This window comes from Diuraphis noxia, unplaced genomic scaffold (genome assembly GCF_037042655.1).
Source record: "Diuraphis noxia isolate RWA-SAM2 unplaced genomic scaffold, SU_Dnox_SAM2 contig0005, whole genome shotgun sequence".
Taxonomy (NCBI): domain Eukaryota; kingdom Metazoa; phylum Arthropoda; class Insecta; order Hemiptera; family Aphididae; genus Diuraphis; species Diuraphis noxia.
The window spans coordinates 14,917,407-15,061,585 of NW_028301715.1; the positions used below are offsets into that span (position 1 = coordinate 14,917,407).

Genomic DNA, 144,179 nt, shown 5'->3' on the forward strand with positions numbered 1-144,179 from the left:
TTGATGCTCTTTCGATTAAAAATGGTTTGGAAAACATAAATTTTGGTGTTCATACCGAAAAAGCATTCCAAATTACACCGCGCAGCCGAAATCTGACGGTATCTGAAACATCGGATAATGTAAATAGTATTTTTTTTCTGGAGCCCAAGTCCCCCGAGTGCCCCCTCCAAAATATGCAAATTTTGAATCTAAATTTGTTGCCCTTTCGATTAAAAATGGTTTGGAAAACATAAATTTTGGTGTTCATTTCGAAAAAAAATTCCCAATTACACCGCGCAGCTACACACTTTACATGTCGTAAAATGCCATATAATTAATATTTTATTATTTTTCTAGAACTCTAGTCCCCCGAGTGCCCCATCCAAAATATGCAAATTTTGAATCTAAATTTGTTGCACTTTCGATTAAAAATGGTTTGGAAAACATAAATTTTGGTGTTCATACCGAAAAAGCCTTCCAAAATACACCGCAAAGCCGAAATCTGACAGTATCTCAAACATCGGATAATGTAAATAGTATTTTTTTTCTGTAGCCCAAGTCCCCCGAGTGCCCCCTCCAAAATATGCAAATTTTGAATCTAAATTTGTTGCACTTTCGATTAAAAATGGTTTGGAAAACATAAATTTTGGTGTTCATACCGAAAAAGCCTTCCAAAATACACCGCGCAGCCGAAATCTGACAGTATCTCAAACATCGGATAATGTAAATAGTATTTTTTTTCTGGAGCCCAAGTCCCCCGAGTGCCCCCTCCAAAATATGCAAATTTTGAATCTTAAGTTGTTGCCCTTTCGATTAAAAATGGTTTCAAAAACATAAATTTTGGTGTTCATACCGAATAAGCCTTCCAAAATACACTGCGCAGCCGATTCGTCCGTAAACTCATAAATATCATATAGTTGTTATCGTATTATTTTTCTAGTGCCCAAGTCCACCGCGTGCCGCACTCGAAAACTACAATTTTCGTATCTAGATTGGTTGCCTTTTCGATTAAAAATGGTTTGAGAGACATATTTTTTGGTGTTCGTTTCGAAAAAAACGTTCCAAATACACCCTGCGCCCGCCCGACCTGTATTACCGTAAAATTTCATATTCTTTAACTTTATATCATATTATTTTGTCAGTGCTCAATTCCACTTTGTGCCGCACATGGGTACATTTTTTAGCTGCGTTTAATTCCTTTTCGATTAAAAATGTTTTGGAGAATATATATACTCACCTTATTCCCGCTGATATCACATAATATTATGAAACCTACTCATATTATAGTATTAAATTACAAGGGTTCTAATTTTTAATATAAATATGGAGTGTTATTATCTATTTTTATTGGCCGTAGTTCGTTGATGAGATAATTAACAAGTAATATTAGGTAAATATATTTATATGTATATATTTTTTACAAACTTATGTTTAAAGGCAATACAGCTTAATCCAGTGGTATTTGAAATGATTTGTTTTTGCGTAGTTCCAATGAACATTTCTAATGTAATTTTTTAAGTTTCACCATTAGGATTATTTATGATTTTCATTGAATTACTATCTATTATAGAACTTTAAGTTTCTCTAGACTATGGAGCTATATTAAAAATTTGATCTTCATATCTTTTTAGAGTTGTATAATTTTATTAGAATGATCTAGATGTTTTTAATTATTTATGAGCATAATGCGAGGTCTTTAACAGATAAAATAGAATCAACTTTATTGTTATTTTTAATATAACTAAGTTTTATTGGGTTCTGTAATTAATCGAATGACACTAGATATCTTTACTCATTCTACAATCCTGTTTAACCAAAATACCATGTTAATTTTGTAGAATATTATACAATTGTTGATAGGATGTTGCCGAATTGTACAAACTTTGTCTTCTTAGCTTAATTTTATCAACTGTTTCTAATTCATCCGTTGAAAATTTAGATACATTTTTTAATAATTATATTTAGTGAATAGTATTTTACTTTTGTTATATCATTTTGAAATATCATATTTTTACAATATTTTAATCGCTTCGTTTTTTAACACACTATTGATAATAAAATGTATTACCCATTAACATTATACCTCTTGTAATGATATTGCCTTTTTAGTTTTTATGCATGCATTGTATAACGATTTAATGGTTATATTTCTCAAAAATAAAAAATAGTTAAGAGAAAATCCAACATTGGTATATATAATAGTAGGTGATGTTTTGTAAACTTGTATTTTTTTATAGCATAATGTAGTTAATTTTTTATGTTACTAGTTCAAAAGAGTTAAATACTTTAAAATGTTTCATTATGTTATATTTTATAACAATGATAACTATTTTTAAAATTAGGTAGGTACATAATGTGCATTATAGATTTTATTGCTTTAATGTAATAATAATTATCATTCATCCATCGACCACCTTGAATTCTGAATTCTATCTGAAAAATAAATATTTTTATTATAACCCCTTATAAGACATGAATAGGCAATAGAGTATGCAGGAATGCGGTTACCTATCTTATCAGTGTTGATAAGCGCTCAACGTCCGGGAGCTAACTTCACAGACATGTCACAACTCACAACTGACAAATTTACAATACGAAAATTAAAGATAACGATATTTGATAATAGTCATTATCAAATTATTCAAATAATATTTTTTAGTTTTCAGTGTTTTCACTTTTCAGTGGCACGTGCTTATTGCTTGTACTTTTTTAATAAAATATTTTGAAAATAATGTTATTTTTGAACAATTAAAAAAATTGTTCACCATGAATTTTCAAAATTTAAATTTATCAAAATACTTATGTGATCAGCTTCAAGCGGTTGGTGAGTACCTCTTTCCATGCTCTATACATTATAAATTAATTATATTTTAGTTTTAGAAAATTATTGATATGTATAGGTCTATTTACATAAACTAGTATTATTGTATAAATATTTTATTCTATATAAATACAGGTGTCAAATCACCTACTGAAATTCAAAAAAATTGCATACCAAAAATATTGGATGGAATTGACTGTATAGGTTGTGCTAAAACTGGAAGTGGTAAAACATTGGCTTTTGCTTTGCCTATTCTTCAAAAACTTTGGGAAGAGCCTTATGGAATATTTGCTCTTATTCTTACACCTACTAGAGAACTAGCTTATCAAGTGAGTTAATTTATCCTTTTTCTTAGTCTAGGTATAAACTATAAACATTTTTTATTTAACAATGTATTCATTCAATTTTGTAGATTGCAGATCAATTTGCTGTGATTGGTAAACCTAAGAATCTCAGACATTGTGTAGTTACTGGTGGAATGGAAATGATAGTTCAAGCACGAGAATTATCAAATAAACCTCATATAGTGGTTGCAACTCCTGGAAGGTATTTACTTATTCATATCTATATTCCAGCCCACGAGAGAATTACCTTAATTTGTACATTAATTCTAATAGTTGTGAATGCTGTTAGTCGGATTTTCTCCTACCATTGTTCTATTCCTACTACTCATTAGCGTGTATACAGCAGCTCTCATAAAATATTTACTTTCCTTTCTGATTTATTGTAGTACACCCACTACACACTAGTTCATTATGATTGGAAATTTTGAATAACAAAATTAAAAAATATAACATTAACGTTAGTTTAAAACAAATTATCGTTGTCACTGCTACCGATTTACACAGGGTGATTCTTTTATCAAACAACACACATTATTTAAAAAAGTATTGACTTTTTTCAAAATACTTTTTTACATAGTTTCAAGTTGTTAAAAAAACCAACGCTTTTATTAAAAAATTATATTTTTAAATATTTTTTATCCTTATATTTTTTTAAGTTTTTTACTTTTTTGAATAGTAACATAGTTTTTTAATTTCATATTCCAAAGCAGAATATTTTTCTTAAAATGTTGATACATAAAAATCGAATTTAGGACGAGTAGTTTATAAGTTATAAGTATTTTAAGTTTAGACAAGCGGAGTAGTGGATAAGCATTTTGTGGGGTAACCCCGTACCACTCCACTCTGCCAATCTAAACTTTAAATACCTATAACTCATAAACTAATAGCGCTAAATTCGAAATTTTAATGTAATAATTAATTTAAAAAATAGTTTTATTAATTTATGAAATTTTAAGTATAGGTTACCATTTGAAAATCAAAAGTTGATAGTAGTTTATCTAATAAATATAAGGGTGAAAAATGAGGGGACTGATTCACAGAACTAATATTTTATAGTCATCATCTCCTGGGCCAGAGTATATATTCAATGAATAAATACAACATTAATTTTATTTCATTATTTATTTAGACTTGCTGATCATTTAGAAAGCTGTGATACATTTTCATTGAAACGTATAAAATTTCTAGTATTAGATGAAGCAGATAGATTATTAGGAGGTAAATTTGATAAACAAATAGCAACAATTTTTTCTGCTCTCCCAAAAGAAAGACAAACTTTACTATTTAGTGCCACCATGACCGATACTCTTGAAAAAGTTAAAATGATAACAAAAAAAAATGTAAGTTAATTTAATTTAATAATAAATATGTATTTATACATTGCATGTATTTTATTGTGTTATATTATAAGTTGGATTTGAGTAGGTAGTGATTAAGATATATAACTATGGAGATAACAAATTATATATTTATTAGTCTTGTTTCTGTAAAAACACATTTGATGCTTTTTTTTTCAAAAAAGCTATTCAACCACTTTTTATGTACTCTGAGACACAACAAGATATCATGTGAAAGAAAAAAGTAAAAAGTTATTACTTGTATAATACATATTATATTTGGATATGAAATGTATTATGTATACTAAATTGTACGTGTATACCATGTGTATCTTATGTAATTGTATGTTGGGTTTTTTAACCGTTATGTATCGATAATATGTGATTTCAAAAACAAAAAAGACGTGTTTCTTTATTTTTTACAGGCAATTTTTTTATAATAATTACAAAATCAACTTAATTTTAACTTAATGGTTACAACTATACTTTTAATAAATTCTGGTAAAGCTTTTTTTTTTTTTGATTTACTAGTTAATTAACTATGGTCTCCTAAAGTTTAGTAAATGTATCAATTCTTTGAACTAAAATAATTAGTTTAAATATAATTTACAAGAGCTAAATAATTTTTTTTTACTCTTTATTCATTTTTACACTATTTTTTTTTTTTTTTTTTTATTAATTGTTTATGGCATCAACTACATGGTTATTAGCCGATGTTACATATTAAATTTACATTAATTACTTACATAATTGCTTTCTACTTATTACTTATAATTAAGGATTTACATTTTAATCTAAGTTAGAATATTTAAATCAGTTGACGCAGTCCTGTTGAGTTGACGAAATTTAGGAGTTTATTGGTTGTCTCGGGAGTGGGTGATAGCGTCTCGTATAGTGTATCGGGTAGTTTTAGTTCAATGCCCCTTTCACTGAACACTATCTTTTTATATACTTATATCAATAATTTAATGGCACACTCCAAAAAAAATTTACAATATTCACATGCAAAATGTCTGGATATACATATAAAAAATAAATATTCTAACTTAACAGTGTTAGTATAAATGTAAATGTTTTATATTTTGATATCCCATGATTTATTGTATTTAATACATACTTTTTTAAACAACAATATTGATATAAAAAACACTTTTATACTATAATGTTTTTAGACTTTTGTGTATGAATCAACTGCTGAAGTGAAAACAGTTGATGAACTTGAACAATTTTATGTGCTATGTCCATATAATGTAAAGGATGGATATTTGGTGGAAATAGTTAGACAGTTTCGTGAAAAAGATGAAAACGGACTAATTATGATATTTACTGATACGTGCAAGTAAGTACAAAATATATTTAAAATTTAATGCAGTTCAATTTTTTTTAATACTGTCATGACATTAATTATTGTAGATATTTTAAACTTTAAGCAGAGAGATCATTTAAAAATTATAATTATGCTGACTAAAAATTAAAATAAATTAATGAATAATAATAATAATTATTATAGAAAACCTACCCAAGTATATTGTTTGTATTATGTTATTTATTGAAAAAATATTTTATAGAAACTGTCAGTTACTGCATATGACATTAAATGAAGTTGGATTTGACACCGTGTCACTTCATGCAATGATGTCTCAACGTCAAAGATTAGCTGGGCTAGCAAAATTCAAATCCCATGTTTCTAAAATTTTAATTGCTACTGATGTTGCCAGTCGTGGTCTTGATATTCCTGCAGTATCATTAGTAATAAATCATATAATTCCAAACAATGCTACTGATTATGTTCATAGAGTTGGAAGAACTGCTAGGGCAGGAAGACAAGGTCGTGCTGTATCTATTGTTACCCAACATGATATCAAAATAGTAAAAGTAATTGAAGAGAAAATTAATATTCGATTAAAAGAATATGATGTGTCAGGTAATTTTTTTTTCTACAGTAAATATTTGATATATATTTTATTTATGAATAAGATTAAATAATAAATTGTAGAATTGTATAAGATTTTCTAATAAAATAAAATAAATTAATAAATAAACTATGTGCTATAAGGTCAAGTGAGAATATTTAAACAGATTAACAATTTTGTTGTTGTATCTTGTGAGTTTGTCACTCCCATTTAAGTTGTAACCGTTATACAAATTTTAAACATTTAAAATTTGGCTTTAGCAAAAACAATTTTCTAGTACTACTCCTACCTTACGAGAGTGAATTTGGCCAATTATCATACTTAAAGTTTAGAAAAGTTTATGTTTATTATCTGTTAGTCAATTTTTAACAATATTTTAATTTTTGTGCATGTTAAAATCTTTTTTTTAATTGGTGTACTTACATATTTTATATATTCCTACTTCTTTTAAAAATATAAAAATCATCAAAAATCTTAGAAACACAAATAATTTTTTATAATTAATAATGGGCCAATTCAGGTTAATATCTAAACATTTATTCTATCAAACGTGAATTATATATGTTGACCTTTGTGAGACTGATTGTAACATTTTTACATTTCAATTTTCAAATGGCATAAAAAATACTACTACTTTACAATTTTAATATTTATTCTTCTACTGTATTGTAATTCCTAACTAAGTGAAATCTTAAAAACAATTGTAATTTATTTACCCTCAAATTTTTTTATATGTCTTTGGGCTTACAAATCTTTGAATTCAAGTTTAACAGAAACAAAACAATTCTTAAATAGCTATCTTATACAATAACTATCTTTATAAATTAGTCATAGTTGAAATATGAAATATTAGTATAATGATAAATATAATAGATTTGGTGTTAGAATAAAAATAAAATAATAGTTTGAAATGAAATTAATAGTCATCATTGGAGATAAAACAAATTATTAAATTAATGTAATTATTTATTTCAAATTAATACTTATTACTTATTAATTTAAAATGTTCAACAATAGTATCATACCTAATTATTATCTTATTTTTATTATAGGACTACATGTTGCCAAGATTTTGACTCAAGTACATGTTACAAAAAGAGAAGCACAGATTAAGTTAGATGAAACTGATTTTGATGAACGGCGTTTAATCAACAAAAGAAAAAAATTAATAAATGAAGGCAAAGACCCTGATAAAGTAGAACAAGAAATCAAACGTAAGAGAAAAGAAAACAACCGACTACGATTTGAAAGAAGAAATTTAAATTATAAAAATTGTGACGGAAATAATGTTAATAGTGAACATGATATAGATGATCATATTAACAGTGTTGAAACATGTGAATAAATATAATTTATAATTACATTTTATCTTGTCTTAACCCAAAATTAAAATTCTCTGAAATTTGATTGTATAGTATCCGTTCTTTTAGAGCATAACCAAAATATATTTTTACCATATCCAATTTTATGTTAATTGCTTAAATATTAGAGTGAATGGCCTATAATCAAACTTAGGAAGAAAAACATTATCTGTGTTTTTCTTTAGACTTTTTTATTACTTTAATTTTTAATTGGGTTATGAGTGGATCTAGGATATTAATAACTTGGCATTTATTTTTTCATACACCAGAATTATTCCTGAGTATGATATAAATTCAATTGATAAAGTTTAGATAACAAATATGCCAGCTTATTATGCACATTTTTTTATAAATCTGACACTGTTGGGAGTATAAATTATATTGATTTTTTCAAGAAATATATAAATAGTATATATTTTATAAATAATAACATTTTGGAAATTTTTGATATTATTATCAGTTATCTAATATAATTTGTGTTTATGACTTATGAGTTAGAAAATAATTCTATTAGATTGTTTAGATTGTTATAAAAACATATTGATCGATGAAGATCTTTATTTTTTTTTTTCATATTTAATATCTGTGTATTTTGTTATAAATTATTTCAATTACATATTCAAGGTTATACCTATAAGCATTTTTGACATTTTAAATTCATATTTCAACGAAGTTTTGGTCATTATCATCCAAAACTAATTATGAGTACAAAAAATATTAATTGAAAATTTTCACATTCATATTCATAAAAATATAATAAAAATAACTAGAGAACACAAATAATATTCTTATATTTAACTTAGATAGTAGGTCAACTTACTCAATATTTTAGCTAACAATACATCATTTAAACAGCTGGACATGTTTTGGTATATTATGGATTACTGAGAAGGTAAGGACAACGTCCTCTTCAGTTTGATAATAGGGCAATACCATTCTAATATTTGAAGAGGATATATAAGCATTATTTTTATTTATTTCAGTCACATGCGCAACATAAAAAGTTGCTCTCAAAAATATTATTCTTTATAATTTTTGTAATGGGTGACTTTAATATAACTCAAAAACATAAATAAAAAAATTGTTCTAGGTGAATGTGTTTTATTTATGATGCTTCAATAATTTCACTTTACAATGATGGGTATTAATTTATTTTTTATTGTCGGTGTACTGTAAAAGAAATACTTTACCTTAGTATACGATGTGGGGACAGAGTAGCCAAGCGTTCCTTAGGCTCGACTACAACGCGCACCGTCGTCTGTTTGAACCTCGGTCATATGGGCAACATCTCTCTTCGAGCAGTCACCATGTCACCACGCCAAATAGGCCTTCGTAGTTCACGATGAAATAATACTTAGGTTTTCGACTTCAGTATCTTTTCTAGTGGGAAAGTGAATTTAGTTGGTACTTTTGAAATTTAAATAAAAATAGTCATCAAAAGCGTCTGGAAAGCAAAAACTTTACGATACACGGACATTCCTTCGCAAAAGCTATTTTTGTCTAAAATAATTTTAATAACCTATTTGGTATTTGGTGTATGTGTAAATTTGTTTAACCAAAAACAAAAAAAAAAATTACCATTGATACGTGAAATTGTCTCTGAATGTTTATATTTGCATTTTCTATTCACCATAAAGTTATGGTGTTTTGATTCTTCAAAGGCTATTTAAAGATAAGAAAAAGAAATTTCTGTGTTTTACCTAGTACAAAACAGTTTACTGGAAAGTATAATTAATTTTTAATGTGCTTTTGAGGATTACATTCAAACGATATTGAATAATTGGTGTTCAACTGTAAAATAACGATACCTCGTCGAACGATTTTCTTATTTTTTTGTAATTCGAATACGAGTGACAGTAGACACATTTAACTTTCAATTTTTTCTTTATAGATGTCGATAAAAATGGTTTCGTTATTCGCTGAGTCAAAATTCTAGTAGTACAAGATTACGTTTAATAATTTTCAAAATCAGTTAAACAAATGATCAGTAAAAAAAACAAAAAAAAACATGAATACGTATTGAATTCACACACCTATTATAGCAGTATGTCAATAATATTCAAAAAATGTCTTGCCTACTACCTATAATTTTATTAAAAAAACAAAATGATTTTATTTCAAAAAAAATGTCTTGCCTGTGGATAGAGTCGTACGTTGTCTATACATACGAGTAACGACATACCTAATTTAGATATAATCGTTTTAGTGGTCACATATGGTATGTAAACTCGATTTTCACTCGGTAGCTCAAATACTAAATGAATAGATACCCATGTTTTTCGGCAATAAGTAATTCAACCTACATTATTACTAATTTATAAAAGCAAAATAAATACCTACAGACTGACTGCCTTCGTTAAGAATCATTTTTCGTATAAAATCAGTTTATATCATCAAATTTAAAATAAAAACATGTATATTGAAATTTCTCACCGCCCACACGACACCGCGTAATTTACAACAGAACGCCCAGAGCGGTATCCACTTTTTTTTTCGTTGTACTTTATGCATATTGAGTATCATGAAAAAAAGAACAAATATAGTTGTTTTCGCGTCGGATTCGTAACACAATTATTAACGGGGTGCCCAATAAACCGTGATGAATGTGCACTAAACCAATATAATTTACAATTTAAAAGTATGTATTGATTTTTTACTAGGTACCCAACTTAAGTATTTCAATAGTGAGAAAAATAATATTAACTAATTTATGTGATTATATTATTATGTGTTTGGTGGATGGTATTATATCACAATTTCGATGGGCATTCGAGCTCGGACTCCGGAGGACACGTCTTAGGATACATAATAACATAATCCGGCAATCGACCTCCCGGCGTCTACCAAAACGTACAGGTGTCGCCGACTCGCTGTCCGCTGTCTCTGACTACGAGCAAAAAAGTGACTAAAGATTGTCGAAGTGTCGGGCGTTGGGTATTTTATCGGTATCGTCGGAGCTGGCTTAAGCATAAGAATTTTAAATTTTTCCATAGTTCCATAACCATCGGGTTGGGTGCCTCATGGCTCATATAATAATATATTAATATAATATAATATTATATTTTACAGTTTTACACCCACCCGTGATGAGTGCAGAATTGTATACAATCAAGACTGTTGCGTGTTGACTCCGTCGGGTTGGTCGCACTGCGTTTTCGCTCATTGACGAAAAAGTCTGGATCGATCGTGTTCACTGTTCCATTTTTTATTAATAATAATAATTTTCACTCTTTTCGTTTTTTCTATTATTATTATTTTATTTTTTTACCGTAATTTTAATTACATTTTCGGACTGTTTATCGACACCTTATCTGTGTGTGTGTGTGTGTTGTGTGTGTGTATGTGTTTTTTTACCGTGTCTCTGTCCGTAGTAACTAGTAGTCTGTACGTATGCAGCGTATAATATCACATATTCGCATTATCGAAAACGGATGACGAATCGGTTTTCAACTGAATCGGCCGTCCGGTGATGTATAGTAATAATAACAACGAATAAAAATCAAAAATATGCTATAATAAACTATAAAACGACGTCCATAACACTGACACTGACGAAGAAGTCGTCTGCCCGTGCTGTCGTTATCTAACGTGCGTGTTATCGATTTCGAGAGACGACTATGACGAGGAAAATAAAACGTTTGGGTCCGCTTTGGAGAACTTTGTTGCAAGTATGTACTTATTCATGTATCTGTATTCTGTACCCTTCTCCCTTTTTGTTCTCACATTTTTTACCATGATAATTAATTTCATATCCATGTATATGTCATATAATAGTATGTATGTATATGGCAACAGTTGTTGAATATCATACTGTGTAATGTATTTGTGTTCATCAATAAAATGATGAATGAAACTGCGATTCGTTTGATATTGATTGCTGTTCGTCATTTGTATGTGGTTTGACACAAGCATCAGTCAGCAGTCGTAAACACCTCCTACTTCTAAACTACTCTACATTCTGTCACTAACAATTAACAGTTAATTCAATGTAACGCATACAAACAGTTATTCCTACCTATTGTTTAATTAATCAATGATAATTCATTAACTTTTCTATTGTTGAAAATGTTTGAAAACCTATTTTGCTTGCAAATGGATTTAGAGTTAAATATGTTAAGTAAAAAAAAAAAAAAAAACAATTTATCAAGTGATAGTACTACTGTGTACCTATTATACTTACATGTATACATATTATGTATTATTATTGATTTTTTTCATACGTCATAATGGTTTGCATTTTAAAGAACATCTAATATTCCAATATATTCTCACTATTCTCAGTTCATAGGTTCACAAATAATTGATTATACACACATATTTTTATAAAAATAGAAAAATGTTCTGACAAATTTTTAAATTTTAAATTATTGTTTTCTAATTTTATACCTACTATTAATTAATAGGTAGTAATTACTTATAAATAATTATTTTCAATTTAAAGTTATTCTTTATCAATAAATTGATTGCATATGTTATATAGTTAATTCAACACATTTCTAGTTTCTACAGTAAAATGCTAATATTTTAGTCCTTTGTATGTTATCAAGGTGTGTATTTTCTTTTACCTAAGTTAGTAATATTTATGTAAAATTAATTTTCCTAGCATATTTACCCCTTAATTTTTATAATAATGCAGTTACCTATTTAACATCAGATTTTTGTAATTTATACTTTAAGACCATATTTTTAAATGTAGAAGATCTTTTGTACCATTTAAGGATTATCAAATTATAAATAAGAATTGCCCTTTTAATAATCAATTTAAATTGTTTAGTATATAATTTTTTTGAGAATGTTAATGCTCCTAAACTTAAATTTAGATAAGTTGTGTCTGACTTTTTAAAGTTAATATACTTATGTTTGAGCTAGGGTTATGAATATTATGGTTATATTTAAAATGCAAAAACGTGAAATGCTTACAAATATAGCTTTCCTACCATAATTTTTAAATCAATTAAAAATTAAACAACCATTAACATTGTGAAAAGGGATACCTATTAAGCAAATAATACCTATGCCTCTTGTCTTAACTACTTAATCTTAAACAACTTTTTCATAAATATAAACTAATGGATAAATAATATATCTGATTCCTGTAAAAAAATAGTTTCTAATTTATGTAGTTATTGAATTATTAAATTTAAATTGTTTTAGTTATTTAAAACATATTTTTGTAGATATCATTTATACATTTTTATCTATCTAAAATGTTTATATTTTTTTATAATTTTTATTTTTTTTATCTATATAGGTACCTATGTAAAATAAATTATATATCTTAAAAAAAAATGCTAATAATTTGAATCATTTTTTAAGTTAAAATATTTACTTTTATAAATGATGTTAAGTATCAGTAGCATTGACATAATGAATAAATAATTAATTGAAGTGAAAGACACGTGCCATATTCATGAGTATATTCTATATAGTGTGGTATAAACTAACATCAATTTACCATTTGTAGTTAGTAACACACCATACTCTGCAATATTAATTGTTAATCAAGTCACATTTAACTCTGTCAGCATTGGGTGACTATTTTAATTATTATTCTTAAGTATACCTTAAGGCTTATACAAACATAATGTATACATCATACCATCTCATAGGTAATAATAATATTTTTAATTTTAATAAATGTTTGAGGTTATAGTATATAACCCACTGATCTGATAGTATGATCAAATACAAGTAAATATTAATAATAATTAATTTAATTTAATATTAGTTTAAGTTTAGTTTAATTTATATTATGATATTTAATTGTTACCTTATAGTAGATAAATAATCTTAAACCTAGTTAATATAAGTAAACGTGAATAATTCTTTGGCAGTTCTCAAAAAATAATTGCATATTGATACTAATGAGGAAAACCTATATTATTTGTATCTAATCTTAAATTTATTATAAATTCTTATATTTTATATACTATCAAATCATTTATAAGTAGGTAGGAACATGGTACATAATATTTAATGTTAGGTACCTATTCACATTAAAATGGACCTGTGACTAAATTTTTATATTTATACTTTTTCAGATACTATATTATGTATAAAATATTCATTATACATTAATATCTTAAAATAGATTGATAATATTCAATTTAAAATGCCGGCGATTCCGAGGCCAGGAAGCTTGAAAGATCCTGAAATAGCTGAACTTTTTGATAAAGATGATCCAGATAAAATATTTGAAGACTTACGAGAAATTGGCCATGGAAGTTTTGGCGCTGTATACTATGCAAGATGTTCAGCCAGTAAAGAGATAGTTGCTATAAAAAAAATGTCCTACTTAGGAAAACAAAGTATGGATAAATGGCAAGACATATTAAAAGAAATAAGGTTTTTAAGGCATCTAAAACATCCAAACACAATACAATACAAGGGTTGTTTTTTAAGAGATCACACAGCATGGGTAAAACATGAACATTTAGCACATTAAAACATTCTGTAAACATCATAATTTAAATTTCAGTTGGTGATGGAATATTGTCTGGGTTCAGCCTCAGATATTATAGAAGTACACAAAAGACCTCTAATGGAGGAAGAAATTGCCGCTATTTGTGATGGGGTTTTAAGAGGACTAAATTATCTTCATTCTTTAGGTCGTATACATCGAGATGTAAAAGCTGGAAACATCTTACTAACAGAAAATGGCACAGTAAAACTTGGTAATTACACTTATTCTATAAATTTAACCATTTATCTAAATTAAAACTAAAAAATACTATTTGTTATTTAGCTGATTTTGGGTCTGCCAGTACAAAATGTCCAGCAAACAGTTTTGTTGGTACTCCTTACTGGATGGCACCTGAAGTTATATTAGCCATGGATGAAGGGCAATATGATGGAAAAGTTGATGTTTGGTCACTGGGCATAACATGCATTGAATTAGGTAAATATACACAAATTTTAATAACTTAACTGTTATATGTATAATCAATGTAATTTAGTACACCACAATTATTAATAAGTTCACTATTATAGTAATTAACAAATATAAAAATTATTTTAGCTGAAAGAAAACCTCCATATTTTAACATGAATGCAATGAGTGCTCTTTATCATATTGCACAAAATGATACTCCTACTTTACAATCATCTGAATGGACAGACACATTTCGATACTTTGTTGAACTATGTTTACAAAAAAATCCTTGTGAGCGCCCTTCATCATCTAAACTTTTACAAGTAAGTACAAAAAATACTAAAAAAAATTCTGTAAATTTATTTTTTATCATTTTTAGCATCAATTAATAACTCGTTCAAGATCATCTAATGTTTTGATTGATCTTATACAAAGAACAAAAGCTGCTGTTCGTGATTTAGACAATCTCAATTATAGAAAAATGAAAAAAATTCTTATGGTTGATTCTTATGAAACTGAGAGTAATGTTGGTGAGAATGATGGTATGTATACTTTTTTTTTATAAATTTGTTGTTTCGCAAATGAAACAGCAAATAATCTATAATTTTTCTGTAATTAATGCCAGACAATGCTGATGAACATACAGGCGGAGAAAGCAGCAAGAGTAATAGTATAACTTCAGAACATTCAATACAGTCAATTGGCGTCAGCGCTTCATCGCACAGTAGTTCTACCAATAGTACGCCGAATATGAATGAAATATCTAATATGAGCACAAACGACCACTATCCAACAGCTAGAAATCGTCACAAAGTATTATTAACATATTATTATTGTTTTTATGCACTGCACATGAACACCAAACATCATATATATTTTAATATCATATAATTTTAATCAATCAAATATTTATGTGGGGTATTTTAATGAAACATCATTGTAGTTATTGTACAAGGTAAATAAAACTAGAAACAATGTCGTAATTTACAAATATCTCAAAAGTTGTATCTATAAAACTGTGTGAAATATTTCTATTAAATAATGTATATATTATGTACATTGAAAAAATGTTTATCTTGCTTCTTATTATAAATTGGTTATTTAATTTATTACATATTTTTTTTTTACTTTTATCTTAATAGTACACTACACTTGTATGCTTTGTCTTACACATAAGACATACCATAGCAGATTGCACATTCTGAATAATCCATTTTATTCTGTTATATTAAATATTATAATGGACTACCATACAATTTAAAAGTAAGAATATTATCTAGTGAATATCTTTTAAAATTTTAAGTTTAAACCAATTTATTAGTATTTTGAAGTACACAAACAATTTACGATTTTAAAATGCATGTAACTATAAAAAAACCAGGGTAATCACTTGATTCATTCGATAGTATTCTTACTTTTAAATTTAATGATAGGTTAATAATACTTAATATTTAACATAACAGATTAAAATGAATTATTCAAGATGTACAATTTGGTATGTATGCATTTGCAAGATGGAGACAACTCATGTAGATGTAATATTTTCGTAATTAAATAGTCCTGGTTTATTTGTATCTAAATGTAATAGTATGGTGTTTATCTTACTACTTACTATCTATAACAAAATAGAAAGGTTAAAAATTCTATCATTAATGGAAATAGTTTTTTTAACTCTGAATTAGTAATAGCTTTTATTTTGTTCTTTACAGAAAAAATTATATATGATAATTATCATTTATTGAAAATCAATTTGTTACAATTTTATTGTAATTTTGGAAATGTATATTCAATATGTTTTACTATGTTTATGTTTCATTGTTCTGTTGTGGTTTTACTTTGTGGGGGAATGGTTAGGTCATCTCTTAGCCAGCCCAACAAAATATTTATTCTAATAAATAAATGTAGTGCTTAATTGTATAGCATAAAATATTACTTCTCTTAAACCTATCAAAAGTTAGTACAAATTCATGTATATGAATATGTAAACTTTTTTTGCGGCCTTTGGACTTGTCACTTGCCACTAATATTGTCTTATTTAGTTTTTATTTTTTAAATGCTCATTAAGAAATTTAAATATATTTTTAATTCCATACATTTTTTTCCAAACGCTAAATCATTTTTTTTAAATGTATTTATAATCAATATTAATGTGTACCAGTGATAATTTGATTAATGTCCAATTTATATGGAATATAGGAAATAAGGTTTTTCATTAGAAATACCGAACCATGAATACAAACAAAATCACTTTTAAAAACAAGAATAATAAAACTGAAAATCTTTGTAAATAATATTTCAATTTTGCTTTTAAATGTTAAAAAAAAAATTATTATAAGTTTAGTGTGTGTGTGAAAGAAGCTAAATGTTAATTACTTAATGTATTAATTAATAATACCAATGTTTTGTTTTAGCCATCTAGTAATAATTCTAACTCTATTCTATCCAATGATCATGTGGCTACTGGAGTTCCCAATAATTTTGCAACTATTCGAACAACATCTATAGTAACAAAACAACAGAAAGAACATATGCAAGAAGAAATGCATGAACAAATGTCAGGTTATAAACGAATGAGAAGGGAACACCAGAGTGCATTATTAAAAGTAATTATGCCAAATATAAATTATAAGATATTTGTAAATTTAACATGATAAATTGATAACCATCTATTATATTACTCGTTTTAAAGCTTGAAGATAGATGTAAACTTGAAATGGAAAGTCATAAACAGCTCTTGGATAAAGAATACGAAACTTTATTGCAACAATTTAGCAAAGAACTAGAAAAATTACAAATTAAACATCAGCAAGAGTTAGATAAGAAGGTATTTTTTTAATTTTATATGATTTATATTATTTAGTAATAAGGCATGAATATAGCAAAAGTCCAGTCACAGAAATTCCTGTGAAGTCATAGTTGAAAATGAGTTGTTGAGTCAAAGTACCACAGAATCAAATTTATGACATGATTGTATATTTAATATGCGCTGAAAAAAAGTTTTTTGCAAGAACTGTGTATAAATACTAATGGGAAGGTTAAGCAATTCTAGTTTTGATTAAGGATAATTAATTATTAACCAGTTCTAACATAAATAATCAAATTTAGATTGATTTTTATAATATATACATGAATATTGAATTCATAATTTCATGAGCTTGCACATTATTTATAATAAAACGCTATTAAAAAGTTGGGCAAGTGAGTTCTGCTCTACTGTTTATAAGTGTTGTGTGGGTCACTTAGTGTTAAATTTAAATTCAATGATTTAAAATCATAAAAAAAGATTGTGAGTGTAGATGGTCACTTATCCTAAACTACTAAAAAAGTTTTATGATATTTATATATTATTGCTATTAAAGTAATTAATTTGTTTTGATTGAATTATTTTCTGCAAAAATGTAACTTGGATTGAAAATAGTATAAAACAATATAAATTTAGTCAAAAATTGATTTGGTATTAAAATGATTGATTTTTCTTTATAAATATTTTTTGTTTTACCTTACACTTAAGAAATCAACTAAGAACTTTTATTTTTTACCCCTTAAAGATTCAAAATTTGTAGCATTTTTTACCGTTCCAAAGGTAGTAACTAACACAATAAATATCTTTTTAAAATTTATTACATTCATTGCTCCCTTAGAATCTATAAAAATAATCATAGGATCATGCTTTGTGAGTTTAAGTACTAACAAATGGGATACAAACATTTTTAAAGTTTAGTCATCTTCTTCATCTTATTGTGTCTGCTAAAGTGGAATATCATCTAGCTTTTTTAAGTTCTAATAAGCCTGTCTCTAATTTTAATAATTATGAATCAAATACTAATTAATATTGAAAATGTGTAAATTAATAATCTTTAGTTATTAATTATTTATAATATGTCTAAAAAAATTGAAAATATAACATAACTAAAAACATCACCCTAAGACATAATATTAGTACAATAATGGTACACAACTTTTTTTTAATAAAGGAATATTTTGTATATTTTTCTATGTAGATGAAACAAAATATTGCTGCTGAAAAGAAAATAATGAAAGAAATAACCAATAGACAAGAAGCAGATCGCAAAGCATTTGACACTCAAAGAAAAAAAGATTATAAAACTAATAAAGAGCGATGGAAACGTGAGTTATTATTGGATGAATCCACTCCTAAGCGACAAAAAGATGCTGCTTTACAGTTAGTATGCATATATTATAAAATAGTTATATATTTTAAAATTAAATCGTGTTTACAGATCTCAAAAAGAAAACCTTAAACAAATGGAAGCTCAAGAAGAACATAGACTTATTCGAGGTCAAAAAGACTATTTGGAACTTGAAATTAGGAAATTTCGTAGAAAAAGGCTAAATCAATATCATTTGTATGAACAAGGATTATTAAGAGAAGTATGTATTCTTAATAAGCTAAATACTTACATGTTCAGCAATTTTAATTGTAAATTTTAGTTTTCTGTTAATTTATGGCTATAAATTATAAATCTAGCTTTTAATTTGTAAATGCTTTGATGTTTTGTGTTTTTATAAGTTATATTTGTGACATCATTCCAATCACTACCCACCTCCACATAGTTTAAATATTATATAAAATTGAATCTCATAATCAATAAAATTTGTAAATTGAGATATAATATGTATATTTACAATTTTACATCAGTCAAATACTAAAATATTAGCCTTCTTAATACTAAATTCAATTGTTACAATTAATCAAATCTTTTTGATATTTCAATAAAGTCTTAATATGGTAGTAGATTGCTCTTTGTTAAACAAAACAGTAATTTGGAAATTGTTGATTCAGTAATTAATTTTCTTTAAAACAAAATATCGATCTTAAACAAAAACTTATTAAATTGCTTAAGAACTACTAAAATAGGTATTATTGATGCTATTACTGCTTTATAAATAGGTAAATGTTATTTTATATTATATAAATAAACATTTAAGTGGGTTGGGCTAGTATAAAGAATACTGTAGTAGGATTTACTATCAGTTTATATATATAGAACTATTAAAAAAACCAATTGTTTCATAAGAAGTGTTTGAATATAATAATAAAGTGTAGTAATCACTGAATTGATGTATTATAAAATCCTTTATAAAAATAGCAACATTATACTTTGGTTTAAAAAGAAAAAATTTAAATAAATTGTATTAGTTATTTCTGTATAATCGTGGAGTAAATATATATAATAGATAATATCCAATAATATTCAAGAAAATATAAAAAATCTTCAATTGTAGAAATAATAATCAATTTAATATGGGCAGAGAATAAGTGTGACATAACTATCTATTCAAATATTTCCAATGACATGTGTAAATAAATATAGAGCAATCTTTCATTTTATTATTTTAACTAACAATCAATGATTATTCATTTGAGTTGAATATTGAATAATCATTTAAAACCTCACAAGAACAATAAATAAAGTTTATATTATCATGATGTATTACATCAATTAACAATAATACATTATACAGAGAAATTAATTTATATCATGAATAATTAATTTTATAAAGTTGGCCATTAGTTAAGCTTAATAATAAAAATTGTATTTAGTTGCTTCACTAAACTTATCCAGACCTATAGTCTGTTCACAATAATAATAGTAGATGGTATTTGATTCGTGCACATGGGGGGAGGGGGTATTTAATATGTGTGCTGAGTGAAGTGAAGCACGGGCATTGCCGGCCGGGAGAATAATAGGAGTTGGCTATGACCGATGGCGACGTATTTTTGTTTCTGTTGTTTACTATTCCAATAATATTGTGAAAAAAGTATAAATGAGACAATTTGTATTTATTTTTAAATTTATTTAATGTTTATAGGAACTTGGAAAAAGACAACAACAGTTAGAAACTGCTCATTCTATGTTATTAAGACATCATGAAGATACTAGAAACCTTGAAACAAGACAACAAAGAGCTGTTCATGCTTTACGCGCTGATCAAGTAACTAGACAACATGAAACTGAATTACAGCACCAACATGATTATTGTGCTCGTGCCCATCGTGATTTACGGAAGAGACATGCAATGCAGCTACGACAACAACCTAAAAGTCTCAAAGTTAGTTGATTATAAATTATTTAAGAAAATGAATGGCTACATTTTATAGGGTGTATTGTTTCTGTTTCATAAATGTATTACATAACAAATTTGTATTTCATCATTCCAATTTTATTTGATAAGTTTTAACCAGTGGTTGGGACACAACTGGTTTTTTGTAGTGTGTTAACACTTCAGTTACTTCTCCTAAAATTTGGCTCATTATTGCTGCATTTTTTTTTCGATACATTTTCTTATTAAAATCTGGTATTTTTTAGTTTATTTTGATTATATTGACATTTGGTCACTAGACTAGTGAGTTAAAACTCAAAAAATTTAGTATTATCATTAAAATATAAATAAATAAATATTTAAGTTATCATAATATTTTAATTATCACCAAATATGTTATAGGTAGCGAAAAAATATTGTACCCGAACTTTATATTTCTTTATACTCTACATATATTTTGTTACATTAATTTTATTGTAACAACACTAAGTTAATTGCTAAAATTTAAGTAGCATTCTATAATTAGCACGCTACTCCCGACTACTGGCTTTAACTATAAAGTGAATTAATCTATAAAAGTAATGACTAAGAAAGTAATCTGTGTTTTCTCACAGATTTTTTAAGTTTTTGACATACTTGTGACTTGCATAAAAATATTTTAAAAACTCATAAGGAAAACACAGATAATGTTTCAAAATTTAAGGTTCACTCAGTTTAATATAACTTACTTCAACAAATTGAAACTACTGAACCAACCAATTTTTCTGATAAATAAAGCTAATTATATGAGTTATATATATTGTTAATACTTCTTTATTACTAGTCTGTCTTAAAGAAAATAAAAATAATCATGTGTATATTTCAGCATAAAGAAATGCAAATTAGAAAACAATTTAGAGAAACATGTAAAACTCAAACACGACAGTACAAAGTACTAAAAGCTCAAGTACTGGCAACTACAACCAAAGAAGAACAAAAAACTGTAATAAAAAAATTGAAGGAAGAACAAAGAAGGAAATTAGCATTGCTCGGAGAACAATATGAACAAAGTATTTCTGAAATGTTACAAAAGCAATCTGTAAGTTAATGAATTATTTTATTTTTTTAAAGTTTAAACTAGTATAATACATTTTTACTTTTTAGATACGACTTGACGAATCACAAGAAGTTGAGTGTCATGTGCTTAAAGAACGTTTAAGATATGAACTTGAAATATTAATGGCATATCAATCTAAGAATAAGATGCAAGCTGATGCTCAAAGAAATCGTGAGAAAAAAGAATTAGAGGATCGTATCTCAGTTCGAAGATCATTATTAGAGCAGAAGGTGCTGTGCATAGTTATTATAATATATACAATTGAGATTTTCAAAATCAAAAGTTACCATTGTTTATAAATTTAAAACAGAACTTTTAAAGAAGTTAAATAACAAATAATAGGGAGAAAGTTTATTTTTATTTAGCAATTACTAATTAATTTTGATGTTTTTAATGCAGTTTGAACTAATGCACTATTTAAGAAAAATGGTTCTATTTTATATTAAATGTTATATTATTGTGCTAAACAGGACTAAAATAGATTGGCACATGTTCTTGTCCATTCTAGCGCAACACAACCTATATTGGTATGTGAATATAAAATGATACTATCATAGTATACCTAACTCTAATGTAGTTCAGTCTTAAATTCATTTCATAAAAACAAAACAAAAAATGATAATTTAAGTTAATTTTCTTATAATTTAATGATGTTATATGAATACCATATGAGAAACCAAGAACTGATTGATAGACTGGGTCTGTAAAAGAATGCACGTATTAGTAATAGTAGTAATGATGCTTTATTAATGTTTTATCTATTTTTATTTTATGGAATTCCAGATGGAAATGGAAACAAAACAATTCCTGCAAGAACGTGGGGAACGTGTTCGTCTTCTCCGTGAAAAACAAGAAAGAGAACTAGAACAGTTTGATGAAGAATCCGCCCGTTTAGGTTTTAGGTTAGTATTTATTTGTATTGTTTAATTAATTATTATTAATTTTGTAATGGAATTATTTTAGTGCCTTGGCGATTGCTGAAGCATCTGGTGTTGAACAGGATAGTTTGTCAGGCAGTGTGCTTAGTCTAGCGCGTAGCAACAGTACTAACTCATTTCATGATGGAAATCTATAGCCCCACATGTTTCTATGTAAATAATTTTACTATCTACCCTTTCTTACAGCTTTTTAATATTTACACATATCAAACAGTAGACAAATTTCTCATTTAAATTTGATTCTACTTAAATATTTTTATCATATTCAGTATTAGAAAGCTTAATTAACGGATTTAAATTAACATATTTTCTTGAAAACAAATTAATAATAAATAATAGCATTGTATAATACCTTAACATTTTAATTGTATAATAATTATAATTACCTGCTGTAATCCCATGATATATTTTGTAGACATTGTTTCTTTTTGTAATTAAATAACGAAATATGTGAACAAAATTATTTACTTTATATATAACTATATATATTATTATTATTATTGTAACATTTTTATTATGTACATATATCTATTTTAGTAAGTTGAAAATATTGTATGTGTTGAATGTATTTGATTTTTTTTGTTCTTGTGGATAATTTAATTTTTAAATTGAAAGTTTACATTGCTTTTAATTTTTAAAGAACACAATAAATTATACAATGATTCTGATGATCTGCTTTTTTTTATTGTTCAAAGATAAACCAGCTTATAGACTATAAATCTAAGTTGCTTTCAGTTTTTTACAAGATTGATTATAATACCAACATAAAATAAATAATTGGAATAATATTATAACATAATTGAAGGAATTAAAAAAAAAGTTTAATAATTGTAATAGTTTGGTGTTTTTATTACAAATACATAATTTATTTCTTACATTTTTTATTGGATTCATTAGGATTCCTTTTCATCCATTGTTTTTGCACTGAACCTTTGAAACCAAGCATAGCAGATTTGGAATAAACATCCTTTATAGCGAAAGGAGACGATTTAGCTATATAATCTGGGTCCAAAGCATTGGTTTTAGATTTAGCCAACCTAGATGGTCGTTGATGTGGCATTGGTTGATCTTCTACCAGTCTTGGATTTACTGCGTGTTTACCACCTTGTGGTTTAGGTAATGAGAACTTCTTACCTTTAAGATTTAATGGTCTTTTTTCGTTAATGTACACACATTGTTTTCCATTTTCATCCAAATACACTGCTACTCGTTTTAAGCTTTTGTTACCACATTTGGGGCAAAACAATCTTGTCATATTGGAAGTCAACATAAAACATCCATAACAGCGTCTAATGTAAGTTCGAACTTCTTTAATCACACGGCCATCTAAAGCAATAATAGAGAGGCCTATTTGTTTGAGCACATTTTGTACAGCATAATCAGTGGTAATGCAACCAACTTTGGTTTCTTGTTCAGTAAGATTGTCTCCATTATTTTTATTTATATCTTTTAAATTATCTTCTGTAATCCACCCATCATCGATATCCAAATCTGACATATCATTACTCAAACGATCTGGATCATAAAATCCAACAATATTTTCATTAACTTTCGGCTTTTCAAACACAACTGATTTAGAAATTGGTTCAGTTCTTAAATTGTCTATACCATAATTTTCCTTGTGTATTTGATAAGCCAAAGCTATTACTTTAATATCAGTAACAGATAGATTCGGATAGTCACCAGTTTTTTTTGAAAAATCCACAACAAACTGAATGTGTTCGGGGAACACGGTTTTAATGTCGAGAGTGTAAGGCAATACTGATAGATCTGTTTTTTGACGTTTATTTGTCACTTCGTTCACCACTTCTTGAATAGTGTAGATGTTCAAACCGAAGTCTTGGAGTGGTGCTTTGTCGATGAAACCGGCAGTATCCACGACCAAATGATCAATTTTATTCATTTTACTCGATTCTTAATTTCATTACAAGACACGTGAGAACTGAACTGAGAAAGTGAGAAGCATTAGGCAACAAAGAGCGACTCGTAGACAAATAAGATAAGCAATGAATAAATACTAAAATGTGATAACCATGAACCAACCAAAAGTAAGTGATTACTGAATAACTGATAAGCGTTTGTTTGATAAGAACTTTGTATGTTCGGTTACTTTCCATTATTATGTTATTATTACTATGTTACTTTATTGTTCTGTGTTTCCAGTCTCCATCAAGCACAGATATATTATATAATAAACTAGATTGCTAACTATTGATAAGACGTGAATCAAGAGGCCAGAAGTATTATCAATCATTATCACTTTATGATATCCGGAACGCATATTAACATTCCGCACATCAAAGAAAACCCATAGGGAAATACGGCCATTATACTACTTAAAATAGATTATTTGTAAAATGTTTAATAATCATAATAATTAAATATACATTACATTTGTATTTTAGTAATTCTTTAAACAACAATATATTAAACATTTGTATAATTTGTTGAAAGAGCCAACTCACTTTTTTAAATGAGATTAAACATTTAAAGTATAATATCCCTTATGTAATGAAAAAAATTAGAAAAGTTTAAAACATAATTTTATATAAAACTAACTTGGTAGATTAACTCGAAACCATAATTGTCAATTTTTACAAGAAGATCCCAAGTTAATATATTTACTAAATTAGATGATTTAACACCTTTAAATGAAATGGATACAACAATTGACTTAACTTTATTTATATGTAAAACTAAAAATATTTAAAAGTATATTTAATTGAATTGATTTATATAATTATTAATTATAACTAATTGTGATTTACAGAATTATTTTTCTAATATCGAAAAAAAAAACATTTGTTATCAATATAAATAATATGGTGATATAAGTGATATGGTGTTCCAGCCTCGATTAAAATGGCGGATTGTTGGCTTCAATTAAATACACAGGCTGTATAGGCCAGTTAGCAATCTAGTTTATTATATATATCTGTGCCATCAAGTTACTAGCGTTAACAAATATAACGCAATGTTCAACACTATCAACACAAATACGAATTAAAAATATTAAAATACTTATAAACTAGTCATATAATTCTTTAATTTCCCCCGTGGTTACGAACTTATGAATACAAATAAATAATAACATATTAATTAAATAAATAACATTATTATTATTTAAAAATTATTTATCCAACTGACGAATAGCCTAAAATAAATGCCCATAACTCAGGGTATTGAGTTATTTGCAATTAATAAAAAACAGTTACATATGTACTTAGTAGAACCATCAGATACAAATCGAAGCATCAAAAAATAAGTAATATAACGTTTAATCGTGTATTTTTAAGTTAAAACGTATATTCGGATGCAGTACACGGCAGTATCCTTGTGATGGGCCCCCCTATCTAAAAATCTACTATGACATATGTTAAAAATTGGGTGATAGGCGTTACTGTCTCTAATCGGCATAAACATAGTTTTTATTGGGAAATCATTGGAAGAAAACTTGAATTATGATCAAATAAAAGAAGGGCGAATCTTGTGCGGCCGATTCTTAGTCGATTGAGAATCACCTGTTGATTTTAGTAATTATGCTGTGCGCAATGGGTACTATTATATAGTATAAGGTTGTAGATATATACAATCAAAACAATCTTAATTGTAAATGTTTTAGACTTTTTTTATACGGCTACAACTAGTGTGGAATTGATGACGTTCGCGGTGAGCCGGTCGCATGATTTCTACACCTATTGGGGCTATTAGAGTTGTGAGTAGAGTGGTTCTGATTGGTCCATATTTTTATAGTGGCAACATTTTTTTTAGGGTATTTTAATACTTTTTTTTAATAATAACTACAAACATGACAGTTGCATGCATTTTAGATTTGTTCTTTGATATTATATATTTTTTAAAATAGGTTGATGATGATATCATAATAGTTACAAACGCCGTGTTAGACACTACACAATGTGTTTCAACTTTAAGTTGACCAAGTTCGACCATAATATAATTATTTATGTTTTATCTAATCACAATATCATTATTATCATTATGTGCGTTTTGCTTCACGAGGCCAGCATCTCTTTCGTGGAATCGTAGTAAAAACAAATCCAAAAAAGTACAGTTCATAATTTAAAATTATTGTTCAGATTGTTGTCTAGATAATAATCTTAACTTTAAATTTTATTAGAAGTCAATTCATTCTAAATTTAAACTAATAGAGCTACAAATGTTCTGCTGATTGTAAAAGTTGCTAGATTACGCAGTTGTAAGACGGAGACTACATAATATGCAGGTATCACGTCCTCTTAAAAATTTTAAATTTCTGAGGATACGACAAAATACTAGATACCATGGTATCGTTATGTCATCGGTGAACGCAGTAAATTTTTAAAACCTCTAAGACTTTATAAATATTTTTTATTACTCATATAGTAATATACCTTTTTTTTTTTTTTTTATAACATAAATCTTATTATTTTTATTTTCAAAAACAATCTGTACAACAAGCACATTTAGTAATTTTGATATAGAATATATACATAATTTTTTTTTTAAAAACAACAACTTTTAAGGAAGTCACCCATTGGTAACACCTAAGAACTTATAGTTGAATTTAGATTACTTAGGGAGATCTCGATTCCAATTTCGTTTGAGCCTTCGAGGGGGGTTGCCTGAGATATGCAGTGAAGCCATATCTTAAATGAGAGAATTAGTATTGGAGTTGAGTTGGGAGTGGAAACGGTGGTAGTGAATTTTGGCGTAGTCATTGACATTAGTTACTTTGAGGTCGTTGTGAAGTGACAGGTTTGTCATGTACCATGGAGCACCAGTTAAAGTACGTAGGGCAATGTTTTGGAAAGATTGGATGGGGCGAATGTTTGAGGGTTTGGCCATCCCCCATATTTGAATACCATACGACCAGACAGGTCTGATCATTGTATTATACAATAACATTTTGGTTTTTAGATTAAGTCTAGATTTAAGAAGAGGTCGGAAGAGATGGAGTCTACTGTTGGCAAGTTTCCTTTTGTTTTGGAGATGGGGTTTCCAAGTTAAACTTTTATCTAAAATACATTTGAATTTGGATTAGAAAATGTTTTGGAGGTGTTTTTAGAGTTATTTTTTTCTATTGGAGATCCTTGAAGATCGGGCAGCCGTGGTAGTTGGCAGGATGGGGTCCACCGCACAAGGTACATTTCGGCGGGTCTTCTTTAAGTTTCTGACACTCGGAGGTTGAATGATGGCCGTCACACTTGACACATCGGGGTTGATGGTTACAGTAACTCCTAGTATGACCGAAATTTTGGCTGCGGTGGCATTGGATTGCCTGTTTATTAGGTCTAGGTTCTTCGAATTTAATCATAGAGTGGCAGATTGATTTTACTTTAAATATATCGCTATTGTTTATATTGGGTTCGAGGTTGATGAAGAAAACGGGTAATGGTTTTTTAGTAAGTCGTTGAAGAACGTTGACGACTTGTTTAACCTTGAAGCCTAGATGCTCGATTTCTTCAGTTAAGAAATCGATTGGAGTTGAGTGGTGGAGGTTTTTGAGAACAACCCGAAAGGATTTTTCCTGTTTGATCTGGTACGTATGAAAATCGATATTTTTGGATTTTAGCATTTTAACAATTTTTCTGAAGTCATCAGGTAAATTGAATTGAAGTTTTAGGCTTGATGTGTTGCTTTTACAAGTGAATTCTGTAGAATCGATAAGTAATTTTATGGCTGAACAGAATTTTTGGTAATCAATATCAGTTTTAATGAAGATAGGGGGGGGGGGGGCGATGTGTGGTCGGTATAATCGTGTCTGTGGTTTCCATATCTAGTTCATTATCATTTTGTAGGGCTGAGTAGCGATTGTTCGATTTAAATAGATTATCGTTCGGTTGTTTTGATTTCGGTGAACCACCGGGAGAGGTGAGCGATCTTTTATTATGAACCGTGGGTATAACAGTCCAGTCGTCGGCTGAAGCTTTTTCTCTATCGGATATTTGCTCGTTATTATTAATGACTCTGTTGCGATTAACTATGGTGATAGGAGAGACTGGTTTATTAATTGTTGGTCTTGTATTACTTTTTGCGATAGGAATCGGTGGGTGATTAGGAAGACTCATAATGATGTTGATAAGCATAGGCGTGTCCACGGGGGGTGCAGGGTATGCACCTGCACCCTCTGCGATTTCAAATGGCACCATGAATTAAGAAAAATTGTTCAAAAAAGAGGACAAAGGCCCATTATAGTCCCTTGGGTTCGCACCAGGTTGCACCCTCTGCGTCAAAGGTCTAGACACGCCTATGTTGATAAGTAACGGTTGAAGGTAATTATGAAGTAATAATACATTACCGAAGGTACAGGTATGCGACGAAATTGGTCACAACAACTACACACGCTATCGGAAGCTGATAAAGACGGAACGCTTGACAAATATACGTGTGGACGGTAAGACGTCTATGCACAAACTTGTAATATATCTTTAAAAGTATAAATCTGTGGCACAGCCAATTTAATATATTCTGTTCAGATAAATGAATAATTTAATTTACCAACGTCCATTTCAAAGCGGCAAAGATGATGCGCTTAGCGTTCGTAACCGTACAAACAGAAATTTCACTAGAAGAATCAATGGTTTGTAAGTTTTTTTTTGCAGTAAATGCAGACATGCAGTATGCAATCACAAGAAAAAACAATAAAATAATTTAATAATTTAATCGTGATATATTGATTATTTATGGCTCAAGTGGTTATTAATGTTTAAAAATTGTGTACACAAATATCAAATTGAGTTATACAGTGGATTCCGCTTAATGTGGGCACGTTGGGACCAGCTCTGTTTGCCCACATTAAGCGGTTGCCCATAAAAACTGAAATTAGTTAAAAAAAAATTATTAGGTATACAAAAAAGTTTTTATTTTTATTATCATATAACTTATATATCTCTTATCACTCCCGGTCATATTGACACATAATAAAACTGTAATCCTGTCCATTGCTTTTTTTTTAATCAGACAGAACGTCTTTTTTAAAACATAAAGAACCGTTGGGTGTCGCTCGATAAATACAGTCCAGTTTCATCTTCATTAAATATGTTATCTGGGGAAAAGTCGTTCAAAATTATTTTTAGCCTGTCAACTTTCCAATTATTAGAGGCAAATTCATCAACACTTGCTTTTTCACCATGCACACGTTTGAATTTTATCTCGTGTCTATTCTTCCACCTGCTTAACCAATATTACGCAGTTAGATTTAACATTGTTAATATACATTTGTATCGGGACCAGACCTGTTTGCCCACAATAAGCGGATGCCCATATTAACCGGTGCCCACAATAAGCGGATTCCACTGTATTATGTAAAAGAAAAATTGGAAGGGAGAGATTGGAGCCCGCATGTATATGTTTTTCAAGAATCAAAAAAAAAAAAAAAATTGAACAAATTATAATATATTAAAACACAATGAAGACTTTAGTATGTAATCTCAAGAAAAATCAATGAATTAAACTTTTGAGAACAACAAAAAGCAGGCAAGTGAATGTCGCTCTGCTGTACATTAGGGGGTGGGGTGAACCCCAAATGATAAAACATTTTATCCCCCCGCACAAACATGGCCAAATTACGCCACTGCATTTACGAGGTAGACTCGAAACCTATTATATGCCATATGAGCTATATGGTATACAGTATACACTATACAGTTTATTATTAGTTATTACTAGCCGTTACTATGTTATTCGTATTTCCAAAGATATCGAGTTTTTTCCAGTCAAGTACTCAAGTCCATATACTTCACGAACCATTGGAGATATTGAAAAATCTAATATTATAAAAGTTATAGGGAATTTAATGTACTTCAAAATATATAGTATAACGCCCTAGTATACACTATACACTATCTATACAGCTGGGCAAATTCACAGGTTTTTACTTATTCATTTTTATACAACCATACTCGCTTATCGTTATTTATATATACTTAAAATGTATTTATATAAAATATTACTATATAATGCATTAATGCCTATTGCATTATTTTCTATACGTATTAAAGCACTCATAAGAATATGAAAAAAATGGTTCCCGAGGGGGAGGGGTTGTTGACGTTGTTGCCTTGTTCTGTATAGTTAAATATCATTACAATGTATATTATAACGCTCTTTATTGTTAACGTTTGTTATTTTAATTAATCCACAAATGCAGCAGAGCCGTTGGGTGCAGCCGCCGACCGTCGTCTTCGTCGAATCATAATCAAAATAATGAATTAAAAAAAAATATATATATTTTATTGTTTTTACGAGTATAGAGGTGCAACAGCTGCTAATATATTATTGTGTTTGTATTAAATACCAATAATAAGACATCCAAAAGTCTATTGTATATAGACATACAGTATACACATGATGTATACTCATACTGTTATTATAACGGTGGAGTACATGGAAATAATTTTTGTGGTGTGCTACAATAGAAAGCAAGTGATTTAGCATAATACACATATATATAGCATCTTCATAGATTTCTAAAAAAGATCTATGTGAAAACCATTTTGTGCTATTAATGCCACAGCAGGTGCAAATTTTCAACATATTCTGAGGAAGGGTTCTGAAAAATAATACGTATTTTTATTTGTATAAATAACAAGCTTCGACTATATTAATATTATACTCTTTTATATGTTTTAAAAAAAAATTCATATCATAAATGTAAACGTAATAACTAATTATAAATACAATCAATTATGAGGAAAAATAAATTAAGCTTCGGTTCTAATTTTTAAGCATATAGCTTGTGCTTAAAAGCAAAGTTCATTATAAATTATATTAATATATAAAATAATGTAAAAAAAAAAAATAGCAAATGCAAATAGAATAAACTGGTAAATTAATAAAGATATAAATAATAATAACAGAACAATATTAGTATTTTACTGGATAGCAGATATTTATTTAAAATTAAAGTATGTTGACTATTTTAATAGATTTATTGTTAGATTTGTTCTTACTCTCAGTATAATAGGATAATACAATATACATAATATATTCAGACATAATTTCTTCAAAGGTTAAACGTTATACGCTTGTATGTCATGTAAAATATTATTTAAATTATCAACAGTTAGTTAAAAATGAAGTTAACTGATTGAGCAGCCATATTTATTAAAAATAATATTTTTAAGAGATTAAAGTAATTAATTACGATATTATTTAATGAAATGTTATTTGAAGAAAGGTTTGATTTTAAAATATATAAGTCCGAATCACACATTCCATAGTTAATTATCTATTAAGCTAGTGCAATGTAAATAATTCTATTATTATACCTATTGCATTTAAAAAATATTTTTAGGGACAATTTTTAAAATGAATATTACATTTAAGAAAAGAATCCATTTTACATTGTAATTTTTTGTATTTAAGTGAATTTATATATTATCAAATTAGTTGGCATCTCAATAGGTTGTTATATGTTTCAGTTTTGACAAATTTTATTAGACATTTATAATTTAAAATGTAAATTAGACATTTAGACCCGAGTATAAATTCATAACAATAGCTAATAATTAATTTATTTAGCTAAAATAAATTAAAATAAAACTTTACTAATTATATACAATGATATATATTGACATTGATAAGGTGTATTAAAAATAATTCTTTTGAGGAACATATAACATTTTAGATTGTTATACCTACTTTTTTTCTTCTATAAATATCGTCGTTTCTCTGAAGTTCGATTTCATGTTTTATTTAAAATATGATTGAATATTCGTACATATTTTTAATTAGTCATTTGATTCGAAATGAAGAGTTATTCAGCCTGTAAATTAAGTTAACACCAGTCCAGCTTGAATTTGAGGAAACTGTATCCGATGCTATATACAATCTGTGGCAAGGGAAAGAAAACTGTAAACTCTTCCTAGAAAAATGAGTATATACCGTAAAAAGAGGAAATTATAATTTAAAATTACCGGTTGCAGTTGAACACGGCCAAGGCCAACAAGAACCGTCCATGGCTTTGAAGTCTCAGATTATTACGCCGAAAACAAAACATATGTCCAGCAAGTGGTAGCAAATCGACTAGAAAATCGCATGGATGGAGCATGGTAAACTTGATTTATCAGACGTATTAGCCAAAGCTTTACTAATGATGGTGGCAATACAAAGATCATTAATTTTGTCCTTCCAGCGACTTTTCCATGACGGATCATCAATAATGGAATCAAAGAAAAATCTCATGGAAAAATATTGCGATACCGGAAGGTAATACGACAAATTACTGGCCGCAGTAGTTGAACGTTGAACGCGGCTCAAGTCTACAACAGCCGTTCACGGCTTTGAAGTCTCAGATTATTACGCCGAAAATAAAACCTGTGCTGGCCGTGATATTATCACGGCGAATCTGCAATGTCGATGTCTTCGAAAAATTTTCTTCTGGAAATATTGGGATACTGCAGGAGGATTCCGACTTGCAGTAGTCAGTTGATGTTGATGGTGACCGATGGAAAACTGCTAGCTGCTACAGCTGAACGCGTGTTCGATGCAGGCCATTCCTATAACGGCTTTATGGAGAGGAGACTCCTTAAAGTTGGTAAGAGGTTGTGCTGCTGGTGTAGTGTACCATCCTTGGTACGGAAATTATGATGATCGTCCCAACCAGCGTTGGATAGACAAGGTATCGATCCATCGAGTTTTAGTTTTTTAACCAGCCCTAAAAGGCCCATTTTCAAATGAACATGTTTTCTGAATCGGACTAGATTTTACGCAGCGCGCCGAGGTTAATAAATGTATTTAAATTTATGTTATAAAATAACTGGCCACAAAACTTATACGGTCTATTTTTTGAACGGATACCTGCATCACAAATTAAATTACAAAGCTATATTACGTGAACCTGATTGCAAAAATTGCAAGTATATTATTTTATTAAATATTATAAAATTGGTGTGAAGTACTGACATACGGCTATACCTACTAAAATATTATTAATAATAAGTTTGTCTATAATTTATCCTACAATGATCAATATTAATATTTCTAAATTGTTTAATTAAGTTTTTATTTCTAGTGTTTTATATTCTCGGAATTCTAAGGTCATATCTAATATATTTAATGAACGATTACTGATTAATCAGTATTCAGGTATTAAACATTAGGTACTTATTATTGTAATGATATGCTCACATATCATAATTGTATATTGCTTAGTTATCCAATAAAATAAATAACGGTCAAGATGTCGCCCGCAAATAACTATTAAACCTCAATAAATTTATTTAATCACTGATGGAAGGAACGATCTGCATTGTTTGGTCACGTATAGGAACCCAGACGTAGTTGTGACAATGTGTCGCCGCACGTGCAATGAGGGAGGACCTCTGCTACCAAGGATAACGGTAAATCTTTAGAAACGCAGAGGCCTTTGATGGAGCCGCCTGCGACCCTGGCTGGCTTGACCAAGTCGTCTCCTCTCATCAGTGCATGAGCACCAGTCATAAGTGCATGAGCACCACTCACAACTAAAACAACCTCAAGTGCAGGAGCACCTAAAAACTTCGACACCAGCCATTGCGAGCGACAGCTGGACCGTTTCTTTTTTAAAATCGAAATTTAACAGTGTTGTTTTTCTTTAATCTGAGTGTTTAATAAAAAACCTTTATTTATCTTATTACGTCAACTGCATATCAAAGACAGCTGCGAATAAGGTAAGGCGCATGCGCATCAATATTCATATACTTATATATATTACCTATATACTTTATATATTATATTGTATTTATTAAATTTTTTATAATTTAAGTATTTTTAATAAGTACCTATTTAAGGTTAGTCATATAGTCATCTACACTATATATGCTACAACATATTATTACCTCTATTGCACATTTGCATATTCAAATTGTATTTATAAAGTATAAATACCAGTGGATTGTTGTTAACATTAATCAATATACATTTATACATATTATTTTTATAAAAAAAAATAAGCCCTCTAAATTCCGGCCAATTTACATTAAACTTTTTTTCATTGTTGAACATATATTTACTTATGGTTCACGGATCAAAATTCACATGGTTTGTATTATATTACATATATTATTGTAATATATTTTAGATGACATTAAAAATTGTATCAACATTTTAAATAAATTCACAAAATAATAAACTATACGAGTAATTTATAGTTGCTATTTAAATAACAAGGAGTTTATATTCCATGTTGTAGTAGTTTTAAAAACATCAATCCCCAATGACTATTAATAGAAAAAATATGGAAAACTAAAATAATGTAATAATATACAGGGTGATTCTTTTAAGTGGGTACACTAATTATCTCGAAAAGTATTTACTTTTTCAAAATATTTTTTTACATGGTTTCAAGTTGTTAAAAAACCAACGTTTTTATTAAAAAATTATATTTTTTAATATTTTTTATCCTTATCATTTTTTTACTTTTTTACTTTTTTGAATGACAACATAGAGTTTTAATTTCATATTCCAAACCAGAATATTTTTCTAAGTATTTTGATTCATAAAAATCGAATTTAGGGCTAGTAGTTTTTGAGTTATAAGTATTTAAAGTTTAGATTGGCAGAGTGGAGTGGTACGGGGTTACCCCACAAAATGTTTGTCCACTACTCCACTTGTCTAAACTTTAAATACATATAACTCATAAACTACTCGTCCTAAATTCGATTTTTATGAATCAAAATACTTAGAAAAATATTCTGCTTTGGAATATGAAATTAAAACTCTATGTTGTCATTCAAAACAGTAAAAATCTTAAAAAATGATAAGGATAAAAAATTATATTTTTTAATAAAAACGTTGGTTTTTTAACAACTTGAAACCATGTAAAAAAATATTTTGAAATAAGTAAATACTTTTCGAGATAATTAGTGTATCAACTTAAAAGATTCACCCTGTATATTTAAGATAATAAGAAGATTCGTGGAGACTGGAGACAGAATAGATATTTACATAATGCAATAATACGAGTAACATATAAAAAGTAGATAGCGCACTGTGGAGATCACATATGGAGCCTTGAGGCTTTGAATCATTTCCATATTTTTTAGATGATATAATACAAATCAGGCCAGACAGCGACATAATATAATATATTATAAGTAACTTATTATATATAAATATATTATTAATAACTAAAGTACCCAGGTAAAACATATATCAGTATAACAAATTAACTTTAGTCCAAAATAATGTATCTATAATTTGTGATTACGTATCAAAGCAACAAGGTCCTTCCTTAATGCAAATTATATGCATTTTATTTGAATACTTTATTAGGTATGTTATATATATTTATAAAAATTCAATCATCCTTGGTACTTACTTACTTAGAACACATTCTATAGTCATAAATTACTTAAATTTTAAACAATATGACTCCACATCAAACGTTAATTTTTGATTATATACATAGGACTAATATTATATAGTATCTATATATTATATAGGTACTGTACCTATTCATCTCAAAAACGTTTGGAAAAAAAACCAAATTTCGTTATTGCATCAAAGTATTTTTTAACTTTTGATATAAAAGAAAATCCCGACAAATAAAAACAAAAATCAATACTAGTAAAATGCATATGATAAAAATTATGAAAATTTTATTGATTACAAATAGTTTAAGAAATATAGATACTTACGTCGGAAAAATTCCCAAAAAAATATTTTGAAAAAAAAATTATTATAGGTATGTTCAAAACTAAGTTATTGATATTTTAAAAAATTGTAAAAAAAAAACTAGACTTAGACATACATGTTTATCATCTAAATATGTCTAAAACTTAGGTTTACAAAAAAAAAAATTGCATACTTTACTTATACTATGTGTTTATAAATAATTAAAAAAAATATATTTAATTATTGATTTGATCAAAAGTTATTTCATTTGTTATGATTTTCTGTTACATATTATGGCATACAATATAATTCATAAAAAATCCCCTGTTCCAGTTTGATATTTTAATCAGAGACTGATTTAGGTAAGTGATGGTGGCCCTTGAATAGAAAGTATTGTGGATTACCAAATAAACAAACTGGATAATACATTTTTGTTAAGTAATGATTATTAATTAACATTTTATATTTTCAATTGCTATTAGAAATGTTGTCATTCACCTGAATTTTGAAATTATTTAGGTTTTAATTTTCTCTTTTTCTTTTGCTAATTTACGTTTTACTGCACTGTAGTTAAATAAAACCGTCTTAATTTATGTCATCTCCCATTTTATAGATTCTGAGCGGAATTATTATTGTATTTAAATTTTTAGAAAATTACATAACACTATTTAATAGGCAACAGTTATAGATAGTCACTTAGTGTCTATATAATATAACACCATGTGTACCTTCTTTTAAGTTTTAACTTTGTAAAAATTCACTTGCTGTTGTGTTTGTATTTTTTATTTTATACGTCTAAACATAACAATAATGGTGATTGATTTTACCGATTAGACTATAAATAGTATAATTGTATAAATATAATATTGTTTTCAACAAATAATTCGTCGTTTACCGTTGTGTATTATCACCATTATACTTTTTACGTTTAATTCTCGGCCTATATATGATGAATAGTATATTTTTCTGTATTCACCGTTAGTTAATTACAAAATTGTGGTAACTCTTACAGACTATTTAACTTATCTCCCTAAGCCCTGTCACGAATTCATAATAATAATTATTAAACATTACACTTCAGAAGCCATGATAAATTTAATACAATGAATAACCGTTTTTATGATAAGTCAATACCTATATTCAACAGTTAATACACTTAATACGACATAGCCACATAGGTACATGTCAAACTCCGTCTTATGAATTATGATATCTATACAGTCATACCACGGCAGTTACCACTGTATGTATATTGCAGTATACCTATATAGCACATTATATAGTATTGTCGGTAACAACACTTAACACTATTATAGTCTATACTATATAGACTCAATAGGTTTACAAATTATTACGATATTTGCATTATCGATTGTATTCAAAATAGTATCAACGATAAAACTTAACTGTTTATTGTGTAGTTGTAGTAAGGACTATGAATATTTTATGAACATTCATGGAGTTTATACTATGACTGCGTATTATTTTTATTAGCATTCATATCATTAAAATTTAAATGAAAAGTTGCTTTATCATATTATTTACCGCTTCTATATATCTAAAATAGATAATCGAGCATTGTACTTGAACTCGCAGTACACACTAGGTACAGTATAAGGTAGGTACTATAGCGTGATGGTACTATACCGTACAATGATTTGTTATTTATAACATCCGGTCGGTCAGCCAAACTAAAAAAATTAAAAGGTGTGGCATATGATGGTTGACATTGCCCAAATTTGATGGTCATTACATTACATGTTTGGAATGACTGAACGTCACATGTACCAATAATTATCCGCCACTTTACCCATTTCCCGCACTATGACATTATTACGCAGATAGAGGTTGCAGGTAAAATTAATAAATTGCAGTACCTAACTTTAAAATATTGTCAATAATAATTATATAATTTTACTATTCCATTTTGAATTTGGTTATAGTTGATATTATATTATGTATTGTTGAGGGGCAAATATATTATACACGAGATAGACTACAAATCTATTAGATACATATACATATCTGTGGAATGTGGATGGCGAATATTAAGTAATGGATAGGTGATAGGTAAATAAATATAAATCGTTATATCTTAATACACGTGTTGTTATAATATGCGTATAAAATATATTCTATATGAATTTGAGACTTAAATCATTTGTTGAGAAATTTCAATGCCTCGGCGCTCATCGTTGGAACGATATCTAACTGTTAAATTGGTAGCCGGTTTGTGGCGTAGGTGCTATATATGTATAATAGTAGTTTAGCTGTGAAAATAACTTTTTAGTCACTCGCAGTACCATTAACTCTAAATTTAAAAGCTTATGTTACCTGCCTAGTGTCTATGTTCTGCACTGATACATAAAATAAAAATGATTTCATACACTATCAGTCGATGCGTGTATAATATGATTTCACATTTCCACCATATAGTGTTTAATTAACTTTATCGTAGATTAATTTAACCTAACCTTACCTATAAATACAGGTGCATATACAGTCATACACTCACAGCTAAACATATAGTACATATCCACCACCTACTGCTCTTCGAAAGTCTTTTACTCTTTTATAACGTATAGCCACCCCGTGGATCGAGAGTGCAAGCAAGCGTAGATATATATATTAATACCTATACCGAGAGTATAATATACATATCTGTATATTATATTATTATATACAAGTCGTACATACAATAGACGTCGTCGAAAACATTGTTTTTTTCGTTATATATTAAGCGTGATTTTTTTTTTTAAATTTATTATGGTGTTTTTTTTCGCTACTGCAGGTTAGGTTAGGTACCTACTTATAATTATTTTTACAATTAAATTAATCCGACCTTCGCATCTTTATACCACTCACGCAGCATGAAATTGTATGCATTGTTTCGTCGGCGGCGTGTGCATAATATGTCTAAGCCCAATGATGAATGTAATATTATATTGTACTTGATATAGTAATATCTATATAATATACACTATTATACACGTATATACGGTATACCTCTATACATGCCTAGTTTCATGCTTATATATACACAATACGTAGGTATTACAACGCTTGATGGTTGATACAACCGTTTTGATTCATATCATAATAGCTATACATAATATATTATTTGATTTAATGCACATTATTGCACTTATAACAAAAAATTAAAAATTAAAAATACATTCCACATGACTATACGTTTTACGCATCGTGCTTTTGAAACAACTCTACTTACAATATTTTTGTATACATTGTAATGTATAATGCACGTTTATGCATATCCGCTCGACAATTATCGCTACTCGCTGCTGCAATATCCGGATACTTATCAATAACGATCACCGAATATACGTCCAAATGTTTAATGCAAACTCTATAATTATTCATTGTATAAATATTTGCACTCTACCTGCTATTACATTATACATCTACAGATCTATATCATAATAATTACTATTTATTAGGTATCAATTAAATATTAACAATTTAAAATTGTTAATTTTCATCTTATCATCGTCAGCGCTTAAATTTAGTGTGATTTATAGTGAACTGCAGCAGGGGTGACGGGGAACGGTGGATATTAAATATATATATATATATATATATATATATATATATATATTTGATCTCTATTATTTAAAAAAAAAAAACTAGGTTAAATATACAATTTTGAATTTTTATTTGAAGAAGATATAATTGTATTAACTATACTGCAATTTTTTTGTTTTTACTGTAGTGTATTATAGCTATATGGTACATAATCTATAATAACAAAATTATAAATTTATCATAATTAGGTATTTACAGTAATATGAATAAACTACTAATTGTTCAAAAATATATTTACTAATTTTATTAACTTATTTACAGACTACATACTCGTGGATTTAATGAAATTAGATATGTTTGGGACTGGTGGCCGGTTACATGAACCCTTTCAACTTATGAGTCACAGCCTCACAACTCATAAGTTAGATTTAGTTCAATAATATTACAATAAGGGACGTTCATTTTTTTAGTCAATAGGTAAGTCTTCCTCATTTTACTTTTCCGTTCAAGCCAGTGGCAGATACAAAAGGGGCGTGATTGGGCTGGGTTTTTAAAATTATTACTATATTCTTATATTGGTCCAAAAAAGGTAATTTAACTTTCGAAAATCCACCCCCTCCCGTTGTGTGACTTCTAGATCCTCTACTGATTCAAGCGCAATGAAGACTTTATAATAAGTTATATTATAATACTAATAACTATGTAACTACGTGTGCATTTGGGTATTATAGTTATAAGGCACCTTTGTGGCCAATTGCATGCTAGGTACTTTATTCATGCCTCATGTGATTTTCAATATTTTCATTACCTATATTATATTGTATAATGTAAAATAATATATTATGTAAATACACATATATTGTATAATACATCTAATAATATCATATATGTATATATATTTTCATTTATCTAATGTTTTGAGTGGGTTAATATTATGCGTTTTTTGGGTATATGTACATGGTATTTTTATCGTATTACAGTGAGTAACTTCGTTTTGATATGTCAGTATATCACGTAATCCCATGTATTATGTACCTACTTGCATGGGCGGATAGGCCTACCGGGCATTTCCCGGTGGGCCCCCCTTCGTATTCGGTAATGGGGCCCTTTAATATCATGTATTATTCAATTTTTTTTTCATGCGGGGGCCCCTTTTTTAAATTTTCCAGTAGGCCAAAAATGGCCTATCCGCCCATGCCTACTTGTGTGACTGTGTAAACTCTTATACTATACACATTAATATAATATACTTGCAGAAAAAAGGTATTTACGTTTACGTTGTCTAAATGTGTATCGTACCTAAATAATAAGTATAACGTACATTTTAACACTTGAATAGCACTTTAAACGGTTGGAGGGAATATTATTATATACGGAGTGGTATCACGACAATTACCGCTTTATCGTTATACACATGTAAAAACTAATATAGGTAATAAATTAATAACTAATAATACTCATATATTATAATATATTACATCGCGTTCAGTGTTTCGATCATTTGTATAATAATAGCGATAGCCTATAACAGAATGATATACGAACCGGGTAATATGACAATACTGCAGTCGACTGACGAACCATATATTACAAGCTAACCAATTATTATTTTATTATTTTATATTATAATATATTGATCCAAACAGTTTTGCGCGCGGACACAGTGGCGGTCAAATGATTTTGTCATGGGGGGGGGGGGATAATATGGCCAATTTTTTTAACATCCATAATTTTATCATTAAAAATATAATTTATGGTTATGTGTAATTCTAATATCAATTAATACAATTATGGGAAATACAAACTTTATTTATAACTTAGTTAGGTATACAGACTTTATAAATATATTATACTATTATAGCATTAACAATATTTTTATTATATTAGTAAATCTATTTTTTTGTTTTTTTTTGCTAATTCATCCAGAACTTCGTTGGATGTTATGTTTATAACCCCACGATGAACAGCCATAGTGGCCAAGCCATTGAGACGACTCTAGAATAATAAAATTATACAATTTACATATAAGCATAAAGCATTAAATTGACATTTCAAAAATTCATAAGGTTAATACGGTTTATAATCGAAGAACTCTTATTTAAATAAACATTTAAAAAGTTATCAGAATTCAGTAATGCAGTTTTATGGTATTCCAAATTTGCATGTTTCTTAAACACCTATCAAAATATAGAAAAATTATAAATAAAATTTTCAATAAATTTGTTTATAAATATACATACTTCTATAGCTTTTTTGTAGTTAGTAAAAGCCTCCAATACAAGGGTTCCTAATTTTTGACCACCAATACCACCATTTGTTGAGAAAACAACACAGTATTTGCAAAAAGCACCTTGGTATTTTTCAGAATAGACCAGCCATTTATAAGCATTGAGCCAATGGTGTTTGAATTTTAAGCCTCTTTTGGCATTACAATCAAGTAATGGAAATGGAAATGTAGCTGGTGGTATCCACACATCTTTAAGAATCTGAATCAATTTTAGTTGTACTATAACTACACATGGAAGTAATCTAAACAATAAATAATAAATTGCTGACAAAAGTTGTAATTCTTACCAAATATCTATCAGCATCGGTCAAGGTACTATTAATGTAGAATCCAATGTCATGAACGTTTAAATCAACAGTCTAGAACAATAATTTTAATCAAAATTCTCATTTTCCTCATAAATAAAACATTTATATTAATTTTAATAAAATAAATATTACCACTAAGTCCACAACTTGATTTTCTGTAAGGATATTAGTGATCTTACTTATTTTTTCATCTGCCGAGCGTTTAGAAGTACAGCAAGTTGCATCAAAATAACTAGTAATTTTCCTTTTATTAGACATAATAATGGTAAAAATGTAAAATAAACAATAGTCAATAATACATTAATACAGACACGAGACACCGACTGTATAATTGAGTTAATTGACACTTTAGTACACTACACGGACACAGTGTCACACCACACACAGTAGAAAACACGTGTACGAAAGACTATGATAAATGATAACTTTACTAATATTATGACAAGACAAATAACAATCAATGTTTCAAGTATTCAAGTTTTCAACCGACTACGTAGTATTGAAATATATACCTATTACCTACCGATCGTACTGTTATCGCCCGTATCGGCCAATGTTCTGGAAAAGTGTAGAGCGTGTTGTTATTGAAAATTCTTAATCATCGAGTGGGATAATACGGGATTCCCATAATATTTTGTGTAAACAACTAAATATTAATAACAATAATATCCTAGTAGTAGTACCTAAACTTGAGTCTAGATAATAATATTATTATAGTCTTGTCATAAAAAAATATTCCGACATTCTATCGAAATTTATTTTTAGAAAAAAAAATAGAACAATATGTAATGCATTATACTATATGCTTTATTATAAATTGTTATAAATAGGTATTGAAAAAAAATTCATGGGGGGGATCTATCCCCCTCATCCCCCCCCCCCCTGTTTGACAACCACTGCGCCGACACTCACTCGTATAATCCTCGGCGGTAGGTGATAGTGTACCTAATAATATATTGTATTAAATTATTATACTGAATATGCATAACTATATTATATTATTATTGGGTCTAATACAATAATATTCTAAGCGCCGGCACGTCCTTAGAACACAATCGCGGTATTACAATATCCAACAGTATTATGTTACACTGTTATATGTATCGGTTTACACAATATTAACTATTATATGCCATTGTGTTTGAGTGTATATTATTGTACAATATATGATAATTGTATGTCCACAATATAATATTATACTCAGTGATAATACGTTTAATCTAAAAATTCAGTTCCGACTGAACGCGTCCTCCCACCTCTACCGGGGATACATCGATTCCATTACTGTCGTCGTGATTAAAACGAAATTTTTTTTTTGTGATACAATGTATACTTTTTTGTGCGTGTTATACTGTCCATATTATGTAGGTCCAGGACATTTAACAAATAGCTATGTTTATAATTATAGAAAATGGTGTAAAATTAAGCACATTAGCCATACCGTTAAATTCTTACATACAATTTATTCAATATTATAAAAGTAAAAAAAAAAATGCTAGATTTTATACTTTTGTATATTAATTATAGTTTGTATTGATATTATAACATTGGACTCCACCTACCATTACAATGTACAACGTATATGTTTATACTGTTTATAGCAACGTAAAAGTTCGATAGCCATAAACAGAGCTTGATAAAGCATTTAAAGGGACTGATGCCTTTACACTATTTTTTTTTTTATAAACGTATTATTGTTATTTATATTGTTGTAATTGTATACGTAATTATTCTAACACATTGCATGTACTAAATAGTGTACAAGGTACAACACCATGACCACGATTTAATAAAAATTACTTATATGTAGATTAAATTGTGAAACTAGCCTTATATACGATTTTTTTTTTTTTTTTTTGGGGGGGAGAGGTGGGCTTAGATAGTTGGTAGTGCACTTCTGGTTTTAAAATTATTATCCTAATTTATGAAATGTATGATTATAATCATAAATTAAATATTATAATTTATAATTTAAATAGATTTACATTAAATCATATATTATAATTTATAATTCAATTAAATATTAATATTATAATCATTGAATATGTGATTATTAAACATATTAATATATATAATATATAATTGAAAAAATGGGGCTCTAGTCGCTAATCTGAATATATTCAAGTCAAGGGCGAATACAATAAGGAGGTAAATGGGGCAAACCCCCTACCCCAAAATTTCAAAAAATATATGAAATATTCCATTTGTATTTGTATTTGTATTTTTTTTTTTTTTGAATAAATAATGGTATTTTTTTAGTTGATAACTAACAAATTCCCCCCCCCCCCCGTATAGGACCACTGAACCGCACATGATTCAAGTTAGAATTCTAAATGTCCTCCTAAAACAAATTGTTTGTAACATAATGTAATATATATAACTATAATTTAATATTGACTTGGAATAATAAGCCAAGGCCGTAACGTTAGACCGTAAACAACATACATTTTATAACGTAAATTAAAATTTGATCATAAATATTAACATATTTTATTGTTATACGAAAAATTATAAATATATTGCAAGTTTCCATATTATGCATATAATAAGTACAATGTCGAGTAATTTAAAAATAAAATGTTGGGAGGGGGGAGGCTAATGTTATATTAGTGCTCCCCACCCACCAACCACCCTAGCACAGTAACGTATTGTTGTGTGCAGTTTATAGTGGACAGCCACCGAGCTTCAAGAGCCAATAACAACAATAACAATAATATTTCCCGTACATCCGTTATTATACCAAACGGAGGTCTCCGGTGCGCATTTCGTCGATTTACTGCGATACCGTGTGGCGCCGCCGCCGCTGCACCGCGCACAGCAACCGCTCGCCTGTCAGTCGACCGCCGCAGCAGTCCGACAGACGCGACCGACATGGAACCATCACCGGCTGCACAGCCGCAGCCGCTGCGGGACCTACATCACGATGGAAAGGCGCAAAACGACCGGCAGACTACCGAAAACGCCTCGTCCGAGCCCTGCTACATCGACGACGGATCCGCCACTGTTGCCGAAAACGCAACGGCTCCTACGGCAGTCGACCGCGTAATGGAGACGACGACGGACGCCCTCGAGAACAATCCGACTGCGATGAGGGCCGCCGACGAGATTAATCTGACGACGGTGACTGCCGCCGACGAGAACAATCTTACTGCGGTGGCAGCCGCCGACGAAGAGGTCACTGCTGTAGCTGTTCCGGCGACGTTGCAGGTCACCACTATCGAGAAGGCGGTGACCACCGCGGCGCGAGCATCCGAAGTGAGTTTCGTCAGAAAATTTAAATGATTTTTAATTGTTTTTTTTTTTTTTTTTATCTCGACACTTTATTTAATAAGACGTCACACCCGCATATTATGTTATCTCTGTCTTACAAACGGATTACATGAAACATTTTAGGGCATTTAGTAGTTATAAATTATAATTTAGTGTTTTGTTGACTAACATATTATTTGAGTGATTTGACTTGTATTTATCAAACTTTAACTTGAAACTTCATTTGTGACTTAATCGTTGAAGTTTTTTCTATATTATTTTGATTTTTAAGCAAATTATGATCATTTTTATAAATATAAATATTTGGACACTTAAATCATTGTTAAATTCACTCTAATATTTATGTTAGATTTATCATTGTATATATCAACAGAAAATTGAAATTTCTAAATTTTGGTATAGTTGTTTACTAGTAAAACGGGGATAACACATTCACGGAGGACGTCTTCTGAATTGTTATATAATAGATAATGGAAAGCTTCGTAAGTCGTGATCACGACGGATGAATGTGAAATATATTGCGGGACCTATGTGGGGACATTGGGATTTGGGATACCTTATTTAACATATTAATACATACCTATTAAATACAAATTGGTAATAACTAGGGCTGGGATTTTAATGCCTTAAAAATCTCAAAAATGAAAAAAATGACATAAAAAACTTGAAAATGCGTTCAAATTAGCTTAAGCATTGGAAAAAAAATTTAAAAATGATACTACATTAGTGTAATTTTTTTGTTTTTCTTTGTATATGTATGGTATAATAAAATTATTAATACTTAATAAGCACCTATATAACAGCGGAAAGGCCTATCCTAAAATTGTTATCGGCGGACGACGATAACTTATCATGCTATAATTGCTATATATAAATTATTATTTGTACCGACGGGAGTTCGTCGAAAGTCTCTTGTTTAATCGCAACAATTTTCATTCATTCAATGAACAATTCCTGAAAAATGCTCTTAAAACTAAGAAAATGAACTAAAATGTTAGTTAAAAAAATGCCCTTAAAATACACTTAAAGTTAATTTTGTCAAAAATGCAAAAAAAAAACATTTAAATAATTAGTATCATCCCAAAACACATTTTATACTTACAGATCGACGTTTCAAAACACCAGAAAAAAATGACTTCATCAAAATCTCAGCCCTAGTAATAACTGATAATAAATAATGATATTATTTAAATATGTTACTAGACTATTTGCCCACCTCCTTAGTCTTTAACTCTCTTACAATACTAATTGATATAGATATACATAGCTATTACATTATCAACGTGTTGTTGGGGATGACAGATATAGGAATAGAATTAGGGGTACAAAAATGTACAATACAACATACAAGCTTTCATTGTTCAACGCTGATTTCTCTGCTGTAGTCGGTAGAAAATATCAAAATGTAAGAAATGGTTACAATTATGTGTTTATTAATTTATTTTTAAATTGAATGCAACCAAAATAAAGTCGTGGAAAATACATATTGTATTAGATGGAAAAATATAATGTAAACATAATATTCTATAGAATGCTTATGAATAATTATATAATGATGATTGATAAATAATATCCATTAAAATTATTAAGTTGGTAGGTACATTCTGATAAATGTATCTATTACCTATATACATACGTATCTATAATTGTACCTATGAAAAAATACGAAATATCAAATTAAACGATAACAATATGAATGTTATCAATTGGAATGTTTACCAAAATAATTTAAGCCACCGACTTAATATTTTTTTGAACTGGTAAAGCTGAAAAGCTGTATGTTTATTATATTTATATACACACGTCACACATAACACTTATCATTAATTCTTATTAATAATTCATAATACAATATTATAATTTATGTATCTAAGCTGGACATCAACACATAACAATGATAACAATAGTCAATACACTACATTACACATTGATGATCAATAAATTGGAAATGTTTAAAGTGAATATAATTATAAAATTCCTTTTTACGACAATAAAGATTTATCATTTAACATTAATATTATAACATAATTGATATTATTTTAAATTTGAATTGAAAGTAAATAATAAAGATTGACATTAGGTTACCAATTCGTAAATATTATTAAGGTAGTACTGTATATAATATTATCAGTTACTTCTAAAAAATTAGTTTTTTATTTATAAACATGTTTACTTAGTTAGTACCCTAACTAAAATCTCAATATAAGTCATTGACTCGTATACTACACGCACACACTATTCATTTCATCATTTCATCATTTGTCATCGTTATCTTACCTATTTGGGACTCAGAACACTGAGCGAAAATCGAACTACTCAGTTTTAATTGCGTTTTGGCATCTAAGTAAAGTACAGTAGCTGTTTTAAACTCTAACACTATCCGTGTGGCGCATACATCTTTGAACGACGTCGAAAATTACTCAAATACTTATAAAAAAAATCGTAGTGTTTGACCAGTGATCACCGTCCTGATTTAGGGTGAAATAATATTATGATTGTATGTGGGATACCGCAGATATGATACATTATTAATAAAAAAAAAGGTACATTATAAAATAAGTAAGTGAATGTACTTTGATCAGACAAACCACCCCTTCATTTTTTTTTCTTAAGTATATTACATTTTGAATAATTGGTAATTGTTGATCAGTATTATGAATCCAGCAGATTACGACAAGGTTTGAATTTAGATTTTTTTTTTTTTTTAGGTCATTGAAAATGAAATAAATAAAAAAACAGAAGTCATCATTAGCGTTACTTCACAAATGCAGGTAATTTACCGAACTTTTCTAAGCTGTTATTTTAATGTAACTTCAAAGTTATATGTATAAATGTGTGGTACCTATATGATATTGTATGTTGTTTAAATTGTGAAACACTGATTAAAACCTTTTTTGTTATAGAATTATGATACCTGACGAGTTTTGACAATTTTTAAATGTTGTGTTATTTTTTATTAATAGTTAATATTTAAATATTTAATGTGTAGGTAATATCCATTGATTAAAAATATATTATTTATAACCAATGATACTGCGTGTCGTGTGTCTGTGTGTAGTTTTCGTCGTGCATTGTGGCATACCCAGGATTTTTCAATAGGGAGGGGATGGGATTAACAAAGTAAATCAGAATTACCTTATACTTATTAGTACCTATAATACTCGTTATTATTATAATACGATATCGTCGATATCCCGTTACTGTTAATAATACCTCTAAAAATAATTGATAATACGCAAATTGTTTCTTTTAAATCGTTTTCGGAAATATCATAGTTTATATTATAGTGTATACTGTATATATCATAAAACAGTCAATGCGAAGGGTTGAATTTCTTTAGCCGCCCGAGTACGCCGCTGATGGCATGTATTTATTTGAATAATTGATATAGTAGTTAAGTCCCATTGAAAAAATATAAGTGCTTTTTTAATGTTGTACCAATCCGTTAAAAAAATTTAACGCATTTTATTATACGTAAAATCTTTGTTAGCATCACGTACAAAGTTACTATTTTTAATCAAAATATTCAAAATTCTTTTGAAAAGCTGGATTTTAGTGTTAAATTCCCAAAAACTTTAAAATGCTATAAAATCATAAAAAAATGCATAGTTAAAATTTCTTGTTCCTACTTAAAAATAAATTAATAGTACGAGAAAAGCATTGCGTAGCTAAAGACTGGAAAACAATGTAAAGTGTATAGAAATTCCAGCCCAACTCGTAGGTCATAATTCATTTTATAATATTTTAATATTTGAAAAACTTTACTATATTCTAAGCCTGTATTTTAGTTTTTAAATATTCCAAGAATCATAAATTTACATTACTTTTCTAATTGTATTTAGGTTAATGTGATTTGATTAATTTCATGATGATTTATTAGTTTTAGTTTTGTTTATTTTATATTATATCCGCTCCTTAGACAATATCACAACATTGGCAAATTGTGTATAATATGTTTATGTTATTTTAAAATCATAAAATTCTCGGTGTATACCAAAGAATAAATATTCGTATCGTTTCAAGTTTATCTATTCATTAGTTATATTTAGTATAATTAATAAACTTGATGGTAGTCTACCTGTCCCGCTTGATGTATTATAATATTTATTTTATTTTACTGTGTATTTTACATATACCTATTACCGGCATACAGCGCTTTCATTTGATGGCAGGGTGGGAATTTGCCCTGTCTGATTTTAAAAGCAACTCATTGGGCCGGTGTCCAGTTGTTTCCGTTTAACTATTATAATATTTTTTTTTTTTTTATTTAAAATTAAGCCGCAACAACAAAGATTATTGGCTGAAGTTAAATTTAACATATGGTGATAAAGGAGGGATATTTATACAATTCAAGCTTGGGGTGTGAAGGTGTGTTTAGATTAAGTTATATAATTTAGTTAATTTTAAAAAGGTAAATATCTTCTGAGTGTTGTCGGGGTCAGGACCAAGAGCTTCGTAGAGATTGTCAGCTAGTTTGAGGTTGACTCTAACATTGTTGTGTTCACGGCAGAAGCATATGATGTGTTTGACTGTAGGTGTTTCGCCGCATGAGAAACAAGGTTCGGGATCCGTTTTAGACATTAAGTGTTTGTGGGTTAACCATGTGTGACCGATTCTAAGTCTATTAAGAATTACTTCTTGACGCCTGGTAAGTGGAGTGGTTGGCCATGGGAAAATGCTGGGTTTGATTTCGTTTAGTTTAGTACGTTGGGTTGACCAGGAGTGTTGCCAATTTTTTAGAATGTGATCAGTAATAAAGTTTTTTGAGTCTTGCAGAGTATGTGAGCCGATGATTAGAGAGTGAGGAGATGAGATGGACTGTTTGGCATATGTGTCTGCTATCTCATTTCCAGGTATGCCGATATGACTAGGTATCCATATCATGGAGATAGTCTGTGCGTTGTTTTGGAGAAATGATATCTGGTTCTGGATTTTTTGTGAAATGCTATTAGGTTGGAAGTAATTTTGGATGCTTGTAAGTGTACTAAGGGAGTCGCTTAGTATAATGGATTTGTTTATTGAGTCCTGTTTTATAATATCTAATGTATGGGAGATAGCCAAGGCTTCGGCCGTATAGATTGAACAATAGTCAGGGAGCTTGAGCATTCGTCTGGATTCACCGAATGTAACTGCAGCGCCTACGCCGGCGTCTGTTTTGGATCCATCCGTAAAGAAGAATATGTGGTCTTGGTATCCTTCGAGAATAGCTTGTAGTTCACTTTTATAAATGTTAGGTGTAGTTTCGCTTTTCGGGAGGAAAGATAACTTGAGGTTGATGTCAATGTCCATAGTCCAAGGGGGAGTAGTCGGACATTCATGTTTAATTAAGTCAGAGAATTTGAAATTGGAGTCTCGTAGTTCAGTTCTGATGCCGTGGTGGATGTCTAGGTTGTTCTGGGCTCGTCTTGCAGATAGAAGCATGATGTTTTTTTTTCTTATGAGACTTAGGGGTGGAGTATAAGAGATGTTGAGCAAACTGGGAATTGGACTCGATCGGAATGCTCCGGAGGCTAATCTCAGTCCCAGGTTGTGTACGGTGTCAATCATTTTTAAGCTGGATGGTTTAGAATTGAAAAAGAGGAAGGATCCGTATTCTAGCTTGGAAAGAATGAGCGATGTGTATATTTGTTTAAGGGTTGTGGAGTTTGCTCCCCAAGAAGTGTGAGCTAGAGTTTTGAGGATATTCATTCTTAACATGGTTGCTTTTCGGAGATCTTTAAGGTGTGGGTTCCAGGTATTTTTGCGGTCGAATGTGATTCCTAGTATTTTAATTGATTTTGAGGTTCGTATTGGGATGTCATTCATTCTAATGTCTAATGAAGGATATTTTTTAGCTCGGGTGAATGTGATGCACTGAGATTTAAATGGGGAGAAACGGTATCCTGATGTCTCGGACCATGCAGCAAGTGATAATATTGTGTCTTGTAGATATGGTTGTATGCAGGATGAGTTTTTTGCTGAACACCAAATGTTTAGGTCGTCTGCAAAGAGAGAAGATTTTACTGGGAATTTGATTCTTTCGCAGATGTCGTTGATGGCTACAAGGAATAAGGTGACTGAGAGAGTGGATCCTTGTGGTACTCCATTTTCTTGATTGAAGATTGAAGAGAGATGACCGTTAATTTTGACTTGGAAAGATCTGTCTTCTAGGAAATGTTTGACAAAGATCAGTAGGTTACCGTTACATAGGATTTTTTGTAGTTGTTCGATTATCCGGGGGCGCCATGTGGTGTCGTATGCTTTCGCTATGTCGAGGGCAACAAGTCCCAAGGCTTGGTTGGTTTCTAGGGACTTAGTTATGTCTTTTTGGATTTCATGTAGACTGTTGTATGTGCTCCTGTGCTTGCGGAAGCCATTTTGTTGAGGGGAAAGATAGTGAGTTTTTTCGAGAAACCATCTCAGTCGCGAATCGATGATCTTTTCAAGTATTTTACACATTGTATTGAGGAGAGATATTGGTCTATATCCCTCTGTGCTAAATTTGTCCTTCCCTGGTTTTAAAATCGGGATGACGATGGCGTGTTTCCAAGATTTTGGGATTTGTCCGGTATTCCATATTTTATTGTACAGGTGGAGGAGGAACTGTATTGCTGATGCGGGTAGGTTGTGTAAGAAGCTGTATGGGATTTCATCAGGTCCGGGAGAGAGGCTAGAGCATTTGGAAAGGGCCCAGTTTAGCTCCTTAGCGCTAATGGGGATGTTTAGATGGTGTTGATCCTGATTTAATGGGCTGTAGTTGGGTTGGAGCAAATGCTGTCTACTGGTCAGGTTATTATTAAGAAATGATTCATTATAGTTGTTATCAGAACTGTTCAAATAGAAATGGTTACCGAGAAGATTAGCAACCTCGATTGGATCGGTGAGGAGAATGTTGTCATTTAATATGAGAGTCTGTTTTTCTTTGCTGTTGCCACGTAAAGATCTGATTTTGCTCCATACAGAGCTGGGGTCGCTTTTGGGGCCTATGGTAGAAGTGAAGTTCTTCCAAGAGGATGCTTTACTGCGTTTTACGAGGAATTTTGTTTTTGCACGAAGTTCTTTTAGGCGTATGTGGTCCTCGATTTTTCCCGTTTTTTGGAACCGTTTTAATGCGATATTCTTTTCCTTAATAGATAACTTGATTTGGGGGTTCCACCAAGGAACTTTAGGATTGTTTAGAGTGCCATTTGTTTTTCCAATTGATATGTTTGCTGCATTAGTTATAGAATTGGTTATGTGGGCAACGTCATTTTCGGTCGGACCATCTGGAGGAGGGGGGTTTGTGTTTACGTAGGCTTCGACTAGTTGGGAGAAAAGATTCCAGTTGGGATTTTTGAGTTTCCATTTGTTGGGAGATGTAGGCGAAGTTGCTTTGCTAGAAAGAAGCTCGATCTTGATTGGGATGTGATCACTGTCGTATATTTCGGGAAGAGTTGACCATGAAGTGCGTTGGGCAAGGTTTGAGCTGCATAATGATAGGTCAATCGCTGAGAATTTTCCGTTCGAGGGATTGAGTCGTGTGGGTTCACCGCTATTAAGTAGTATTATGTTATCAGTCTCGAGGACTTTTTCGATTTGTTTTCCCCGGTCGTCGGTTTTGTCCGATCCCCAGCTTAGGCCGTGACTGTTGAAATCTCCCAGGAGGAGAAAGGGGGGTGGGAGTTGTTGTATTATGTTCACAATATCAGTGGATTTAAATAGTTTTTGGTTCGGTATATAAATATTGCAGATGGTGATGCTAGACTCGAGCTGGATGGATGCTGCCACCACTTCCAGAGGAGATTGGATCTGGATTTGGGAACTTGGATAGTCAGATCTGACCAGTATCGCTACTCCTCCGCTAGCTCGGTTGCAGGCTGTTCTGTTGGTTGAGAAGATGTTGAAGTTTTTGATGGGCGGGGTGAAGGTATTGTTGAGGTTGGTCTCTTGTAAACATATGATGATTGGGTCGTGTTGTTGATTTATTAGTTTAATATCATTAAGTTTTTTGACAAGGCCGTTAATATTCCACTGTATTACATTTATGCTCATTGTATATGTTATATTGTTTGTTATTTATGATTGATTTTGTGTGGGGTCTGTTGGTTCTTCGGGCATTAATTGGAATAATAAATTGCGAAATTTAGTTAGTTTAGTTTTCATTCTGGAGTTTTTTATCATGACGTAGGTTTCTTCGATTATTGCCATTAGTGTACGTAATTCGATGTTAGCTTCTTCGCATAGGGAGCGTATATTCATGGACTTATTTGAAGAGCATTCAACCAGGTACTTGAATTGGGTGTATGTTATTGGCAGGGGATTGTCGTCATGGAATAATTTCTGGGCCGGAATGAGGGGGTCATCGGGGGTGTCGTCGTCAGTGATTGATGAAGAATTAGACTGAGATCTTATTTTTTGTTTCTTTTGTTTTTGAACTGGTTGCTGGGCTACTTTTAAAAGGGGGGTTGAAGGGGGGGACATTAGGGATGAGGTGTCAGATATGGGTCTTTTGTTTTGAATATTGGTCTGCATAGTTAGAGGTATTTTTTCGGTATTAGGCGGAGCTTGGGAAGACGATATGATGTGTTGTTCGTGAGTATCTGATTCCTTGTTTTCCGTATTGATTTGGGCGGGTGGTATTGGGGGTATATGTTCTTCATTGGTGTTCAGATTGGTGTGTTGAACATCGTGTTGGGAAGTTTGGCTTTCTGCTTGGTCAGGATCGATGAAGGGTGGTGTCAGATCGCTTGTTGGAGTGTCTATAACAGTATTTTTGGAAAATGTGGTAGGAGGAGAAGGTGTTTCGGAGATAGTAGAGACATTCTTTTTGCAGGTCTGAGCTGTGTGACCCGTTGTCTTACATGTGTAACAAGTAATCGTGTCATCCGTGAAAAAAATTCTGAACTGAGACTGATTATGGTTTAAGATCAGCGACCCAGGGAGTTTTATCGTGTCTTCGTGCTTGATATATATTTGTCTACGGAAACTTAGAATGTGTTCGTAGCCATCTAGGTTAATTCCAGCTTTAAGGAAGTTTATTTGTGATGTAGGTGATATACCCAGATTGTTTAGGGAGTGGAGTATTACGTGATAGGGTATGGACGGGCATACGTTAGAAATTACTATACGCTTAGCTGGGTTTAGTAGTCGTCGTATTTGTATTTCTTGACCGTTTATAATTATTATTTGTGTTTTAGACAGAAGGGATTCGAGAATTTCTTTACTGGATAGAAATATGCAAAATCTATTGTTGGAAATTCTGGAGACGAATAGTATATTTCTAGGTTGAACAATATGTCCAATGGCTAAAATATAATCTTTTTGTGGAACTCCGTCGATTGAATTGAATACTATCGCTTGTTCTCTGTTAGGAGTGGTCTCCTTTGCTGTGATGCTAGCGAAGTTATTGTGATTATCTGTATTATTTATATTGTTGGTGGTAATCTGACTGGTGTAATTAACGTTATCGGCGTTAGTTGCGGTCGAGGTAGTGATGACTGGGGGAAGAGGAGGGCTGACGGCGGTGTTCTTTTCGATAACGGTCCGTTGCGATATTAAGTTGCGCGTATTTAATTGGTGTGTTTTGGTTGAAGGTAATGTGAAATTTTTGGTATTGGTAGCAGGTGAATTTGTGGTTGTTTTTTTGGGAGAGCGTAGGGTGTTTGCTCTGTTGAGGTTTGATGGGGGGGGGGGGCATTTTGCCCGATGTGTTTCTGTTCATTTCGAAATTGCCGAAGATAGTTGGGTGTATAATTATATAATAATCATATTACCTGATATCGATGCAATGAAATGTGACTGGGGTTTTGCTATCGAAGCTATAAAAGCGCACTCGCGGTAAGATAACACACGTGTTGCTCTGTCGAGTGAGGAACACGTACTGTATTATAATATTTTATTAGTGTAAAAACATGGATATTTTTATGATTTTTTGAAAAAATATTATATTGTGTACTGAGAAATTATTGCCACTCTAATTTATATAGTTGATTTCAGACATCAGTTAACTTAGCCACAATCGTGTACAGTGTACTATTCTTTATTTTGTTGAATTTAGTTTAGTATATTAAAGTTAATTTTTTTCGGTGTGTTACCAATTATTTTTTAAATATGAACAAAATTTAAAAAGAGAAATATTTGGTGTTCCAAATAAAATAATTAAGAGATAATCGTTCAAAAATGTCTAACAATATTATTTAATATTTGTTAAAAACAGACATAACTCTAACAGTAAGCAAGCAAGCAATAAAATAATATCTTTATAAGTTAAAATATAATATTAGTTAATATAATTTTTCATTTGATAAAAATGTAAGTAGGTAGATATTTGGTTGCGAGTGAAACGAACGGTTTTTTAAGTTACCTATTTGGGTTTGTCTAACTTTTGACCCCTTCTACTTTGAAAACTAAAATGAAGCCACCGGCATAACGACATTCCGACATCGCTATAAACGCGACTTGGTCATAACTACAGTGAGGATTTAAGTTCAAATTAAATTTTTTTCTGAATGTTATAAGACATTATTTTCCAAAATCAAAATACAAAATTCGCATCATATATTAAATACAACTTTCAAATGAAACTTTTATTTTTTTTGGTATATTTAAAGCATTTTTGTAATTTTTAGGACAATTTTTATATTATGTGTAAATGTTCTATGTCATATTGTAATATAACAATAGGGCTCCTGGGGGAGATACTTCATACTTCCTTGTGAATTTATATTAATAACCATATACATGTATATATTTTAGATAAATAACGATGATAGAAACATCAAGAACATGAGTAAGAAACAGCAAAAACTTGAAAATAATAAGGTTAGTATTTATTATTTTATTTAAATTAATATTAACTATTCTATACGTAAATCTCACTCTCATACATAGTTATGTGTTAACATATTATAAACATGTTAATCGATGTTTGCTGCGGCATTATCTAATAATATCTAAAATCATTAGTCATTTTTACTTTCCAAGCAAAGTGTAGAATGTCATTATTTTTAAGTATCTAAAATTTTTAGTTTGAAGTACTTTTGAAAAAAAATGTATGAATTAAGTGATAATAACTAATAGCTTCCGCTCAGAACCAATGCTATTCTAAGTATTTTGTTTCATGCAATGATTTAACATGGTTTTAAAATTTAAAATTATATCACACCTTAAACACACCCATTCGAGTTTTATAAATACCTAATTCGAAGTATGTATGTTTTTATTAATCGTCCATGACTAAATTTTGCGCAAACCATATATTATTAGTAGTAAGTACCTACATTAAAGTGAATGATTAAATTAATGAAACTATGTATATGTATACATTACAACTATAATATACAGAGAATTATCATTTATAATAATGCAATAAAAATTAATTGATTTGTTTTGGTTTGAAAGTTTGAACTTTTACCAATTTGAATCAGTTATATTTGTTGTTTATAAAGAAAGAATTCAAAGTATAGTTTGAAATCAAGACAAATAAAAAATAAAAATTTTAAATTTATAAGTTTATAGTTAACATAATATAATATTCACATTAAAGTCATATTGATTAAAAGTAGTAAAATTGCATCATAGCGATAAACAGAATGAAATAATTTACTATGCAGGCTGCAATTTATATAGATATTAGATAGATAATGAATAATTTTTAATATTTTATAGTAAAAAGACAAAATATATAGTTCATATTATAGTTGGGGATATAATGCTATAAGTATTTATTTGTCGTGGCCTAGTTTGGTTTTTAAAATAATTGGTTTTTATCTATTAGTCTAGATATATACGAAACAAATTTATTTCAGTAATATTATTGAAGTATAGTTCACCAAATGTTATTTTTTTTTTTAGTTGAATCGTTTAAAAAATAATCATGATACCTTATTGATAATGTTTATATTAATAAACAATTAAATGTATAAACAAGTTAAAAATAAAAATATTATAATGACTAATAAGTATATATAACAACTATTAAACTATACATATAATTCCAAAATCTTTTATAAAACATAACTAACATCAAAATAATTAAAATTTTACAAAATTTGGATAATGTAATACCTACAGATACAATATTAATTAGATTTTATACATAAACGACAAAAATAATTACTTTATTGAATAGATGGTTTGATGGTATAATAATGATTTAAATTGCAGTATTGGCAGTATTGCAGACAATATATTACATATTAATTATATGACCAATTTCACTCTTATCGTTTATGAACAACGATTTATTATTGTTACACCGTTTAAAATAATTTGGTCGCATTAACGTTTGAACTTAACAATTAGGGATGATAAGATTTTACTATAAAATACATACATTTTAAAATGTCATTACTACAATAAAAAATCATGTGCACCAATACAAAACTAGAAATAATTTAATTCACTGTAATATTATATCATATTATAAAAGTAAGTGGGAATATTAGGTTATTATTTATTAGGAATCACTTACAAGTAAAATTATATGTAAATAATTTTTTCCCACGGCTTTAGATAGGTTAGGTTAGGTTTTAAAGCCGTGGTTTTGTCTATATAATAGAGAAACTATATAGGAGTTAATGTAAAGTAGGTATACATTTATATAATAGGGCTTATTTGGTATACAATTTGTGGGTGGTGTTAAGTACAAGGGTGATCCTGGACTCGCGCATCCGTTGAAATCATTTTTATTTTCCTCAAAACAATGCTTGCTTATCTTTTAAACTATTATTTTACTGTAAAGCCATGTATGTTTTGAAAATCTGATGATAATATGGATAAAGGAATGCGCTGGGACGCTAGGGTTAATCAGATGGTTCAATAACACCCAGTGATATTTTTGATCTAATTATAGCTGGTTAGAGTCATCGTTGCATGCAGTTATCAATAAACTAGATTATAAAAATATATCAGCATGTTTTAATTTTTAATTTTTTAAATATTATATTATAAGTTCAAAATACATCGTTATAAATTTTTAAGAACTTGATTGATAACTAGATAGTTTTATTAAAAGTACGTTTTAACCGATGGATTTTGAGACCCTTACTCGTGACGGCTGTTGGAAATAATAATAAACGAAAGATTGCTTAAAAATTGAATCAAATTATTTATATATTCCCCAGTAAACAGAAAATTATAAAATAAGTAGCTGTGATTGAACACCAGATTGAATACATGATGTTAGACGGGTTAGGTCAGAAGATTAATATGTCCAGTACCGGCAGTACCTATACAGTTATACTTATAGCCTGCAGGTGTATATTGTAGAATAAATGCGTTACTGTGGCCTTTAAGAATTGAAATTCGTTTGTTTTATTTATTTGTCATGACAACAAAATATTTGGTTTGATTTTACAAAATACAACAAATTTTATCTTCCCAAAAAGGGTATGGCTTGTGATAAGGGATGATCGATGGTGTCACGATTGAAGCGGATTGTGAAACGAAACTTTTATAAAAACATAAGCAAAGGTGGGTAAGATTTTGAATAATTTTGACGCTTGAGCTTCCAAAGTTTGTGATCTACACTACAGATATTATACTGGGTGATTCTTTTATCAAACACAACTCATTATTTCAAAAACTATTAACTTAATTCAATTTTTTTTCTTTCAAAACTTTAGATCCATCTTGTTCTAGAACTATATATTTTTTTAAATATTTTCACCCTTATATTTATCAGGTAAACCATTATCAACTTTTGATTTTCAAATAACAACCTATACTTAAAATTTCATGAACTAAAAAGGCTATTTTTTCAATGAATTTCACGTTTAAATTTTCATTTTTCGTTAATCCGTTTACAAGATATAGCCTCCCGAAGTTGGATGGTTTTGGTTGGTGTTTGTGTGTTATAGGAGTATGTTAAGTGGTATTTACACACAAACACCATAATATGAGTGTTGTTTGATAAAAGAATCACCTTGTATTGGTTAAAACTTAAAAATAATAGTCTATAAAAAAGTCTACTATTTTTAAATTGTGAGCGGGTTCATCAAATGTGTAATAGTTTGAAAATGTATGGTACGTTGATGTATAGGTATCTTAGGGTCTTAATGTAAAAAGAAGAAATTTCCGGGGCAGTCAGAACCCTAGAACCCTACCCCTGTGTAGTGCGTACGCCACTGATAATAGCCTATAATAGTAATTTATATATAGTGTAGACGTGGCTTAAACACACTACAAAAGATTCCATAACTGGCTTTTAAACCACAGAAAACCACTCATGCATGATACCTTGACCCTTGACTATCCCTGGAAATCCTTCCAAACGTCTATTATAGCGCACGTACCTATAGTATAGAAACCATAGACATATAAATATTTATATGTCTATAGTAGAAACCTACTGACAAACTAATTCAATCTTAATATTCATGTTTTTTTTTTAATTGTAGTACCTCCACTAGGAGGCTTCTACGCTTTATTATCTCTATCTATTTGTTTTATTTTTATTATTTTCATTGCTATCTATTACCTCAGTTGTTGTTCTTGTTCTTTTTTGCAACAGATTGAATAAAACATTGTAAAAACAAAATAATATGAAGTTTGATACAGTAGTACCTTCTACCTAGTACCTACTCAAGCCTGGGTGTGATACCTATACAATTGTTTTGTGTTTACGACTATATTATGACAAATATCTATAAAATAATTAATTTGAAAATATATACTGTAGGCACTATAAAAAAAATAAATAAAAAAAATAGTCGTATGTCGGTAATTCACTATTGAAATTGGCAGTACATATATTATTAAACATAAAAACAACTCTTTAATAAAAACGATAAACATTTTAAAACCTCTTCTCCCGGGTGGAAGGTAATTTGGCGTAACCGAGTCTCCAATAATTGCTATTTGCTGCAGTTTTATTAATAGTCTCGTGGACTACCTATTATAATATTATTATTGTTGGTTTTAGCATAAATCGCATATAATCACCAATTATTACCGTTATTGATTCCTATAATCTTATCAACACCTAAACGGTATGTAGATAATACATTTTTATTTCCCGCATAATATTATTATTTAATTTACTCCCTATTTAATATTTACTATTATCACAGATTGAGCGTAGAACGTTTTACAATATATAATATAGGTAGCGTGTGAATAAATATTTTATATTTATATGTAATGCTTATAGATTATAATAGGTAGTTTTATTTAAAACCTATAATGTTTTATTTAATCTGAGCTATTGTATAAAAATATTTAGTGGCCATTTCTGTGTGTGAGTTGTGTGACGTGTGCATTATATGTACTGTCATATCATGGGTGTATCAAATATAAATAATGCACATCTAATAATTAAAAATGTTTATTTATTTCTAGGTAGGAAGTAGATTCATGCTATTATATTTTATAGTTTTATAAGACCGATCGTCGGACCTCGATATGTTGACTTATACAACATAGTACATACATGCTTATACAGTTGTATACTTGAATAGTTTATTAAAAATGTATTACAATAATTATCTGTTCGGAAAAAATTGGTAGCTCTGTCACTTTCATGATACTGAACAATAATATGTTAACACGTTGATAATGATAAGGTATTTTATAATCTATGTAGGCAAATCAAAAATAGTATTTGTATTTAAAGTAAACCGTGAAATTCGTTAAAGTGTAGCTAATTAATAATTATATTTAAAATGTCTCTTTAAATGTGTTGAATTTACCTCTTTAACCATGATTTAGTTTAATTGTTTCCATATAATTTTTTTTTTTTTAATTTTAACTTGTTGTTTAACTCACATTTGTAAGAGGTGATTTGAGTTCAACAATATTTATTCCTGGTATAATGAACTCTAAGTATAAAATTGTTAATAAATTTAGCAATGAATCTTTACATTCACTTTTAAATCACGAATCACATGATAGTCCATCAGGTTCTAATTTTGTATGTGTCTTGGCATTAATTTTTAACAATGTCGCTTACCGAAGTATTTAATAAAAACATTTATTTTAATTTAGATGATAGCAGAGCATGAAAAGATGTGGCTTACTACAAAAGAAGCAAGTGCAATTAGTGCCGAAGATGTGGTGTCTAGATTAAGAGTCAGTTTTAGGAGTGGATTATCTTGGAAAGAATGTGAATTTAGAAGACAGATGACTGGATACAATGAATTTTCAGTTCATCAAGGAGATCCACTATGGAAAAAATATATTGAACAGGTAAAACATATTATATTGTATTATTAATGCATAAGCCCCAGATTGTGTATGTATGTGTTCAGAATTAATATATTACCTTTACAAAAATGGTACAAATTTTTAAATAAATATATATTTTTTTTGTTAAAAACAATAATATATTAATATATGGGTATAAAATTAAGTACCTAAGTTAAAATGATGAGGCTTGGTATTCAATAGTTTCTTAGTCAAAAAATGTTTGGTAGCAGCAGATTTAAATCTTAATGTAAATTAAAATTAAAAATATATTAAACAATTGATTTTTAAATTTAAATTTGATGTAGGTAAGTAATAACTAATTTAATCAAAAAATTAAAATAGGTAGAAGAATATTTCTGTATTAATACTTATTTCTGAAACAATTCTACTCGATCAAATATGTTTCTAATATACATGAATATGTTTAATATAAATATGTATAAATTATTTATACTTTGTTTTTCAAGTACACACAATAAAGTTAATTTACTGAAAAATTATTAAATATTTCAAGTACAACTGTGCATTAAAACAGTGTATTATTTTAATCTTCAACAATAATGTATTTGCATATTTTAATTTGTGGAAATCCTATTACAACTACCTACATTCATAGCCACCTATTGTTTTATAATTTAATTTTGATGCAATTCAAGTTACTTAGTATTTATCTGTAATTTAAAATTCATAGTAATGAATTTTAAGTCATAAATTGTTTTAAATGTTTAAATTTTTAAAAATCTTAGTTCTACCTAACCTTATGTAATTTGTTTATGTTAGTTTATAATAGCTATACTATACAACTTTACTTTCATAGAGTATTTTTCGAATATTTATTCATGTGAAGTATGAAAAAACATAATATATGAACTAGAATATTAATTCAAAACTTATTATTTTCAGTTTAGAAATCCATTGATACTTCTTTTGCTAGCATCAGCTGTAGTAAGCGTATGTATGAAACAATTTGATGACGCCATCAGTATTACTACAGTACGTTCAATTAAATAATTAATTACTCATTATTTATGGTTAATGTTACAATGGTTTTATTTTCTTCACAAAATAATGAATTAATAATAAAATTAATTTTGATTAATTTACTTTTGAATTTTTGGTAATACAGTAAAACCTGACTTAACGGACACCACTATAACATAACAGACCATCTTTCAACGACAAAATAAGGTCTCAGAAAACATTCCAATGTATTTTAACCTGTCTATTATGGGTTTTTTCTTTTACTGACACAGACTGTAATATTTATCCCTTATACCTTCATTACAAACAAACTCAAAGTCAAATTAGTTCAAACTCAAATTTAATTGCATATTTACATATACTATACATTCTATATAACAGTGTTACCAGTCGTAACAGCGCACGCGCAACTTCAAGGCATGGATTTAGATCAATTTACATACATAGTACTTCAATATTGCCAGTAATGTTTGATGCCTATATTATATTATTTCATATGTATTAATATTTAATAACCATGCCACAATATTTTCAATAAATAAATAGTTAGTTTGCCTTTAATGATATTAAATCTTGTCTAAAATGTCCACATTTGATTGTCCTCTAACTTTTCGTTATGTACAGGTTTCACTGTAATATTATTCCTAGGTAGGTAAAATATTAATTGTTGATGTTTTAAAAAAAAAAAATAACTAAATTGAAATTATTAAAACTCCTTTAATGTTTTTACAGGCTATTATCATTGTTGTTACTGTAGCTTTTATACAAGAATATAGGTCTGAAAAGTCATTAGAAGCATTAACAAAACTTGTACCACCTACATGTCGATGGTTAGTATTCTAAGAAATATTATTAAGTTATTATTTGTTTTCTTATTTTATAAAAATGTATTTAATTTATTGATATTTAGTGAAAAATTGGAGACAATTAGAAAGTATTTACTCTCATTTACGAGTATGTTTGAAGAATAATTGATAAAATATATAATTTTAAAATTATTAACTTAGTATACAAGGTGTAACGGATAGAACTGACTTTTGGAATAAATTTTGTTCAAATTAATATTTTTTATTAATTAATTTATTTTTGTTCATAAAGTGACCCTAGCGCATATGTATAATAATTTTTATGTTTATTTTTTAGTACTGAGAATAAAAAAACTTAAAAATTGTTTTTGATAAATTCAAAATAGCCTATTTATGAATCTAATTATAAGAACAATTTTGATGGTAAAAAGATTTATCTAAGTTAAGTGGTTTATTTTTAAAAATCTTTCTAAAATTCAATATTTTTTTGGTTAAATTAATTTGGAACGTAGTAACTTTAAAAAAAATATTATTTTCAAGAATTTGCTAATATGAATATATTTATTAAATTATTTACTTATCATATAATATAAACAATTTTTGTTGAATTCATTGAATATTCATTATGTAATTCTTTCATAATCATTTAAATTAAACACAAACAGATTTCTAATTTTTATACTTGTTATTTATTGTATTATGGTGGGTCAGTAGTTTTTTCCTTATTATTATTATACTTGTTATTTTGAAATTTTGTTATATATTTTATGTTTATATAATGGAATTGTTAACAAAAAATGTAAGCTTTTGTTAGTAGTTAACTATTTGAGTTCTGAAATTTATTGCTACTAGCTAATAATGTTAACTTTATTGGTTAGGTTGGCATTTTTTTTTTATTATTCTCCAATTTAGGTTATATATTGTTTGCCGTTGATGATTTTATAAAATTATCATTGTTACTAATAAACTTAAATTTTTTATTTATAGCCCAACATTTCGATCCATAGATCATCCCCGGCCTCACTACTGTCTTATAAAATTTACTTTTTAACCTGATTGGGATTCTTCTAATGCATAAAATACCTTACGCTTCTCTCCGCTTCATTTATCCACACTTCCTAAACCTATGCATAATATCTTCTTCAAAACCTCCATTCTCTTGTAATACTAATCCTAAGTACTTGAAACTATTAACTTTGTCCACCAATAAATTGAATATATTAATTGAAATAAATTAACTAATAACTTGACTTTGTGTTCTGTTTTAGCCTTCGGGAGGAACAATTAGAATCTATGCTTGCAAGATCGTTGGTACCTGGTGATATTGTTTATTTAAGCACTGGTGATAGAGTCCCTGCTGATATTAGACTTTTCGAGGTAAAACTTAAATATAAAAATATAAAAGTAATAGGTCAACAATAATTAATAAATTTAGATATTTGCTTATTAAGAACTATTAGTTCTTTTTGTGTGTATAATAAAATCATAATTGGATTTTCACTTTATAGGCCATTGACTTAGCTATAGACGAAAGTAGTTTTACTGGGGAAACAGAACCATGTATGAAAACAACAGAGTTAGTTTTGAATCCAGTTAGTCACACATCAATGAAAAACATAGCATTCATGGGTACGTTAGTACGGTGTGGGAATGGTAAAGGAGTTGTGGTAAATACAGGAGAAAAATCGGAATTTGGCGAACTTTTCAAGTTAATGCAAAGTGAAGAAGCACCAAAGACCCCTTTGCAGAATAGCATGGATATTCTGGGTACTCAGTTATCGGTGTATTCTTTCTTTATTATTGGTTTGATAATGATGCTTGGTTGGATTCAGGGCCGACCTATTTTAGATATGTTTACTATTGGTGTCAGGTAAAAAAATTAGTCAATAGATTAATATATGTGTTATAAAAATTTTTTTCACTGTTTTAGTTTGGCTGTAGCTGCAATACCAGAAGGCTTACCTATAGTTGTAACTGTGACTTTGGCACTTGGTGTAATGCGTATGGCTAATAGAAAAGCTATTGTGAAGAAATTACCAACTGTTGAAACTTTAGGTAACTGCTTAACTTTTATTTATAATTATTGATTTGTTATTGTCTTATGTATTTATTTTATTAGGATGTGTTAACATAATATGTTCTGATAAAACTGGCACCATAACCAATAATGAAATGACTGTAACTACAATAATTACTTCTGAGGGATATTATGCTGATGTAAGTTATAAAATAGTTTTTTTTTAAATTTTAAATATTTTTAAATTTAAACTGCTAAAAAAAACTTATTATACTTAAATACAGTAAACTTGTTTTTAATGAACAAGAAAAGCATTATAAATTGTTATGTAACACCCACTAAAAAGATTTTATCGTATTAAAACATTATGAATTATGATAATCACTCTGTATAAAAGTACTATGAAAATTCAATGTACAATATAAAATAATCATTTAATGATCTAGGTTTCTGGAACTGGTTACAATGATCAAGGCGAAGTTCATTTACTTAAATCTTTCTCTTCAGATCAAGCAAAACTAGCTATATATAATTTATTAGAAGTATGTATTGTAGTTTTTTGATAATTTAGATTCTAACAAATATTTTTACTGAGTTTTTTTTTAATTGCATATAATTTTTTTTTTGTAGGTCGGAGTTATTTGCAATAATGCAACTATCAATGGAGATACATTACAGGGGCAGCCAACTGAAGGGGCTCTTTTAGCAGTTGCTATGAAGGTGTTTAAGAAGTTAAATCTTTAATTTATTTATTAATCTTGTTTCTTTTGCTATAATTTTTAATTTTGATCATAGAATAGAATGTATGGTATTAGTGAAAGATACTTAAAACTTCAAGAATATCCATTTAGTTCTGAACAAAAACTTATGGCTGTGAAATGTGTTAATAAATACGATGATGTAAGATTTTTGAATATAGCATATTTCATTATTATTAGTATTTACTATTTTTATTATTTTATTAAAATTAAAATTTATAGGTTAAAGAAGAAATTTATTTTGTCAAAGGTGCTTTAGAAAAAGTCTTGAAACAATGTACAAAATATTCTAATGGAAATGAAAAACTATTATTAAGTAGTAAAAAAGAACAAGATATATTTACTGAAGCATATGAAATTGGTAGAAAAGGACTTAGAGGTTAGTTATAATGCTCTGTTTTACTAGTATCTCTATCAGATTATTTTATTAATTATTTTTAAACACATTTTTTAGTTATTGCATTAGCCAAAGGAGATTCTTTACAAGATTTGGTTTATTTGGGATTAGTTGGAATTTGCGATCCTCCAAAACCATTTGTTAGAGAATCCATAGAACAGTTGTATAATTGTGGAGTTAAAGTAAAATTAGTCACTGGAGATGCTCAAGAAACTGCAGTTGCCATTGGTATGTAGCATACAACATTATTACCAAATAAAAATAAAAAATATTTTTATCTTTTATTTTAAAATTTGAATATAGGAAGTATGATTGGCTTGGATATGATTCATGGACAAACCATGTCTGGCCAACAAATTGATAATATGTCTGATCATCAACTAAAAGCAATGGTAAACAATGTATCTGTTTTTTACCGTGTTACACCTCGCCACAAATTAACAATAATCAAGGTACCTAATAGTTTGTTACCATTACACTTCATCCTTTAATTTTATAATGATATTTTCTACTCTTTGTATCGTAAAATATTTTGGCCTTTTAAAGCTAATAATAGATATTTGAGATTTATTTACTTTTTTAGTTTGATTTTTTTTTTTCTATTAAGTTCTTCATACAGTAATTCAAAAATAAATAACTACTTCTCCTCAGGTGATTTTTGTTGTTTGGTTTTAATTTAAAAGAAGTTTATCATAGAAATTTGGAACTATCCCACTTTTACTTAAATTATTATTTTTCATATACAGGTTAAATTTTCTTTGAGGTAAAATTTACAATTAAGTCTTAAATGCGAAAAAATGTTAAGTAAAATATTTATGTCACAAATACTTAATGATATTAGAAGTAGATTTATCATTTAATTTTTCAACAAAGAATATTAGAAATTTTGGAACAAGCAGCAAGCTGTTCACCCTGCCCTTATGCTAGAACTGCCACTGTCCATAAATAATAAAATGTTCAACATTTTAAAACTAATTTTAAGCTATTTATTTTGAGAATCTGTTCATACTGTTTAGTAATATTCTAATATTGGCTTATAATTTTCATTTTGATAAAATAATAAGTAAATGATATTATAACATTGTATTATGATAACACATTTTCCCTATTTTTTCACTTATGTTCTTAGTCTAATTGTTTTTGAATTTTTTAAGTTTTTATATATCATGATTTTTTTTTACTTACGCTTATAATTTTTAAGTTTAACACTAACCAGATAGTACCTATTACACATATTTATTCTAATATTATATTATTAATAATTTGTAAACACGATTTCAAACATGTAAGTTATATCTATATACTAGTAATAATTATACGGATGTATACATAATAACTCGTGGGCCTCCACACGAGAATACTCAGTAAGGCTCAGTATTCTTATCTTGAGAAATAAATGAATAATAAAAATAATAAAAAAAGAAATCAATGTTTCAAAAGTATTATTAGTAAAATATTATAAATTTAAAAATTTCATTAGGTATAATAGTGGAGAAATAAAATAAAATCTAATTTATTTATTTTTAATTGTGTCTATAATTTTAGGCATTACAAGCAAATGGTAATGTTGTTGGAATGACAGGTGATGGAGTTAATGATAGTGTTGCATTGAAAAAAGCTGATATTGGAATAGCTATGGGTAAAAATGGAACAGATGTTTGTAAAGAAGCATCAGACATGATACTAGTTGATGATGATTTCCAAACAATTGTGGCAGCTATTGAAGAAGGGAAAGGAATATTCTTCAACATTCGAAATTTCGTGAAGTTTCAACTTAGTACTAGTATTGCCGCATTATCTTTAATTGCTTTAGCAACCATTTTTAGAATACCAAATCCATTAAATGCCATGCAAATATTATGGATTAATATTATAATGGATGGACCACCTGCCCAAAGGTAGCTATATCATTAATCTAGTTATTTGTAACTTGTTTTTTCTCTTTTGTTATATTGTACTATTAATATTTTTTCAGTCTTGCTGTTGAACCTGTTGATAAAGATGTTGTAAAACAAGGTCCTCGAAATGTTAAAACACCAATGATAACAAAAACACTCGTGCTAAATGTTCTTTTTTCAGCTTCAATTATAATTGTTGGAACTCTTTGGGTTTTTAAGCGAGAAGTGAGTTTTTATTTTCAGAGTTTAATTTAATTTCTTAATAATTTAATAATTTAAATAATACTAGGAGTACTTTATATAAATAATTGACTGGTAAAATTAAATCCTTATTAAATCCCGTTCATAAATATTGCTTTTGCTTTTAATTCCAATGTTCAAATCAATAAATATTATTATAATGAATTCAAATAAAACCAATTTTTTACAATTATGAACATTCAATACTTAATTATTAGTTGCTTTATAGTTAATTTTAATTATGTTTCTATATGATTTCAGTTAAGCGACAATGATGTGTCTAAGAGAGACACTACAATGACATTTACATGTTTTGTTTTTTTTGATATGTTTAATGCTCTTAGCTGCCGTTCACAGGTATGATGATTTTAAATTTTTAAAATATTAGAATTGATTTTATCTATATTGTCATTCAATAGTAAGCATTATGATTATGTTTGTAGACAAAGTCAGTTTTTACTATTGGGTTGTTTTCTAACAAAATGTTTCTTGTTGCTGTTACACTTTCTATTGTTGGACAAATGTTAGTGATATACTTTCCACCATTACAGAATGTATTTCAGACAGAAGCACTTACTTTATATGGTAAAGATTATTCTATTTTAATTGTGAGTTAAAAATATTAATTTTTTTTTCTTCAAAATTTTTAGATATTTTACTTTTATTGGGATTGACATCAAGTGTTTTCATTGTATCAGAAATAAAAAAATTTTTTGAGAGACATTTACAAAAAAGGCTAACTAGAGCACCCAAAAAACAAATGGCATTTGTGTAATGATATTGAAACTTCTACTCTTGGTTACATTATGAATGGTATTAAAACAATTATAATATTAATAATACCCAATTATAAATTAAATGACAATCGAATAGTTATAATACATAGCGTTATGTTCATATTTTTTTTATATATTTATTGATGCAATATAAATCTCATGTTTTTAGGTTGTGTATTTGCATATTTTAGTTCCTTTCTTCTTTTATTGACTTAAATATTTGTTATTATTAATATTATTATATGTGAATCCAAAGTTTTATCTATTGGTTGTTTAATGCCTTAATTGTCTTCTACTATTAAAATGTGATGTATAAGAAGGAATATATTTGTGTATTATTTGTAAAATTATATATTTTTATGAACACTTATATTTATGTGCTTAAAATTTTAAATAATAATATTTTATTGTTTTAATTTTTAAAACTGTTTCAATCGAGTACTATTATCTCTAAAAATTACTTAAAATTAACTTTATTATTGTTGTGTAAAAAATAAAACAATATGTGAATTAGTTAGTATTCGTTTGTGTAACTTGGAAACTAAAAAGTATTTTACTTTTATGTATAAATAATGTATAGTAAATTATAAGTATTATTATTGTTGTTTAATCACTTTTTATAAAATGTATAATTTAATTATGACACATTTAATAATTATACTGAGAAACAATACTGTTGGATAAATATTATTTTTTAATATTCAATCATCTCTGGAGCTATTCATTGTTTACATATCAGTATAATATCAGTTTATTTCCTAAATTTTAATCTGGCTGCTTGTTATTGGTTAATAGTTTTTGTTAAATATATTATATTATTATATTACAAAAATAATAATTAATTTTTATCCATGAATGTTTAAAATAAATAAAATATAATATGATGTATGTTTCACGTATAATCAATTTTATACCTAAGAAAATTACAACAATACTATCGGTTAATTTTTATTAAAACACCATAAAATTTGTATTATATATCTCAAACTACCTACTTTGAGAATTGAAGTAATATTATAATTTTGTCAATTTATATTTGAAGTACATTTTTTATGCACTTTTTTTTTAATTCACAATTATTTTTTGATGAAATATAATTCTTTTGATTTTTGATAAAAATTGTTATCTGCTTGTTTTTTTTTTTCGGGTAAGGTAAAAAGCAGGTAAGTCGTGGATGTCGCTCTGCTGTACAGTAGGTTACTGTAATGGAAGGAATTAAATTTGAATCCAATGATATTATATCATTGTATACGAAAGACGATTCTGATCGGAGACGGCTTATCTGTCTAGGATATATTATATTGATTATTAAAAATTTTCAAATCTTAGATTTAAAAAGAAATTTTTTATGAATTTTCTAGTTTAAAATAATTTACGAATTTTCGCGATTTTTACGTATGTTGTCAAAATTCAAACTTTGAATCCTTGTAAAAAAAAAATTGTGACTATGAATTTATTTTATTTTTTAACTGCTATTGTTACTATGTGTTAGGAGCCTTGTATTTAATTTTCAAATCTTAGATTTAAAAATAAAAACTATTATGAATTTCTATCTAAGATAGCCGAACATTGCCGTAATTTTTACGTATTTAGTCAATATCTGAACTTTAAATGCTTATAAAAAAACATCGTGCCTATGTATTTTTAATATTTTTCAACTGCTATTGTTACAAATATGTGTTAGAAGCCTTGTATTAAATTTTCAAGCTTTTCTACCCAACAAATAAATTTTTTAAATTAAAACGTCAGTAAACAGCTCAAAACAAATCAAATATTTTGATATTTATATATTTGTATCAAATATAAACATTTAGTAAAAATTCAAGTATCTGCGGTCATTTATTTAAGAGTTACACGAAAATAAGAAAAACGCTAAATGTGAAATCCAGTGTTGTAAAAATTTAAATTTCAAACGCTCATAAAAATTTAATTTGAATTTCTGGTGTACATTTTTTTGTGGTAAAGACTGACAAACTTGTAGGGGAATCTTGTATTAAATTTTCTAATCTTAGATTTAAATAGACAATTTTTTATGAATTTCTTTAATTTTTCAACTGCTATTGTAAAAATATGTTTGAAACCTTGTATTAAATTTTAAAGATTTTCTACCCAAAAAATAAATTTTTATCGATATTAATTTAAAAAAAAACTAATAATTATCGAAAATTGCATATGCCTATAAATAGTGTAACTTGAATCGAAATTTTTCAGAAATTACATGGTGGATAGAATATACTTATATAAACATTCGGTGAAAATTTAATGTATCTATGGTAATTTGTTTTAAAGTTAAATCAAAAACCAAAATTGATTTTGTCGAAAGCTGATTGTGCGTAAAAATTTCCGTTTTTTCCTTAATTTTTAGTTAGTTTATTCCATTAATTAAGAAAAATATTGGGATTTTTACTAAAGTACCAACTAGATTCAATTTCTGATCGAAAGAGGTACTGAAGTCAAAAATCGAAGCACTTTTACTTCCCCTAAAAACGTGATGACAGCCATCAAAAAAAAAAAAAAAACAAAAACCGGTCAAAACCCGCGCATGCATCCCCACCAAAGGCCCCGTTTGCTCGGCGATCGTCCGTCATCGACAGCCGACGAATGGCGACCAATCACAGAGCGGTTATACGCAGCTAAGGGGTACCGAGTGTTCGGACGTCGTTCCGTCTTCCGTGATTCATTTTCATTTGCGTTTTAAATGTGTTCGTGTAGACATTGTGCTCCTTCTCTTGGCAGATTTTTCCGTGCCAGTTCTGTGCTATTGTTATCTACATTTGTCATTATATTCCTTATCAACTGTTGAACTTGGTTGTCTGATAATAAATTGATATTTGAAAATCAACATTTTTAAATGTTCAATGTTGAATTGATGAGTATGTTGATGACAGTGATGACTCCCAATTTAGTAAGTTCATATCTATCGTTCTTCATAAAAATTTAAAATTGTTCAAACTTCTAAGGAAAATAGAATATTTCAGAATTATAATTTAATTTAAAGAGGAATATTGTTCATGCTCCTTGTCTGCAACTATTATGAAAATGCGTAGTCTCGGTGTTCTTAGTAGTTTGCTGGCCAATCGTTTGTTTTCTACAAACAAACCAAATGTGTTGGTCTATAATCGTAAAACCAAAACAAAAGAACCATTGAAATGTAATAAACTTCTGACATGGTACGTGTGTGGTCCCACGGTATATGACTCAATGCATATTGGGCATGCAAGGTCAGTATTTTTTTTTGTTATGGTATCTAAATATCATTTAAAAAATGTAAAAAAAAAATGTATTCTATATCATTATAGCTGTTACGTTAAGTTTGACATTATCAGAAGAATTTTGGAAAACTATTTTCAATTTTCTGTATTTCAAGTAATGAACATTACCAATGTGGACGATAAAATTATTTCAAAAGCATGTGCCTTAAACGTGGACCCTCTTCAATTAGCAAGGTTCAGATGTTGGATCATTCAAACATAATTTATTATGCTGAAATATTTATTTATTTTTGTCTATAAAATAATTATAACATCAGTTATTTAATGATTTTAGGAAGTACGAAATAGAATTTATTGAAGATATTAATTTGCTAAGCATAAAACAACCAGATATTATAGCAAGAGTAACTGATTTTATTCCCCAAGTCTTAAACTTTATTCAAAACCTTTTCGATAAAGATCTAGTCTATTCGACAGACGATGGTGAGTTTTGAAAATAATTTGAAAATATTTGGTTATAAATCTTGAAAAAAGCCTTTTAGGTTTAATAGTTTCAATGTAAAAAGGTTCGTTGTTTTTTGATACAACCAAGTTTAAAAGATATGGAAAAATTGTCAAAGTGCCTGAAGTTGTTCCACATACATTCAAAAAAAGTAATTTAGATTTTGCTCTTTGGAAAGCAACAAAACCAGGTGAACCTTCGTGGGATTCGTCATGGGGACCTGGGAGACCAGGATGGCACATAGAATGTTCTGCTATTGCAAGGTATCTACTTATTTTATTTGTGTTCATTATAAATTATTTTTGTAAATACATGTATCTAATTTTTTTTAATGTTTACAGCCATTATTTTGGATCCAGTATTGACATACATTCTGGAGGTATAGATTTGCTATTTCCACATCATGAAAATGAAGAAGCTCAATGCTGTGCATACCATAATGTTGACGATTGGGTCAAACATTGGATACATACAGGTTCTTACTTAATTATTTGCTTTCTCTCATTAAATACTAATAAAATGTAATGTTTTTCAGGACATTTGCATATTGGAGATAATATTAAAATGTCAAAATCGTTAATGAACACCATCAGTGTTAAAGAATTACTTAATTCATATACCGCTAATCAATTTCGAACATTATGTTTATTATCAAATTACAAAAGTGGTAGGTAAATTAAATTCTGACACTAGCTTTCAAATTTCAACTGATAAATACTTCTAGAAAGATCATAACAATTTTGTTTTATAATTTGTCACCTGTTTAAAAATTTTAGATTTGGAATTTAATGATAGTACAATGGACGTAGCATGTGGAGTATTAAAAAAATTTGATTCTTTCATCGCCAATTGTTATGCTCATTTAAATACTTACAGCAGTAAACATATTCCTGATATTACATTATTAAAAGTAAGTAAATTATGAAATTGGAATAAAACAAATCTTTTGCCACTTTAATTTATCATTTTTATTTCAGAAAATGTCTGATATTGAAAATGATATATTAATCAATTTAGCAGATAATTTTAATACATCGAAAACTTTAAATTTACTTATTGAGCTCATTAACACATTCAACAAATTACTTACAGTGGTAATGTTTAACCTTTTTATATATTTTAAATTAATTATATATATCCAGTAAAAAGAGTATGATTTTGTTTAGGACTTCAATTTTAATTGTTCAAACTTGGAAGTGATTCAAGCGTTAAATATAGTATTTAAAACATTAGAGTCATTTGGGATCGATTTAACTACAACTAAGGTAATGATTTTTTTCTTTTAAACTTATAATCAATGCATTAATAATTATTTTATTTGAAATAATTATGTTTTTAGTTCAAGTCTGATGCTGAAAATAGTTTAGTTATTGATGCCGCAGTAAATTTTAGAGCAAAACTTAGACAGTTAGCATTAGAATCTAAGTCTGAAATTAATAAACAAGATATACTTAAACTTTGTGATACTTTAAGGGATGAACTTGCTGCAGCCAACATTATTGTTCAAGTAAATTAATTTAATAAAATATTATTAATTATATTTATTTTAATTATATATTACAATTATTTTACTTAATATTTTAGGACTCAAAGTTATCATCAATGTGGAGACATGAAAAGTAACAAAAATACAAGCCAAAAAAAAAATTTGACTTGAGACTTATACATTTTCTGTTTACTAAAAGTAATTATTAAATTTATTTTTTTGTAGTTTTGGTATGTTGTTTGGTTTTATTTTTAAATATACATTTGAGTAAAATATGATAAAAAAATACTATTAGCAACAATTTAATGAATATGTAAGCATTTGTATAATTTAGAATTACCAAGAACAGGTTTTTCGAAAATGTTTGATCTTTATTTTAACCTTGATTTTCTATTTATTATAATTATTAGTGAATATGTTAATTTAATGTTGCTTTTAATTTTATATCAATACAAATCACTATTCTGAACTATATTTTGGCTTAAAAACTAGGCTCCAATACATGTTTTTAGGTTGTTAAATATTTGAAATTCGAATATGACTTTTTTTTTATTAAGAAGAATATATTTACTATCTTATTTTACAATAATCAGTAAGTATGATGACAAAATTTATTTATATGACATTAAGAATATTAGAAAAGGAAGGCCCTCAGTAGTGCCACCTAACAAGAAATTACATTAAGTTAATTATTTGGTTTAGTTTTTTTTTTTTGTATTTTATTCTTTTATCATGGCCCGGGGCCACAGCCTTTTTAGTCTTTTGGGAGCGTGTGTTGCAGAGGATAATTTTTGGATTAAAGGATTAAAATGAGTGTGGAGTTTGGATAAGAATTTGGCCAAATCGTTAAGGATAGGTAGATTTAAATCTTTGTGGAGATTTTTATTTGTTATGTACCAGGGGCGGAGGTTATTAGGCGTAAGCATATTGATTGAAAAGTTTGTAGAGTTCTGGTATTGAAAGGCTTTGAAGACCCCCATAGCTGAATACCATAGAGCCAGACCGGTGGATTATCGCTTTATATATTGTCACCTTGTTTGTTAGGGATAGTTTAATTTTAAAAGGGGTCTAAGGAGGTTCAGCCTGGAGTTAACTTGTTTCCGCTTTAGTTTTAGTTGTGGGCCCTATGTAAGATGTTTGTCAAATGTGAGCCCTAAGAATATGACTTAAAATCTATTTTTAGAAAATTTTAATATAAACAAAAACAGATTTTAATTAATATTTCGCTCAGTACCAAGGAAGGCTTTTTGTATAATGAAATAAAACCCCTTAAATAGGTAATTCATTAATAAAAACAATACAATATGCTCAACAGTTTTTTTAATTGTATGTAATATAATTATTGAAGTACTATATTTGTCTATCTTGTTCAGCGTCTAATATAAATTCAAAATACTAGTACCTAATTTAATTTAGTTCTAAATCATTAATGTTAATAAATACAAATTAAAAACATTGAATAAAAACAAAATGTGAAATGAATGATTTACATCATATAACATTTTTTGTTTTTTTTTTTAAAGGAGGTAGATACAATATCATTAACTTTATTTTGTAACTAAGTACTAATTTATTAATACAATTTTTTGACTAGAATTGTGTACTAAGTAAATATTGAAAACAAAAAAATACAAAAAAATTGAGGAACTTTATAACGTCACTATTAATAATATAATTGTTGGAAAAAGAATGTAAGAAAATCACAATTATTCTTGCTAAAAATATTCACGATTTGAGCAAAGCAAAGGAATTTTCTTTAAATACTGTACATGATAAAATAATATTCAAATCTTATGTTATAATACAATTTAAATCTAACACAAATTAATAGTTTTTCATTATTTAGTTATTAAACACACTTATATTCAAACAACTGATGGATGAAAAAAAAAAAAATATGTAAAAGTCCAACATTAAGGTTTTCTCAATTCAGAACATTTTCTATTGAGTTTTTTCCTTCAGCAATTTGTATATCTTGGCAGTCATACGATAATTAAATAAAGTCTTACACAGCGTAACATAATTTAATAGCATTACAAATGAAAGATAAAATATGTGATGCCATTGAAAACTTATGACCAATGCAATAATCAATACTATCATAAATGATACTTGCATAGAAGCCAATGTGAAAAATATCGTTTCTGAAGGATTACTGAAAATTCTCTATTAAAAATGAAAAAAAAGATTGGTGAAAACTTATTACATTCCTAACATATGTGTACTTACATAAAAAACTTTATCAGCATTTTTTCCTGGTTCAGCTACATTCGATACTCCTTCAGCCTTATACAAACATTGATTATGTCGAACTAATGATCCTTGTTGCCATACCACTTCTTCTGACCATCTAAAATATTCTATTAGTTGAACACCAACACAAGAACAAATAATTGTTGATACTTACAAGTGTATGGGCAAATGAGGGCGATCTAATTTTACTCTCTTCCAACGACCCAAGTGCATAGCTGCTTTGTGTAAGTGATCGAAATACCTATGCATATTACAATTTATAACTGTAACTGAAGTCAGTTTTAAATCTCCACATAATAAATAGTACAATATAAAATAAAATTATTTTCTCCAAAATAAATATTTAAATTGAATTTTATTAGTTTAGACAATTCCTTACTTAACAGGATAATAATGTATACATAACATCATGCCCATAGTCATCATTACAAAAGGAAAATGCATTAACACCCAATGTTCTTCATAAACCACATATGTCTAAAATATATTTACATACAAACAATTCAATTAAAAAAAAAAAATATATATATTATTTAACTTAAAAAGGGAAATTATCTAAACAATGAATAAAATTTTAAAATTAGGTGTAGATACTGCATAGTATCAAAATTGTTACAAAATAAACAGTAAGTGACGGTTAATATTTAATCAAGACTAAAACTTGTGTACGTAAAAACATTTGAAATTTGAATTATCAGTAAAAACAAAAACCAATATGATATTATTAGAATTGTTAGTTAATTTTTGATATATAAGACTTTCATATTGCCCAGAAGCCCAATCCGAGCAAGCGTTAAATTAGTATGGCTAAATTTAAATACTTTATAACATAGTTTATACTTGGATAATTTCCCTCTAAAATAATTATGAATGTAGTAGGTAAAACACAATATACTGATTTTTATAAGTAATTGATTAGTTGTATTTCTATAGATGCTAATATAGTAAAATACCTATTTAAAAAATACAGACACCTCTTAACAGTGTAACATCTCTATAACAGACGAGACAATTGTAAATAGTCTTACAGACCAGCCAAGAGGTATCTATATGGTTTATTTTGTCAATAGTGGACAAATATTTTTTTAATATCCACTACAAACAGATTCACACTTGAAAAATCAGAAAATGATGAAGTACTATGTGTTTGATAAAACAATAAAATAACATACTTGTACAAATACTAGTGGCAAAAAGCATGCATAATATGCTGAAAAAAAAGAAGAAAACAGTATTTGGGTTAGCCTATTATTAAAATCATCTCTCATGTTTTCCACTTCTGATCGAATAATTTTTGGGTTTGATGTACATATGTGCATATTTGTATATTGAACTGAAAATGTTAGAAGTTATGATAAGTAAGTAGTAAAACATTATACCAATGTTATATGATTATAAAACAATTATAGTTAACAAAAAGGTTGCCATTGTATTAAAAAATTAAACATTGATATTTAAATCTCCCAAAATATATTCAGGCCTATAAAATAGTTAAAATAAGTTAACGGGCAAATGAAATGACTAATACATTGAGAAATAATAGATACATGAGATATTACATTTAATTTATTAATTCCTTAAAATTTAATAATTATATTTTAATTATTTCTTATTCAACTTTCACTTAATGGCAACCCTAAAGTTAATGGGAAAAAAATGCAGGTTATATAAATTGTTAATTTAAAGCCAAAAAGTATAAATGTTTATAATAAATTTAAAACTTACTTAATGATTTTCCATTGATAATTATTTCTTTTTCACTAATACACATCATATCGAAAAATGGGCATGCTTTAAAACCATAATAGCATAAATAACCAATTATTCTAAAATAAACCAATTGTTAGTCTTGTAATGAAATCATTTATATATTAATAAAAATATTATTAACTTACGGCATAAATAAGTAAACTATTATTAAATAGTCATACTTTAAATATAGATCAAATGCTAACAGAGCTAATAAAAGAAATAGTGTGACGGAAACAAATGATCTGAAAATATTTTAGGTAAATAAGATTTATTTAAATTCACCTAATGAAAAATGTATTTTACATTTAAAATAGGGAAAAATCTTACCTAATGAATAATCTTATAAATTTCCAATAATTTTGAGGACATAACATGTGGAAAACCCATGTTATTAAGCAATATATAAATCTTCGACAATGCATAGCTAGTATAAATATAACCACTTGATAATCAATCAAGTGTATTTTCTGAAAAAAAAAAATTAAATAAATGTTAATATGAAATTATAAGATTTTGTCAATTTAGCAGTATTTTATAGTATCTTACCCATAAAGTATAATTTGAATTGGGTAACCACCACACTGATCTATAAATATTTAAATATTGCAAATAAGTGGAAAATGAAGCAAAAACCACCATTAATCCTTCAAATGTTATATTGCCATCATTATACATGCGTGGGGATGTGACTCGTGGTAATGTGTCATCAGATTTCATCTAGAACAGTAAATCATTAATTATAATATAATTATATACAAAATATGTAAATATCTTTAAAATTATTGGTAGGTATTCTTATGCTAGATTGTATAATCAATAACTAAACATTAAGCAAATCAAGTGATTTAATGGTTCTTTAAACATGATTTAGTGGCCCATGAATAGTACATTTGATGTACCAATTCTGAGTGCAATTTGGCATTTGATTAGTCAATCACAGTCAATGGCAATCTACTTTTTCCAACCTACTTTTGTACTTATACATTATAAATTATGAAAATTATTTATAAATTATTTTCAAAAAATGTAAGAACTATTGAGTACCTGTTAACACTCAGTTTTAATAAATGTGATCAATTGCTGAGATCCATTCATTTGATTAATCATGCACCATTAAAACATTTAACTTTTAATTCTGATTTTGTACAGAAGTATTTGGAAATTACCAATATTTACACTGATTTTTTAAATTCAACAAAGACTTACTTTTTTCAAACAGTCTGCCAAAAAATTAAAAAACTCCATCGTTTCACTTTAGTAAGCAAAACAAAATTCGTTTCCTTAGAAGAAATAAGTCAATAACCCATTTATTGATTTTTTTTTCGTGTTTCATAGGACGTTATTATAAGGGGGGTTTCGATTACTAGATTCGAGTGGTTCAAATATTGCATGAAACATCATGCCTTTTAGTGACGGTTTACATTCATAACAATTTGTTTGACTTATGGCAACATCTTGTAATAAATGCGGGATGGTTCTGAAATCAGAAATGGTGAGGTTTTCAGTGTTCACACCGAAAGCATAAGCCATAAATTGGAAAATGGAAAAATCAAACAAGAACAACTACACAACTACAGTATATTATATAAATTTATAATATTATGTTTATCACGATGCAGGTGATAATAACAAATTATAATGATAAGACAAAATAATGGTATAGACCACGGACTATAATTATTTACATAGATATTAGTCGGTGAAATCACGTGGTATAGTCTGGTATAGACAATGAATGTTGTGGACGAGGGATAAAAAAATTTTTCCGGTGATAAGATCAAGTATCAACTAAGAAACTCGAGAAAGTAAGAAATTAAGAACTAAGAAGGCACATTTTCAAATATCTATCGTCTGTGCGACTGTGCATGCTGAATGTTATTTAATACTTACTACCGTAGTATAAGTAGTATGTATCCAATTGATCTAACTACTCGACCATTACACTGGTATCAATTAAAAAAACTAGATAATTTTTAATAATACTGACTTATTTTGTTGTAAAATAAATGACTGGCTAGCCAACAGTCACCATAGTTATAATAATACTTAATAGTGTCATTACACAGAATGAATATTTTCACTACTTTATGTGCTAATAAGTACCGACATTATAGTACATTAATAAAATATCACAGGTATTCCAGGTTTTTTGATAAATTATTATTGTTTTAAAATTGTATTTTATGTATTTTGTTGTTTAGTATCTATACAGCGTAATTTAATTATAATATTTCATCAATAGGCTATTTTGTATTTTATATTTTTAATTTTATGTTGATTTTGAATTTATAGGTATGGCAGACCAAAATTTACTTCTTTAGTTATGCAGAAGAGATTTAAAAAGGATGATAATTTATCTACTCTATTTGTCCCAGTACCTGTAAAACCAAATCCAGATGATATAAATGTTGGTGTTGAACTTACTGGTAGATTGAATAAAGGCGATCTTTTAAAAGTACTAAATCGGTTTTATCAGAAACCCGAAATTAAACAGTTAGCTTTAGAGAATGGATTAGATAGTAAGATATTTTTATACATTTTACTAAATCATAGACATAAAAAGATCTCATATATATGGATCAAACTCAATTCACATTATAGTTATTATGTTTTAGATTATTTGCAACACCAAGCATACATAAGTTTTAGAAGATATTGTCTTGAAGCTAATACATTGCCTGTGGATCTTCATGTGGTGATAAGTGATATTTTACAAGGAGCTGGACATGTGGATGATATACTTCCATATTTCTTGAGACATGCAAAACAAATGTTTCCACATCTTGAATGTATGGATGATTTAAAGAAAATAAGCGATCTTCGATCACCTGCCAATTGGTTAGTTTATTTTATTTCAATACAGCTGCTAAAAGGATAAAAATTAACTTATTTTTAGTAAAAAATGTTGTAAAAATACTTATAATTCTTATTTAATTACTTTCTTAGAAAATACAAATATTAAGCACTTTTTCGTCATCCTGACTGGTGAGTCTCAAATCTTAATCCTATTATCTCAAATACCACTCCGATGCCGCATAATTTTCCAGTCAAAAATTCCTTTGTTGCCGACTGCAGTCATTTCAGTCTTCTATACTATTAAAAGCTAGTTTTGTGGTATCTAACTTTGAAGATCTGCTAAATTGAGAAATTAAAAGCATAGAAGAACTAGACAATGGTTGTCAAAAATAATATGATAGAATAAGGCTTGTCTGGAGACTTCTGTTAAAAATCCAATATATCAGTTGTGTTTTTATCACCTCCCATAAGAACATTCAGAACCCATGTAAAATTTATTTTGAATCGCTTCTGATTATTTTGAGGTGATAATAATATGTATCATGCTTATGTAAATGACAACTCACATTTATTGTGTGACGGACTTATAAAGTCAAAGCTATAACGGAAATTTGACTCGCTGCATCAAGTGGTAGTCAGGATAATGGAAAAGTACCCAAAATAATTAAACTGCTAATAATTACTTCTAGTTTTCAAGTAATTTCTATAATGTTAAGAGGATGTTATACCTGCATGTGTTGTGTCCGCCTTACAAGTACGTAACATACCAATTTTTACGCTCAGCAGAACACGTGTAGCTCTGTTAGCTTAAAATTCATAGTGAATTGACCTCCTATAAAAATTAAAGGTAACATTATTATCGAGGCTTATGATTATATTTTGATTTTAAAGCAAGTTATAAGATATACAAATAATTTACAATTTTAAAATACTCATAACTCGCTTTAAAATTAAAATATAATAAAAAGCCCATGAGAAGCCTTTGATAAATTACCTTTAATTTTTATAAGAGGTAAATTCACTCTAAATTTTAAATTAACAGAGCTACATGTGATCTGCTGAGCGTACAATTTGCTATGCTACGCATTTGTAAGACAGAGACAACACAAGAGGTATAACGTCCTCTTAAACTATATATTAGGGAAAATTAAGTTTTGAATTTTGAATTACAGATGCTAAACAAGTTTTTAAATAAATTAAGATTACTAATTATATTTTAATACTAAACAAGAGTGTTGGTTAAGCTTTACATTTCAGTTTCTTACCCTTTAAAAAAAATGTATTTGATTGTAATTTGTAATGATGTTTATTAAACTATTGGTACTGATTGCGTTATGTTTATTGCATTTCTAAACACAATTATTGATGAATAGATATGAAATTTTTAAGTAGTAAAAATACAAAATCTATTACTCAAATAAATAAATTTGAAAATGTCTAAATAATGTAATCTTGTTGAATCGTTGATTTTATACACATGAATATTTTAACAAAACAATTAATTTATTATAATATTCATATTTTGTGTCCAACTGGGCTCTAGTTTATGGTATATTATGCAGTGTTAAATATGTTATATTATGATAACTTTATTTAGGTATCCAGAGGCAAGAGCTATTAATCGAAAAATTATATTCCATGCTGGTCCAACAAATAGTGGAAAAACATATCATGCTTTGGAAAAATACTTGTCATCCAATTCTGGAGTATACTGTGGTCCTTTAAAACTTCTGGCTACTGAAGTGTATCGCAAAGCTAATGAAAGAGTAAGATAACAAGATAAAATTTTATTTTATTTGGTAGTTTTAATTGGTATAATTACAATACATGTATTATTATATAAAAATATAATTCAATAATTTAATTTTTAGTTGAAAACTAATGAGTTAAATATCTTATACTTTTTAACTTGAATCCTCTTCAAAAAAGAAGAAATGTGTAAAAATATTTAATCGAAATTTTAAATAATAAAATTGATGTCCCTTTTATTTTAAGCTAAAATAATTTCAATATAAACAACTACAATGTTAGAATCAAAAGTTATTTCAAATATCAAATTTCTCACTTTAATAAATGCATTTTTCCCCCATATATATTGTTAACCTAACGAAACTATAGATTTTCCCACGTAATTATTCTGTTTTTTTTCTAACTGTTGTATGCAGCCTTTTAGCAACCAATATGATGACAAATTTTAATGATTGTTTTTAGACAATTTCCAAAATATAAATAAATTATAGTTTGTTTTAAATAAGCAAACATTTTAATAGTGTGTGTGTATTCTGTGAGGCTAAGTGGCATGAAGGTGCTCAGGTCTCAGTAGCTATGGTACATCTGATCATGCTGTAATTTTGGCTTCTTGTGTATGATGTCAGCTCTTTTGGTGTGACGGCTTGCGTGTTTGGAGTGAAAAATTATTGGTTTTGTAAAAAGCGTACTCGCTTAATTTAGATGAAGTATTACTAGTTTAAGATTTCTAATACCTGTGCCAAGATGCATGATCTAATATTTTGTAGCTTTGTTTTTAACATGAAACTACATTTGATACATTGTGCAAGGTCAAAGATTCTATCTATTCATTTTTATAAATCTTAGAAATGTGTATTCAGGGTATGCATTTAAAATAGCACTACATTATTTATAGTATATTAGTATTATTACTATATCTTTTAGGGTAGTCTGTGACATAACATTTCAATTTTATATTTAAAATGTTCATTATATAAATAACTGCTGTAAAAAAAGTAAAAAACTTTAAACACAATAATGATAAAAAATAGTAAAAGTATATATCATGTTTAGAAATTTTGTTTTGAAATTATATAAAATTATGTAAAAAAAAAATATTTGCAAAAAGCTTAAGCTTTTTTAATTAATGAGTGTAAATTGATTACCTAGTATAATATTGAATTTTAAACATCTTAGGGTACACCGTGCGATTTGGTCACTGGAGAAGAAAGAAAATTTGCTGATGAAAAAAATGAGGCTTCTAAACATGTATCTTGCACTGTTGAAATGGCGAATGTTAATACACCATGTATGTAACTATGTATTCTTATAATTACAAAAAAAAAAAAAAATAATGATGATGGATACTAATAGTTTATTTTTATTTCAGATGATATTGCAGTAATAGATGAAATTCAAATGATGAAAGATCCTAGTCGTGGTTGGGCTTGGACAAGAGCTCTACTTGGTTTAGTGGCTAATGAAATTCATATTTGTGGTGAAGAAGGTGCAGTTGATCTGGTTAAAGGTTTAATGATGACCACTGGTGAAGATGTTCAGGTATTGTATTGTAAACAAAAATTTTGTTTTTTTTTTAATTTGTGTTCCTCTTAATTTTTGTTAGGTTTATAGATATAAACGCCTTACTGAATTAACTATTGAAAATTCTGCAGTTTTTACCTTAGACAATATTATGCCTGGTGATTGTATTGTTTGCTTCAGTAAAAATGATGTGTACACGGTAATTAGATATATTTAATTATGATATTGAGAGATTTATTATTAATAGTATAAACTGATTTAGGTAAGTCGAGGGATAGAATCTAGAGGTATTGAAGTAGCAGTTATATATGGTGGTTTGCCTCCTAATACAAAATTGGCTCAAGCACAAAAATTTAATGACCCTAAAAATTCTTGCAGTGTTCTAGTTGCTACTGATGCTATTGGAATGGGTTTAAATTTGTAAATTATACAAATATCATTTGTACAATTGTCAGTTACCGAAACAAAAGTTTTATATTTTTAGGAGTATAAGAAGAGTTATATTTTATTCATTAATAAAACCAATATTAAATGAAAAGGGAGAAAAAGAAATGGATACCATTTCAGTGTCACAAGCACTTCAAATTGCTGGACGAGCAGGACGTTATGGAACACAATATGAAAAAGTTAGTAAAATATTTCATAAATATTATTCATTGTTTATTTTTTTTTTAACTTAAATTATTATTTAAGGGCTATGTAACAACATTTAAGCCTCAAGACTTACCTACTTTAAGAAATTTACTATCAGAAAAACCAGAACCTATCCTTAAAGCAGGACTCCATCCAACTGCTGATCAAATAGAGTTATATGCATACCATTTGCCAAATTCTACATTATCCAATCTTGTGGTTAGTGAAATAAAATTATAACTTGAATACATTTATGCAATATATTTTATAATTAATTTTTTTGGTATTAGGATATATTTATTTCATTGTCAACTGTTGACGATTCATTATATTTCATGTGCAATATAGAAGATTTTAAATTTCTTGCTGATATGATACAACATGTACCATTACCACTAAGAGCAAGATATGTTTTTTGTTGTGCTCCCATTAACAGAAAACTGCCGTTTGTTTGTACCATGTTTCTTAAGGTATATATTATGGTGGAAGTATATTAATGTTAGGTACTAATATCTATTGTTTATAATTAATGATAACTAATTTTTTAATGAGTTAAAATTCAAATGTATAATGGAAGTTTAAATTGTTATTTTGAATAGTATGCAAGACAATATAGTAAAAATGAAACCATTACATTTGATTGGTTATGCAAACATATTGGGTGGCCTTTCACCATTCCAAAAACGATTATTGACTTGGTACATTTAGAAGCAGTGTTTGATGTTTTGGACTTATACTTATGGTTTAGGTTTGTATCATTTTTCAATTTCACTGTTTAAATATTATTATTGCATTATAGTAATTACAGAACATATTTTATATCTTATAGTTATAGGTTTTCTGATCTATTTCTTGAAGCAAATTTAGTAAGAGACATGCAATCAGAATTAGATGATATTATTGAACAAGGCGTGGTTCAAATTACTAGATTGTTAAAGAATTCTGAATCATCTAGCCCAAGTAGTGATTCAATTGAAGAAGATTTCAATGTTGCAAGACATAAACATAACTATTTAAGAGGTATAACTTAAAGTTATTGCATTGAATTAAATATTTAGTTATAATTGTTTAATTAAATGTTTGAAGGGGCAGACCAAAGAAACTTCAACAAAAATCGTTTTGGAAAGGGAAGGCTAACGGAAAGACTTTTAGCTCAAGGATTATTGACTCCCAATATGCTAGATGAGTTACAAAAAGAATGGGATAAAGTAAGTAGGAAATTATTTTGGTATTTGTTTTGTGTGACCATAATTTTTCCTTTCTAAAGAGAGTAAATTTTCTTAAAAGGTCTAAAATTTATTGTTGATTATCAGATAAAATTATAAAAAGTGTATTACACACAATAATTAAACTTAAATACCTTTATTAAATAACATTTGAATACAATTTTTGTAATGGTATGTATTTATAATATAATAATAATTGATAAATAAATAATCATGGTGGTTAATGACTCTGTGGTTTAAATTTTATTAGAGAAATTTAATTTTCATCAATGCATAACAAAATCAGTGTTATTCCACTTATTTTGGGTTATATTTGACCGCACTATAATTTTGTTTGATATGATAGAATATGAAAAGTAACACTGTTTTAAGTAATAATTAATAATAATAATTTTAGAGTAAAAATAAACATGAAGTTCATATTGAAGAAAGTGATGATGATGATGATGGTGATGATCCACCCCCACAACCTAATCACCAAAATAGTAAGAGATCTAAGAGAAGGAGAAGAAAATATTAGATACAATGTTATAATATATTTATGTATTATGTGATAGTAATTTATATTTTGTATTTTTTTAAATTCTTAAAGATATAGAATCTTATTAAAGTGTTTAAATTATAAATTATCAGTGAATTGAAGAAATGAAAAAAAAATTATTGTAAGATAAACAAAAATATTTAAATGCACAAATTCGGTTTTTATTTTTCAAGAATATTAAACAGCTCAAATTGTAGCTGATTGGCTGAAACTTCCATTGTAATTATTTAGTTCCAAAAATTGTGTTTTATAGCTAATTAACTTTGAAAATCTATTATTAAATCCTCAGTTTAATTGTATGTTTATATTTAGTAAAGTACTTTCATATACATTCTAAATTTCAGGTGGAAAAAAAAAATAGTAGTATTTTCAAGCAGAATGATTGGGTTGGAAGCGGGCTAATCTACAAAATAACCACATATAGGCAAATTTTTTCACCTCAGGTGTTCACAGTAGTATTAAAGAAGAAAGGTGATAAAGTAAATAATATATTGTATTAACTGATCCTGCTAGACAAAATTTGTTGCCCGTGACAAATCAAATTATGACAGTCGACTTACTCCGTCTTACAGACTGTTAAATGTAAATACCATGTATTTCAAATGGTTAATAATGTGGTGGTTTTTGCCAAGTATAAAATAAACACTTAAAATTATATACAATATAATACAATTTAATTTCCCGTAATAAATCACCAATGGTAAGGGCAGCCCTATTACATTAAACCCATTAAATTACCTAAAACACAATACAAACAAAAAATATTTGTATCTCGTTAGCTAACAAATCCCTGTGTAACTTATGACTGAAAAAATATCCTGTTTAAATAATTTAAGTAATTTCAGAATTTTACAACCAAAGAAGTCTCAACTCTCACTGGTATTTCTGATAGCAAATTTGCAATGGATTAATAATACATTTTTACATGAGTAAATTAATACAAAATTGCAATCTAGGTAGTAGGTTTCTGATCGATCCGATTAATTTAATTAATAATAAACAAGTAAGAGACCATATAATAAATCAGGATGTATCTGAATTGTAGAATTAATTGAACCTAACAAATAACAATATATTTTTATTAGGAACAACAAATATCAATAATAAACAGATGTTTTTACGATGCTTTTAACTTCCGAAGTTTGAAATGTTGAATAGAAACATTAGAAACTAGAAAGCACGGCTTTAGATAGAAAGAACAATGAGAATGATAATAAATACTATTATCACAGAATAAATTTATGCTGTGATAGTATAAATTGTTCTATAGTGATAGTATTGCGGTACCAACATCATGTTAGTAATGTCCACACATTAACCGTTATTATCATTAAAAGAGATAACTGTACTTGCCAGTAAGTAGTTGCCCGTTGCCTTATATTTTTATTTGTTATACCTAGTAATTCTAGATTGTTGTATTTTTCGTTTGAAATTCGTTTATTTTTGTTTTATCTTAATTCTGTTAAATTAAATGTTCTTCGTTGTACATTTTTAATAAATAATCAAGAAATTACAGATCGAAGCTATAAATATTACAGGTAAGGGAAACCGTACGTTTATATAATTAATCATTATTAATAATTTAATTTACCAATTAGACTTAGATAACATCCATTGTATGTCGTATGAAGACGTAGTCATATTAAATTAGTTACCATTCACCAATGAACGCAATTGAAATGTCCACTTTTCAGTAATTTTGAAATTTTTGAATTTAGATAGTTATTAAATTATTATTGAGGTACAAACATTGTTGTGGATAATTTTATGTACATATTAGAATCATGAATTCAAAAAAATAGTTTGCCTCTTAGCACTGACTGATATTATGATTAATAGTATACATCTTAAATCGTGCTGAATATTGAGACTGTAAAAGTTTAATACTACCTATTAATAATGTAGGTAATGTTCTAACTACGGTCAGTAGATTATATTATTTTAGTAATTGTGTTTATATTTGTTTATTGTACTTTGTATGATATGATCAATGTTTAAAATGCAATAGGTACCTATAACTAATTAGGCAAACATTATACTGTATTCGCATGTCTTGTAAACTATAGCTAATGTATTTACTTTCTATTAAATAATATTATTAGCATTTAATATTAAACAGTCAAGTAATTAGTGTATTAATTCTTCAGTCATAATTTTATGTTAAAATTTTAAGTCTGTTATTTCAAAAAACAATTTGTCTAGGCTGAGCAGTTAAGGTCTAATGTTGCCAGGGAGCAAAACATTTTTGCCGCTTACTTTCCTGTCCCCACCCCTATCATAACGAGAAAAAATAATTTTAGTTGTATAATTTAGTTATGTATCCATAAATACATCCATATAAACAATTTTTACTCGAATTTTTACAATTTAAAAAACTATTAATGAAAAATACAAAGTTGATATTAAAATAATATAAACTTATAAATTATGGTTAAAAAACCATTGTAATATTTAATTTTTTTAAATAGGTAGTTAAAATATTTTGCATCTAGATTAATGAGTCCCTGTGTCTAGAGTTCCGGAGTATTATTACAATTTTGTACATTAAATTTTTGAGTAAATCCTGTAATCTTATTAAACTGTAGATAATTGGAAAGTTGATAATTTTTCTAATTGTGAACTACTTAATTATAAAATTAATTTATAAATCAATTAAATAGAGACTTACATAAGCTTTAAGTCCATTTTTAAATAGATAATACCCTTTCTAATTGGTTATTATTTCAAACACTATTAGTTGTTAATTTCATTTTTATATTTGTTATTCACTCATTTTAATTTGTTGTATATTAATTTTTGTTTTGGGCCCAGGCCTGTATCTTATCAAAAATAAAATAAAAAATAATTGGTAAATAATTAATATAATATTTAACATTTTAAAACCAATTTTTCTATCTAACATACCTATGAATAGAGAGAAAATGTCATAATTTATGACATATTATGCATAACCCCACAGTTGAATGAACCATATCACCTATTTTCAGAGCTGATTTACTATCTTTCGATTTTTTTTTTTTAATTTTAATATTACTTAACATGCGTTTGGAATTGCCTTCTGAAATTTAAAATTATTTGATTTTATGTTTACAAATTATGAAATGATTTGATTTTATGTTAAATTGAGAAAAGTGATTTTTAAACGTTTTAGTTCCTTAACCGTATCATGAAATACTACATAACTTTAATATTATATAATATATAAAAAAAAAACTTAAATTTATAAATGTTAGTGAATCATAATTATAATCAATTATAACCGTATTAATAGGCACAATAAATTTTAATTTAAAAAAAACTAAGGATGCTTAAGCTATACATTTTTTCATTTAAGTTTTTTTTTTTTATGAGGAATAGAATTAGATACATTTATACGAACATTATTTGAGGGTGCTAATACCACCTAAGCCCTAAGCAGTAAGCTCCCCCTCCTGTACCTATGCCGTATGCCCAATATTTACGAATTTGTAAAACTAAAGTGTTAATTTCGTTATTTCAATTTCCAACTCGATTTCCAATCATTGTGACGTAGTACTGTAGTAGCCTAAATCAGTGGCGGTCCTACGGGGGGGTGATGGGTGGATCGCCTCCCCCCCTTGGTTAAATATAAAATTTAAAATTATTACATGAAATAAATTTTTTTATGACTTCTATTTTTGAGTACTATTGCTACTATTGTATTTAATGTGAAAAATATTTCGCCCCCCTCCCCCTGGAATTGGTCAAGGACCGCCATTGTCCTAAATACGTGTTAAATTATTATAGTAACTTTTATCATAATTAAAGATTCTATAGTCCTATCGATTATTATAAATCGCGAAAAGTTGGAAAGTAAATTATCATGCTATAGGTATCAAATTAGGACATAATTTTCAATAATATCAAACTCTAAATTAATCAAATTAATCAAATTAATCAATATCAATATTATTTAACTACTAGTTACTATAGTTACTACCTATTAAAGAGTTAGGTATAAATTGAATAGCCGATGAAATACATTGTAATATAATGGTATATTTATAATTATGCGTTATGTGTACTCCTACTGCATTGTATTTATATAGTTAATAGTTATATATACTATTAAGATCATACCTACATGGATTATGATAATAAAATTCTGATACTCTTCTATCGCACTAATAATATATTGTACGTTTTTAATTGATCGAACGTAAAAATAATTTCCACCCAATCATAATTTTTTTATTTCATAAATTTATAACGGATCAACGTCAGATTTCATATTGTCGAGTAAAAAATAAAAACTTTAATATATTATTTTATACATAAGCAACATAACCATACATCTTATTGGTAATGTACAGTAATATTATGTATATTATAATGTATTTATTCATTTGTATTTCCAAACTACAAGCAAATTATATAGATATATTTCGTATTGTTATTTTGCTTTAAAATTGCTATCGATGATTTAATATCTATTGTAATATATACATTATATTAGTATAATTTATTGTTTACGAGTTCTTACTTTGCATATTAAAATTTTATTTTAAATTAAAATTTATGATGTAGGTATCAGCTATATGAGTAGGATTATTTTATACAATCACACAAAAAATACCACGTGTAATATAATTGCAGGCATCATGCAATGATATAAAAATTGATGTACCTATAGGCTATAGTTAATAGTTTGTATAAAAAAATTAAATTAATATCATACTTAGGTATTTGTGTTTAGTGTTAGGTATATTTTATAAATTTACTTAAGTCAAACCCGTTCAATAATTAAATTTTATTTATTCATCTCCTAATATGCATTTAATATACATTGCGATATTTCAATGCAAGCATAGTAGGTTTCAAATGTACTTTTTGTCATTGAGTAGGTCACTGTAATGGATATGTTAAATTAGAATTCAATGATAAATTATTACGTGCGAAAAAACGATTCCGTGTGGAGACTGTTTCGGACTTAATTTATAAAGATATTTTATAATTTATTTAGATTCCTAAGCAATGCTCTAGGTTGGAGTATTGGACCATTTATTTTCAATAAATTCCCGTTTATTTTAAAATAACTTTATAATTTACATAAATTAATGAATATTTATTGATATATTAATAAGGTCAATACCGACGTACCTACATTTGAATGGACATATTGTGTGTATAGCATACATTCATGGAGCAACAAGTGGGGTGGAAGATCAAGCTCCAATTACTTTTTATACATTATCGACACAAATTAAGAAAATTAAAACATTTTATCAATTTCACTTTCTTTTGTTCACGTTTAGATAAGTACCAGATAGAAGAAACAACACGAAAACTATAATATAAATTGAATCTAATTATAGAACTTTTCTGTTTTACCTGCAGACATTTTTTTTTTTTGTCTTAACGTATGTAGTTCAGCATGTTGAAAACGATATTGAAATCAAAATTTGAGATTAATTATAGTTTGGTCTTTTGAAATTTTATTGGTGTGTTTATTTCTCATATATACCCTGCGTGGTGACTCACCAATGTGTTCGACCCTTACCTAGAGTCTATGGTTCAACCGGACGATTGAAATTGGAAATATCCCTCGACTTCCTATATTATGTAAACCTCTTTGGTCACGGACTTCGAATTGCTATAAGCCTATAACCCATAACTTATAAACTAAATCCGAGACTAAATCTAACCGACAAATTCTGACTATATACCTACAGTCGTTTTCAGCACAAATAACTATAAAGGTTATTATAAAAAGCGGGTAAATGGATGTCGCTCTGCTGTACCTTATGTGGTGGGGTGGACCTCTGACTAGGGTAGGTTAGATTTATGCAATGATAGGTATCTTTGTATACGAAAAACGATTCTGAACGGAGATGATTTGTCAGTCTAAGATATTATATTTAAATATTGTCATATATTCTATTTTGAAAGAAATATATTATTTTTCAATTAGGACGCATTTTGAATAAAGTTAATCAATTTTTCAAAAATTTTGCATGTAGTTATCATAATTCATAATACCTTATATTATATTATCATAGATATACATATACCTGGTTTGAGGATAAATCGTTATCGTTACGCGATTTCATAAAAATTTAAAACTCAAACGCCCAAAACATTTTTCCTATAATGACGTTTCAACATTTCTATATAGGTATTTGAAGCAAAACTTAGTGTTATATTTTCAATCCTTAGTTATAAACACAAACAATTTTAATATTACTTCCAAACTTTCGCGTTTTCGACAGATTTTGTAAAAAATTGAACTATAAACGCTTATAAAAAAAAATTGTGCCTATGTATTCTTATAATTTTTTAATCACTATAAGAATAACTTATTAGGAACTTTGTATTAAATTTTTAAGTATTTTGATAGGGCCAAAAAAGTTTTATCGACACTTCAAAAAAAAATTTACAGAAAAATTGAAAATTTCAGTGGTTTATAAATAACTCAAAAAAAGTCAAACATTTTTGAATAAACAAACTGTATATAGATAACACAAACATAAACATTTGGTGAAAATTTCAAGTATTTACAGTGATGAGTTTTTGAATTACAACCATCTAAAAAAATCGATTTGGTCGAAAACTAGTTTTGCGTAAAAATTCCCGTTTTTCTGTCACTTTTTTTTATTTTTCTCGATATTTTTTGAAAACTGTTGGAAAATGTTTAGTTTTGACCTTTACCAAGGATATTCAATTTCTCATCGGAAACCACCCCCAAAGTTTGAAATTGAAGCATTATTTCGACAAATTATGCTGTACACTGACAAAAAAAAAAAAAAAAACACATCATTGTAAAATCAATACATTCATCATTCCGTTCAAAATCTAAAAGAGAAGGGTATTCGGTAAAATAGAAGTATACCCTTATTAAAAGAGTTTGCATATTTCCTACTTTATATTAATTTTTTAGGCTGAGGGTGAGTTGCGGCCCGACCTTTCGTTTCCGGTGTTGGAGACCGGTGAATTCCGGCCCGATAATATTTTAGGTATAGGTTAGTTGCGGCCCGAGTAATTATCATTACATAATATGTACCTTACTTATATAATATATATTATATTATATACCTATTACCTATGTACCGTATAAACGAATAACGATAAACGAAATGTTCAATACGTATGGGAAGTTATATTTTTGTATACTAGGTATAATATGATAAAGATAATATAGATCGTTTTATCTTATTATCTGCCATATATGACTTACATTATGAATGCTTTGATTTTTTTTGGACGTTATTATCATAATATATTACACCAATTATACTTTAATTTATTTTTTATTTTTTAATATTATGTCATAATATTAATATATTATATTATATTCTATAATTTTATGAATACTTTTATTTTCTTTACGACCAACGACCAATATTAATAAGGGCGCCAAAACTTCTTGTGCCGGCCCTGGGTACTAGTAAGTACATTGATATATTGATTGATATTATCGTCCGGCGTCCATCGATTTCGAAGTTGTCGTTCGTTATTGTCTCCGTCTCATTTAATGTCTTTACGCATCTATTCATTGTTTTTCTATTTATTTACATCCTGCAATCCGTGGAAAACCCACGATAATTTAATATTTACATCTTAATGTTGAATTATATTGTCGTTTTTTTCACTGTGTTTCACATAATTACCAAATTATGGTAAAGAAAATTATAATATATAGTTCATTAAAAAAATTAAATTTGAAATTCGTAGACGAAAAAAAAATTAATTCTCTTCTATAGTTTCAGGGTTACGCTGGTAAAAAGTTTGACTGAAGTGCCATAAAATAAAAAATTAGAAATCAATATACTATTCTGCCACACACTTTTTCGGTTTTTACTAAAAAAAATATGGGTGGCCAATGTCTTCATCTTTTTGTTACTATCACTAGTGTGTCTGATATTCAGTAGAATAAATAGTAATATATATAGTAGAATACAAAGTTTAAATTATTTAATACAAATTATAAAAGGTATTTTAATTTTTAAATAAATAAATTATTTATTTATTTATTTGTATAATTTTTCTTTTTTAAAATTAACAAGCAAATAATAACCATTTGGTAATGATTTTTATTAATTTATAATTATAACCTTTATGTAAGATGTTTAGATTTGTAGGTATGTACCGACAAAGTGTTAAAATATGACGTACTCAATTTTACAACTTATAATTACTATTGTTTTGGTTATATGTCATAAGTGGGCGTCTATGTTTAAAAGCCACCATATAGATATAAAAACAGATTTGGCACTTTATCTAGTGCGTTTTGCCAAATATTTTTATTTTAATATCTTGTAGATAAAATTGTTTATTAGAGAACCACGAAGTATCCGTTTTTTGTATTAGGATGAGAACGCAATTATGAGCATCTTATCTGTTCAAATAAATCTAAGATTATAGCGACAATAGTGTAGAGTATAGTATATATTTTGTCACTTTTTAGATAGGTACACCTACGTGTTTTTGTTTATTTGTTATTTTAAAATGTGATAATAAATTAATATTTATTTTTTTCAGGTGTGCTGTGCGTTATTCAATTTTTTACCAGTTTATATATTTTAATTTTTACTTTGATTATTTAAAAATATGCTTGGTTCGTATTGTTCTATTTATATTATTTGTGTTTTAATTTATTCTACCTATAATTTTTAAAGATTATAGTTTTTCGTGATATATTTTCAATAAGTTTTTAACTGTATTATAATTTAAAATGAATGAAAACTCCGAGAATAAGGAAATGAAGACGTCTGGTTTACGACCACCGTCGAAAATTCCCTCAATGGGAGTGTCGAGGTTACCTAGCTCATCCTCCATCAAACTTGGTGAGTCAGTTTTTTATGTTTTCACGTTGAATAATATTACATTTATGGCTGGAAAAAGGAAATACATCAAGAACTTTAAATTTAAAAATATTATCAGTAATTATGTTTATTTAAATTAGAAATTTTATATGGTGTTATTTCCATTATACCTATACACAATGAAGTAAAATTAGCTTATTACTGAAATGTTAGTTATTGCACTACTGTGTTTACTGTTGGAGTCTAGTATGTAGTATATAGTATATATAGGCTTAATAATTATTACAGGATGTGTTGAAATATATAGTGTAATTATATATTGAGTTCGGATCTACCATGTTCGTATAAACACATACCAATAACTTGGAAGGGGGGCCACTCCTGCAACACCTCCTTCACAGAGGAAAAAAGTTCGTAGGCGACCTACTGTGCACCTGTGCTTACAAGGTTATGGTCATCATTAGTTGTTGTTCTCTTGTCAGGTGTTGTTTTTGTAAATATTCGGACAATTCAGTGCACAATATCAGTATTCTAAGTACCTGCCTATATGTGAGATGCCTAATCCTGTGTTCGAAGAAACAATTATACCAAGACATTTGGATTTATTTTGCCGAAAAGATGGTAGAATTATAATATATTTATTTATTTTAATATAAATATACGAATTAAAAAAAAAAATAATATTCAGTGCATTATTCCAGAAGTATTAAATTTCAAAAATAGTGTTATTGTTTTTTGCCGAAAGTAATATGTACTATATATTATAATATATTCTTATTTTATTTTTTGGAATTCATAATTATTTCATATTTTTAGAATTTTAATCCAATAATTTATTGATTTTGCTTAATATTTTTGAATATTTGATATGCATTTATAAATTTACTTGTATATACCTAGTAACAAATAAATACTAACAATTTTATTTATATTACGGATATCCTACAAAACATATTATAAAAATGATTATAATCGAATTACAAAAATAATATTAACTAACTAACTTATATCTAACTAAATAAGTATATGAAATTGATTTGTATATAGTTATAAAAAAACCTTTTTAAAACGATAGCATACGTTTTAAAACTTGTAGCAATGCGAATGTGATTTGATAAATTGAATAAATATTTATCGAAAATAGAGTTTTTAAGACACTTAACTTTAATTTACAATATTATTAAAATGTAAACACACTCCTTTATATTTTATAGTGAATAATTCAGTGAGATTTAAATTGGTATAGCATAACTATGATTAATAACTTTATATTTTTTAAACTTTAATATATTTTAAGTATGGTCCATACCAATAAAAATGATAGATACCTATCAAATAAATGAAATCTTAATTGATTAAATGTAATGTTAAATGTGGATATGGAGTACAAATTAAAGTACTCAGAAGTAAAATAGAAGTATAAAACACTATAAAACATGAGCTATCGCGCATCCCCTAAGATCAAAATAATATTCACATGAACTATAATACATTTTTATGTTTATATCCTGTTATTTGAGTAAACCACGGTGAACATAGGACATCGTCCCACACTAGGCACAGGCGTACGTGCATACTAGTATAAGTACGCCTACATTTGTTCCACCGGTGGGTGATTTTAAACTTATGACCTACTTGTGTTAATTTGAATTTAAATCAGTATAATCACCGAGAAAATACAGTTGAACATTTTTATACTTTAGGCATACCGCATAAATATTTTTAACGTCGATAGAAAGTTATAATAAGGATTGTTACTTTTGATCATTTAATTTTCACTGACGAACCCACAATTACGGATCTTTAACTATAATCCCACCATTCCATTGTTATTGATTCTGATCAATCTATTAATAATAATTATTTAATGTCTCGTCATTTCAGATGGAGTAAGCTCTATTGCGACCAGACTAGACGGAGGTTCAAGTGTGAAAAAAACTGCAGGTAATAATAATTGTTGGAAGTGTAAATCTTAAAATAAATAATAATCTATAATATAAATCATGTTTGCAATTTCAAAAATTTATTGGTATTAGGTACATTTTATCAATTATGATTTTAACCGTAAAACAATTTAAATACTAAAGTACAACTAGCTAGATTATTATTAATAAGTAGTTGTATAAATAATTTGAATAATTTATTAACATTTTGTTACTAGATATTACTTATTAATATAATATTATAGTCAGGGGTGTTCTCATATAGGGTACATGTATGCCGTATACTCTCAAGATTTTTTTTCAATATTATATGGGTAACTGCGTATGCTCTCAACCATAATCAATATTATCATTGTTGTAAAATATTTGTTAAGATTGACGAAATATACGTAATATAAAGAAGATATATAAAAAAATCTGGTTTAATTTTTTTTCCATATTATTGACACGCTCTTTACCGGCTTTACTCTTATAAATCATAAGAAAAATATTTTAATTTTTTTAAATGTCCATATTTGATGATATAATATACTCTCAAAAAAATTTTTGGGAACATCTCTGATTATAAGTATTAAGTAGTTTAGTATAGTTGTGGTGTTTCATTTCATTATCTCGTAGTTTTTAGTATTTAACTGCTATTTAGGGTTCATTTGTCTTTCCTTAACCAAATTATCTCTTTTTGTCATATATGTATTTTATTAGCTTTTTTCATTTTTTTTTTTTTTTATTACAATTTTTACGATAGAGTATAAACATATTGGCGTACGCTATTTTTATTGGAAAAAAAATAAATATTACCCAAAAATAAATGGGCCCTTCTCTCTAAAAGAAAAAAAAGGTGGTGCTGTATTAAAATCACATATTCTATCTTATTTAAGTATACAATTTGTTACTAACTCCAAAAAATTTTAACTTTTAAAGTTTAAACATTCTTTTAATCTTATCTATAATATCTATCTATTTCCAAACCATTTAAAAAAAATTATATTTTAAAGTTATTAAATTTGAATTCTAAAAATAAGAAGAATAAAGAAATTTCTAAGGGATTTATGTGGGCCATTTCTAGAAATTGCGGTGCATACAATTCCATACCCTATGCGCACGCTTATGACAAATGAACATTGGATACACTATGGATTTTTACGTTTTTGTATTTTTATGACTTAACGCGTACAATAACATTAGTATAATTTATAACTAATAATTTCTTTATTATTGCTTATGATATTTGCATTCTGCATGTTGCATTTTTGTTTTATGTTTGTAATTTATTAGACATGGCGTATGTTAGCAAACACAATGATTATAATAAAAAGCCGACTGATGAGCGCAAATCATCAAGTAAGTTGCAGCATTTTATCATTTTTGTGTATGTGTAAAAGTAGTTTAGTTTTTTTTCATGTTGCTTTATATTAGGCGGTTCAGATTCTTTCATGGGAGATGCACGTAGACTAAGTGAAGCTGGTGTAAGACGTAGTTCAGGTTTGTATTATATTTATTTTAAACATGTTTTCATGTATGCTTTCATTTAAATAATCATCACTGTATATAGTACACACGCAGGTCGTGGCCACTCGAACAACATCACGTTTATCCGAGTAATTATATATTGAAAAATGACTTAGAAAGTCTTTTAATTTTCTAGGAAACAGTGTTGTTCTTACAGAAGATACAGACAAATTTATCATCGGCAATCGAATTTGGGTGGGTGGAACTAAGCCCGGGCAAATCGCATACATAGGTGAAACCAATTTTGGAAACGGGGATTGGGCTGGTGTAGTACTTGATGAACCCATTGGTAATTTGGTGCCTAATACATGAGTTAAGATTTTGAGTTTTATATTATATTTGATTCTAGGTAAAAATGATGGTTCCGTGGGTGGAACAAGATATTTTCAATGTGGACCTAAGAGAGGCATATTTGCTCGTCTGACTAATCTTACTTCTGCTCCTTTGGGTTCTGTTGAAGATTCAATGGTTCAAAATTCATTTGCCGCAACTAAACCATTAGGGTTTTCAACTCCTATGCCTAAACGGCAAGGTTCAACTGTAACAGCTACTAAAACTGCCCCAAAAAGTAAGTGAAAATTAGCTGATTCACTGAAGTGGGCATATTTAAATTAAAAATCAATGATAAATTAATACGTTTGAAAAAAAAGTTAAGAGCAGAGCTTAGATCTCAATTTATTGACATACTTATCATAATTTTTGTTTAAAAAATCGTCATTTTTTGTTATTAGAAAAATGTTTCAATCATAAACTACAAAGGATGTTTCTAGTAAAAAATAAGACTAAGTCCACCAAAAAGGTGGTGGAAAGGTTAGGGGTAAAATTTAGAAATTTCTCATTTCTTTTAAAAATACTGAGGAAAAACTATCGAAACGTGACATTTTCAACAAATATTTTAAATATTAATTTTAAGGGCATAATAACATTTGAAAAATATTTTTCGCCATTTAGAACATTTTTAAATGTCTGAACTTTTACATTTTTTATTTCACGTATAACATTTTTATCTTTGATGTTTTTCAGCATATACTATGATATATCATTAAATTCAAGTTAAAAATAATATCCACGGACCAAAGCAACATTATAGGACACAGCATTAGTTGCCTATCTGTCTCTTTTTTTATGGATATATATAATTAAATATTGATGGTTAGTATGATGTATGCAATGTTTGTTTTGTTGTAGGTATTAGTCAAACACCTATAGCAAAAAGTAGCAGTGATTTAAAAATTGGTGATCGTGTAATTATCAGCAGTGGACAAGGATCTAAATTGGGAATTCTAAGGTATCGTGGCGCAACTCAATTTGCACCAGGAGAATGGTGTGGTATTGAATTAGATGATCCTCTTGGAAAAAATAATGGAACTGTGGAAGGAATTAAGTAATTATCTCCTTTATTAATTTTTTTTAAATTACAATAATTTATTTAATTTTCTTTTTTTTTTTAGATATTTTGAATGTGAAGATAAATTTGGCTTATTCACGCCCATTGCTAAGGTTTCAAAATCGCCAATGTCTGCCAGTCGAATGTCAACGAATTGTGCTATTCACAAGACAAAACGTTCTCCAGGTTCTATGAATGGATCTATGATTAGTGGTATTACAACAACCACCATGTCATCAATACCAACTCGGGTAAGACTTGGAGTTGCTTCTTTATGCTACAAGGTATTTTGCATGCACTTTAATTGCTTCTAATCTTTAATAAAGTATCATTTTTTTGAAGAAAAAAAATAAATCATTACATTTTGTTTAGTATAAATTTCATTATGCTAAAAAGATGAAAAATATTATATTTATTACAGGAAAATTATTTAAGATTAAATAAAATCATGTTATTTGGTGATGGTTAATTTTTATATATTTTTGAAGGTATATTGAATTATACATTTTTATAATATTATAAAATATAAAATAATCTGATATTATTGGACATTTTTATCAAAACCTTACTATAGATCCATAAGTAAATATCTAATTAATAAGAATAATATCTTATAATTTGCATTGCTTTAAATATATAAAAAATATGTTCTATTCATACTAAAAAAAAAAAATTGTAGCTAAAATGTATCAATGCACTAATTAATATGTTGAAACTTTTTGCTTTCTATGCATGCCATGCAAAAAACAAAAAAATTTTTTATTGCATATAATTTAATAAATATGTTGAACACTGTGAACCTTTAAAGGTCGATTGCACTGGTATTGAGTGTCTAATGGGACTATAACAAAACAGCTAATATATTTGATGATGAATGAACCTGTTAAAAATTGTATATGGTCATTTACTTGTTTTATTTTTTAAATTATATAGCTGCTAGCAGGTAATCTAAATTTATTGTAAAGTTTATTTTTATATATGATGAATAATAAGAAGTTTGTTTTGGATATTTTAAGAGTACCTCCTTAGTAGTAGTAGATTATATTTTGATTAGTTTAACAATAAAATAAAAAGTTTGCTAGAGCTTGTTTTTTATAGAGTATTTTATTAAAGGAGATACAAGTATTATCCTCTTAAAATGGAACAGTCAAACAAACTGTACTAAACTAACAATTATTATGATACTAAACTAAGTTGTATATTTTTTATTGAATTTAAAATAGAATTATATTATGTAAAATTGTAAGAATATGGGCTAAATATCATTTAATTACAACTAAATGATTCATAAGCTTTAAAATATAACTCATTAGAGTTTAGAATAACTATGTGTTTGATGTAGTTTAAAACTGCACTGAAATAATAAAAAGTGAAATTATTAAATAAGTGGCCATAAATATGAAGCATTTGATTTGATTTTATAACAAATACTGGTGAAGGAAAATTAACTTTTATAAAAACTAAAACTAAAATAATTTCTTTAATAACAGATACAATTTTTTTAATGATTTTGAAAAATACAATCTAGGTAAGTAGTTAAATCTTAATGTATATTAAATACAATAATTAATTTTTTATAAACAATAAAAGATTAATTGTTTTGTTAAAATTTCTAGTCAGAAGTGAGATTTGTGGAAACTTATCATCCAAAATGGGAATCTGGTTATTATTAGTTCAACCATCATTTATTGTATAAACTAAAACATATTTGATTATTGATATAAACATTAATACAGTGTTTTTGTTTATTTTTAAACACCAAAGTCTAAATTATTAACATATGCACTACAAGATATAATAATTAAATAAAATTATTAATAAACATAATCTTAATTTATTGCTCCAAATTTTTATTAGATTATTCTAACTTTAAATCTAATTTTATTGTTTGTTATATTTTTTTGTTTCTGTTTGTTACATTTTATTATTTTATAATGTTTTATTTTTCACCAAGTAATGAAAATAATTTTCATTTGTATATTTTTCATTTATCCTGCCTTGAAGTCCTTATGATTTTTTACCATTGTACTCCATGGTATAATTTTGAGCTATTTAATGTGATATTATATGTCTTATAAAGTTGATTTAATTTTTTAGTCCATAAACTCTTGAATATATTTTCAACTGATTTCAACCTATATTGTAAAATATTTTATACTTTAATTTTGAATTTAGTAGTTTGAAAAGTCTTACATTTTATATGGTCTCTGTAGCTATTTATTCAAGATAATTTTTGGTTAATTAAAAAAATATGTTTGGTTAAGAGAGTTAAGTACCAATTTAAAAGACCTATATCATAAAATGCATTTCACCAAAGACCTTTGTACTATATACTTATCTAGTGTTGTGGTATAGGTACTTCAAAAATAAAGTATTACACTACACTTGGATTCCAATATGGACATATTATATATGTATATAGAAAGGTGAGTGACAACTCCTCAATCCTTCCAATATAACGCTACATAAAAGTCCGTTGAGTAAAAGTTCAATTTATTTATTTTTTATATTTATTTATAAGTATACATTTTTCAACTTAAATCAATATTATAGGCACAATAAAAATAAAAATATAACATGATTTTTTGTCAATATAATGACCGATATAATATTAACAATGTAGTTATAAAATAAATGCCCATGTTTTGTATTAAGTATTTAAGTCCAATATGCACTATATACGACTAAAGTAGTTGAAATATGATTGATTTTACTTAAAAATTAAATGTTTTATCTTACCCTATATATTTTCTACTCCCAGATCCCAGCATCTTCTATTCTATATAAAATATAAAAGTATAATAGTATTGTATACATAAACATATAATTATAACTTATAAATAAATATATACATAATACATATTATAATTATAACTTATAAATAAATATATACATAATACATATTATATTTATAAACCTACTTTTATGACATCGGACTTTTTTTCGCAAGACTTTTTTACTGGACTTAAGTTCGTGGAATCCCTTCCAATAGTTGAACGACATATCATAACTAAAGGTTAGGCTTAAAGGTAAATTTTATTTATTAAAATTGTAATATATTTATTTATTAGGTTAGACACAAATGTCTATGGATAAAATTCAATATTTATTATTTATTATTAAATAAGATACATTATTTTGATTTTTATTATTTCACGTACATTTACTTAGACATAACTAGGGATATTTTTCTTCGTGGGGGGGAGGTGGGATATACAATTGTTGAATTGTATTAATAGCACAGACTCTGGTAATGAATATTTTAAAATTAATCATTATTAAAAAGCTGAGAGAGAGCTAAGCCTATATGATATATATAAATAATATACATATTATGTGTTCGCGCCACGAGAAGTATTCTCCGGTAATATTATCACAATCTGTTTTAATATGATATAGTAATTAATTAAATATAAATATGCGTTGCATAATAGCAAAATAATCGGAATTCAGTCGGTCGGCACTCTGACTGGTCGATCGTAGTCGTGCTATCTTGTGCAACAACCAATCACAGCGACGCAGTGGGCGGGACCATGCCTATAAATACAAATGCGGCTCACGAAGGGATTCAGTTTTCAGTTTTCTTTCTACTCTGCAGCAAGACCCACCCAGGGCAGACTTGCGTGGTTTAGCATCACACAGCACATCTACTCCGTAGCAAATCCTCTTAACAAACGGAGCAGAAATATATTTTTTAAAGTCCACTCAAATTATTCCTTACTTGAACATGGGTCATCTTCGATGGATCTAAATGACTGCCGAACTAAGGGATTTCGTCGGCCGTCGAGGAGTAATAAAACGGCAGATTGATTACCTTTCAAAAATTCTTCGATCGCCACTACTTCTTGGATGCATCAACGATGATCGAACTAGGCAATTGGCATGCGAACCACGGGACTTGACTTACGGGAACTTAACAGAAATACTCAAACTCCGCAAATGATGCGCAAACCATTCGTCTCTTCAAAATAACCTCTCGCCGGAGGATCTTTGAAAAATTCACGCGCCAAGAACACCTGCACGGCTCAACAAAACATTGATTACATATTGACAACACCGCGAAGATAAACTACAGACACCATGCGACCGTTCAGTAACATCAACATTTGGACAAAACAACATGCTCTTAGCTGCACTACTGGCATCACGCCTCTCAACCAAATCTCACATTTTCAAAACATGTGATTTGGAGACTGAAGTGACTCTACTATGGCGGCCCTGGCGTGGATTAAAAATCGCCATGGTAACAAACTGCAGAGTAACGGAAGTTCAAGAGCTCGCCATCAGTATTTGTTGGTACCACGTGTGGACCAATGACAACCTAGCAGACCATGCAGCTGAGGCTTAGATCCAAAAAAAAATTAAGAGATTGCGACACATGGTAGCATGGTCCTTCCTGGCTCCAGGCAAGCGAACAATAATAGTCATGAAGTTGCCATGGCTGAAGCTGAGATCTATGAACGCTGCCTCCAGGTAACAGTCTCCCTGAAGGTATCTACAGAACTCCACCTGGAAGTGTTGTACTATTAATCAGAGAAACTCCGACGCGTAATTACATATTGCTTGAGATTTAAGTGTTACTGCCGTACGATATAAGCGAACCGAGATATGGACCCAATAACACGTCGATCGAGCTTCAAGGAGTGCTGAATTTATACTCATAAAACGGTCTTAAAATCGCCATTTTCAGGAGGACATGAACGACTTAGCTCGAAGTCAACATATATTCGGACCAGCAGCGAGGTGAAGTCGCTGACCCCGTGCATGGATGTCACTAGAATATTGCGAGTTGGCGGCCGTTTACAGTAGGTATGTGTATTTGAATTATGATGAGGGGCATTCCATCATACTATTCATACTCATCGCTGATGATCCTCTCACAAGATTTCGATTATTTATCAACACGATTGATGCATGCAGGACCACAACACCTATGTTTCATCCCGCCGGCGTTACTGGATGTGTGGTGGCAAAGCGCAGCGAACCTTCACGCGCACAAATGTACAAACATTATGTATTTATGTGTATATAAGAGATTCATATAGTAGTCATGCATGATGTGAATTCCAATTAAATCACTTATATAAATTCTTAATTTAAATAAAAACATTTATATTTATCTAAATAAACCTTTTTGAAGAGTTGCTCTTTGGCTGAATGTTTTAGAATGAATGTTTTAGTAGTGTGATACACTGATACCAATGCTATATAAAGCCTATCACTACAGTAACCATTAAAGTTTAAGTTTGAACAATTTAACAATTTAAACAAAAAAACAGTTGATAGATAAGTTATGTGCATATTTGAAAATAAGTGAGTACTATAGATGAATTTATAAATTTTAATGGTATCTATAAAACAAATTTTAATACGAGTACAAATAAAATTTTTCAATTGTAATATTGTAGTTCTCTCAAAATATATATTACCTATTATCAAAATGGTTAAGACTTACTAATTAATACCGTCTTATCATATTTAAGGTACAAATTAAATAAACAAAAAAGAAGAACAACAATCATTTTATTAAAATAAAACTTTAAGCTTTAAAACAATTTAGAATATATTCAAACAAAATAAAATAAATACCTCGATGCTTAATCACTATAATAAAATTATTATTTTAGCTATGCGAGCCAAACAAAATATGTGTAGGTTGAATGGATACTTTGGAATGGGGTTTTAAATTTCTCGCACCATTGTTTTAACTGTTTTAAGTTTTAATACTCTTAATGCTTCAAAATGTTTATTATTTATACATTTTGTATAAATGTGTATTTGAATAAAAGAAAAATATTCCTTTTATTTCTCAGAGTTGCTTATATTGTATGGATTGAAATTTTCATTAAAAGCTTTAAAATATTAATTTAAGTTTATCGTTCCATTGTATATTTTGTATTCAATATTAATTAAGTTTAATTTCTTTAATTATTATGGTATGATTGTTACACATATTGTATTTACTATTTTTGAATATAAAATATCCAATACTTAAATATTTTTAAACGTATGAGATTTAATTTTAACTGTATTATTTAATTTATTAAGTCATGTCTAATAACATGTTATAAAATAATTGATTGAAATTTAAAACTTAAAATATAGCAATAAATACCTTAAATATTCTTTTGTATCAAACCCAATGTTTTTACAGTGATATCAATGATCAAATTTTTGTTTACTTGAATTATTATTATGTGCATGTACCAGCTAAGGACAATAGGTTAGGAAAGTTCATCTTTTACCCTATCCAGGTTGACAAAATATATAAGCTTTGATAATTTAATAAGATATTTTGAGTTATTTATTAAAAAAAAAATATTTTGAAAAACTATATAATCTTAATATTGAATAAACATTAAAAGTTATTAGGTTATTGGTTAGAATTTTCTACAAGATAGTCATATAAATAAGTTACGGCGCATACTAGTTGGGTCCCATAATTCAGATTGTTCACTAATTGGGTCCCGTGTAAAATATCCTACTGTACGAGTTGGGTCCCGTGTAAAATAGCCTACTGTACGAGTTGGGTCCTATAAAAAACATTTTCCTTCCCATTTTTACAGACTTAAGACTGTCTATAATAACATCTATAGTTACTACAGGTATGGTTAAAAATGTTTTTTTTTCTAATTTTTTTCTAGATTATTATTTCAACGGTTGAAAATACCTAATCTAAAATATTATTTTCGTACTGTATATTACTACGATAAGATATCATTTTATTGCCAGAAAGTACGTCTTTATACCATATTCGTACTTTATAACTTCATAATACGTATAATGAATACGTGGACCGTGGACCCAATTCAAACGCATCATTTGATATGCCTGGACCCAATTCGTACAAAATTTAAAACTAGTATTATTTTCGGACCCAACTCGGATGCAGCCATAAGCTAAATGTATTAAATCCTTAAAACAATTCTTATTCTTGGTATTTTAAAGCTTATGTATCATATAATTATATGGTAAAACTTTCTCAAAATCATTGCTGTCTTAGATGTATGTGAATATTTATTTATTTGTTGAACGGTAATTTATTTTAGCAAACAAAAGTGTCAGATATGGATCGATTAAAATTGCAAGTAACTCAAAAGAATAATGAAAATGAACTCCTTCGTTCTCAATTTACTAAAGCAGCAAATCAAGCAGAAATAGCTGAAAAGAAGTTTGAGGAAATAAAAGTAAGTTTTAATTTAATACTTACTATCCTGAATTGTCATTATAACAGTTTGTTTTTTTTTTCATTTAGGCTCAATTTGAACAGTCTTCTGCAATTCAAGCCAATAGTATAACAACTTTGCAAAACCAATTAGATGATATAAAAAAACAAATAGATGATGAAAAAGAAAAAGTTCAAAATCTACAGTTTACCAATGAAGAACAAAATGTTGCTAATATTGAGTTACAAAATAAAAACACTGAACTTTTAATAAAGATTAAAGAACTAGATTTTGATTTAGCTAAAGAAAGGAATCTAGCTAAAGATGTAGAAAAAGAAAAAATGAAGATTTTTGAAAAAGAAGAAGAATTGTGTAGAGTAAAAGAAGAGTTAGAAACTCTAAAGAAATTAATAAACAACAATGAAGATGAATTACAAAAATCAGTTTCAAATTTAAGTTCAGAAGTAGTTGATAAAGAAGCGATTTTAAATACATTACGTCAAACATTGAATGAAAATTCTCAAACTCATGATCGCTTATTAAAAGAAGCTAATGAAAATTTATCTGCTACTACAGAACGATTAACCAAAGTAATAGAAGAAAAAGAAAAAAAAATTGAACAGAATCAAGAGATGATTGACCAATTAAACGAAGGTATAAAATGTTTGAGTGCATTAAAAAATGAAGAACACGATGATATCGTAAATAATCTTAAAAATGAGCTTTCAAAATTAAAAGATGAATATAAAGTAATCATTGATGAAAAAGAGAAAGATAATAAAATTATTCAAGAGAATCATATCAAAATTGAAGATGAACTCAAACAAGAATTAAAAAAATTATCTGAAACTAAAAATCAAGAGATTAAACAACTAGAACAAAAAAATCTTGAAGAACTAGAAAAGCTTAAAAATGCTAATCAAAACATAAATACAGAATTAAAAGCAGCATTAAAATCTGTACAAGATCAAACAAATGTAATAGCAGATTTAGAGAAAAAATACAAAGATTTAGAACTTCAACAAAATTCTACTAGAAATGAATTAGAAAAAGAACTTACTACAAAACTCAGTATTGTTGAAAATGAATTAAAATATTTAAAATCTGAAAAATCAATGTTAGAAGAAAAACACGAAAATTATATAAAAGAAACAGCAAATGCAACAAATGTCTTAGACAATCAACTAAAACATAACAATATTTTAATAGAAAATCTAAATAAATCATTAAATGAATTAACTTTATCAAAACAAAATGAATTAGAATCTATAAAAAAACAATTATTGCAGTTGGAAGAAGAACGAGATGAATTATTAAAGCGACAAAGTTTAGAATTATCCATTAAAGATGAACTAATAAATACACTATCCAATAAACTTGAACTGTCATTAACAGAAAAACAAAAACAAGATTTAAGTAATGCTAATTTACAGACTGAATTAACAAATGAAACTACAAAGTATCAAACGACTATTAAAAATTTGCAAAACAAAATTGATGAATTAGAATTAAATATTGCATCAAATCGTGAATCATTTAAATCTGAAATAGAATTATTAAATAATGAAAAACTAACAAGTATGTCAGAAAATTTGAACCTTTTAGAAAAATTAAAGTCTCTGGAAAATTCAAAGTTGAATCTTGAAGAGAAATTATTGTCTAATGAAGCTTGTGTACAAGATATTCAGAATTTAAATGATGTAATTGAAGAAAAAAAGAAAATTATAGATGATAATCAAATAAAAATTAAACAGTTAGATAATTTTGTTATACAAACCAAAAATGAATATGATGTTATTCTCAAACAAAAAGAAGAAGAAATCAAGGAGCTGTTAAAAATTGGAGAAGAAAAAATGGAAATAGAAAAGTTGTCATTAGAAGAAAAAACTAAAGTTATATTAGATGATAAAAATAAAGAAAATTCAATGCTTCGCCAAAAAATTGTAGATCTAGAAAATATGAAAAAAGATTTAGAAATACAATTAGAAATGGGTAAATCACTTGAACAAGATTTGAAACAATCAAATGAAATAATCCACGATAAAATAAAAAATATTAATGATAAGGATTTGAAGATTGAAGAGCTGAATAACGTAATTAATCTAACCAAAAATGAATTTGAAAATAAATTATTGGTGAAAGAAAATGAAATCAAAGATTTATCAAAAGTTGCTGAGGAAAAATTAATCATTGAAAAGAAACAAATAGAAAAACAGAATAAGGCAATGTTGGAAGATAAAAATAATGAAATTTCCAGTCTTATGGAAAAACTTAGTATTTTAGAGAACTCTAAAACAAGCGTCGAGCAACAATTAATTGAAACAAACAAAAAACAAGAAAATATGATTGCTGAACTTAAACAATCAATTGAAGAGAAAACAAAACTAATCAATGATGATAAAATAAACATTGAACAGTTGAATAATATGATTGAACAGTGTAAAGAAAAGTTTAATTCAGAGTTAAAAGACAAAGAAGAAAAAATGAAGGAGTTTATAAAAGAGGGGGAAGAGAAATTAACAGAAGAAAAATTAGCATTAGAAAAACATAATATGCTCTTGTTGGATGAAAAAAATAATGAAATTTCCAGTCTTATGGAAAAACTTAGTATTTTAGAGAACTCTAAAACAAGCGTTGAGCAACAATTAATTGAAACAAACAAAAAACAAGAAAATATAATTGCTGAACTAAAACAATCGATTGAAGAGAAAACAAAACTAATCAATGATGATAAAATAAACATCAAACAGTTGAATAATATGATTGAACAGTGTAAAGAAAAGTTTAATTCAGAGTTAAAAGACAAAGAAGAAAAAATGAAGGAGTTTATAAAAGAGGGGGAAGAGAAATTAACAGAAGAAAAATTAGCATTAGAAAAACATAATATGCTCTTGTTGGATGAAAAAAATAATGAAATTTCCAGTCTTATGGAAAAACTTAATATTTTAGAGAACTCTAAAACAAGCGTCGAGCAACAATTAATTGAAACAAACAAAAAACAAGACAATATGATTGCTGAACTTAAACAATCGATTGAAGAGAAAACAAAACTAATCAATGATAATAAAATAAACATTGAACAGTTGAATAATATGATTGAACAGTGTAAAGAAAAGTTTAATTCAGAGTTGAAAGACAAGGAAGAAAAAATGAAGGAGCTTATAAAAGAGGGGGAAGAGAAATTAACAGAAGAAAAATTAGTATTAGAAAAACATAGTATGCTCATGTTGGATGAAAAAATTAATGAAATCTCCAATCTTATGGAAAAACTTAATAGCTTGAAAAGTTCAAAATCAAATTTGGAAAAACAATTGGAGGTTTACAAAAATCAAGAACATGATATAATAGAGTTGAAGAACATTGTTGAAGAAAAAACTAAAATCATAGATGATAATAATTCAAAGATTGAACTATTAAACAGTCTTATAGTGCAGACCAAGGACGAGTTTAATGCGAGACTCAAAGAAAAAGAAAATGAAACCAACGAGCTTGTGAAGATTGCAGAAGATAAATTAAATGCAGAAAAGATAATATTTGAAACACGTATTAAATCTTGTTTAGATGAAAAAAATACAGAAATTAAAATATTGAAAAACCAATTACATGAGTTTGCAGAAAATAATACAGAAAAAGAATTAATGTTCAAGTTAGAATCTATTATTAACGAATTAGAAAAGGAGAAATTACAGGTATTGAATTTAGAAACATTGAAAACTGAATTGGAAAAAACTGTATTACAACATAAAACTGATTTGGAGTTATTAGAAGTATCTAAAATTAATATGCAAGAAGATATGACTAAAACTATTGAAAAACAACAAGATCTCAATGCTGAACTAACGGCTAAAACTATTGCTGAATCAGAGCGATTAAATGGTGAAAAATTAAACATCCAAAAACAAATTGATGAACTACAGATTGAATGTTCTGGGCTACGATCAACACTAAATGAAAAGAACCATGAAATCCAAAATCTAAAAACTCAAATGTCTCAAGAAAAGCCTGCTGTTTCTTGCAATGATGAATTAAATCAGTTAAAAACTTTAGTGTGAGTAAAAATATTAAAATTAAATATCAAATAACAATAGAATTTGCATATGAATTATAAAATAAATACATTTGCATATATTTCTCACTTTAAACCCAATGGCCCATGTTGCCGAGGGTATCATTAATAAAAAAAATACATTTGTTTGTTCAGTATCATAAGCCAATTATTTATTATTATTTTCTCTGATATTTTTGTTTTAGTGAAAAGAGTCATAATGCTCAATCTCATTTGGAATTCCGTATTCAAGAACTAACAGATGAAAACCATCGTTTGAATGAACGTATTGAAAGTGACAGTAATCTACTTCAAAAGAATCATAATGCTATGTTAGTTGACTAAATATAATATTTAAATTAATAATTGTTAAAATGGTTTTATTTTATTTATTTGTTGGCAGGCAAGAAAAATATAATATTGAAAAAAAATATGAAGAAACTTATAATAATTTAAAAATTAAAGAAAATCAAATCTTAGTGTTGCAAACTGAGGTTAGTATGAGTAATGTCAATTTATGATAAAAAAATATTTACAGAAGTGTGCACACAATCATAAAGTTAAACTTTGCCCAGATTAAAGAATAATTTGTCTTCGACAATGTTTCTGATTTCCCGTAATAAGCAGTACTATAAATATTTGTAGAAAACAATGTCTGAAACAAATGTTTCTTGGCCTGGATGGAGCTTTTCATTTATATCTTAAGTGTATACTTTTACAAAATATAATAGATAATAACTTATTATTATTTATTGAACATAGTAAAAATAATCTCTCTGTGATACTACTTTATAGGTTTATTAGAATTTTCTGTGTTTAAAGATTGACCAGATAAGTTTATAGAGAAATATCTTTATTTGTAATAAACTAATAACTACTATGATGTCTAATTATAATTTTGAATGATATTAAATAAAAAAAAACTAATCTAAATTTTTATAAGTTTAGCTGAATTCTTGGAAGTTAAAGGATACAGAGAAAACCAAAAATAATAATGATCAAGAAAAAACAGATAAATCTGGTAATATATTATTTTGTACTTTAGTTTTTGTTTACATTTGAGTCAGATTAATTATTTTTATTTTTAGAAGCCCATTTATTAGCAGAAAAAAATCAAGAAATTAAAATGTTGAATTCCATAATATTAGGCTTACATAAAAAGTTATCTGCTGTTATGGAAACTGATGTTTCTGACTATGAAGTGTAAGAATATTATATTTAATTAAGCATAAGGAAATTATTTTAATGCTTTTTAGTTATTATGTTAATGAAAAAAAGTAATTGTTTAGCAATGAAAATAACATAGAAATTTATTACAATAAGATTCTAAAACAAAAGTGAATAGAAAATTGGTAGACTAGAAGTTGGCAGTTTTGATATTTTGTTGTTCAATTATTTCTTAATTAATTACTTATATCAGGTGTTCGGAATATTCACTAAAAAATTGAATTCATTCGCATTCATGTATTTTTTTTTTTTAACGGATGCGTTCATTGAAAATAATGAAAAAGTTCATTTGGTCATTCAATTTATATTTTTTACTATGAAATTGTTTACCAGCAGTTGGTATGAAAACCCATGAACCTATAGGACTTAACCCAAAAATTAAAACACAATTTAGACTTAAGAGCATATTTATTTTCTAAATTATATTAAATATTACATATATACTTATAAAATAGTAAATCATTTGAATGTCTTAAAAATCATTCAAATTCATTAAAAATATAAATGTCATTCAAGTTCATGTTCTATTTGTAAAAACAAATGATATTCGCGTATCATTCACTAACTATGAAGTTGAACGTATGAATGTGCGTTCGTGAACAACGTTCTTTCCAAACACTGCTAATATCATTGATTAATAATAAGTTAATGATTATGTATAGTTTATCAATATAAATAAATTAATTAATGCTAATATATTAATAATTTTCTCTTCATTTAGTGAGAAAAATCCTCAAAGTGTTTCAAAAGAAGATTATCAAAAGTTATACAAAACAGCTAAGAACAATGTTAAACTAAAGGAGTGTGAAAATTTATCATTGAAACAAGAGGTTGGTTTGAATAACATAATAAATATTTATTATTAATTATAAATTATTTAGATATTTTTAGCTGAATAATTTGAAATTTGTCTTTCAGATTAATAAACTAAAAACCGAAAATGAACGTTATTCCGAGTTTAAAACGAAATGTGAAATTTTAGAAAATGATAAGAAATCACTTCAAAAATTGATAGTTAGTTATGATAGCTCAATCCCAACAAATGTTAAAAGTGAAAAAAGTGGTACTAAATCTGGTTTGTAATTCTAATATTTAAAATGAAAAAAAAAAATGTATTTATTTTGTTTTATAAATTATCATGGATTGTAAAATTTGTTTGTTTAGAAACAGAAAAAATACTAGAGGAAAAAGACTGGCAAATAAATTTGTTAAATAATATAATTGCTGATCTTCATGCCAAAGTGTCTGATAATAAATTTAAAATTGAAGCACTAGAAGCCCAAATTTTGGACTCTGGAGTGTAAGTATCCAAAATATTTAAATTATAATTAAATTTTAATCTATTCTATATTGAAGTTTGAGGTTTCCAAGCAGTGATTCACATTGGACAACGAGCCTATTAAGTGTTTTTTAAATGGGTATATAGGGAATCCATTTAGTGGATAAACTAATTATCTCGAAAAGTGTAAACTTTTTTTGAATTTTTATTTTTAAACTTTAGGTTTATGTTTTTCTAATACGGTTTATTTTGATTATTTTCACCTTTATATTCATTGGTGAAACCATTATCAACATTTGATTGTCAAATGGTCACATATAATTAAAATATCATGAATTTACGTGTTAACATTTTTATTTTTTGTTGATTAGTTTGTGAGTTACAGTTCTTCAAAATATTGGTGGTTTTTACTATTTTTCAAATAATTGTAAAGACCAGGAGCTAGTGATGAATTTGATATCGCTGAATCCTAGGTAACAAAATAAATTCAATTAATACAATTGGTCGATAAGTTAATAAATGATTAGGATTAGTACAATAGTAGTTTTTAATTAATTTGTATTTATTTTGTTACCTTGGATTCAGTGATATTGAATTTATCACCAGCTCTCTGGTCTTTACAATTATTGGAAAAATAATAAAAAACCACTAATACTTTAAGGAGCTATATCTCACAAATCAATCAACAAAAAATAAAAATGTTAACGGGTAAATTCATGAAAAAAATTGTTTTTATTAATTCATGATATTTTAATTATATATTACCATTTGAAAATCAAAAGTTGATGGTGGTTTTGCCAATACAAATAAGGATGAAAAGAATTTTAAATAGTATACGGTTTTAGAAAAACAAACCTAAATGTTTAAAAAAAAAATTCAACAAAAGTTAGTACTTTTTGAGATAATAATTAATGTACTAACTTAAATGGATTGTCCTGTATTGTATGTAACTACAGTTTGTGGAGGTTTCAATATTGTTTTTGTATTCAGCATGTACTATATTTACAAGAAATTTACATCATCATTATCGATGTAAATCACTGAAATTTGTTTTTATTGTTTATTTATGGTTATGACTTTTTTAAATTATAATTACAATTAAAATCTGCTAAAAAATCTAAAATTGATACATATACTTAGTACATATACTAGGGTTAGGATGTTTATGACCTTAAAAACACTAAAAATGCATGCAAATATGCACAATAAATTTCAAAATATGCCCTTAAAAAAAATTAAACATAACATTTTATTTCTAATCCAAAATGTATTTTTAATTAATTTACAACTTTTTTTATAACTTTAAACTTAAATACAAATATATAAAACCCAAAGAACAAACATCATAAAAATACTAGCACACACTACATGGGGTTCCATAAGCAAACTACTAATTCAATTATAAATCATTTATCCGGTCAAAATTAGAATATGGCGCAGAAGTTTACCTATCAGCCAAAAACAGTGCTTTAAAAACAATAGACCAAATACACAACACATGTCTACGCCTAGCCATCGACGCATTCAAATCCAGCCCGGTTGAAAGCATCTACATTATAGCTAGCAAACCCCCTCTCTGGATCCGAAGAATTCAAATAGTACTTAATTTCGCCGCAAGACTAACCAGAAACAACTCTGAAAAAATAATACCAGATTACATCAATCAGATTACCACAAAATACAAATTAGATTTTTCAAATATAATAAAATACTCAATTATACAAACACCACCATGGTCCACCAAAATCAACTTAAACACAGAACTTGCAGTAAACAAAAAAAAAGAACCCATCCCAGAAATCTTCAAAAGTCAATTCTACGACCTCAAAAATAAATATTTAGGACAAGACATATATATCGACGCATCTAAAAGCGAACAAGGAGTAGGAATAGCAATCATAGTCGACAAAGAAATAATAACATATAAACTGCAAAAGAAATGCTCAATCTATATCGCCGAAGCCATCACCATAATATCAGCTCTTAAACATATTAAAAACTATCCTCAACAAAACTTCAATATATTCACAGACTCCCTAAGCTCCATCAATAGCATCCAAAATATATTCCAAACCAACGACATTGCCACCAACATTATAAATCAAATCGATAATCTAAAAAAACCAAAACAAGAACGTCCAAATAATTTGGACACCAGGACATTGAAAAATTCCAGGAAATGAATTAGCCGATCATCGCGCAAAAAAAACCATGGTATCCGAAACTCTCAAATAAAAAAAGTAACACAATATTAGACACAAAAAAACACATCAAAATAATCACTCAAAATATATGGCAAAATCTCTGGTCAAACCAAAACAACAAATTACGTGTAATAAAACATAACAAATCCCTGGCCGCAATACAAAATTTCAAGAAACACCGAAATAATAATAAACCGACTCAGAATCGGACACAACCACCTTACACATGGACACCTCATGAAGAACCAACCACCGTAGAATGCACCACATGCGGAGTAACCCTCTCAGTAAATCACTTGATGACAGAATGCCGATCAAATGAAGAAGAAAGAGAAAAACTAAATATACCAACCAATTTATACGAATCAATCGGACCCGACTGTCAACCCGAAAAAATCATGTCATTCCTCAGGACAACCAAAATGGATAAATACATTTAATTAGAATAAATATAGTCAACAGCCCTTATTATTGTAATTAAATTGTCACCTAAAAAATGTAAGTTTTAAGTATAATGTAAATTATGTATAAAGCTAATGGCCCATGTCGCCAAAGCTATAAAGATCAATAATAAAAAAAAAAAATGATATTTTGAAATTAAAAACATAGGTACATACAGTAAATTAATATTTAATTAAGTAAGTAATTAAGATAAGTTTCATATTTTCTCATTTTTTTGTTAAATGTAAAACCGACTGTGCCTATCTATGGGTTTTTATTGAGGTAATGAGGTTTATATTGTATTTAAGTTATTTTTTGGCGAAATATGCATTTATTCATAAAAATCCCTAAATATGCAAAAATATGCAAAAATATGCAAAAATATGCAAAATAAAATTGAATGTATCTGATTCTATTTGAGTCGCACCAAAAACAAATTTATAACTTGGTCTGCAATGTGCACGACTAAAAGAAAAAATATTTCAAAAGTCATAAACATCCTAACTCTAGACTTATAACTATAAAGTAGAAAAAAAAACAAAATAATTTTAGTTTCACTTAAATTAGTCGAAAATATTGTTTAACAAACTGGTATATTTTGTGAAAACAAATTGGTTAGACTTGGTGATAGTCAAAGTTGAAGGTGCTGGAAAAAAATTTGAGTTTACCAAGTTCAGTGTATTTAAATTTGTATCCGAAATGGTAATATCGTAATTGGTTTAATATAATGTATATATTTTATTTTAAATAGTTATCTATTATTGTTTTTAAAATGTAAATAAAATTTTATAAATAATTGGCGCTGTATTTATTTCCAGAGATCAAAGCAAAAAAACACGTTTAAGAACTACTCGTCTTTACTGTGAAACATGTGAAATATTTGATTCACATGATACCGAAGATTGTCCTGAAAAACCAGAATCTCCAAAAATCCAAAGGAAACGAAGAGTAGTTAATGATGATTCAAATAAAATGATTGATGAACCATTTTGCGTATGTTGTGATAGTAAGTAATTTCTTATTTCTGTATAAGGCTATTATTGTACCTACTGTGAAATGTATTATTTTAGAAATTAATAGTTAATAATAATAGTAATTAAAAAAAAAAAAAAATTATTTTGTTTAGTGTTTGGACATACAGCTGACGAATGTGACAACTCATTAACCTTTTAGTTTGGTTTGGACCATGTTGCCGATTGCTTGGTATCAAATTAATTAATTGTTTAGTAAACTTGTTTTTATTTTTCATATCTAAAGTTATTATTCAGTAAGACTGATTTTAAGTACACTTTTAGTTGTAATAGGTGTTCTAAGTGAAAAATATTTATTTATTTATTGTCTGTTATATAATTTAAATGTGATATTAAATTTTAGGTAGTAGGTCATACCATTGATTATGTATAGTACTTTATTATTATATAATTAATGATTAAAGCAGTTTATTTTATTGCAATTTTTTTTTTCGTCATAGCGTTAGTTAATTCATTAAAAGATCAGTTATTTAGTGATAGTTAAGTTATTATGTTTAAATCATATATTATTACTGTCCAAAATAAATTCTCAATACTTTCACATAACTAACAAATTTTAACACTCCTCTCACTGACTTTAAATTTGATTTTGATGGTGTTCAAAACAAAGTTATTTTTGTTATATTTTTTTTTTTGGTGGGGGATGAGGCTTCGAAAATAAGGTCCATTAGCCTGTGGAACACTCTGGGGGGAGGGAACTGTAGGGTTGGTACTCGTGGATGTTTTTTGGCAGAATTTTGAATTAACATCCTTAGGTTTTTGCCATGCCCAGGTGAGGGGGGCCTTTCTTTCCAGACTGCGTGAACTGCCCGTAAGGTTATTCCGCCCGTGACCGGGATTTGAACCAGTGCACGTCGCAACCAACGCCATAATCCGCCCGGCCGCTGCACCCCCAACAAGGTTATTATTATTCGTAATGCATTATAATGCTAGTTAATTGTATGTAACATATAACTGTAATGTTTAAATGAAATTATTATTGAAGTATTATCTACTTATTTTTATTGCATAACAGATGTTAATATTTGTGAATAGTGAATTTAGAAAAATATATATATATATATGCATGCCATATATTTGAAATTGTTTATCATTTCTACACATTTCAGTGCTTGAGTCTACATTTAGGCGCTAAAATATTTGCAATAAAATAAAATCTAGTTCAGGTATTATGCATTATTTGAACTTGAGTTTGTTAATAATAATACGTTTATAAAAAAAAATTTAATGTAATTTATAATTGTATTAACATTTTGATTCCACTAATAATGGACAAAAAATTTGGTTTCAAAAGTGTTGCAAACAAATAACATTCCATTTTCTGAACATATTGTAGGAAATATATATTACCTACCAATTTACAAATATTGAATAGCAATAAATTGTTCTATAAATTAAAAAAAAAAAAATCTAACTTATGACAAATATTAATTAGAGATGTTACGAACTGTTTGATTTTCGAACCGAACTGAACTGGAAATTCCAAATAATCGAACCGAACCAAATATCTAATAGTAATAATATTAATCATACATTTTTTATTTTAATACTAAAAATTGAATAACTTGGTAACTGACGAGACTTTCAATTCGAACACAATACATTTCTAAAACAACTATAATATTCTTCATAGAGATATTCCATAAACTGTATTCTTAAATATGATATACAACGTGACTTTTAAAATAAAAAATATATAAAACCATGTCAAAATGAATTAAATAAAACCAATTGCATTATAAGTCTATAATTTTAGAAGTGAAACACATTTAACAACTTACAAATAAAATAATTAAAGGTAACAATAAAAAAAAAGTGTTGTCCTAACATACATAAATAAACAAGTCAAATTGTCAACATAACGAAATATAAATCAACAATCATAAAATATGTGTTATTCAGCGATTCATTTAAAACTATTAAAAGAGCACAATATAAATATTACTTTTTCTTAAGACCATAATTAAACATTTATAAAGTGAAGGAATCACAAACATATAATACACATTTTGCTAAATTCAATGTACGATAATTCATTTAACAATCAAATTCTAATGTTTGAAGTTGTATTGATCACTGTGTGAAGCGATCACACTTATAATAGGCTGTCATGGGATCACATAGATATTTTTAATTTCTTATGCCTATTCAAATAATTAAAATAAAACGGTGGTGTCTATATACATTGTCTCAATAATATATAACATACTATAAACTTAAATCAATTTATTTTGGTACTTCCAAGTTATCTAGACTATCCAATTATTTCAAAGTCTACTTGTAATACTCGTCTGAGTTATTAACAGATAAACATTTCTAAATTCACATATAACCCGATAATATGGTGTATAGATGTAATATTGAATTAATAATTTTGAATTTTGATTTTAATTACTAAACTTTTATTTTAAATTTAAAAACCGAGGTAGTTAAAATAATATGGAAGATCCTACCAATTAGGTCTTGGAATATTTCAGTAGACGAGACAACCAAGTTATACGGCAGTCGGTGTACCCTTATTTTTTGTAACATGTGCTCTTTCAAAAATTAAAATTTTCTAAAAACAAAATTTTTCCAACAAAAAATGTTGATGGACACAAAATTACCATCGTACATGATCTTTGTATTCGTGAAGTACACTAACTCTTTTGATGCTTTCATAACCTAAAATAATTGTAAAACTAAAACAAATTGACTGGACCAATCTAGCAGAAAGTCCTTTACTGAACATCAACATGCCTTCTTCTTTCCATAAGGCGTTAAATGTACCAACAATAGAGTTTGTTCTTTGAACCTATAAAAATAATTTTATTAAATTAATTTAACATGAAATTTAATTTAATAATTAATTTTACTATAGTTTATAGAAGAATTTATATTGCAACTTAAAAAAATTGAATGGAATAAGATTTAATGCATTAATAAACCAAACATTTTAATTTACTCAGAACATACTAACATAGTCTGAAATTATAATCCATAACTAGTTAAGTTATGTCTGAATAAAACATATTGAGAAAAAGTCACTCAGCATTTTTTTTTAAACCTAGATCTTAACCTATTAATTTAATGACTAATTGGTTTATAAACTGTAATTTAATTATTTATGACGATTTATTTGATTTTTTTTTCGTATGGCGCTATGTCCGGGAGTAGGCTCGAAGGCCCCAGAATGAGGGATGGCAGCACTTGTTCTCCGGACACTGTGACTTGCCCGGAGAAAAAAGTCGCCTGATGGTCGAGAATCGAACCCGGTCAGGCTGAGCCACAGCTGACGCGTTAGACCGCTTGGCCACCTCGTCCCCCATTTATTTGATTGAATGTATGAGATATTTTTAAAAAATGACAAAATATTATTGTTTAAATTTAACAAATTGAATAACATTAACCATCACACATTAAGGCCAGTTCTTACAATGTCCAGTGAAGTCAGTTAGCGGTTAATGCAATTTTTACAGGCAGAATTTTGCAGGTTAAGTGTCTGTTAACTTTAACCAGACATTGTAAGAACAGCCCTTAGAATTAAACTTAAAAGTTTTGTTTAATATATCTTACCTGTAATCGTGCACGTATTGTGTCCATGGGATTTGTTATCAAAGTAGTAGTGAACCCAGCTAGTACTCCTGATATGCTTTGCAAAAATAAAAGTGAAGTATTTACTGGACATCTTTTTTCAAGTTGATCTGAATGTTAACAAAAATTTATTACAATCATTATTATAAACCATAAAAATAAAAATTCAATTTCATCCTTAACAATTTAGTAAAGTATTAATATAAAAATAGTGTTCATCTAATTTATAAACAATACTGTTTTTCGTTGTTCATATAAATATGAAAAAAAAAATAAATTAAATATTAAGGCCATTAATAGGGATAATAAAAAGTAAATTGTGGTTGGGAAACGTAAACAAAAATAATATCAAAATAATGCAGCTTAGAGGTGTTAATTAAAATTATTAAAATAACAATAAAATATAAGTAGTAGCCAAGAAATATGTTTTATAATTTATAAATAACAATATTTAATGTGGCGGATAACACATGGTATGGGTATAAAATCACTCGCAAACAGAACTTTGATCAGACTATAAATATCTCTAAGTACCTATTTTTGTTATTAATTTTTCTACATTTTCAATAAAAAATACCAATAATATTCTTAATGGGTGAAATAGCTGCTAAATATTGAGCTCTGGTTTGCTGACACACTAAATTACTTGGCCATGTGTAGTAAGTATCTGAAACCTAACAGCCCAAAAATGGAATTTAATTATAAAAAAACTCTGGAAATACTAAAATAGTAAAATCATTACTAAATATCATATTACTCAAATATAATGGTATAAACAGTGATAAACAAAAAAAATTAAAATAAAAAAACTATTTGCCTGGTTGCGTTAAATATTTGATAAAACACTTTTAAAATATTTATTAAATGTTAATAACTAAATTAAATTTAAAAAGTTAATAATTTTTGTTTAAATATTGTGTTACTCAAAGGTTATTTTCTATTTCAAATAGAATTGTGTTTTTACTAATAATAAATGGCTAAGTCAAAAAATCATACAATGAGATATTAGATAATTTAAACTATTATTTTATATAGCAACTTGTCATAACTACCTTGAAATATTGTATAAAAACTCCACCATAATGCACTATTTGGTGCATAAGTGCAAACAGAGGCCACGTAACCTCTGTAGAATCCTTTAAAACCATCTTGTTGATAGACACATTGAGCAATATCTAATGTGGTGCGATATTTTGATTTTGAAATGTCCAGATGAATACCAAGTGGACGAAAATATATCTAAAATAAAATTACTCAAATTTAATTATTATATTCAATAAAATTATCAATGAAAACATAATGTGCCTTCATAGTTTAATTAGGTAAAATAAACTACAATATAAAATATGACTTTAAATTGAAAACATAAATTATAATAATTAATAGGTACTTTAATTTATGAATATAATTAATGTTGAGAACATTGATGGCAATGAATTATAACCAATTAGGTACTTAGTTTTTTTTCTTTTTAATAATGTGTATATTTTACTCTACAGTTTAACAAAGAATAGTGAACACTAATTTTTAATAGTTAAAATGCTACAATTATTACTTTTTATTTATTCAATAGGTGTAGTAACTATACTAAACATATTATAGTACTCATTACTTAATAGATAAATATGTAAAGAAATCAATTAATAAATTATTTTATTTTGTTAAATTGTTAATTTATGTACTATAAAATGGATGAAATCAAAAGTTTTCAAATACTCATTATGAAATACTATATAATATACTTTATTTTTAAACGTGAAAATATTATTTTATTATTTATGATTAAAATCAATAACAGATAATTTAGTACAACAGTGCACTGCACAATCATATTTATTTTATTAGTACCTATAAAAGCTATAATGACTAAATTAATACATAAGATTTCACCTGTTCAGGTCTGCAGCGTTTAGATATATAATAGTTGTCCTATTTATAAATTCAGGATTATTAAATAGCAAAAATGAACTAGGCTTTTAATTTAACTAACTATAAGAAAATATAACGTTAATAGAAAAAATCTATATCTAAAGAATAATTTGAATAAAATAACAATAGTAAATTACATATAAATATCATTAAAGGAAAGAAAAACTTTAAGAAAATAAGTCCAGATTAACATTTTACTTAAAAATTTAAGATTAAAGGTCAAAAGTACATCATTATCAAATGTAATGATTTTACACAACCAATAAAATTATAATATTGAAAAATTATTACTCATATTTTTAATATATACCAATATTTTTTTAAATTAAATAAGTTGAGGAATATAAAACAAACTTACTATTTTATTTTTGTCTGTAGTACTAGTTGACAAACCAAGCATCATTAAATGTTGACTGACCACATCAAACGGTACAATTATTGTTTGGCCAAAAACAGATGCCACACCTCCCGCAACCATTGATCTAATTTCTGGCCATTGCTGTAAATACGGAGCTGTCATATGTCTAGTTTGTTCGTATGCACCAATGTACGCTGCACCAGATAATACTTGAGCCGAACTCACCCAAAAACCACGATAAAGTCCTGACATACCTTCCATATGATAAATACGATTAGCTGCATCCAGTAAACCTAAAATTAAAATTGGTGTTGTCATAAAATTAATTTTACATAGTAATGAAGTAATGGAAAAATTAGCTTAAATAGCTAATTAAAAATTAGCTTGATATAAAAATAATATCAATCAAATTTATTAAATTTGAAAAGTTTATCTGTATAAATACTCTACAATTTTTAATAACGGTGTTAATATAACAGGGTGATTCTTTTAAGTGGGTACACTAATTATCTCGAAAAGTATTTACTTTCTTCAAAATATTTTTTACATGGTTTCAAGTTGTTAAAAACCAACATTTTTATTAAAAAATTATATTTTTAAATATTTTTTATCCTTATAATTTTTTAAGTTTTTTACTTTTATGAATGACAACAGAGTTTTAATTTCATATTCCAAAGCAGAATAATTTTTTAAGTATTTTGATTCATAAAAATCGAATTTAGGGCTAGTAGTTTTTGAGTTATAAGTATTTAAAGTTTAGATTGACAGAGTGGAGTTACCCCGCAAAATGTTTATCCACTACTCCGCTTGTCTAAACTTTAAATACAAATAACTCATAAACTACTCGTCCTAAATTTAATTTTTATGAATCAAAATACTTAGACTGCTTTGGAGTATGAAATTAAAACTCAATGTTGTCATTTCAAAAAGTAAAAAACTTAAAAATGATAAGGATAAAAAATATTTAAAAATATAATTTTTTAATAAAGACGTTGGTTTTGTAACAACTTGAAACCATGTAAAAAAATATTTTGAAAAAGTAAATACTTTTCGAGATAATTAGTGTACCCACTTAAAAGAATCACCCTGTATTATACTGATTTTAGACTTACAAAAATTGATGTTTGTTTTGTTTTAAGTTATCTACTATAAATTGTTAGTAGCATGTAATCTGTCGTCCCAAACCAGATATCGGAATAACTTTATGATTGGCATAATAAGATGGTTGGTTTACCACCGTGTACATCATACGTATTTTTTATTTTTTTTTTTTAATGTTAAAATAGTTATAGTATATTTTTAAATAAATAATGTTAGGCACCTTTATACATTTCTCCATGTTTTTGGATTTGAAGTCTTGTTTTAATTAAAGTCAATGGATAGAGAGTACAGCGAACACAAAACGAGCTTAGCATACTCAATGGCAAGAATTTGGTCTTGTCCATCATATCCCATTCGATCGTTGAGACGTGTGATCTTGTGGATAACTTAATTGGTTCAGACATTTTTCTGTTATGTTTTTATTTTAAATGAAATATAAAGCTAATATTAAATGTTAGAGCATATTTATATAAAATGTACTTATAAGTTAAAAGAGCCAGTATAGAATAATTTTTTACACTGATACATTAAAAATATAAAATTAATACATTTGAAGACAAGTGCCTTTCTATCAGCATATTTAAATTTTAATGAATTAAATGTAATTAAAAATTTTTAAAAACTGTTGCCATTACAAAAAAAAAAATGAGATTACATTTAATCAAAAAGTTCTTAGGACTCGACCACTACTGAGTATTGTCGTTTGTCGTACTGAAAAGTAAATTAGTAAAAAATAATCTTATCGTTAAATATTATATAAATAAGATAATGGTATCAACATATTACCATACTATAGTACGTGATAGTACCACCACGGTTAGATAATATGTTATCACACTATCACTGTAACCAGTAATTTATGGGATTAGGTTAACTTTTACGTACTTCTTTCAATGAAAGATAAACAATTTAAATTTTAAATTTTGAAAGTCAAACGTACCTACACTTTGGTAAAAATGACTGAAGAATTTCTGAAATGCAAACTAGGCTTTTTAGGCAACACCGAAGGCTCAGCATATTTATCTCAAGGTAAATAATTCAATGATTTTTACCGTATATGAACTTTATATTTTGGATACTTATTTTTATATATTTCAGGTAAAAGTACTGTTTGCGTGTCTGTCGTTGGGCCATTTGAACCCAAAGCTAGTAAATGCATGTACGATCGTGCCACTGTTGATGTGACTTTTAGACGGAAAACTGGAAGCATAAGTAATTATAGATTAATACTAGTTATGTACAAATTCAATTGAACCTTTACACTTTTACAGCCGTCCATGACAAAATGTTGGAAGGTATAATGCAATCAACATGTGAAAAAGCCCTAATTGTCGAACAATACCCTAGGACAACAATTGTTGTAACAGTCCAAGAGATGCAGGACAGAGGAAATGTATGTGTAGTTTATTAATGTTATTTTTAACCCCAATAATTTTGCTGTAATGGTACTTGTGTTACTTAGTTATTGTCCACCTGCTTGAACGCTTCTTGTATGGCACTGATGAATTCTGGTATTGCTATGCATCATTTGTTTGCAGCAGTGAGTTGCGCTGTCACAGAGAAAGAAGAAATTATTATCAATCCAGACGAATCACAAATAAATGTATGATAGCTATAGGGTCTGTGGATATGTAAACGTCCCAGCTGTGTTAATAATGTAAAAATTTATATATTTTTCAGTCTTCTGTCTCATATTTTACACTAGTGTTTGCAAATGCTGAGACAAGGTGTCTGTTAACGTCACATACCATTGGAGAATTCTCACAGAAAACGTATATGGATTGTATGGACAAATGTTATGCAGCTAGTAAAGAGGTTTTTAATTTCTACAAAAATGTTATAAAAAACAGTTATATTTTCAATTGAAAGGCTGATATTTTACCACTTGGATTTTGTCATATTGAATATTGATTATGTAAAACAAAAAAAAAAACCTATTGTTGATATCTTTAAGATTGCGTAAGAAATAAATGTTCATGCCATGATAAACCACGTAAGCCTATATTATTTACTAACAAGGATATAAAGATAATTTTTTGGAACGTGGACATTGAGATATTACCTAAAATTTAAACTTTGATTTTATCAATGTTGTTTCTCTATTAAAAATATATAATATAATATAAATATATATATATATATATATGTATAATATATGTAACTGGATGTTAAGTTGTCTACGGTAATTTGTGATTAAAAGTTACATAATGATGAAAATAATTAATATACCATGAATGTTGGCACACTATATTTTATTTTCTCTCTGACCCATGTTCAAAATATTTTGAGTTATTTATAGACATTTTAATTTTTGATTATTGTTATTTTATTTTTTCTAAATGTCTGTCTATAAAAATTTTTATTGGGTCCAACATTTAAAAATTAAATAAAGATTTTTATTTTAATATTTGTTAGAAAAAAATAATGATATTTATTGGCCAAATTTTTTTAAAGGCATTTAAATTTAAAATTCAAGACGTGTTGGCAAAATTCATCAGATTCAAAAATTTGCAAACTATTCTATATCTAGTTAAAAAAATTTTAAAATGTGCAATTTATGTATCTTAGGATTTCAAATTGTACATGATTCTTATAAGTAGTTTGTATTGTAGCCAAAAATCTAAAAAATATCATTAGTTATTTTAAGTTAAAATGTATACAAAATTAAATATTTAAACAGAATAATAATTTGACATATTTGTAATTTAAAACTTTTATTTATGGGTAGGTTCTAGAAAATGTTAATGTAATATTATTAAATGGTATACACACATTCACTTTTCAGCAAAAATCAGTTTTTGTATTACTAATTGTGTTAAATAAACTACTTTAGCATTTATATCATAAAATATACTTAATATTAAAGGCTGGAGACTGACTTAGCTCACAATATTATTTTATTTTTGTTTACGTTTTGATGAAAAATGTATGGGATTTGCAAATTGAGACTTACACAGCCTATGTAGAACGCAGCGTCATAAAATATTCATTAAAAGACAATCAACCATCGAGTGTCTATTGTATATTTATAAATTATTATTAATTGTATTCATTACTATTTTGTATACATCTCTGCTATGTAATGTAAATTATCGTTAAGTTATCGAATAATTGTTCCCAGTAATATTCCAATTACCACTTTTTGTATTTTTCCACAAAACGATTATAGTTTATTGGTGAAAATAAGTTTTAGAAAAGTAATAGTTTTTTTAGAACCAAATACCATTGGTACAATTGGATTGTGGAACTACAAATGGTAAGGTTGTCCCGTTCATGCCGTTTCTGTTATCAATTTTGATAACTTTTTATCACATGATTAATTGTTATCTGTGAAAAGTGTCTTGGTATGGTGCAACAACCTAAAAGTATAAATGTTAGACTTTCTGTTAAAATTTGTATAAATGTTTAAAAGTTATCCCAAATTTTGAATTTAGTTTAAACAATACCTATTTTTATAATTTACTCAAAGTAGTATCAATTCCTCGATAGTTTAAAAATGGCAGATGCTGGTAAAGACAACAATGCAGCTCTGGAATGGTTGAAATTGAAAACGGACAAAGGTCAAAAACCAGATTATCAAATTAAAGCTGAAAGGGAAGACGTAGGCAACAAATTTTTGAGGAAATTTAAAGAAAACCCATTAGTACCCATTGGTAAGTCGATTTACAAATCAATAACAGAAAAGAAAAATAATAGTTTCCATAATTATTTGACTTTTTTTTATTGGTCTTTAAATTAAAAATTTCTGCTTCGACAATAATTAAGGCCATTAGCATAGCATTTACACATATATTTACATTTATAATTCTTCTGAAAAGTCATCAGTTGATACTCAAATTATCCATTATCATAGTTAAAAAACTATCAAAAGAAAATAATATTTATCTGTTTTAAAGTTTAAAGGAATAACTTTTCACCGTACAAATAAGTTATAAAGTTATAGTTGTCAAAAAAATACTCTCATATCTTTTAAATTTCTAAAATCAGATTCTTAAGGCATGTCTTGCATTGTGTCCAAATCGTATGTTTTAGTTTCCCTTACTACTGAATACTGGCAGATTTTTGACAGGAGTGCAGTTTATTTTCTATGTTTTCTTTCATAACTAATATCTGTAATTTGGTTTTTAATTTTCAGGTGCATTGGTCACTGTTGGTTTTTTGAGTGTAGGTCTAAAAAGCATGTATGATGGTAACAGAATTAGGTCTCAGATGATGATGCGAGGGCGGATAGCAGCACAAGGATTTACTATTGCAGCTTTATTGGGCGGTTTGTTTTTTCAAGGCATGAAAGCGTTGAAAGAAGCTGAAGAGGATATTCATGAAACTGATTTAAAATAGTGATTTGTACCATATAACTAATTGTTATACAGTCCTATTATTTGTTTTTTTTTTCTAGTACTTAATCATTTTACACAAATTATTTGTGAACACAGTATTTAAACATTGGCGTTTGCATTTATCTAAATATATAAACATTATTATATGATTATTTTATAAAGACTTACATGGAAAAAAATGTACAGTACCTACTAAAACTAATTGAAATAGGACCTTTGGGTGCCAAAATCAATTTCATGGAAATTTGATTCCTCATTTTTACACTTCTCTGCCAAGTAAGTACTATGTAAGGGAAAAAACAAATAAGATTATCAAAGATTTGGATTTGGATTACTATAATTTGATTTCACATAAGATGGAAAATATATACCAACTGTAAAGTTATCACTCGTGTTGATGAGGCAATTTTTGACCTATTGAGAAATTTTAAAAAGAGCCATTACCGAAAAATCTGTTAGGGTGATTGTGACAGCAAAAAAGAGACTCATTATCCAAATACAAATGAGGGAGAGCCCACCGAGAACTTACCGGTTTTCCGCCAGGTTATCTAACCGTGAATAAATCTAAAGGTTTCCAGATGTATTTCATGAAGATTACCTACTGTTTGTTGTCATCATTCAAGAATCTTTTTATCAATGTCAGAACACCGCTATAAAGGTTGATTTATTGGTACAAAACACAAATCACCAACTTGTTACTAGTATTGAGTGTTATACCTATATTTCTTCAACTTATACTATCTGAAAATGTTATACTTATATCCCATTATATCTTACATAATATCTTAGTAGATTGTATAAAACATTATAACCATAAATACCAAAATTTATATAATATATTTTGTTTACATAATGTATTTAGTTGAAATCTATGATATCTAGCAATACACTTTAAGGTATTAAATGTAAATTTCTTTTTATAAGAATTATATATTGTAATTTATAGTCAATACAATACAGATAAATGTCTTAATAAAAAAAAAGTATATTACCTATTGTATTTCTAAAAATGTACGAGTGGCACTAACTGCTAGTCATGATTAGTACTTTAAGAGGTATATTTTGAGCTTGTAAACTTTATAAGTGGGTAAGCCATAATATTCCTAGGTTTTTGTTTTGTTTAAAACGGCGACGCCACAGATATTGCATTTGCATTACTTCCACAGGAAAATTACTTCTAGCTTACGTGAATAAAAAACTACTCGTTCAAAAAAAGAATTCTATCTATAAAACTTGAATATATTATTATAGACCATAGGATTAATTTATTGATAATATATTTTATTGAAAAACCATTAAAAGTGTCCAGATTTCTTATAAGTACACAATGTGAGTTTTGGCTGTGCAGAGTGTAAAAAAAATAAAAATGGTGGCGCCGAAGCTCCTCCCCATCCACGTACAAATATCAATGAAATAAGTACATAATTTCAATCATGGTTAAGCCTAAAAAATAACTAAATCAGACTGTATTCGAGTACAATCATATGCCAACTTGATATTATTTTAGTCAATTAACCACGGCGTTCCGTATAGGCATTTTGAGTACATGACTGTCATGGGTTCATCTTTTTTGGTATTTTATCAATGATGAATATTGTAACGATGCAATAATTGTAGGTACCTACCAAAATCCAAAATATTATTTCACTATAAATTTTACGGTAAAATTATAATTTAGTTTAATACTGACATTGAACATCAAAATTAATATTTACTTATATACAATAGTTTATTGCCGCCAATTCCAAACTGGTTAATTTTTTTCAAACATTTTACATTCAAGTGTGAACGCCAAAGTAACCGATGAAGTATTTGAAAGTGACACCATACCAATACTCACTTTTCGTCGTCAGATGACGCTGCCATGCCGTAAACGTCTTTAAAATTTGATTTGTTTATCGTAAATCGTAAAAAAATAAAAAATTTAACCAAATATACCTTCTTAATGTACAGGTGGTCTATTGGTACATGCAACGAGTATAATTTAAAATATTACGCCCAGTTTAGAGGAAAAATTGTGGTAAAATATAAGAATTCCTGATCGTTTCAAATCGTGTACAACTTATGTGGAATGTGGAAACTGCAGTTACAAACAATACAATTAACATGTTTTTTAGTTACAAAAATGTATTGTATTATACATAGACGGGGGGAAAAAAATTATAATAATCAAAACGAGTGGAAAATATAAAAAAAAATACACCTATACACCTATACTCGTATATAAAAATTCAAACAAAATGAATTGTTGTGGTAGATAATAATGGCATGTTGTTCGCATCTAAACCATTTTTCGGACATCCAACACCGCCGAAGCCGTAGCCACATCCACCGAATTAGTGCCCAGACATGTGTAATTTCCCGTGTGCACATTGGGTTTGAATTCCATGATTTGTACCCACGAAGTGACCGTAAAACGGTCTGGCCCTCCTCTAGTCTGTATCGCTATTAGTGTATCGTCTCCTACGCAATATTAAAATTACACGTTAATTAATAAAATATAATACAAGCGAATTCAAGAGTTATGTTGAACACTATAGGGCCGCAAGAAACACAATTTACAATAAATTATCTATTGAATTATATAAAAAGGTAAGCTCGCGTTTATTGAGCTCCAATCAGTTGCTATATTATATATTATTATTCCGAATGAATGATTGATATATTATTATAAACCTATAGCGGCTAATTTAAACGCTGCAAATTGCGGCACGCACCGGTTATTAAATGCAAATTGAAGAATTGAAGAATTGAAAAAAATTTAATTAATTATCCAATAATATAATCTACATAAAATAAAACATAAACGAATATTAATTTTCATATTTTACTTTATTGGTCATCGTCAATTAACATGCCTAAAGGTACGCAAATTAGACAAGAAAATGTACGTAGCGTTCTTGCCGTTACTGCTGCTACGTCGTTTAATAATACAATATTAATAAAAAAAATGTAAAAAAAAACATTATTGGTTTTTAGAAACACGAATTTAACATTATCCAATATACATTTAGATTGATTACCTAGTCTTAGAGAAAAAAATTTAAAACGTTTGAGTTACTAAGAAATTTTTTTGATGCCTCTCCGTAAAAAAAGGATGGTCACCGCTGGCACACACTGTCCTCGAACAATGGTTTTCAATTAAGAACAACATTCGCTTCACACACCAACGACTTGAAAATAAAAATTTTAACTATTTTAAAATTTTACTATTTTTAGTAGGTATTTATATAGGGAACTATTACATTTTGAGTATGTTCGAATAATTGTATGTTTTACGATTGAATAAAATTCGATAAAAAGTAACGCTTTACTTACAATTATATTATTCATATTACTTTTTTTTTCCATTGATCAAAATACATCGACAACTAGGCCATTAGTAAAAGAAATTTTTTTTAGGTTACATTTTTAGTATTTTAAGTATTTAAATTTTCTACATTAAATTAAATTGTACACTTCTGTTTTTTTTAAGAATAAAATTCACATTACTTTTATTACACATTAATATTAATATTAATATTTTATCGATTTTATATGTACCAGAAAAGAGCCGTGACTGCACTGCACAACGGTCTGATAATCGAAATTTAAATTATGTGCTATTACATTATTAAAATAAATGTATAAAGTATGACTGTATGAGTAGGGATAATATTAAGTCATTTTATTTGACTTGCATTGTCGCGATAATACCAAACTACGAAAATATAAATTTCTGCTTAATAATTTCCCTGGTCATAAAACCGCAATGTAATTAATCCTACCTACGAGTTGATTCTCTGTTATAAGGAAAAAAATAAATTATTACTGATAAGTCATGAATTGTAATTGATAGGGGCCTAAATATATTTACAATGTATAATAATTATGGTAATTGTCCACGATAGAGTGTTTCTGTGAGTTGCTTCGTAAAATATCATAGACTAATCGTGTAAAGTTGAACAGTTTTAAACAGAAAAACATTTTACTAATATGAAATGTATTTAAGAATTAAAAATCGAATGTACCAAACTACTATGTAGTCTAATACATAGCATAGTTTAAAGAATTGAGAATAAAAAAAAAAATACGAACGATATAAATTGTTCTGTGACCACAATAATTCAGATATGTATGGAGAAGTCGGTTATAACTTATAAACCACTGTAGCTAACTTAAAAGATGAATAATTAGTGAAAATTGGTAACATATCGAAAAGTTTTCTATCGCAAAATACCTAAGACGAGCAATCAAAAATTACATTCTAATAGATTTGTATGTTATTCTACGACATTAACGCCACCGAGTAATCGGATCCGGGTTCGGAATGTTGGTATTGAAGGACCGTAATAGCTGCACACCAGGCGATCGCCCATCGGACGCTCGCCAAGTGGAACTCGGAAGTCACTGGAACTTTGCCATTTGCGAGCTAGGTCCATCGTACCGGCACAAACGACCACTTCGTTAGAACGTAATTCTAAAGAATTTTTACGAATATACAATCTATTGAAGAATATTTAAAAATTGAATGCTCAAATCGATAGTGTTAGGAAATTAACATCGCCAAATACGGAAAAAAATTATTTCAATTATTGTTCAGGGACATAAATAATTCAAATATTTATGAAGAAGTTATAAAATTAAAAATACTGTAACCAACTTAGAAAAATCAATGTTCAATGAATACAATTAATGTAACGAAAAGTTATCTATCGCAAAATACCCAACGGACGCTCGCCAAATGGAACTCGGAAGTCACTGGAACTTTGCCATTTGCGATCTAGGTCCATTGTACCAGTAACAGCCGACCACTTCGTCAGAACGTAATTCCGAAGAATTTTTACGAATGTACAATTTTTTATAGAATTTTAAAAATGAATGCACAACGTGGTGAAGTAGGCAACTTTTAGAAAAAAAATAAAAAAGATCAATTTTTGGAGTACCACAACATGGGAAAATTATTCGGGGTGATTATAAAATATAAGAAAATAATTGGGTTTGAAAATTTGAGAATAATCTGTAAATATAATATTATAAGACTTCAACACAAATGAGCATTCAAATATAATTATATTCGAAAAATTTGTATGTCATTCCACGACTTTGACGCCAGCGAATAATCGGATTCGGGTTCGGACTGAAAGCATTGACGGTCCGTAATAGTTGCACACCAAGCGGGTGGAACTCGAAAGTCACTGGATCTATGCCATCTGCGAACTAGGTCCGTCGTACCAGTAACAGCCGACCACTTCGTCAGAACGTAATTCCGAAGAATTTTTACGAATATACAATCTTTTATAGAATTTAAAAAATGAATGCACAACGTGGTAAAGTAGAAAAATTGAGATAAAAAAACACCAAAAAAAAGTTCAAACGGATAATTGTTTGAGAAACACAAATATATGTTACAAAATATTATGTTTAATCCTAAAATATCTTAAAAAGGTCTAGATTATTTTAAAAATTTAATCAAACATAGATCTCCTTGGTATCCTAGCACTTGAAAACTATACTGAGAATTTTAAATTTCTAAGCATTATTTTTACACTGCTGAAAAAAAAAATAAATGATAAAATGAAAAAACAAAAAAACACACATTACAATGAAATCAATACAACTCCTCGTTCCAATCAGAATCTAATATACCTAAAAAAGTTGGAACGGAAATCTTTCGAGAAGCACATATTATGGACAAGCTAATCGAGTGATTGCAAACTAAGTAAAAAAAAAACTGAAGAAATAATCAAGAAACGGCACATTTTAAGACTTTAACACAAATGAGCATTCAAATATAATCATATTCCAAAAGATTTGTATGTCATTCCACGACATTAACGCCACCGAGTAATCGGATCCGGGTTCGGAATGTTGGTATTGAAGGACCGTAATAGCTGCACACCAGGCGATCGCCCATCGGACGCTCGACAAGTGGAACTCGGAAGTCACTGGAACTTTGCCATTTGCGAGCTAGGTCCATCGTACCGGCACAAACGACCACTTCGTTAGAACGTAATTCTAAAGAATTTTTACGAATATACAATCTATTGAAGAATATTTAAAAATTGAATGCTCAAATCGGTAGTGTTGGAAAATTAACGAAAAAAAAAAATCGAAGGAATAATTGTTCTGTGACCACAATAATTCGGATTACAACACTGCTAATTGAGAAACACAAAATGTCATTGAAAATAACTGAAAATCAAGAATTAAAAATTTAAATACATCATCTACGAAGCGGATATGATATAGTTATTGTGTACGTGTCACAAGGCTGTCAACAGCAAAGCACCAAATACGATTTGTGAATCAAACATTCCGGCTAAGTGTTAAAATATAACGAGAACGCCTGTTAATAGTTAAAGAAAGTCTCGTATAACGAAAAAGAGAATAAAAAATATAAGTTAGTGGCAGATTATTTTTATATTATCGGATGCGGGCCTTTGGTAGTCCAAAAAAAAAAAAATGAGTATGGAAAAAGCTATAGGGGAAAAAAAATCTAACTGAGAATTAATAATAATTAACACACCCAAGTGGCTAGTAAATGGACTCGCCAGAAATATGAGGAAGTCCATGTGGACATGAATAATATTGTACTACGGTCTATAATATATTTTTTACTTGTATACGTGTTCCGATGCGCTGTATGTCTTTGAGTAGATACCAGATTGTAATTTGTTGTTAGCAGCCAGTGGGTTGTTGGTCATTGTAAAAATCTTGAGTGTTCCGCCGAACGACTTGAACTGTGAATATTTGGTTGTGTTCGCATGATCCCGTTGATGGGAAGTGTTGTTCCTTGTTGAACCGCGAGTGTACTGACCGATTTATTGATCCGCACTTGTATTCATAACTTTATAAACCTGGTATTGTCTATTGCATCGATATGCGGCGCAGAGTCCGCCCACAGTCGTCTGTGATTGGCTATTGGGCGTGGACTATCGTGACGTCGTGAATTCTGCTTGGTGCCGTCCAGTGTTATCGATATTGGACTCCGCCCATGGAGAGATAGATATACCAATGGTTGTTATCATTCTGATCGTGCGTCTTTGGAGTAGTGTGCTGCATGATAAATAAAATGTGACGTCAGCATTTCACCTACTCTCGCTGTGCAGTGGAGTGGGTGGTAAAGTCATCGGCATTGGCGGTGGACCAATGAGAAACGGCGAAATGCTTTCGTCACATTACATGGGCTGGGTGGAGGGTGAATGCGCGATTTATTTAAAAACTGGTATATTGCGGACATACCTATTTGATTGATCATAGCGCACCGTTATTCTTATTTATTTTCTCTTAATTTTGTTAATGCATAATCCTTCCATTGATTGATTACGTCATATCACTTTATCAGTAGTTCCGTATTTACGTGCCGCTATTCATAGGCGCACATTCAGTCTTAAACTTGGGAGTGCTAAAATCTTTTACCTCAAAGTGACTAGTGGGAGACTTAGCTCTCCACACACTACCCTATACGGTTACTCTTACTATTTCAAAAAATTACTACATTACTACATTAAAATTTTCAAATTAATGAATCTGATTTTCAATATATCCTATAACCGATTATTATAACGACTATTATAATATTATTAAATGAACAAGTGTTAATATTAGGGTTGTCTACATTTTCACTACTTTCATCATTTTTTTTATTTTTTTTTTTATTTTACCCAATTTAAATGTACTGGAAAATGGAAATATAGAAACAAGTAATATAATGTGAATAATATAAAATATTACATTTATTACTTGATATTGAATTAATAAATTGTTGGTATTTATGCAGAAAAATGAAAAAAATAATAAAATAAAATAATTTAATATCAGTGAAGTTGTCACTGAATAAAAAACACCATATTAAAAAACTACTAACTAAGAATAGATGGCTGAACATTTCTATACTATCAAACTAAATAATTTTAGTTTATATCATTATTTTCATATCAATAAATCATCATTCCGATAGACATTGCAGTTTACGAAAACAACATTTTTAGTAAAAATTATTGCATTACCAATATAAACTGGAAATAATACATTTTAAATGCAAAATTACACTTAAAACAAAATTTTTAATTCAAAATAATTTGGGGGTGCTAATTTAAGACTTAGGGGTGCTAAGCACCCCCTGGCACCCCCGTATGTGCGCCAATGCCGCTATTAGCGCGTAGCCTGGATTATTAACTTGTGGAAGAGGGGGGTTGTGTCTTCATAAATTGAGCCAAGTTTTGTACTGTTTCCGTGCATAAATAATATTAAAAATACACTTATCAATGAATATAATGTCGTATGGTGGTGGTGGGAGGGGGGGGGGGGTGTAGAGATAATAATATATATTCGACTGAGCAAGTTCGTAGCTGCTTGTATATCATTGCAACTCAAGATCTATAATCTATAAGTAATCTTCTTTATAATTATTGATTGGCGATTGCTACTGGCTGCATCACCAGCCCATCAGTTAGAAGTGTTGCAAGCTCTACATAATACACATAGATCCGTCCGGTACTGTAAAGTTGTTGGCAGCTTGGTAGGTCTTTTGTAAACATCCCGACGTCAAACTTGCTGCGTGTCGTTGTCGTCGTACTCGAAAGGCTTCTCATTTTTATTACTCAACTGCATGTCGATACAAATTTTGTCGTTTTGACTGGTTCGTAAAAATTAATGACAGTTAGCTATTTACTTGATTTATATTGTTGGATACTCTTTGTGTGTAAAAAATCACGTACAATTGTATAGGAGCATTATAAAGTTAAAAATACATAATGGTTGTGGTGACTTAATATAATGAATGGTAAAACTATTGAGATGTAAATAATTAATTATCGTTTCTCGTATACTGCCATGGGTCATTTATATGATTACAACTCTCAATCGATTAAACTTCAATGAAATCGAGATTAAGAATATTTAATAGATGATTGATTGAAATTATTTCTAAGGATGTATAAACATTATTTAAATTCGAAAAATATCAATTTTTTTTTTTTATATTGCGCTAAGTTGCGTATTAATTATTGCCGCGGTCTCGCGGAATTAGAACATAAAAAATATATCATTAATTTAACTAATATATGAATTCTTAGTATTGATTATTTGTACTTAAAATTCGATTTATCATACAAAATATTTTATAACGACTATGATGACAGTTTAACAGTTTATCGCAACATGCAACTACCTACGCATTATATTATAGAATAAGTGTCGTGACTGTTTGAAGTTTGCAATGTTGTTTTCGTAGATTGTTTTAGTAATATAATAAATAAAAAAAAATCAAACCTGGCAACCATTTTGTGATTCCATTTATATCCGTAAATCGCCAGCTAATGCTAGGCACAGGATATCCGTTGACTTCACAATCAAACACCACGGTATGCCCGATGGAACCAGCCAAGTTTTTGGGTGCTGACCTAATGAAAGGGGCTGAAATCGAAAACAATTATTATATAGTATATATACAGTATTGAGTATATTGTATATAGGTGCGCAGTGTTCATTTAATTTATCAAAAATAATTAATAATTAATATCAAGCAAACAATTTTTGTAGAGTATAAAAAAAAAAAATGTATTATCGGTTTTTACTTTTTGTATGAAGATATAGTGATAGATTAGTATACATGTATTATAGCTAGAGACGCCTAGAGGCATTCTTGATAATAATATATTGTACATTTCGTGCATAATATTCTGGCTATTCTGCTACCGATGTTTAAAATATCCAATTATATTTGATAGTTGATTATATAACTTATATGTTGATGGTTTAAATTTGTAAATTGTAGCTCCCCCACGCAATTTAATACGATGGTAAATCACCCAGTAAATATATTATATAGTTAGGTATACATTCAATTTTTACTTTCGTTTTAAGAGGAAAACCAAAAATAGTGACTTATTAAATATTGAAGTGGTGCAAGCATATATACATATGTTTATTTGTTAAAAATAAAAAATAATAATATAGATAAAAAAAAAACCGTTAAAAGGGAATAATTAATGAAAGATCGGTCATATATATGTATAAATAGCATAATGTTTAATGTTTAAACGTGTTCGATGACAGAATTATTACTTATTTGGGTGGGTATGTAACTCACTCGGCACGCGCAATACCTACGTATATAATATTATAACTATTTTAGTGTATTTAATCGTATAATACGACGAACGGAAAACTCTGAAAACGACGAGAGACGGTATATATTTATTAATATGATATTTGAATTATTGAGCGGAATCGAATTAATATATACGTTTACGAGGGATCGTTCAAACGTTAACATGTCTACATACATTAATGTAATATTATATCATACTCTCATATGTGCGTGTGTGTGTGGCCTGCTGTATATAGCTGTTACTTATAGTATACTTACCCGACTGACACGGTCCCCGGTATTGCATCCAGAATTGCGTCCCGTTGTGTCCCGCGACCGCCTCGTTGAGCTGACACATGTTTGAGTACGTCCTATTGTCCGACCCGCACACCGGATCCGTTTCCTTGCACGCGCACCGGTACTGTATGCCGCCGCCGCCGACTTCCTGTGTACACAATAATAATATATCGTACGCATGTATATATATACGCCAGCGATGGTTTTCATCGATTTTATATAATATTATATTGCATGAGAATTATTATCATTGTTATATATGCGTTGGCGGATGGCTGCTTGCATACAATACCTATATATATGCTATGTTAAGGTAATTATCGCATTAAGAGAATGTGTGGGTTATACCTACTAATATTGAAATATTATTTTATTAACATTATTGCTACTTAGGCGGAATTGAAGGGGTTAGGCCCCGCTAGGGTGCTTAGTATTAATAATAGTAACAAGAAATAAAATCGTCTAATCACCAAGAAAAACCGTTATGACGCGATTTTACTTAAAAATTAATATAAATTTTGTATTGCCGACATCACTGTAGGTACTTAATGAATATAATATTAAATAAATCAAAAAATCTAATAGTATTTCCAAGTTCTTACTATTTTATATTGGTACTATTTTCAACAGTCATCCGTTCAATAAACGCAAAACGTTCGATGTTCATAAAATATTTTTTTCGTTAACATTAAAACATTTTAAGCGATTTTTGATATAAAATTTCACATCAGGAGTGAAACTTAAAATATAATATATGCATATAGTGGAATATTCAAGTCGTATATTATTATAATATTATGTATGGTTTAATGGTTATTGAAGCGTGGTAAATAAGTAGTAACAAGTAGGTAAACTATGTATTAAAATGCTATAAGCAATTATTATACTCTGTATAAAAATTTAGTACCAACAAACTATATAATATAGGTCATAGTGCGAAATTCTTTCATATTGTATACTATGGGAACTCCAAAATACGGTTTACTGCAATTTGGGTTTGATTGACCGCAGAAGTCTGGTAAGTTTTAAAATCAGACTGCCATACCTCGAAAGCTATTAGTTAACTTTAAGTTTACGATGTCAATTTGATATTAATATAGTTTTCGCGAACATATTGAACTCGATTTCGCGGTGATTGATACAACTTCTTAATACATGCGTGCGCACTCATATTATTTGGAAATATATATAATATGAACAAAGGAAAATTTAAATTTAAATACATCGCACTAACCAGATTCTGAGTAAAGATAGGCATTTATCAGTTATTCAGTGATGGCTTTTTAATTTAAAAAATAATTAAATAATTAAAAAAAATAACTAAAAAACAGTTAGTTGTGTATAGATATAGGCAAATGGCATTAAAATATAATAATTAAATGCTAACGAGTTATAACTTACAGGCAATAGTAATATAGTATATAATATAGTTATTAACAACCTTTATAGTTTATATACCTAAATACTTCCTATAGATTTAAAATTTCACCGCAGGCCAATCATACGCGCCTAATAAATACCGCTTAAGATGATATTCACTGCACTAAAGAACATCACGCGTGTTCATATCTCTCCACGCCGTTCTCGTCACTATATCGCAGACACACAATTCGTATTCGTCAAAGTGATAGTTAAAAAAAAAATAATAATAATAATAAAAATCTTCAATCCCGTCGCAGAGCTGCAGTATTAGTGTGGTTGGCGTGTTTACAGCTTGTTAAAAAAAAAAATAAAAAAACCAATGCGTATAACATCTTGTGATTTTGTATGTCAGCCGATCGACTTGTATTCACGGCACATAATATGGAACATACATGTTTATAATAATAATATTATACAGTACCTATAATAACGCTACGATAATAATATGATATGGCGGCGGCGACGAGGACGCATCACTGAGCTTAAAAGATTCCACGTGTTCCGCGAGAAAGAGCGATCGGCGTGGAACGAAACAAAAAACATCAAAGAGAAAATAAAACGCGTGCGCCTACACGGTGTACACCTCAACCGAGTTAGTGAGTAGGTATATAATATAAATGTTATATATTGTACACGTTGTATGTTTACTATATCAACACGACAGGTTTTTATAGAGGAGAGGAAAAAAAAACATTAACACGTCGCCACGTCTTGTTCTCGACATTATATTATGTCATTGAACAATATCATTTTCGAGTATGACACTTAAGTATGATTTTTGTTTCTGTTTTATTTAAGTAGAAGCAATGTAACTAACAACGCGGATATGATAATATAATTATGTTTGTTCGTTTTAATTTATATTACGCGTTCAATAATAGGTATCACACTCTCGATTTTGTCATTGATTTTTTTTTTTCATTTTTACTCTCTGAACGGGGTTTTTCAATTACCTAATCGTTTTCGTATACATTCCACAAATTATTATTAATTAATAATTATCATATTATATTCACCGTATATACATTATACTTATATATTAAACGATAAAGTTAAAAAATGAATTATAGTTTTATAACGGAATAGGTTTTTTTTTATAACTATAGTACATAATCTTTTATTGAATGTCGTCGTTCTACATATTATAATATATAACTGTATAATAATCACAGCTTTTCGTCGGAGCACACACATTTAATTAAGTAGGCATATCGCATATACCTACCCATACAATAAGTTCAACGTACATAGAACATTAGTTTACCCAATAAAGGTTAAGATATTTACCCACACATGTTATGCTTTGTGTGTATATAATTATAATGTTAATAAAATCAAAAATGTATACAAACGGTCTCTACGGCTATATGGTATTTTGATGCTATACAAAACTACTCATTAAATTTAAAATCAATATTTTGTCACGAAAAATGACAGCCAAATAATATATTATAAGACCATAATTTCGTTAAAAATGGCTCGTTATCTGAGAAACGAGATATTGCGTGGGTAGGCGAAATGATTATTGTTAATAATTCGCCGACAAACAAGCATTTATATTGTTGTGACGATGACGTATATGAGACGAATAATATAATAAATTAATAACATTATAAATGCTCCATCCTTAAATAACGACCTTAAAATGTGAACTTACGTATACATGACGTACACACCCACGGCCCAGTGATTTTTCGATATCACTGCGTATATTTCGGAAGCTGTACACGATTTTTGTCACAAACAAATCGTTTCATATCTGACGAGCCACGAGGCGTGTTATTATAATATTTATATATGTATATATAAATATATTTATTTTTTTTCCTCACAAAAAACCGATGGTATACTCGTACATAAATTGGTTCAGAAACATAACACATCATAATACCTTTTATAGGTATATATAATAATTTAAAATAATTTATTTAAAATGTCGTTTATGTGCTGTTGATGATTAATTACAGTAAAAGCATAAACCATTTTCGTTCAAAGGAACGCGTTTAGTTAATAGTTATTATAATCACACGCATAATCGTCGGTGCCGTGTTACGTGATGTAAATAAAATTATAATTAAGTTCATATCCTATAACAAACGTCGAAGAAAATTAAATTTTTTTTTTGATTAGCTTTTAGTACATAACAACTATTACAGCTCTGCAATTATATTATATACATCGTTGTTAAATTAGCGATACCATATTAGATCATAATATTGAGTATACAGAATAGGAGAAAAAAAATCAAAGAATATAACAATAGTAATAAGGTTGATATACAGATTGGTAAAGATGTGTGTATTACATAAATAGGTTGAACGTAAATGTTGGTAATTGGTTGTGATAACTTATGGGGAATGCGTTGTTAGAGTTTGCTAGAGTACCTAGAAGGTTTAATAAGATTTGTATTTCCGTCAGGAAAGTATCGATGTACCTAGTATCAGAAATAATGTTTGTCGGTCGCCCTGAAGCTGTATTGGAATAAGTCGGACCCACTTTTTGGTGTTGCAGTAGTTGCAGTGATGACGAGTACTCGTCTTCTTATATGCCTCTGAGGTGCTGGCATTTTTTTTTTTTTTTTTATTTGCTTGGATTGATTTCTTGTGAATCGGGCATCTTTTATATATATGAGGCTGTGTGATCACTAGAACACAGAGC

The 144,179-nt window shown here is 28.0% G+C and overlaps 13 protein-coding genes across 26 annotated transcripts in view; 8 read left to right on the plus strand and 5 right to left on the minus strand.

The window, feature by feature from the left end:
• The first annotated feature begins 2,640 nt into the window (after positions 1 to 2,640).
• On the plus strand, positions 2,641 to 7,755 carry Dbp45A (putative ATP-dependent RNA helicase Dbp45A). The gene is made up of 7 exons (XM_015524959.2): positions 2,641 to 2,803; positions 2,936 to 3,129; positions 3,213 to 3,346; positions 4,274 to 4,484; positions 5,654 to 5,820; positions 6,050 to 6,405; positions 7,447 to 7,755. The coding sequence occupies exons 1-7, from the start codon at positions 2,746 to 2,748 to the stop codon at positions 7,737 to 7,739; spliced, it is 1,413 nt and encodes a 470-aa protein (XP_015380445.1). The 5' UTR covers positions 2,641 to 2,745; the 3' UTR covers positions 7,740 to 7,755.
• Positions 7,756 to 10,948: 3,193 nt separating this feature from the next.
• On the plus strand, positions 10,949 to 23,394 carry Tao (Serine/threonine-protein kinase Tao). Of its 2 annotated transcripts, none has more exons than XM_089228208.1 (16): positions 10,949 to 11,423; positions 13,797 to 14,173; positions 14,234 to 14,429; positions 14,501 to 14,653; positions 14,774 to 14,949; positions 15,006 to 15,168; positions 15,252 to 15,439; positions 17,038 to 17,229; positions 17,316 to 17,450; positions 18,628 to 18,809; positions 18,868 to 19,018; positions 20,462 to 20,701; positions 21,558 to 21,770; positions 21,836 to 22,018; positions 22,572 to 22,690; positions 22,752 to 23,394. In XM_089228208.1, exons 2-16 carry the CDS (start codon positions 13,868 to 13,870, stop codon positions 22,861 to 22,863), a joined length of 2,709 nt encoding a protein of 902 aa, XP_089084334.1. In that variant the 5' UTR covers positions 10,949 to 11,423; positions 13,797 to 13,867; the 3' UTR covers positions 22,864 to 23,394. The 2 variants fall into 2 exon arrangements, with proteins under 2 accessions (XP_089084334.1, XP_089084335.1); XM_089228209.1 differs by having other exon boundaries at positions 15,273 to 15,439.
• Positions 23,395 to 23,554: 160 nt separating this feature from the next.
• LOC107174136 (RNA-binding protein NOB1) lies at positions 23,555 to 25,047 on the minus strand. Its single transcript, XM_015524970.2, has one exon. The coding sequence runs from the start codon at positions 24,627 to 24,629 to the stop codon at positions 23,592 to 23,594; it is 1,038 nt and encodes a 345-aa protein (XP_015380456.2). The 5' UTR covers positions 24,630 to 25,047; the 3' UTR covers positions 23,555 to 23,591.
• A 9,122-nt stretch (positions 25,048 to 34,169) lies between these two features.
• On the plus strand, positions 34,170 to 70,116 carry SPoCk (secretory pathway calcium atpase). The gene is made up of 23 exons (XM_089228264.1): positions 34,170 to 34,377; positions 40,187 to 40,342; positions 45,122 to 45,715; positions 48,439 to 48,501; positions 56,444 to 56,509; positions 61,673 to 61,873; positions 62,777 to 62,866; positions 63,587 to 63,684; positions 64,929 to 65,037; positions 65,169 to 65,530; positions 65,591 to 65,715; positions 65,780 to 65,877; positions 66,124 to 66,219; positions 66,308 to 66,397; positions 66,473 to 66,577; positions 66,658 to 66,814; positions 66,890 to 67,060; positions 67,136 to 67,284; positions 68,378 to 68,730; positions 68,808 to 68,955; positions 69,232 to 69,327; positions 69,414 to 69,555; positions 69,621 to 70,116. Exons 3-23 carry the CDS (start codon positions 45,332 to 45,334, stop codon positions 69,743 to 69,745), a joined length of 3,228 nt encoding a protein of 1,075 aa, XP_089084390.1. The 5' UTR covers positions 34,170 to 34,377; positions 40,187 to 40,342; positions 45,122 to 45,331; the 3' UTR covers positions 69,746 to 70,116.
• LOC149054950 (uncharacterized) lies at positions 41,654 to 43,940 on the minus strand. 2 transcript variants are annotated; one of them, XM_089228266.1, is made up of 4 exons: positions 42,593 to 43,940; positions 42,440 to 42,511; positions 42,106 to 42,351; positions 41,654 to 41,860 (listed from the first exon to the last, which is right to left on the minus strand). In XM_089228266.1, the coding sequence occupies exons 1-4, from the start codon at positions 42,716 to 42,718 to the stop codon at positions 41,744 to 41,746; spliced, it is 561 nt and encodes a 186-aa protein (XP_089084392.1). In that variant the 5' UTR covers positions 42,719 to 43,940; the 3' UTR covers positions 41,654 to 41,743. The 2 variants fall into 2 exon arrangements, with proteins under 2 accessions (XP_089084392.1, XP_089084391.1); XM_089228265.1 differs by having other exon boundaries at positions 41,654 to 42,042.
• A 2,314-nt stretch (positions 70,117 to 72,430) lies between the features above and the next one.
• CysRS-m (cysteine--tRNA ligase-like protein, mitochondrial) lies at positions 72,431 to 75,170 on the plus strand. The gene is made up of 12 exons (XM_089228601.1): positions 72,431 to 72,651; positions 72,725 to 72,967; positions 73,046 to 73,192; positions 73,293 to 73,441; positions 73,525 to 73,723; positions 73,802 to 73,935; positions 73,996 to 74,127; positions 74,237 to 74,370; positions 74,438 to 74,554; positions 74,627 to 74,725; positions 74,800 to 74,967; positions 75,045 to 75,170. Exons 2-12 carry the CDS (start codon positions 72,780 to 72,782, stop codon positions 75,081 to 75,083), a joined length of 1,506 nt encoding a protein of 501 aa, XP_089084727.1. The 5' UTR covers positions 72,431 to 72,651; positions 72,725 to 72,779; the 3' UTR covers positions 75,084 to 75,170.
• A 1,660-nt stretch (positions 75,171 to 76,830) lies between these two features.
• LOC107174144 (transmembrane protein 39A) lies at positions 76,831 to 80,546 on the minus strand. Its single transcript, XM_089228602.1, has 10 exons — positions 80,158 to 80,546; positions 79,498 to 79,668; positions 79,279 to 79,418; positions 79,095 to 79,193; positions 78,925 to 79,025; positions 78,372 to 78,532; positions 77,579 to 77,676; positions 77,354 to 77,440; positions 77,176 to 77,296; positions 76,831 to 77,112 (listed from the first exon to the last, which is right to left on the minus strand). The coding sequence occupies exons 1-10, from the start codon at positions 80,194 to 80,196 to the stop codon at positions 76,888 to 76,890; spliced, it is 1,242 nt and encodes a 413-aa protein (XP_089084728.1). The 5' UTR covers positions 80,197 to 80,546; the 3' UTR covers positions 76,831 to 76,887.
• A 107-nt stretch (positions 80,547 to 80,653) lies between these two features.
• On the plus strand, positions 80,654 to 87,570 carry Suv3 (Suv3 RNA helicase). 4 transcript variants are annotated; one of them, XM_089228599.1, is made up of 15 exons: positions 80,654 to 80,756; positions 81,244 to 81,470; positions 81,567 to 81,789; positions 83,345 to 83,513; positions 84,673 to 84,784; positions 84,866 to 85,035; positions 85,100 to 85,216; positions 85,280 to 85,437; positions 85,502 to 85,643; positions 85,711 to 85,869; positions 85,941 to 86,120; positions 86,250 to 86,398; positions 86,480 to 86,670; positions 86,737 to 86,858; positions 87,274 to 87,570. In XM_089228599.1, the coding sequence occupies exons 2-15, from the start codon at positions 81,275 to 81,277 to the stop codon at positions 87,394 to 87,396; spliced, it is 2,211 nt and encodes a 736-aa protein (XP_089084725.1). In that variant the 5' UTR covers positions 80,654 to 80,756; positions 81,244 to 81,274; the 3' UTR covers positions 87,397 to 87,570. The 4 variants fall into 4 exon arrangements, with proteins under 4 accessions (XP_089084725.1, XP_089084724.1, XP_089084723.1 ...); XM_089228598.1 differs by having other exon boundaries at positions 80,719 to 80,857; XM_089228597.1 differs by lacking the exon at positions 80,654 to 80,756 and adding an exon at positions 80,763 to 81,086.
• A 1,220-nt stretch (positions 87,571 to 88,790) lies between these two features.
• On the plus strand, positions 88,791 to 118,851 carry LOC107162992 (uncharacterized). 6 transcript variants are annotated; one of them, XM_089229071.1, is made up of 20 exons: positions 88,796 to 88,955; positions 95,914 to 96,218; positions 98,082 to 98,141; positions 99,416 to 99,481; positions 99,557 to 99,622; positions 99,786 to 99,938; positions 99,999 to 100,217; positions 100,838 to 101,033; positions 101,101 to 101,287; positions 108,086 to 108,223; positions 108,292 to 112,250; positions 112,454 to 112,579; positions 112,651 to 112,741; positions 113,196 to 113,268; positions 113,336 to 113,450; positions 114,196 to 114,304; positions 114,393 to 114,549; positions 114,639 to 114,774; positions 118,217 to 118,404; positions 118,525 to 118,851. In XM_089229071.1, the coding sequence occupies exons 2-20, from the start codon at positions 96,107 to 96,109 to the stop codon at positions 118,569 to 118,571; spliced, it is 6,198 nt and encodes a 2,065-aa protein (XP_089085197.1). In that variant the 5' UTR covers positions 88,796 to 88,955; positions 95,914 to 96,106; the 3' UTR covers positions 118,572 to 118,851. The 6 variants fall into 6 exon arrangements, with proteins under 6 accessions (XP_089085202.1, XP_089085201.1, XP_089085199.1 ...); XM_089229072.1 differs by lacking the exons at positions 88,796 to 88,955; positions 95,914 to 96,218 and adding an exon at positions 96,637 to 96,818; XM_089229073.1 differs by lacking the exons at positions 99,416 to 99,481; positions 99,557 to 99,622 and having other exon boundaries at positions 88,793 to 88,955.
• Positions 118,852 to 119,038: 187 nt separating this feature from the next.
• On the minus strand, positions 119,039 to 126,111 carry LOC107162991 (solute carrier family 25 member 44). The gene is made up of 5 exons (XM_089229077.1): positions 125,611 to 126,111; positions 124,290 to 124,582; positions 123,055 to 123,241; positions 121,985 to 122,112; positions 119,039 to 121,223 (listed from the first exon to the last, which is right to left on the minus strand). The coding sequence occupies exons 1-5, from the start codon at positions 125,792 to 125,794 to the stop codon at positions 121,032 to 121,034; spliced, it is 984 nt and encodes a 327-aa protein (XP_089085203.1). The 5' UTR covers positions 125,795 to 126,111; the 3' UTR covers positions 119,039 to 121,031.
• Positions 126,112 to 126,251: 140 nt separating this feature from the next.
• Positions 126,252 to 127,379, plus strand: Rrp46 (exosome complex component Rrp46). Its single transcript, XM_015510211.2, has 5 exons — positions 126,252 to 126,419; positions 126,489 to 126,602; positions 126,662 to 126,783; positions 126,853 to 126,993; positions 127,071 to 127,379. Exons 1-5 carry the CDS (start codon positions 126,347 to 126,349, stop codon positions 127,254 to 127,256), a joined length of 636 nt encoding a protein of 211 aa, XP_015365697.1. The 5' UTR covers positions 126,252 to 126,346; the 3' UTR covers positions 127,257 to 127,379.
• A 1,343-nt stretch (positions 127,380 to 128,722) lies between these two features.
• Positions 128,723 to 129,879, plus strand: LOC107162997 (HIG1 domain family member 2A, mitochondrial). Its single transcript, XM_015510203.2, has 2 exons — positions 128,723 to 129,043; positions 129,526 to 129,879. The coding sequence occupies exons 1-2, from the start codon at positions 128,887 to 128,889 to the stop codon at positions 129,726 to 129,728; spliced, it is 360 nt and encodes a 119-aa protein (XP_015365689.1). The 5' UTR covers positions 128,723 to 128,886; the 3' UTR covers positions 129,729 to 129,879.
• A 1,088-nt stretch (positions 129,880 to 130,967) lies between these two features.
• LOC107163005 (kazal-type serine protease inhibitor domain-containing protein 1) overlaps positions 130,968 to 144,179 on the minus strand; it is a 21,178-nt gene continuing 7,966 nt past the window's right edge. The window contains exons 2-5 of one of the 4 annotated variants that reach the window (XR_016192005.1): positions 140,082 to 140,247; positions 138,983 to 139,126; positions 136,328 to 136,765; positions 130,968 to 131,604 (exon numbers count right to left, since the gene is read on the minus strand). Coding sequence is in view for 1 of the 4 variants with exons in the window: in XM_089229078.1 (XP_089085204.1) it covers positions 132,009 to 132,190; positions 138,983 to 139,126; positions 140,082 to 140,247 (492 nt within the window). In the remaining 3 variants the exon portion in view is untranslated. Of the gene's footprint in view, positions 131,605 to 131,834; positions 132,191 to 132,215; positions 132,901 to 136,327; positions 136,766 to 138,982; positions 139,127 to 140,081; positions 140,248 to 144,179 lie in introns of those variants that run through there. The other 3 variants (XR_016192004.1, XR_016192006.1, XM_089229078.1) reach the window with 3 other exon arrangements.

Coding starts and splice junctions, on each gene's coding strand:
- Rrp46 (XM_015510211.2), top strand. CDS start 126,347: ATGACTGAAGAATTTCTGAAATGCAAACTAGGCTTTTTAGGCAACACC. Junction 126,784..126,852: donor AGATGCAGGACAGAGGAAAT/GTATGTGTAGTT, acceptor TGTGTTACTTAG/TTATTGTCCACCTGCTTGAA. Junction 126,994..127,070: donor CAGACGAATCACAAATAAAT/GTATGATAGCTA, acceptor TATATTTTTCAG/TCTTCTGTCTCATATTTTAC.
- Suv3 (XM_089228597.1), top strand. CDS start 81,019: ATGAATATTTTCACTACTTTATGTGCTAATAAGTACCGACATTATAGT. Junction 81,087..81,243: donor ACATTAATAAAATATCACAG/GTATTCCAGGTT, acceptor TTGAATTTATAG/GTATGGCAGACCAAAATTTA. Junction 86,859..87,273: donor TACAAAAAGAATGGGATAAA/GTAAGTAGGAAA, acceptor TAATAATTTTAG/AGTAAAAATAAACATGAAGT.
- LOC107162992 (XM_089229071.1), top strand. CDS start 96,107: ATGAATGAAAACTCCGAGAATAAGGAAATGAAGACGTCTGGTTTACGA. Junction 101,288..108,085: donor TGTCATCAATACCAACTCGG/GTAAGACTTGGA, acceptor AATTTATTTTAG/CAAACAAAAGTGTCAGATAT. Junction 114,550..114,638: donor AAAAAGTGGTACTAAATCTG/GTTTGTAATTCT, acceptor TTGTTTGTTTAG/AAACAGAAAAAATACTAGAG.
- LOC107174144 (XM_089228602.1), bottom strand. CDS start 80,196: ATGGAGTTTTTTAATTTTTTGGCAGACTGTTTGAAAAAA. Junction 79,669..80,157: donor TGGCAGACTGTTTGAAAAAA/GTAAGTCTTTGT, acceptor TTACTGTTCTAG/ATGAAATCTGATGACACATT. Junction 79,419..79,497: donor ATTCAAATTATACTTTATGG/GTAAGATACTAT, acceptor TTTTTTTTTCAG/AAAATACACTTGATTGATTA.
- CysRS-m (XM_089228601.1), top strand. CDS start 72,780: ATGAAAATGCGTAGTCTCGGTGTTCTTAGTAGTTTGCTGGCCAATCGT. Junction 72,968..73,045: donor ATGCATATTGGGCATGCAAG/GTCAGTATTTTT, acceptor ATATCATTATAG/CTGTTACGTTAAGTTTGACA. Junction 74,726..74,799: donor TCGATTTAACTACAACTAAG/GTAATGATTTTT, acceptor TTATGTTTTTAG/TTCAAGTCTGATGCTGAAAA.
- LOC107174136 (XM_015524970.2), bottom strand. CDS start 24,629: ATGAATAAAATTGATCATTTGGTCGTGGATACTGCCGGTTTCATCGAC.
- LOC107162991 (XM_089229077.1), bottom strand. CDS start 125,794: ATGTCTGAACCAATTAAGTTATCCACAAGATCACACGTCTCAACGATC. Junction 124,583..125,610: donor ACATGGAGAAATGTATAAAG/GTGCCTAACATT, acceptor TTTTAATTTTAG/GTTTACTGGATGCAGCTAAT. Junction 123,242..124,289: donor CTACAGACAAAAATAAAATA/GTAAGTTTGTTT, acceptor ATTTTATTTTAG/ATATATTTTCGTCCACTTGG.
- SPoCk (XM_089228264.1), top strand. CDS start 45,332: ATGGAACCATCACCGGCTGCACAGCCGCAGCCGCTGCGGGACCTACAT. Junction 65,531..65,590: donor ATGTTTACTATTGGTGTCAG/GTAAAAAAATTA, acceptor TCACTGTTTTAG/TTTGGCTGTAGCTGCAATAC. Junction 66,398..66,472: donor TTTTAGCAGTTGCTATGAAG/GTGTTTAAGAAG, acceptor TTTTGATCATAG/AATAGAATGTATGGTATTAG.
- LOC107162997 (XM_015510203.2), top strand. CDS start 128,887: ATGGCAGATGCTGGTAAAGACAACAATGCAGCTCTGGAATGGTTGAAA. Junction 129,044..129,525: donor AAACCCATTAGTACCCATTG/GTAAGTCGATTT, acceptor TTTAATTTTCAG/GTGCATTGGTCACTGTTGGT.
- LOC149054950 (XM_089228265.1), bottom strand. CDS start 42,718: ATGTCTAATAAAAGGAAAATTACTAGTTATTTTGATGCAACTTGCTGT. Junction 42,352..42,439: donor CCGATGCTGATAGATATTTG/GTAAGAATTACA, acceptor AAATTGATTCAG/ATTCTTAAAGATGTGTGGAT. Junction 42,043..42,105: donor ACTACAAAAAAGCTATAGAA/GTATGTATATTT, acceptor ATATTTTGATAG/GTGTTTAAGAAACATGCAAA.
- Tao (XM_089228208.1), top strand. CDS start 13,868: ATGCCGGCGATTCCGAGGCCAGGAAGCTTGAAAGATCCTGAAATAGCT. Junction 17,451..18,627: donor AGCAAGAGTTAGATAAGAAG/GTATTTTTTTAA, acceptor TTTTCTATGTAG/ATGAAACAAAATATTGCTGC. Junction 21,771..21,835: donor AAATGTTACAAAAGCAATCT/GTAAGTTAATGA, acceptor TTTACTTTTTAG/ATACGACTTGACGAATCACA.
- Dbp45A (XM_015524959.2), top strand. CDS start 2,746: ATGAATTTTCAAAATTTAAATTTATCAAAATACTTATGTGATCAGCTT. Junction 2,804..2,935: donor TGATCAGCTTCAAGCGGTTG/GTGAGTACCTCT, acceptor ATATAAATACAG/GTGTCAAATCACCTACTGAA. Junction 3,347..4,273: donor GTGGTTGCAACTCCTGGAAG/GTATTTACTTAT, acceptor TTATTTATTTAG/ACTTGCTGATCATTTAGAAA.